At 32.8% G+C, this 112,062-nt stretch overlaps 4 protein-coding genes across 9 annotated transcripts; 2 read left to right on the top strand and 2 right to left on the bottom strand.

Moving 5' to 3' along the window:
- Positions 1 to 1,608: 1,608 nt before the first annotated feature.
- On the bottom strand, positions 1,609 to 3,187 carry LOC133185681 (E3 ubiquitin-protein ligase TRIM9-like). The gene is made up of 2 exons (XM_061320987.1): positions 2,505 to 3,187; positions 1,609 to 2,314 (listed from the first exon to the last, which is right to left on the bottom strand). Exons 1-2 carry the CDS (start codon positions 3,185 to 3,187, stop codon positions 1,609 to 1,611), a joined length of 1,389 nt encoding a protein of 462 aa, XP_061176971.1.
- Positions 3,188 to 9,328: 6,141 nt separating this feature from the next.
- LOC133185792 (uncharacterized) lies at positions 9,329 to 13,941 on the bottom strand. Its single transcript, XM_061321086.1, has 6 exons — positions 13,679 to 13,941; positions 13,374 to 13,529; positions 12,134 to 12,248; positions 10,922 to 10,998; positions 9,939 to 10,036; positions 9,329 to 9,468 (listed from the first exon to the last, which is right to left on the bottom strand). The coding sequence occupies exons 1-6, from the start codon at positions 13,807 to 13,809 to the stop codon at positions 9,350 to 9,352; spliced, it is 696 nt and encodes a 231-aa protein (XP_061177070.1). The 5' UTR covers positions 13,810 to 13,941; the 3' UTR covers positions 9,329 to 9,349.
- Positions 13,942 to 14,233: 292 nt separating this feature from the next.
- Positions 14,234 to 68,266, top strand: LOC133185179 (uncharacterized). Of its 6 annotated transcripts, none has more exons than XM_061320251.1 (10): positions 14,234 to 14,390; positions 17,920 to 18,274; positions 25,473 to 25,583; positions 32,291 to 32,471; positions 39,158 to 39,348; positions 44,196 to 44,343; positions 48,534 to 48,657; positions 48,940 to 51,280; positions 52,453 to 52,500; positions 56,596 to 58,307. In XM_061320251.1, exons 2-9 carry the CDS (start codon positions 18,092 to 18,094, stop codon positions 52,495 to 52,497), a joined length of 3,324 nt encoding a protein of 1,107 aa, XP_061176235.1. In that variant the 5' UTR covers positions 14,234 to 14,390; positions 17,920 to 18,091; the 3' UTR covers positions 52,498 to 52,500; positions 56,596 to 58,307. The 6 variants fall into 6 exon arrangements, with proteins under 6 accessions (XP_061176235.1, XP_061176234.1, XP_061176237.1 ...); XM_061320250.1 differs by having other exon boundaries at positions 14,237 to 14,394; XM_061320253.1 differs by lacking the exons at positions 52,453 to 52,500; positions 56,596 to 58,307 and adding an exon at positions 68,234 to 68,266 and having other exon boundaries at positions 14,237 to 14,394.
- Positions 68,267 to 90,595: 22,329 nt separating this feature from the next.
- Positions 90,596 to 99,333, top strand: LOC133185791 (oncoprotein-induced transcript 3 protein-like). Its single transcript, XM_061321085.1, has 6 exons — positions 90,596 to 90,680; positions 95,354 to 95,554; positions 95,856 to 96,006; positions 97,415 to 97,429; positions 97,578 to 97,854; positions 99,245 to 99,333. The coding sequence occupies exons 1-5, from the start codon at positions 90,635 to 90,637 to the stop codon at positions 97,585 to 97,587; spliced, it is 423 nt and encodes a 140-aa protein (XP_061177069.1). The 5' UTR covers positions 90,596 to 90,634; the 3' UTR covers positions 97,588 to 97,854; positions 99,245 to 99,333.
- Positions 99,334 to 112,062: the final 12,729 nt, after the last annotated feature.

Raw genomic sequence — 112,062 nt, 5'->3', positions numbered from 1 at the left:
ATTTAAACCAAACTCAAAATCAAAATAAATATAAAAAAATATTAACAAAAGAACACGACTTGGTGGTGTTTTATGAATTTTTATATCAGTCACGATTTCAACAGACACTTTCCTTTTTATTTTTGGGGAAATACATGTCAAGTTGCTCTGTAAAACCCCTCTGTAAATAGTATGGGTGGAAAAGAGTCTCCCTAGGAAGAAGGTGGAGTAGTGAGGGATCTTTATCGTGCCAACGCCTGCCGTGACACGGGGCCTCGGTTTTTAAGGTCTCATCCGAAGGACCCGCAACTTTCACTTCAAAGTGCCGAGCGCATGGCGAAGGAACAATTGCTATCTATTTTTTATCGACTTAGGTCAGTCGCGGCAGTGATTCGAACTCATGACCTTCCGATCACGGAGCAAGCGCTCTACCGACTGAGCTATCATGACGGTAATATGTAATCTGAGAGAAGATGTCCCTCAGCAATTTCTTTCTTATCATTAAAACATGCAATGAAAACATATTAGGTGAAAATATATCAACTTACGCCTGAGAATCTTCCTATATAATTACAATGTCAGAAACCTTGAAGACGACTGGCCAGGAGGACTTTAATATAACCATTATTAAAAAAAAAACCATCATCAGTTTAGCGGACCGACCGATAATTTACTTCAAAATAAGCGATAATTTATTATAAGCGATTTCAATATAAGTGGAGTAGGCTGTAGACTTTTTTCATTGAAGTAAAAATAGCAAATGTATTTAGGGAAGTATAAAATACCTTGGAGTTCAAAGGTTTTCGGATGAATTGGGTTTCAAATATTAATACATGTACTTACAAAATTAATGTCAGTTCAATATTTTGAAAGTTTAAAACTTTGAAAATTCGCTATAAAAGATTTAAATTTCGTTATTTTCACCCTCGAGGGGGAATCAAAATCAGTTCGCTAAAACCGTGAATTCGCTATATCCGAGTTTGTTAAAACCGTAAAATTTTACAATAGATTATCAATATGAGTTTCGCCGGGGACTGCAAATAACGTCGATATGTCCATAATTTCGCTATATCCAGGTTTTACTGCATTTTACTAGAAAAAAGACGTTAATGGTAACTATTGATGACTTAAGATTTTCTATCGTCGACTTTCCTTATTTATGTAGCAATGTACCATTATCACCTGCATATGGAATTTAAGTCTCCCAGTTAATTCGATACGCAAGAGTATGCCCTACGTAGAAACGATCTCTAAAACAAAGTGAGCCACATGACACATAAGTTTATGAAACAAGAATTCTAACATACAGTTAAAATAACGAGCCTTGCAAACAAAGACGATTTATAAAACCGAATACACTTTAACTCGAACAAGGTTCTTTATTTTAATTTAATTTTCATTTTTAAATCATAAAATTGAATAAGAATATCCGTATTTTTGATAATCCTTGCGTTGTTGCCCATTATTGTATATACCCATTCCTAATTCAAAGTTGTTTGTATTAATCGGTATCCTCCATATATTTGATGTTCTTCAATCTTCCATAGTTCATTTCTACCAGCCACAATCTGTCTTCATTGTCGACACTCACTCCTGCAGGTTCACTCAGTCCACAACCATCTATAAGTATCAGTCCAAGATATACACACAGTCATTTCTAGAATCAGACACCAAAACTTGACCTTGACTGTCTGTTGTAATATTGTTTGGATCAAAGGGGTTTTGTAAAACGTTGCAACCGTCATATCTTGATTTCAGTTCTCCCTGTTTAGTTAGGATAAGAATCGATTCTGCATTAAAATCACGAACACAGATATCACCATTTATATTGTCAGCAATTTCTAAGGAAGATTCTCTCCCACTTTGAAACAGTTGCTGCATATTTTCGTCATATTGGATTTCCTGTTTTATTAAGGTGCCAGAGTATCGAACTAATTTAAGCATTTTTAAGATAGTGTTAGAATTATAACTCTCATTGCATAAAGCTACCAATATGTCTCCTGATGATGTTAAACAAATGCCACTTGGATACCAGTCTGTCAAGATAAGCACGTCCACTTTGCAATCCTTTGCCAGATTAATAGTGCATAAATCAAATTCAGTGTAAAGGAGATCTCCGTCTCTGGACACTGCCATGCCCGAAGGAAAGTTTCCAGACTTAGTTTTCACCCTCTTTAAGATTGATCCATTTTCATCGACCTGTGTTATGATACCTGTATTTCCATGTATCCAGGCCTGATTCACTCCTACACAGCTTACTTCATAGACTAGAAGGCACATTGTGTCTGTAGCAGCTATAGTTACAGGTTGGTTCAGTAGCTTCCTGTTATGAATTCTAAAAAGAGAATTCTTTCGTCATTTCGTTCATAACTTTGCCTTCTATTACTCTTACCAATTCTGTGGACGGGTGTAGGTTACCTACTAAGATTGCTATTTCTCCTGCATTTACGGATGCTGGTGTAAATCTTCCTGGTGTTATTTTAATCAGCTCAGGTTTTTTTATTACTAGGTTTTGCAGCTGTGACTGGAAATTGATTATATCACTTTGTTTGCTCTGTAGTAGCTCCTTGTTCCTTTTAATAATTTCTTGTACAGCTGACAAAAAATTCTGGAACTCGGAAAGATTCTTCTTCATCTTTTTTAAATCCTGGTTTTCCATGATATCAACGTCGGAAAGAAGTTTATTAATGACCCTGTCTACTATTCTGTGTAATTCTTGACTATGCTTAGATATATCCAATTTCAAATTCGCATTGCTCTTTGGAAAATCCAAAATAGACTCCTCTATTTCTTCAATAATCCTTTTGTATCGTGGACAAATTTTCTCTTCAAGAAAATGTGTTTCTCTGGATATGATGTCTTTCTTTTCTTTATAAACACTTGTTGTCTTTCTCATTTCATGATGAACATGTTTCTTTGCGGCAATGCAATCGGTACAGACAGGAATATCGCACTGCTGACAAAAGAGGTCACATTTCTGGTCAGGGTGGAAACGACATAATGGCTGTGGCGTTTCGTTATATTTGAGAGAATACCTAATCACGTCATGTCTCTGAGAAGGAAGTGACAATATGTGCTGACCAACACACACTTTACACAGGTTAACATTACAGTTATTACAGAAAAGTTCTGCTTTTTTCTTGGAACAGTGATTACAGGTGATTAAAACCTGGGCAAATCCCATATCTGGGTCTTTAGGGGTAGCCATCTTGCTTTTTAAATGATAGCCTATAAATAAAATAACATCATTAATAGAAAATACCACTTTTTTCTCTTTTCGACTTTCTTTGATGATTTAACAAAACAAAAATAGTTTAAACTTGATGAGGTAAATAAAATCTTAAATTTACTTAATCTCTTTGCGAGTATTCCGCTTTACCTGTTTTCACTTTGCACAATCAACACGTAATTTAAATACTTTGATATGGAAGGACAGAGGTGTCTTATGTGGTTTTAAATAAGTACTACTTGATGTATTTCATGACTAAAATATTATTTTGTTTTATGTGATAAAGATATATCATTATGCTAGGGTAATGTATAAAATGCTTTTTTCTATACTGGAAGGTGGATTGTGTCATATTATGTAGTCACAGTTTGTTATATGCTATATCTTTCTCTACATTTAATGGATTGTTTTATTTAATGGGTGTTTTGTATTTCATGCATAAATAATTCTTCAAGGAATCGTACATTGCATTGATGAAATATATGGAGATAACGAACAGTATTCAAGCTCAAAAGTCCATTAAACATTACAAGATAGGTGCAGAGCAAACACGGACCTCCAAAACATCAGAGGTGGGATCAGGTGCCATGGAGGAGTGAGCATCCCCTGCCGACGGTTACACACGCCGTGTGCTTCTTATCATGATCGGGAAATAACGGAAAAATCCGTTGACAATTCAGTATGTAAATAATGGTCTAACAAATAGTATGAAAAAAGTCAGTCAGCATTTGACTTTATGATAGATTGTATTTGCTGACAGTTCATTATATCGACCATAGAACTTACGAAATGATGACTTTAAACGAGACTGTTGATATTCTTGTTTCATCAACTTGTTCGTCAATAACTTACCTCGTTTTAGAAATTGTTCACACGTAGAGCATGCTCTGGCGTATCGAATCAACCGAGAGATATAAACCCCGTATGCAGGTGAGAAGTCGATTGAAAGGTTAAAGTCATCACGTTTATCATAAAGCTTTGTTGTTAGATTACTATTAACGTCTTTTTCTAATAGAGTATCCAAATATGAAACAGATGTGTCAGACTATGTGGTATCTTTTATCTCAAGCTCACCGGGATATATCGTGTCATTAACAATATACCATTGTTAATTGACAATACGTCGTCGATATATCTAAATGTCGAATTGAAGGCCACAGCAAATGTTTTCTTCTTTTCACGTAAAAGATTTTGAACAAATTCTGCTTTATATGAATACAAAAATAGGTCTGCTAATAAAGGGGTGCAATTGGTACCCATGGGAATTCCAATAGATTGTTGGAAGACCTGGTCTCCAAAAACCACATAGATGGTAAGCTAACAAAAAAAACTTTATGATAAACATGATGACTTCAACTTTTTTATCGATATCTTCCCTTACTTATGTAGCAATATCCCTTATCACCTGCATATGGAGTTTTTGTCTCCCAGTTGTTTTGATATGCAAGAACATGCTCTACGTACGAACAATATCTAAAATGAGACAAACTATTGACAAACAAGTTGATGAAACAAGAATATCAACAGTCTCGTTTGAAGCCAACATTCCACAAATTATATGATCGATACAATGTCCTTTTCAACGAATACAATCTAACATTAAGTCTAATGATGACTGAAGTTTTTCATATTAATTGTTATGACATTATTTTCACTCTGAATTGTCTACAGATCTTCCCGATCATGACAAGGAGCTCACGGCGGGTGTGACCGGTCGATAGGGGATGCTTACTCCTCCAGGGCACCGGATCCCACCTCTGATATTTTAAGTCCGAGTTTCCTCTGCTTCAAGTTTGCACTTTCGAGCGTGATTACTGTTATCGCCATATTTCATTAAGTTAAATTATCATATTTATATTTTAAAGTACCTTATTTAATCTATTGAAGTAAAGAGATAATTTTTCTTAATTTTTATCTTAAATAAAACCACATGGAGGTATTTATATTGTGTTTCTTGAGTCATTTATAGATGTATGACATTACAGATTGCTATATAACCCATATTCCTATCTATTTATTTCTTGCGTGGTGTCAGGTACAGCTTCACATCAGTGTTTTCTTAGTTTCCCTCTTTTCCTACTGGTGTAGAACTACAACTTCTACTTTTCTACCTCCTATCTGCATGAATGTCGAGTTAAAAGCCATAACAAGAGTTTTCCTCTAGTGTTAAAACTATTTGAATAAATTCTGCTTCATTGGATTATAAAAATTCATCTAAAAAGGAGCACAATTAGTGCTAATCGAAATTCCATCAGATTGTTGGAAGACCCTGGTCTCCAAAGATTATATAGGCATTGACATTGAGAAATTCCAGTATCTTTTTATATTAACTTCAGTCTATTGATGTTTTAAAAGTTTTAAGATTTTAATTTACCACACTGTTTTTGGAGTTTTTGAGAATTTACATTGGATTTTCCCCACTTCTCGAATATGCTGTAGCACATTACGTATAGCAATACAAAGCAATGTGTAGTAAAACTATTATAAAAAAAATCTGTTCAGTAGTTAGTTACTGGCTACATTCATGCAGTAGCGAACGAATCAACCTTGCTTAATCATGACTGCTTCCGGGCAGATAATACAAACTTTTAAAAAAAAATCATGAAAATAACAACTGAACCACCGAACCATGTTTATATAAGTAAATGAATAATTTTAACCACACATATTTTAATTTTTCATTCAAGGTTTCACAATAATGTCTTACAAAGTAATAAAAAGTATGGATTTATAAGGGTGATGCAAAAAGGTAGAATTTTGAACAGCATGAAAGTTTACAATTTCTTTATATTTTAGGAATGAAATTTTTACAACATTTACAATCAAAATATGTTCAAAAATATATATTAATCCTGGCGTCCAATTCTTTGTTTGTATCATCTACCCTTAAGCTGAAATGAGGCCTCGAAGAGGATTTAAATGCATGTTTTCAAAGAAGTGTATGGGAAAATTGTTTGAAAATTCTCTCTCACAAGAACCACAAGTTATCTAAGACTTCCTTGCATGCATATTCGTATTCAAATTTGTTCAAAGGCCTCTAGTACATAGATATGGCCCACACAGGCTTCCTTGTTTATAATGTAATAATACTGTCTCTAAGCAAGATGGAGGCGTAAAAGGCGAGGTCAATCCCCCGATCTGGGACAATTTCAAATGAAAGTTACATTTCCCCCAAAATGTGTTAATACTAATGTCATCTTTATAAACACAATTGATGTCTTATTCTATTGAGTAACTTATTAACTGTTAATTTGTTTTTAATTGTTGTTTTACGGTATGTGATATATAAAAAAGAAAGAAAGCTAAACAGGATTTACAAACTTTACAGTACAGTTTGACCACTACGTCACAAAGACAAATCTATCAACCGTATCTGAGTGGCTTTCGGTAAAAGAATTTGTTAAAATACAATTTTTTTTCATAAAAGTTCGATCTTTATATAGAAAGGGTTCAGACTCCATTTTTTAAAAAAAATATGAAGTAGATTTTGCGTTCATTTTTTCCGTCGTTAAGCGTTTATGTAGAATGGAGACTTGACCCATTCATACTCAAAAATCATTTTTAGGGCTATAAAAAACCCCATTTACCACTAAATATGATGAACTGTTAACTTCAGAACAAACTTATCAATTTATAAATTATTCAACAAAATAAACGAATCAAATCTGTTAATTATTACATTGCTGACAACACGATTTTTGAAAAATATAATATTTCTGTCAACTCTGAAAATTGAGAAACATGTTGTCTCGAAGTGGGGGATTGTCCTCGCCTTGTTTCGTACGAACTACAAAGAAAACGTCGCTCTCTCATGTTATTTTTACGAAATTTATGATCATCACAGTATCAAACGTAAAATAATTATTTTGTGGATGTTTTCAGTTTCATATTATTTTATCAAATGGAACCCACTCTTACATTATTTTGAAATTAACTTGTTTTGTAACGACAGAGCACTCTCCTCAAAATAACGTCAAAAGAAAAATGTGATAACAGTTTCTCAAAAATATATCACCTCTACATTTCACACAAGTAATTGGCGCCTTAAACATTTATATAGAAAAGCTTCTGTGCTATTTTATACTTAGTTTGCTTATAATTAATTATTCGAGTATCAAGATAATTCGTTAATGTCTTTATTCATTTTTTACCGCGTAATTCTGCTTTCACTAATGTCGTTTACTAATTATTGAATTAGAGAATTTCTAATTCAATAATTAGTAAACGACACTAGTTCCGCAACCGTGAAGCGCGTATCCCTTTCCATGACGTTAAGTACATAAATATGTACTAAGATTTTTTACCAGAGTTTTCCTTGGAGCCGTTCAATGTCCAACACAATCTCTTACACTCAAAAAAAAAAAAAAAAAAAAAAAAAAAAAAAAAAAAAAAAGCTAGACTTTTTGAACAGGGTTAACTCCTGATGTATTTTTTTCTTCTTCTTCCAGCTTTTTCTGAATTTGTTGTGGAAATTTCCCGAATGCAACACAAAATTGCGGATATATACTACTAGCTGCCCCGTGATGTCATCTTTTTTTCCAATAAGGACTACTTGTTTCCTGCAATTGATTTCTGTTCAATGACATCACAATTTGGCACATGAAATGGTGTAACCGTAACTATAGACATTTTATATACATGTATATAACGCTTACTCTACTAAATTTTGACTTGCTCTGTGATCCCATGTTTGCAGTTTTATATTTCAAATAATTTTAAAATGTAGAATTTTTTATTCAAATTATTCGGATTTATTGTGAAATTGTCTCGTTTAAAGTCAGAATTTCGTAAGTTTTATGGTTGATACAATGACCTGTCAGCAAATACAATCTTTCAATAAGTCGAATGCTGACTGACGTTTTTCATACTAATTTTTAGGCCATTATTTACACACTGAATTGTCGACGGAATTTTCCATTATTTCCCGAACATGACAAGGAGCACACGGCGGGTGTGACCGGTCGGCAGGGGATGCTTACTCTTCCATGTCACCTGATCCCATCTCTGATGTTTTAGAGGTCCCTGTTTGCTCTGCTCCTATTTTGTATTGTTTAAATTAACGGACTTTTGAGCTTGAACATTGTTCGTTATCTCCACATATTTCATTTCAAATTTGGTCATAATATTACGTAAATAAAAAAAGTAATGACAAAATTATACGTATTTTTTGAATGACCCTCTTATGTCCTCACTCTTTGGCATGCATTTCAGATTGGTTTAAGTAGCATCACTGAAAACAGGACTGATACAAAAATAGTAAATGGACAATATTTAAGACCCGACTTCCCTATAACAAATGCTAACTTTTTAAAGTCAAGATTGCATTTTCACATTCCATCCTAAATTTCTAGAATACACAATCCATCAGTAGTAATATATGGTAGACTTCCTTACAGTTTGATTCCCAAGCATCAAATTATATTTCACACCTGCCTGTCATATTCCTTTTTTTTGTAAGGATTAAGACTACTGAGGGAAGTGTCTCCAAAGTATGAAGAAGTGTGTTCCCTTAAAACTGACCAAAGTCAGATTTTATCTCCAAGCATGAAGAGATTTAATATTCAAAACATTGCTCTCTAGTGACAACTTTATATTTTAATGATACAAAGAATTATGTTTTCTTCTCTAGCAGTTAACTTTAATTTTGTTTACTGACATAATCTACTGGGTAGTTGCCATGAAATCAAATTCTGTGCCTCTAATCTACTATATAGATGACCCTCAAATTTTGAACAGTCTGATTTTATTTTAGAGCATTTCAACTGGTTCATTATTTGAATAATTGTATGGATGGAATTCACATTTAACACTGATTTATTTTATAGACTGAAATATGAGAAAATAGGCATAAATTAATATTTGAATTTTATGTTGCACTCTCTAAATTTTGTACAGATTGCACTCGTATCTTATCCTGTATTGGATATTGTTCTGAGTGATAATTTTTAAATTTCTATAAAATTGACATTCAACAATTATTGTCATTAAAACAGTAAAAATATGTACAATAATTGGCATAAAACAAAAATCTCTATAATGAAGTCTTCCAATACAAAATCCTGAGAAAACATTTGTTTAAGAGTACTTCATACAGTCTCACTATCCCCCCCCCCCCCCCCCTTATTTTTGTTTGGTCTTGCTTCACTTCTCTGTGATGTGGACATCCTGGAGGTAGAGTTCCCCTTTCTGTGTTATAAAATCCACACAGATATGGTTATCTTCTGCGATGGTGGTCAGCTTAAACTCATTTGGCCGTACTTCTGTGTCAAAAAGAAAAAAGGACTTGTATAACAGGGATTGGGTCAAATACTTTCATAAGCTGTCATTTAAATTGTGATTAGTAAATGATCATAAGCTGATTACATCTATTTTAAAAGTAACTGGTTACATTAGATTACTTTTCCATCTTGTAATTCATGATTATTTAGGATTCATCTCTTATACATTATTTTTTTTTTTTAATTATTTGTTCAATTATATGGAAAGAAAGAGGGAAAATTTATATCATGGAATCATATTTTCTATTAGACATAAAAACAAGTTTAAGGTTGCTATACATGGACAAATTTTATACAATATCATTTAAAAAATACTCTACTCAGAATAACAGAAACAATGTAAAACTATCCAGATCTCAAGAAATTTCTCAGCTACCAATTCAAGTACATGTAATTAACAATAGATGTAAACGTGCTATTTACAGTAGTTAATTTGACTTCTACTTCTGTACCTTGAATATCATGAACATGTATCCCAGAATTCCTGAACACAGAGGCAAGACGATTGGTCGAATCAGTACAAGACAGAAGAAGAAGACTGGAGCCATCACTGTAATAATTAAACACATGAAATTAAAATATCAAAGCAGAATTTATCATTAATCTTTTCACTCTGACTATACTGATGTAGTGTACACGTATATTCATGCAGCAAGTCAAATAATGTAAGATATTTAAGTAAGTGGCAATATTTATTTTTCAGACAGGACTTCTTACAGATTAGGAGACCTGAACAGGTCAATAAGGAGCAGGTTTAATCAACAATCCTCACATTACAAGCCATTGCTAAATGAGATTTACATTTACTTACCAGATAGCAGAATAGAATAATTTTCCTGAAATCAGCCTTGTTAGATAGTGAAGCCAAGTTATACTACAATTTATAAGATTTTTGTGCTTCTACAGATTTTATATAATTGTCGAATTACGAGTATATACTATAATAAAATAAAAAAAAAAAAATGTGAGAGAACTGTTTCATTTTCCGTCCTACAACTCTTGGTTGTATCACGAAAAATTTGTTCATTCTCAATGAACATCTATTAAAAATACCAAAATAATAGTAAATTATTCATAGGAATAAGCAAATCCTAATTGACATATAGCCGCAGATTGTGGGAGCCGCTTGTGACAATATATGTAAAAACTTTTTTTGTAAGAACTTTATTTTTGCGTAATAAGACGAGACTGTCTTGATCCTCATGAAATTTTCCTTCTCGCAAATATTTTTGTTACTAAAGATTATATAGGACAATAGTCAGAATTCGTGAAAATTTGGTCTAGCTTATAAATGCCATCTACCCATCTTGCGAAAATAAGGTGTCGTGAATATTTGGTGATCTACAATGGAAAAACTCATACAGGGAAGATATCAGAAAATATTTTTTTCATTTTGTGGGGGGGGGGGGGGTCTTATTCTTTGATAAGCACTGACTTTTTTGAGGTGATGAAATCCGCAGCATCACACAGGAGAGCACACAGTTTAGCTGCCTTGTGTTCTAGACATGGACCCTGTAATGAGAGAAGAACACACAATTTAGCTGTCTTGTGTTCTAGACATGGACCCTGTAATGAGAGAAGAACACACAGTTTAGCTGCCTTGTGTTCTAGACATGGACCCTGTAATGAGAGAAGAACACACAGTTTAGCTGTCTTGTGTTCTAGACATGGACCCTGTAAGGAGAGAAGAACACACAGTTTAGCTGCCTTGTGTTCTAGACATGGACCCTGTAATGAGAGAAGAACACACAGTTTAGCTGCCTTGTGTTCTAGACATGAACCCTGTAATGAGAGAAGAACACACAATTTAGATGCCTTGTGTTCTAGACATGGACCCTGTAATGTGAGAACACACAATTTAGCTGTCTTGTTGTCTAGACATGGACCCAGTAATGAGAGAAGAACACACAGTTTAGCTGTCTTGTTGTCTAGACATGGACCCTGTAATGAGAGAAGAACACACAGTTTAGCTGTCTTGTTGTCTAGACATGGACCCAGTAATGAGAGAAGAACATACAGTTTAGATGTCTTGTTGTCTAGACATGGACCCTGTAATGAGAGAAGAACACACAGTTTAGCTGTCTTGTTGTCTAGACATGGACCCAGTAATGAGAGAAGAACACACAATTTAGCTGCCTTGTGTTTTAGACATGGACCCTGTAATGAGAGAAGTACACACAATTTAGCTGCCTTGTGTTCTAGACATGGACCCTGTAATGAGAGAACACAGTGAAGCTGCCATGTTGTCTAGATATAGACCCTGTAATGAGAGAAGAACAGACAGTTTGAAGACTGCTGTTGGAAATTGAGAGCAGAGGCTAATCCCTCCTTCTTCAAATATGACACACACAAAATTCAAGGATTTCACATTTCAACATAAATATGGTAAAATTAGAAAGCTTTAATTACTTTTCATCTATTATTAAAATTTTGTCTCAGTTTAATAAAGATATCTTCAAATATTTATTTAAGGGAAATTCTCAAATTATTTGCCTCTCTAATATTTCAGTTTGAACCATACTGGAAATACAATTCATAAAAAACAAACAGGAGACATTGTGAAAGCTTAAACCTTGTAAGAACAACCTTCCTTTATCATATACATTTTCTTAAAACATCTTTTTAACAAATTAATTGCCTTTTTTACCTGTAGTTGTTCGATAAAGCTGTCAATGTCATCTAAAATGATAAGATCAGGACCAACAGCTCTGTTATGTACCGTGGCACAAAATTCTACAACTTCCTCAACATTTTTCAGGTACCTACAAAAAGTCAAACAACTAAGTATGACTTATCTAATCATCACATATGTTATTTTGGAATGTACTTGTGATCTGGAAAATGCATAAACTTTTGTTTTCATACCATAAAAAAATAGAATCAAGCCAAAGAAATTTTTGAGTCAATTTTAAGAGATTTAGCGTACGATGATTTTTTCATCTTCCTTATTTATATCACAGATTTTAAATAACATAATATTTCAAAAATGTCAATATGGGAAATTCTTAATCAAATATAAATGAAACATCACTTTTACAAAGCAAAGTTGTGGTATTTAAGAAAATGACATAAGTTTGCAAAGAAGAATTAAATTAACAATGTTATTCGAGGGTCACATTTTTTTTCCGTGCAAGTATATGCAAGTTTCGAGATTATCTCCCTTGGTGCGCTCTTTCGTTATAGAGGGGAGTTTTGTTTCCTCATAAACCGGCAGGTGGGACAGTTTTTTATATATGCTACATCATCGATATACTGGTTTACCATAACTGTTTATGGGGATGCCCTCATCAACTAAAAAATTACTGAATTTAAGTAAGGGCATCATTTTTTTTCTAACCCCCCCCCCCCCCCCCCCTTAAAAAAAGGAAATAAAAAGAAAATATCAGTAGATAAGACTTCAGACAAGGGAAGAGACATGACACGGATCTCCAATAGACACACATCTGATCATTGCACGTCGGCGTTCTGAATGACACATCGACTCTTTCCACTAAGTTTTTACAAAAGTTTTGTACAATCAAGGAAGCATCTTTTTCACACAAAAAATTTGACGTTCATTTGATTTCAAGTATCCTAATTAAAAGTAGATTTTGTAAAACATCTAAAGTATAGATCAATGTTATCATCAAAATCATCACTGCTTGACATTATATATTCATGTATAATCTTTCCATAACATTAAATACATCTTGAAAGCCCTAGCCATCGTTCATTTATTTATGCACATTTGTGTACAATGACAACCAGCTGTGCCACTTCTATGCTGATATGGATATTTTTTGCGCCTCAATCGTTGCAGAGCTACAATCTCGAAACTTGCGTATTGGGAGATGACATCACTGTGAATAACATGTAGTGATAATTAAGTTGTAAAATATCTTTCATACAAAAATTTGACAGTTTTGAGAACATCTGCCTCGGGTTTTGGCATCCCATGTACTCCTGCAGGAAGGGTGCTGAGAGGCTGGCGGCAGATGTAGGTCACATTGGATTCTTTGGTGGCATAGGAGACAGCACATTGAAACAACAAACTTTGCAGAGTTCTTTGAAAAGAAAAATGTTGAGATTTTTAAATCTGACAAGACCAGAGAAACAACGATACCATTGAATGTTGTATAAAATTTACAATTGCAGCATCATTGGAGATTTTCAAAACTGGATGATAACCCAAAATCATATTTTGCCTACTCACTCTATATTTCTACTTTTTAGAACGCAGTGATCTACATTTGCAGTGATGACTGATTTAATTGTTGATTCACGATTTTCAGAAAAATGGCAACACGGCGACTCCAAGGGGAAAATGTGAGTAAGGGCGATCATAATCTTTCTGCTTCATCCAGATTAACTTAGAGCACAGCGATCATTGAACGAAAAAATTTCAACAGACAACAACTTAAATTAAACTAGATGGACCTTTGCCTTTTTTCCCTTTCATTATTACAGCAAAAATTTCAAATCCTTTAAAGTTGAATCCTTCTCAGGCTTCTGCAGAATTTACTTCGAAATTGAAAGTAGAAACATCCATATTACAGAATGTTCAATCTCAAAATACGAACATTTATTTATAGTATATTTTAAATAATATATAAATCTGTCAAATCAAATTAAACAAAATATCAGAAAATAAACTAAAATATTTTTTTTGAGTCAACAGCAAATAATTAGAGTTAAAAAGAATGTTATTTATGGATGTAACAATATCTTTTCGTTTTGTGAAGTATATTTCACAAACTAGATTAACCCTCTTATCTTGCGGTTTGATTGGATGGGGATGACTTCATCATTTAGTAAATAAGAAAAAAATAACTTTTTTGATCAAGATGACCTCACCTGCGTAGAATACCAAAAATAGAATAATTAAATACCTGCTTACGGACCAAATCTGGTTGTAAACGAAATAAGTAAGTAAGTATTTTATGCACGTCATGATTGCAGAAAAGTTTTCAATGCCAAGGTTATCTTACCTGATGTCATGTTAAATTTTTTAAAAATTCTGCTTGCACCAAAAATTTTGCCATGTTTTCATATGCGTTTGTGTATGAAGTTATGCATTAAATCATAATGAGCACATTCATAGGAATACATTATATGTAAACAGGTGCTAGGCCATATATATTGCAACGCTGCTGTAGCTGTTTGCAGTGCAAATTTTAAAAAAAAATGCATTTATTTACAGTTGGTTGTCAACAATAGCAGAAACCTATAAAGAAATTTAACAAAGAAATTCAAACAAATTTAAGATATGTATACTATATAAAAGAGATTTGTACCTGGTTTTTATGACAATTTTTAAAATGCACCTTGCATTTGATATTTCTGTTTTATGGATCTCTCTCTCTCTCTCTCTCTCATACTGCATTAATGTAACTATCATTAGTGGATTTTATTTGTCATTGACGGTACTGAAGAGTATGGTTTGTTTTACATGGTTTGGTTTTAGTTAGAATTTTGCATTGTATCTTAGAGAGAAGTGAATCATTTATCTCTTTTTATTTTGAATATAGTATGAATTGATTGCAAACATGGCAAAGCATGCCTGATGTATAACAATCATGTGTTACAGTTAGTGGTTCTTTCAGTGGGAAAAAACATATGGCTTATTCCTGTTCTTGCAATAGCACAAAACCAAAGAGCATATATCTCTTGCATGAAATATTGAGATAACGAACATTATTTTATAGTCTATTTATAGTCCCTATATAATCTATACAAATGCAAACAGTTCATGACAGTGCATATTCACTGGATTTGAAGCCAAATTCACCGGAGGGTCGGTGCGCGTGCAGCGGCATTGTGACGTCACAACACCTCAGATAACGTACAATGGTTGCAATGGCCGAAGCCAGCTGTGTATCTGAGCAAGAAAAACATTAGCCAAGCCATCTTCGCTAGGCAAGGGTTTCTGATACGTTACTCTCCTCATAAGCCCTTGGCATACGGTGTTAAAAAAAGTTGGGATTTTTTTCTCAAGTTGTGATTGGAGTTGATCGACATCGTTCGACCAATCAGCAATTGTTTTTCGTAAATGACGATATTTGCGTTCGGGATATATCTTGACTCTTTAATATCGGGAATGAAAAACGCAAGTAAACAACGATCCGATAACATGCCATTCTAAGAATAGCTATATGGTGTCATCCAATATCTTAAGCTACGTGCAAAATATGTGATTAGGAATCTGTACTTAAGATGTAGATTTGCATTTTAACATGTTTAAATAACAAATTAACATAACTCAATACCTTCTTGTTAATAATTCTTTAAAAACATTATTTTTTAAAATACACTTTTTATTTCTGTTGATGACGCAATCTGTGCGTACCTGGTAAGAATTGTGATCACGTGACAAAAACATTCCAGTCTTTTGTCAGCACCGTATGCCAAGGTTTTATGAGGAGAGTAGCGTATCAGAAACCTTTGACTAGCGAAGATGTAGCCAAGCCTATCGCAGTATTATTTTCTAAACATTTCACGGTCTTACAAACAGCAAAAGGAAAACACGGAAGTTATAACTTGTAATCTGGACATTTTTTTTTTTAATTTATCCATGACAGAAGTTCGTAAATAAAAGAGGTATCATAATGCAGCCTTCAATGTCTTATTTATTCAAATCTAGACTATATAATAAAACAATTATGGACTCTTTCGGTGGTGAATATGGTTTGTTGTTCACCAGAAAAAAATATGATCAATATTGACCTTGGCTTCGCTTCGGTCAATATTGATATTTTTCTGGTGAATAACGAACCATATTCATCACCGAAAGCGTCCATAGTTGTATAGTATTCAACATGTTCGAGTTCAAAGTCCATTAAAACAAAACAAATCGGGAGCAGAGCTAACAAGGACCTCCAAAAACATCAGGTGGGATCAGGTGCCATGGAGGAGTGAGCATCCCCTGCCCACCGGTCACACTGGCCGTGCTCCTTGTCATGATCGGGAAATAACGGAAAAATCTGTCATGCTTAAAATATGGAGTGTGATTTCATTTATATGTTCTATAAATACAAGCCTCATTACAGAATTTAGAGATATATCCCTCTTACGTTCTTATATTATTGGAGGTAAAAATGTACTACTAGAAGCGTTCTTTGTAGTGTTAAAAAGTATGCTCTACAGTGGTTTGTCCATCAATTTATTAAAAAACAATGAAACAGACATAGGAAATCTTGTAATTTGACATAAAGGGTCCTATAGGTACATTTATGTCAAGTCTTCTTTCAGTCTTTTCAATTTTGGATGCAATGTCTTTATTCATATTAATTTACTGAATGCTTATCTGCATTTTTATTTTTAATGTATAAATGCTTTTATTTGGTTTTTTTCATGTTTGGGAGCTCTGCTTTTTCTTCCTGTTCTCAGTTTTTTTGAATTTTTGTTATATTTAAGTTAATATACTTGTGCCCAAGCTTGAAAACTTACTTATAAGTATTTTAATCAGCAAAACAAGAAAGCACATGCAGTTCTCACCAGGTCAGAAATTGTATGTGACCAGACAAAAATAGTACTCAAACCCAAGAAAAAAAAATCAAATATTCCTGCTTATTACAAGCTTTCGGGCAGGTAAAAAGAGTCATGCTTTAAAACTATGATAAACTTAAGCTTATGCACAATATGCTTTGCAAAATAAAATGGTCCACTGGTATGAATGTTATGCACCAGTAGTTTCAAGATATTAAAAAAAATCTGATGCATTACAAGTTTGAGAAGAAATGTCAGGAAGGTTTTTTTGTTATAATATTTGATTTGCAAGAAAATGCTAATTTAACAAGGCACATCATATATCATGTATATATAAAATGTGTTTAAAGTTTAATATACTTTTTTAAATAAAACTATATCATAAAAATTTTCAAGTTAACAATATTTTGTTCCCTGTCTAGGATGTTCTAGCTGTGATGAACAAAAATTAAACATTGAAACAAAAATTCCACAAATGATTCCGTGTAGTACCTGTCTGCATGACAGTTTATTATTTTAGAAAAAAGGTAATAAATTTCAGTTCTTAATCATGTAGAACAAAAGTTGGTTGATCACTGTTAAAAGTTGGAATAAATGAAGCGAAAAATATATTAAAGAAAGGGACACGACTTCAGTGTAACATTGTCTTGGTATGAGTCACAGCTTTATCAATGTTTAGCTTTACAATGTCCCCCTTATCAGAATAGGCCTTGTGACTCAGCACTGATGTTAAAGGCCTATATTTGTTCAGCATTGTCCACATGGTTTTAATTTAAAAAAAAAATTAAATGATCTTAGTTTCATTAAAGGTAATAATTCTGTGGTCATTGTGTTTGGGAAATTCCAGTCAATGAAAAATGTATAAGAATTCTTTGTCATGCCTGAGCAGTCAAGTAAAACATATGCATTTAAATTCCAAGGAAATGTGTGATGTTGTAATAGAGTGATTTAAATTCTTTATTCTTACAGGAAGTATCGAAGGACTGTGTTGTAAATCTTGAAAAAAAAAATGAAGTCAAAAACTATTACACCAAATGGTGCCAAGGGTGAAAAATCCTCTCAGCCTGACCAATGACTAGACAGTGGTGTCCCAGACACTGGTAACCATGTCAACCAGACCACCTGTTGCCTAGGTAACAGAATGACCAACAGTGTGATGGACATATCAAATCATGCTGGACCAGTAGTCAGTAATGAGTTTGACGGAGATGGATCAGAGGAGAGCTTACATTGCGAGGAGTTATCGGATGCCAGTCCGGATTGTGGTTGGATTTTACTGGATCAGGATGTTCTCGCATCACTTCTGAGGAATGGCTTGGATAAGGTAGGGAGACTGTCCTCAAAAGAGGGGTCCATTCTCTGTATAGTACACTATAACAGTATATATACCATATATGATTATAGATAAGGTAGTGATGACTGTCCTCAAAAGAGAGGTCCATTTTCTGTATAGTACACTATAACAGTATATTTACCATATATGATTATAGATAAGGTAGTGATGACTGTCCTCAAAAGAGGGGTCCATTTTCTGTGTGATGATACAATGGATAATGTATGATTTAACAGCAATTTATATTAACACTACATTCATGACATTGTACATGTTGTATGACTGAAGCAAAGATGCCCTTCAGTACAAGTCCTTAGCTCTAAAATGATTATAAATGTGTTGACCATAAGATGCATATAAATGTCATCATATGGTCTTAACAATATACAGCACAGTTATCATAATATAGCCTGTATATACACCAATTGTGCTGTGAGGTCTGAAATAATACAGACTAGTGATGGGACATCGGTTAATTTTAATAATCGATCATCGGTTGGAATCGGTTACTGCTTCTGATGCGATTTTACCGATTATAATCAGATGTCATAGTTTTGTATATAAAAAACAGACTATTACAATTATTTCATATTATTTCTTTAACATGAATATATAAAATATATAATAAATTATTTTCTTTGTTGTTTTGCTTCTTTTACACTTTCTATATATGCACCTTTTGGTTCTTAATCACCTCTGCTTCGTGCTAGTTGGCTAGTGTCAGATGCAGATGCCATTTTCTTTCATTAAGAAGAAATAAATTTTAAACCAGAAATTCCGGAATGTATTGTATTAGAAGTATGTTTCCGATGATCGATTATGAAAAATTATAATCGATCATCAGAATCAGTAGCATTTTTTTGTCAACAATCGATGTTTTCTGATTATCGGTACAACACTAATGCAGACAGGTGCATCATTTGGACTTCATATTTGGTCAATTGTCATCTGTGAAGTTAATGATTTGCTTTCAACTAGGAGACAAGTTTTGAGGTCACTAGTTGTGCTAATGTAAACAAAAGAGCTCTTCTGTCTTCAACAAGTACCACCCAGCCAAAAGACTCAGCTTAAAACAAGTACCACCCTGCCATCAGACTCGGCTTAAAACAAGTACCACCCTGCCATCAGGCTCAGCTTAAAACAAGTACCACCCCTCCATCAGGCTCAGCTTAAAACAAGAACCACCCCACCTGCCATTTGGCTCTGCATAAAAGAAGAATCACCCCGCCATCAGTTTCAGCTTAAAACAAGAACCCCCCCCCCCCCCCCCCCAATCAGTCAATCAGACTAAGTTTAAAACAAGAACACCCCCCCCCCCCCATTAGACATTAGACTTAGCTTAGGCTGAGTCATCGAGACTTTGTCTTGTAATGTTACAGAAACACACATCACCAATCTTTTCGTTGAAATAGAAAATTTTTAAATGATGCAATGCATGTTGAGTAAAATTAATTTTTTGGAACTTGCATTTTGATGAGTTCTGAAATAATAAACTAAATTTAAACACATACTTGTTGCTACATGTTTCTCATCGTATATAATGTTCAGAAAAAATGCAGAAATGAATTCTAGAGAATACAGAAATGTTGAATTTCATGCATTATAAAACATGCTAGCACTGGTAAAAATCAGAATTGTTAATTAGAATCAGGAACATACCTGAATTTTATTTATGATACACCTCTCTTCTACCTGTCTGCTCTGCAGGTGTTTATATATACATGATATAAGTGATGAATTTACAAATTCTTACAGGGAAAATTGATGGGATTTCATGATACATTAAAAAAAAAAGAAATAAAAAAATTATAAAGAGATAAGGAAAATTTCTCCTTGTTTTCAATCTTTGAATGTGCATTTCTTGCATTTTTATAATGCTAAAGGGGGCAAAAAGTGTCCATATAAAATATATATATATTTTATTTTTAAAAATGTCAAAAATGCATTTGCATATTTTTCAAAAATGATTGTTAATAGTTGAATAGTTTTATCAATAGGTTGAATAGATTTTAAAAATTCTGTGTTTTTTTTTATACCAAAGGGGTTTTAATGAGATTGATGAATATATACATGTAATTTCAATAGTATTGACAAGTATTAGTAAGATATTTTCAGATAGAGATCTATTTATTCATTTTTTTTTAAAGATGAACAAAACTCAGTACAGTGTACCTTAGCTCCTAATATTTTGATGACCTAAGTGTAAAATCCAGACTTAATTCATGAGATGGAATGTTAAAAAGCCCAATAATTTGTCATACACATGACCCATTCAGTAGAATATTCTGTTAACACTGTGTAAATTTAATGGCAGTAATGATTTTTGCTCAGGGCTAACACTTTATTTCATTAATGAGAGCCATAATAATGTTTACAAAACAAAAAATATTGATAATTTCAAAGCCCTCAAATATTTGTCTGCATCACTCTCTGGGAGATTTATACAAGCTTTGAATCAATGGGAGGTCACTCAGACAGGAGAGTTATTGTTTTCAATAAATTAGATAATTCCTTATATCTGGAGAAGTTCGTTCACTCTCCTGGATAATTTAACTTGGGAATGGCCTGGAGTTTATTTGACTCCCAGTAGGTTATTATACAGGGTGAAGGGTGACTCATTCTTTGATATGTATGCCAGAGGCTCAAAGAATTACTTTATTATCCAAGGTACACACACCAACAATGATGAGGGAAAATAAGTTAAGTGTTTTAAATACAGAAACACATTTATCTGCACATTGTTTTAAGGTGTAACTTATTTTAATTTTTTTTGGTATAAAGCCAGAATTTCAGGACCTGCTGAATAATACTAAGTTATAAATGCAGTGCAGTATACATGTAGTCCTTTGTCTTTAGAGTGAAGGTTTTGTAGAAAGTTAAAATGATGTTAGGAAGAGTGGACAAGGCTGACACATGCTCCCCCATCACCATGTCTTATCCAGTGGAGCGTGACTCCACATTCCATCAGAATTTGTCATCTGTCATGGCCCATTATATTCCCTACTCTTCTAGTTGTTCAGTTTTAATTACGATTGATCAATGATTTTGGAGTTTAGGACTATAATATAATATAATATGCTGTTTTATAGGTTGATTAATTATAGGAACAGAATAGAAAGTAAAATTTGTGTCACCCCCTGTGTGTGTGTGTGTGTGTGTAAAAGAGAGAGAGAGAGAGAAACCTGAAGGCCAGTATTGCTACCTCTTTGGGGGTCATTCAGGAACAACTCATTACCATTCAATGAATGTCTTTTTTTTTTTTTATTTTTTAAAGATGTGAAAATCAATTATTAAGTCATTTGGAAAGAGTACTGTGTTGTCACTTAGAAAACGAGAAAAAAAAATATCAGCTTGACGACAGCTGAGTCATAGTGCAATGTCTTGGTTGGCAGCTAGTTCTTTGATTGACCTCTAGCTAAACACACTGTATTCCATCAATGTTCCTATCTTTCTTACACAGTGCAAGCTGGATTACAATGAAATTGGCATAATAAATAGATAATATCAGCTGAAGATTTGTTTGTACAAGTGAATATCAATTGTTGATTTGTGGTGTCATTTTGCCACTCTTTCTTAAACATGTTAAAATAAACTTGATATCACCTGTATATTTCATTTTGTAAGTTTTTGGAATGATTTGACTGCAAAGCTTTCTCTTCTCATTATTACACTGTTTTCTGATATCACTTGTTTAAATATTTGTATGTTTTAGAGTTTTATATATATATATATATCTTTTAGAATTAGAGTGTTTCAGTCATTATAATGGTCCTATTTGCTGATATCACCTGTATTTATATATATGTTTTAGAATTAGAGTTTTTCCATCATTATTATGGTCATATATATATTTGCTGATATCTCTGACGTCATTGTACTCCTATTTTCCGTCGTGTGTACCTTGTACCCCGAGTGTTTGAGGAGGTCCCAGTGACTCACCAGACGTCCAGACAGAATCCCAACGCTGACAATGATATCGACAAATTTAAAAAAAAGCAGTTTATTGAGATAAATTTTGTATGTAATATTTATGAACTCTAACATTCCTGGTTATTTAAATGTCTGCAGCTTGGAAAGAATTGTAATGTAGTAATACTGCAGCGTTTATTATTGGGAAGTATTTTGTTTGACGACAAGGGTACACGATCAATGATGCACCCACTGTTAGTTGTAACCAGGCTGATGTTGTTAAGGACAGATGAACTTAGGTCATCAGTCACAAAACAAGAGAAGAAGAAATGTTGTCAATAGACTTTCTACATGAAGTGTCATTGAAGGTTTTCCCATCAGTATGAGTTTAATGTTTATTGGAAACAGTGTCATCTGTGTACATCCCCTAGGTGTTTTTAACATTTGACTAAGTTCTTTTTTATGCATTTGATAAAATGCATCTATTGAGCTCCTGCTAATGAACAGTTGGGTACAGGTGTATGTCACATTAGCATAATTACCCAGCACCTTGATGTGAAAATACAGGACAGATGTGTCATAGCTTCATATAGATTCTTACAAAACTTATGGTGGAAAGTCATACACTATTAAAAAGTTAAATCCTTGAAAGAGAGGAGTTGTGAGTGCAGCATTAGGTCATACCCATATTAAACAAGTATTTATTTCATATGTTAGCCTATAAAATATCAGTTAGATATGAGAAAAGTCACTTTTTCAGGGACAAGAGAATTGTGAAAATTCATTGAGTGATCCCTGGATGATAATTGTATGATGATTCTTTGTAATTAGTCAAGGTCAGCTGAAATAAAGCTTCAGAGGTTTGTTGTAGTATTGGAATCAAAATAATTCATATAAAGATAAATAGTCCGATGCAGTTTCATTGGAATGGAGAAGGGGGTGTCATCAGGTTGTTTCTGTGTTTTGTTGACGTTTATGATAATTAACTGCTGTGGTAATTACAGCACGTCATCATCAGGAGGTGAGGTGTTCTGTTGTCTGTGTAGTACACACAGGTTGTTTATTTGATTGTTACTCACCAGTGTTTACAACGAGGGACGCAGGTGACCCACAAAGTATATCTTAACCCAGGGGTTAATTCCTAGACATTTTAATAACATCATACAAGTGACTGGAATAAACAACATTATTTATTTACGTATTACAAATTATGTAACAGGAAGGGAGAAAATGTATGAATGGACAGGGAATCAAACCTGGGACCCCTGCATCACTTTGAGTCAGGTGCTCTACCAACTGAGGTACCCAGGCCAATGTCCATGGCCCATAACCATTACTCTATGAACAGCTAGCTTTCATTCATCATGTGTTTTCAAGATGTTTCAATTTGTTTATCTAAGAGTGCATACTAATAGTACTAACAATAACTGATGCAAAAAATAATGTAGATCAGAATTAGCTCTTCCAAAAAAAAAAAAAAAACAACATAAAAAAAACAATCATGCAACATCTAGACCTGTACAGATTCAATATACACTTTATTAAAAAAAAATTGACATGAATGAAAGTGTTTTGTAATCTGCATGCACATAAGGTCAAATGTGCGGAAATGAAGTGGTTGATTAAAAAAAAAAGGGTGTTGGTTCTACGTTCATGACAAACCTTTTTGTAAACACATAGTTACTGTTTGTGGTGGTCATTTTGACATTATAAACAGTCCGTGGAGGGAACCTATAGACTTTTGTAATTTTAAAAAGTTGATTCATTATCCATACACAGTCAAACCTCGTTATCTCAAACTCGATGGGACCGAGAAAAAAACTTTGAGATATCCGAGGGTTTCGAGATATTGAGGGTAAAATACTTAAGATAAAGTGCTTAGGACTTCCAAATTCACTTCGACATATTCATGGAATTTGAGATATCTGTGTTCCAGATACCAAAGTTCAACTGTATATTAATCATTGATGAACATTTGATTGGTAAGAAAAAAAATTACAAGTTTATATACAAACAGAGATTCACTGAATTTCATTGTTGATGAGTCCTACATAAAATGATCACATCATCAATATTGCATCCAGCAGTGAGCTCAGGTTGGTTTTGGCCCTGTATCTGTAGTTGATTCAGGAAGCAATTCATAAAATAGTTGTGGGATATATAATAAGAGAACTCCCCATCCCATATATCATATACAGAACATCCCGGATATATCTTATGTGGTCAAGTAAATTATAAAGATCCTATGTGTTATCTGTGATTGGAATAACACATAGGAGTCATTATTTTAATGTTGTACAAAGTCAGTGATTTCTGTGTGTTCTTATCAGAGAAGTGTTTTCAGGAAGTGCATCTAATTGTGGACGATTCCTGGTGCCAAAAATAACATTCTCAATGGTGTCTTTGATTTCAGGATACTCAATAAATTAATTCACAAATATACATATAGTTATATAAAAAGAGAACTAAAGATGGTTTATGTGTCTCAATAAATTAAGTAACTAAATAAATGTTTGTGTATTAAGTTGAACCTGAGTTTTTCAGTCTCCACAACAGAATATAATGTCCTATCAGACTGTAAGAAAACCTGACGGAATTTGATGAGTGTCATAACCTGCATTGAGATCATCTCCTTCAAGTCCCCATTAATTACCAAACAGGATTTCTTTCTTTATTTGTCATGGAAATTAGCAAAGCCCTGTTAACTGTGTACAAGGAACTCAGTGGTAATTAAGTCAACAGCTCCTATTGACCAATCATATTAATTGTCCAATAAAATCAGCATATTCCCTCTTATCACCTAGCAACCAGAATCTGGTTGATCCTTTGGTACCACAATAAGACCATAAAGCATAGCTTGATTAGATTTCTGGGGTGTATTCATAAGTTTCATGACTCTGGGATTACGAATTTGTCATAACCGTATTAGTGTCATAGTACAGAGCTAGAACAAATGGTCAGTTATCATATTTGATTTCTGGGACATGGAGTGATTAGTCCATTCAACTTCAGTTCAACTTTATATTCCAACTTTTAATTCAACATAAAAGCATATTAAAGGTTAAAAGACAAAATTGCGAAATGTAATAAAATATAGTATCTTTACAATACATCGAAATCTTGATGACAAAATCATAAGAATCTTCTAATGTATTCAGAGAACTTGAGGGAAGTAGTTCAAATTAACATCATTTTTCCTGAATGAAGAAACATTTATTATAATACAGAGAAAAAGAAATTTGAATTACTGAATAATGGTTGAAATTTGTTGTTGTTGCAGATATTGCTCATTGACAGTCGGTCATTTCTGGAGTACAACGATTCACGTATTCAACAGTCTGTAAATCTCTGCTGCTCAAAACTTGTAAAACGGCGACTTCAACTGGACAAGGTAAAGTTTTCAACTGTTGATCAATTTAAGGAATGAAATTTAAGAGCTTCCAAATTAACTTATAAGTGAAGGACCAAACCCTCTCAAGGGGAGATAATTAAGAATTTTGGAAAATTAATCCCATCTCTCAAAAATTTTCTTCTCAAGAACCACTGGGCAAGAAAAGCTTAATGTATGTAAAAGCTTCATTACATAGTGTGGATTCAATTTTTTTTTTAATTCATGACCACTGGGGGTAGGTTGGAGCCACATTAGGTGATTAAAGTTTTACAAGGGAGTACATAGGATTTTTTTTAAATCTTCATCTTAAGAACCACTGGGCCAGAAAAGTTGAAACCTGTGTGAAAGCTTCATTACATAGTGTAGATTCAAGTTTCTTCAAACCATGACACCCAGGGGCTAAGGATGGGTCACAATGGGCAATCAAAGTTTTGCAAAGGAATATGTAGGAAAAAATCTGAAATAATCTTCTTCTTAAGAACAGTAAAAGCATGACTAGTCATATTTACTCCCCAGGAAGTGTAGATTATAGTTTGTTCAAACCACGACCCATGGGGATAGGGTGGGGCCACAATAGGTGTTCAAAGTTTTACATAGGAATATAGAAAAAAATCTTTAAAATATCTTCTTTTCAAGATCAACAAAGGCATGATTAGTCATATTGATATGAAAGTATTCAGTAGTGTAGATAAGAGTTTAAGCAATTCATGACTCTTAATGGGTAGGGTGAGGCTACAATTGGTGGTCAAAGTTTTACATAGGAAAAAACGTGCTGATGAAAAAAAAGCAAAGCCAATAGTGACTCAGTTGAGCATTGTGGCCAATGGGCCTCTTGTGAAATAAACTAAATTATGCTTAATATTCATAATCACGAAGTTAATATTTAACTAACAAATATTTACAAGTGCAAAATAGTGCAATGATGTAAACTTTGAATTAATTAATGTACATGTACAATTGTAAACACAGACAGTACCTTGAAGAAAAGGGTAGATTACTATTATAGTAAGTTATCACAATAATTAATGATGTTCAGTTTGATCAGAAAGAGATATTACATTGTGAAAAATATATATGTTTACCTGTGACTTCTAATTGTGGGTACTATCAATTTAAATTTTTTATTCTCTTGGTCTTAAAAGTCAAAGGATTATCACTTTACTATTAGAGAACTTCATACCCCCTTGACGTGAAATGAATCATTTCTCTGTGTACCTAATGCTTCGAGCAGTTTCTTGGCTTGATGAATGAGATTTCAAAGTTACTGATTACGCAAATTACAATGAAGAAACAAAAGTTCAGGATATTAAGCAATAAGTTTTACAGGAAGGGAGGAAGTCAGGATGGGAGATTTGTTTTTTAAATGGGATTTAAATCCTGGACAAACTTTGGGTATAAACAAAGTCTAAGCATGACATATATGTCTGTATGAGGTTATGCACAATGTGCTTATGATTCAGAGGGGATCAGTGTCTGACTACCTCAGGGGTCATGACCCCAGTAACCTGTCACACCGACACAAATAGTTCTTTATATCAGTCCAGTATATCATACTTTCGTGTAAAACTGTAAACAAGAACCGATTTGACCCACAGAGGCCTATGCATAAAGATCCAAGTTGATCAGCTCCACAGATTACCTGTTGATTTCTGTGTGAGATTTATGATTCTTATATGATTAACTGTTTTACTTTACTCGGAGTGTTCCTATGTGACCTAGGTGCTATACACCACTAAATATTTCTGAACTATTGTTTTGATGCCTTGGGAAGTATTATTTAACTACTGGAACAATTCCATCTGCATGGGGACAGCGGGAGATGTTAATGTTGAAGTTTAAGTTAAATTCAATATTTTCAATTGATAGAAGTTGAAATGAAATTGTGAACTTTTTAGTGATGGATTTTATATATAACCTGGTTTGCAGAAGGAATTGGACTCTATAGACAACTCAAAGTAAAACATTGATTTAAAGGTACTAACTGTAACATACAGAGAAGTAGGTGCCCCTCATAGATAAGTGTCAAATCCCTCAAGTTCTACCTGTCTAATTAAGGTGGTGTGATTATGATTCTGGCAGGTAATCCATTTTAATCCTTGTTAATTAGTTATATATAATCACAACCCCTACTTAACATCAGTCATATATAATCACAACCCCTACTTAACTTCATATATCATTTTGTGATGAAGTTTAAGATATATACCCTTATAGGCAGTTCTCATATTCCTGTCTCCTGAAGGACTTTAAAGTATTGTTTGTCTGTGCATGGGTTTAATTACAGAATCTTATCCTAAGACTGCAGAAGATTTAATTAAATAGAATTGACTTTGTCCATAATCAAGTTGTAGGTTAAACTTACGAAATATTTAATTCAAGAAATTACATTATTTGCAAGCCGTTACCATCCTAAAGCTCGAAGCATTTGTTAGCTGATTACAGAAAAATTTTACTGCAGAATTAAAATAAAATTCATCCATTCTAATGATTCAGTGAAATGAAATCAGCAACATCAAAAACACAGCTTTGTCTATGTGAAGGAATATTCCGTGAGAATGGTGACAAATGCTTCCTGAGAGTTTGGTTTTCTTCACTTGCTCCAAGACGATTGGATTTCTGTGAGTTAACGCTGAGTACACTGCCCTAGTTGTTTTTTACTAGTGATGATTCACCAGTTAATAGCTATTGTTTTCTTGGAGGAAACAGATTTTTAAAATTGAATCACAATTAAGAGGCAAAAATCGATAGAACTGCTGAGACTTAAATTGTGTTGTCTTCTTAAGTCTTTGAACTTTGGATTTTCTTCTTTAAATCCTTGGATTTTTTCTGACAAGTTCACAGTAGGAGGAGAAACATAGTTCAGGAAGTTGTCATGTAAATAAAATGGGGGAAATTCATTTAGATACTGTAAAATCACATAATTTCTAAGGGACAAATTTTCATGGTTTGAGGAAAAATGATTGGTCTGAGGGTACTTGATCCCTGGTTCAATAAGTGTTAAGTTGTAAGATATTTGAAATTTTACTTTGTGTATAGGACAGGAACAGCTAGTACTAGCTCCTGGGTCTCAGAGCTGTATCAAATTGTGAAATTTTCATATTTGTGAGTAGATTCAGTAGCTGGCTAGGATTGGGCCACAATAGGGAGATGAAGTTTTAAATGGTAATGTGAGGAAAAAATAGTCTTTTTAAAAATTTCTCCTCAAGGGTGGCAGACCCTATGACTGGTTCATTTATTTGGGGTGACCTTTAAGGCCTATTGGCCATATTATCATACAGGATAATTTATAATATTCCTTTGTGAGTAACAAATTAGGAATTATTACAAACATGTTAGTACAATGCTGTCCAGATTTAGTCTGAATCTGAATCAGCCAGCTTCCTGGAGGAAGCCAAGCTACATAAATCGTTATGTAACCGGTTGTTTTGACAGGTGATTGTCTCATATGTACTGTAAACCTTCCTCTAGATATATTAGGCACATGTTAGCTACTGTAAACTCAAGGTTAAGGTCAGGACACTTAATAGAGTGACGTATTTGTCATCATCACTCTAGCACCACACATTAATCAGCAGTGTTCCTAGTTATACCCCACGCAACAAGTTGCGTGAGGTATAATGTTTTTGACCCGTCCGTCAGTCAGTCAGTCAGTCAGTGTGTCAGTCAGTCAGTCAGTCAGTCAGTCCGTCAGTCCTGTTTTTTTGTCAGCGCAACTCCTCATAAACCGCTGCACAGAATTTCGTCAAACTTTGCAGATATTTAGGACACAATGTGTAGATGTGCATATTACCAGGAAATTTCGATTCCTTTATTTTTTCTGGGAATTTCGGCACTTTTCAACTTAGATTTTTGGCCATATCTTGAATATGGAGATGAACAGTTTATCAGCGCAACTCCTCATAAACCGCTGCACAGAATTTCGTCAAACTTTGCAGATATTTAGCACACAATGTATAGATGTGCATATTACCAGGAAATTCCGATTCCTTTATATTTTCTTGGAATTTCGGCACTTTTCAACTTAGATTTTTGGCCATATCTTCAATATAAAGATGAACAGTTTGTCAGCACAACTCCTCTTAAACCGCTGCACAGAATTTCGTCAAACTTTGCAGATATTTAGGACACAATGTGTAGATGTGCATATTACCAGGAAATTCCGATTCCATTATTTTTCTGGGAATTTCAGCACTTTTCAACTTAGATTTTGGGCCATATCTTGAATATAGAGATGAAGAGTTTGTCAGCGCAACTCCTCTTAAACCGCTGCACAGAATTTGGTCAAACTTTGCAGATATTTAGTACACAGTGTGTAGATGTGCATATTACCAGGAAATTCCGATTCCGTATTTTTCTGGGAATTTCGGCACTTTTCAACTTAGGTTTTTGGCCATATCTTGAATATAGAGGTGAACAGTTTGTCAGCACAACTCCTATTAAACCGCTGCATAGAATTTCGTCAAACTTTGCAGATATTTAGCACACAATGTATAGATGTGCATATTACCAGGAAATTCCGATTCCTTTATATTTTCTGGGAATTTCGGCACTTTTCAACTTAGATTTTTGGCCATATCTTCAATATAAAGATGAACAGTTTGTCAGCGCAACTCCTCTTAAACCGCTGCACAGAATTTGGTCAATCTCTGCAGATATTTAGTACACAGTGTGTAGATGTGCATATTACCAGGAAATTCTGATTCCATTATTTTTTCTGGGAATTTCGGCACTTTTCAACTTAGGTTTTTGGCCATATCTTGAATATAGAGATGAACAGTTTGTCAGCACAACTCCTCTTAAACTGCTGCACAGAATTTGGACAAACTTTGCAGATATTTAGTACACAGTGTGTAGATGTGCATATTACCAGGAAATTCCGATTCCATTATTTTTGCCTTAAGAGTTTTGCCTTTTATTGAAGAAACTTTCCAGCTAGGTAATAAGAAACTCCACTGGAATCAGCTTTTTATAATGAAATTCTATGTGAAATATTTTATGACCTTAAAAGACCCCTATTGATTTTGAGATCAAAATATTAATGGTTTAACACAAACACACACTCACACACACACCATCTTCGATAGTTCTCTCCCCCCCCCCCCCCCCCCCCCCTTCAAATTGGTGTGCTTTGCCTTAAATAATTTCATAAGTACAGTATATAAACAGATTCATATGACTACATCATAATTTTGTTTCCATCAATTATTAAAATGTGTAAACTGTCATGTGTTGGACATGGACTTACACTCATTAACAAATCGAAATCACTGAGGAATTTAAATAACAGTTTGTCAGCATAATTCCGGCACTGAATTTCCTGAAACTTTGTAGGTATTTCAGAATAATGTATAGATTTGTATATTACCAAGAAATTTTGATTCCATTATTTATCTAGAAACTTCAGCCCAGTTAAATTACATACAAAGATTTGAATGTCCTTATATGCAAGAAGTTTTGATGTGATGATTTTTTGCAAGTAATGCCCCTTTTTTGAATTATACTGTGTATTTAAAATGCACTGTGCCATTCATTACGTGTTGCATTGTCGAGTTTTGGGGAAGCGTGGGGTATGTGAGCTTGCTCACTTTTTCTTTCATTCTGTATATGTATACATTGAATAAATTGTAGGTTTAACTGCATTGATGCAAAATAAATAAAAGCCTACACACAGAAACAGCTTGTATTATAAGTGTCTGGTATCAATGACAGAGTGACATATGTTGACCTCTATCAATGAGGAAGCCACTGTTATGGTTTGTGTATATCCTGTATGATTGTACTGGTGTTATAATCCCAATGTCAGGACTCGGCTTGTCAGCCTCGTGCTATAATCCAAACATCGGGATGCAGAGGTCAGCTGAAATATTACACTAAGAATCAGCTGATATTGTCTGAGGTAATACATTGATCGACCCTTCAACAACAATCGTTGTAACCTAGGACAGGTGAAATATCTATTGATGTATATATTTCTCATTCCTTCCTTTGTTTTTATTCCTGTTGTGCTTCATTTTTAATTGTATTATATTGAATACCAGGTGAGAGATAAAAGACTCACTGCTTCAGGTGTAAACAGGTGTCTAGCTGAGATAGTTACCTGACAAAGAATCTGATTCAGAACTGTGTAGCTGTACACTACCACATGATTTTGATTCATAATTAGTTATGACATTTTTCCTCAATGGAATGTAGGAGGGACACGCTCCAATGATAAATTCTTTTACGGAATGCGACATTTAATTATATTCTGAAGTCAGATGTAACACATGTATTTGTAAGTGTGGCATGCTTATTGTTTAGGATATTTGGACAATTTTAAAATCAAACACCTAGACTCAGTCTATCAGCATCTCATGTTATTCATGTGTCATTGTAAAAAAAGATTCTGTGCTGCTGATGGACAAATCTTACATTTTTAGTGTGTCTCTGAGATTATCATATAGTATATCGTATGGCATGATACTCAGAGAACCAGTTTTTTTCTGGTTAGTTGGCAATTATGAAAATATTGTTTATTATATATCTAGTGTGTTAAATATATCTGTGCAAATAAGAAAAACTACTGTTTTTCATAATTATGGACAGTTTGAAATATATGCCTGTTGAAGTCAAGGAAAATTTAAATTTAATTTGGCCAAGAACAAAACAGATTTAAGGGATTTTAATTACTTGCTCTATACCCTAACTTCAGTGTTAATTTATTTCAGGTTCACATCAGAGACCTTGTGACCCAGACCTGCCATATTGACCTTGAGGAGTACTCGGATGTGATAGTGTACGACCAGTGTACCGAGTCTCCGGAACTCCTAACGCCAGACAACTTCCTGTCTATTCTACTGCGGAAACTAGTCATGTGTACAACTTTTAACAGTGTATCCCTCCTCAAAGGTAAGAAGACTTGTAGGTGTGGATCCAAAAACTCTTCTTACAAAGGCAAGGACTCAGAGGTGTGGATCTAAAAACTCTACATATAAAGTCAAGGACTCAGATGTGGTGGTTTCACAAATATTCATATGTAATTACTGTTTTAACTTTGTGAAGCTGTAAAAGATATACAGGTATTTTATATTTAGAAGAGAGACCTGTTTTCCGCTCAGTCTCCCTTTTTAGCTTAAAACTTGCACAGTTTCAAAACAGTACTCACAATATAGCATGGTGCACAGTCTTAAAGTGTCGGGAAAGGGGCAGAGTTTGTTAGGATTTCATAGGATGTAAGATCAGTAAGGAATTCCATAGGTGGATCTAAGATTAAGGATTTGATAGGTGGATCTAAGATATTAAAGAATTTCATAGGTGGATCTAGGATATTAAATAATTTCATAGGTGGATCTAAGATATTAAAGAATTTCATAGGTGGATCTAAGATATAGTAAGGAATTTCATTGTTGCTATAAAATTAAGGATTACAAAGATGGATCTAAGATTTAAAGATTAAAGATTTGAAGTGAGAATGGGTAGGGTATAGATACTGAAAAGTGACTTTTATAAAAATATCTAATTATGTGAATTCATCTAAATGTTTGGTTAAAAAAAATTCTAAATTACCAGTTATTATTGAAATAGGCAACAACAAAAAAACAAAAAAAAAAAACAAAAACAAACCAAAAAAAAAACCAAACAATAAAATAAAATAAATATGTGTTTCAGTTCATGCTGCAAACTTTTATTAATTAGTCAATTGTTTTGTAATTCTTGATGATCTGAACTTTGATTTTCTTTTGAAGTAATCCTTCAAAGAATTTACGAGATATTAAATATAAAGAAAATTCAATCATTAAATTTCTTTTAAAAAGTTATTATATTACTATTTTGTGTAAGAAGAAAAGTGATTATCCGTTGACTGCAGCAACACATTCCTTGACATAAATTTTAATGAGCATGAGTCACTCAGATTGTTTTGGAGCAGTTTAATTAAACACAGTCACGATGTATTCATTGTTAACTTCATACATTGTTTTTCTGGGGTTAAGATGACCTTGTGTGCCCTGAATTTTGTCACATGTCTTCATCATTATTTTCTAACTTTATTTGTTGTAATATTTTTGTTTTATCAGAGTCCCACAGGTAATTTGTGATGGAAAACAGAATTGTGGGAAAACACCACTGATTTTCTTATTGGTTTTATACCATTGATAATAAGGTCATTACTGGGTGAAATGCTGATAAAATTAATATCCATAGCTTAATTATGTGGTGACACAATCTACAAAAATAGAGAAATGATTAAAATTCTTCATGCTGTATATATGCAGACTAAATCAAGACTGATCCATAGAGCCATTTTACACCAGTCTCTGACTAACAACTAATCTTGGAAATGACTGAGACACCCTGTCACATTATACATAGTGGCCAATGTTAATCACCATATACGGCCTCTAATGGATTAAAATCAGCACTATCCCAACCAGGCATTGTACAGTCATCACAAATATTTGTCATATTAGTCCTCTATAAAGAATGCTCTTGTTTAAATGCTGTGTAATGTTTAATGTATTGCTTAATCTAGTCCTCTCTGGCCCTGAACTTACATAGACTTTAATAGTACAACACTTGGATTAGAGATTTCAGGTGAGAAACAGGTATATCGAGGTCAGACCACAGGCATGTGTGCCAACCACAGCAGGATTGATCCTTAAACTTTGTAGACCCCAAAGTTCAGCAGGCTGAACAGATGGTTGCCTCCAAAGGTCGTGACATAACATTGTAATATAATCCTTATCTTATAGTCACATGTTTTCTCTGAGGATCCTGAGTAAGAAATTTTGGGTTTTCCCCTAGCTATTAATAGATAAGTGGGCTTAGGAAGTTCCAGATTGTCCTGAATTTTACCTTTAATGATTTTCAAAGCTGTGGTTTTAAATGCCCAATATCCTCTAAGTTGGGAATTTTATATATTATAAATATAAAATGTAAATTCCACCACTGTTAAAAATTAGAACCCTCTAAGTTTGTGTCAAAGGATGAAGATCGTATGCCCTATCATGTCAGTAGATAAAGGTAACTAAAGGAAACTAGGTCATCTACAGAGGGTAGAATTCCTTAAATCTCTGTGTGGGTTATGTAATATCTGGTGTATATCTTAATCTCTAGTCTGATTCTAACCATTGTAAGAAAGAACTTAAAGGGGGTAAAATGCACCACGGGGTATATAGGCATCCAGTTCAAATTCTCACCTTGAGTTTGAAGTTTTCATGTGTAGTATTGGCAGTACAAGGACATTACCTATTGTATTGGGCTGATACTTTTGACAGTGATGAAGTTTATTGTATTTCTTTGGATTTGCTAAAGCCCTTTGTCACTGTGTGTGTGTTTGTGAGTCATAGCCCATTAACTAGTCCCCAGTTACCTGGTATCCATCACAATTTGAGGATACAGAGATATCGTGCTGTGGGAACATTCTGGGAAGGAATATCTCCGAACATAGTTTTTATAAACACACTAGGTGACATGCCTGTGTAACATTATACTGGATGTCCCCCCCCCCCCCCCCCCCTAAGGTTTTTAATTTCCTTTCATCATTAACATCTTAATTCCATGACCAAAAGTCATACCCAAATATAGGATAAATTTGTATTGTAGGCACAAAGTTAGAATAGGCTCTTTATACTGACTAAAAGTCATTCCCAAATAAAGGATTAATTTGTATTGTAGGAGCAAAGTCAGAATAGGCTCTTTATACTGACGTATTTTAATTATTATTGATGGGGAGGGGGGATTACAAATTTCTCCTTTTGTACCTCATCTTTATCATGTTTATAGAAATTTGCAAGAGAAGCTTTGTGTAATTTTTTATGTGGTGCTACTAAGTCAGGGTCTTTTACAGTATTTCACATACAATATATCAGTGTTTGGGTGCTGTGACATTTTAGAAGTTTCGTTGATTTCAATACATAAAATGACCCTCAAAGTGAATTCCCTGGTCCATCTGGTAGCAGCCATGATCATTAATCAGGAAACAAATTTTAGTCTGAGAAGTTAATCATAAATTGTGTGATGGCTGTGTTGAACTGTGCTTCATTTGAGGGTTGTTATGCATCCAGTTGATTATCATTTGAGGGTTGTTAAGCATTCAGTTGATCATCATTTTAGGGTTGTTAAGCATTCAGTTGGTCATCATTTTAAGGTTTTTAAACATTCAGTTGATCATCATTTGAGGGTTGTTAAGCATCCAGTTGATCATCATTTGAGGGTTGTTTGATCATCATTTGAGGGTTGTTATTAGCATCCAGTTGACCATCATTTTAGGGCTGTTAAGCATCAAGTTGATCATCATTTGAAGGTTGTTAAGCATTCAGTTGACCATCATTTGAGGGATGTTAAGCATCCAGTTGACCATCATTTGAGGGTTGTTAAGCACCCAGTTGTTCATCATTTGAGGGTTGTTAAACATCCAGTTGACCATCATTTGAAGGTTGTTGAGCACCAGTTGACCATCATTTGAGGGTTGTTGAGCACCAGTTGACCATTATTTGAAGGTTGTTAAGCAACCAGTTGACCATCATTTGAGGGTTATTGAGCACCAGTTGACCATCATTTGAAGGTTGTTAAGCAACCAGTTGACCATCATTTGAGGGTTGTTAAGCACCCAGTTGACCATCATTTGAAGGTTGTTGAGCACCGGTTGACCGTCATTTGAAGGTTGTTGAGCACCAGTTGACTGTCATTTGAAGGTTGTTGAGCACCAGTTCACCGTCATTTGAAGGTTGTTCAGATCCAAGTCCGGGTGGACCCCTACCCTCCTGGAGCGGTGGTCACAAATGTAAGATATTCACCTGATGGAGCTGTTTTCTGACTATGAGTGAAATTAGACATGTATAGCAGTCATATACATTAAACACAACCACAAATTGGTATTAGTCATAAGGGTAAGAAGGTGAACTGTTAGCTTTGTGTCTTTGATTTAATCAATAGGTTAATGATTGACGATAATTAAACTCTAGAGATACTGTCAGGAATATGAACGCTTTATGATTCTAGAGGGGGGAGGTCAAGGACCAGTTCCCTACTATTCTGTCAGCTGATGGTCAGTTTATGAGGGTTTTAGTTGGTCCTGGAATCACCAGGCTCCCAGCAGGGCTTTATAAGTCACTGAAGCAGAAAGTAGAAGATAACAGTATGATCTGGATTATTTATGAAATCCATAAGTACTTATATGTATAGGTGGTGTGATGGTTTTATCACTTTGTTGAAGAGAGTGGATTTAAACCTTAGGGGAAACAGACTGGGAATAAAACCATTGACTTTATCAGATATAGAAGCTGAAGGAATTTTTTATCTGTTTTATCAATTGATTTTTTTTTTTTTTTTACATCAAATTAGTATCAAAATGATGTCTATGTATGTGATTAACAAAAAAATGATCAAAATTAATAATTAGAAAATAGTAGCTTGTAGTGCATGATCTTTATGTTTTGTAAGATGAGTTAAAAGAGAAACAATTTTTAAAAAGTTATATTTTGGGTGTTTTTTCATTATTGAGTTATAGTAAATATATGAAGATCGAGATACAAATTCTTGTGACCTTGTGTATTCATGAGTAACCTTGCTGCAGAACTGGAGATTTTTTTTTACAAGTTGAAGCGGTTGTGAAGCCCTTTAAGATTTGGCATTATTAGACAAACATCTTATCACAAGGAACCACTTGCACTGAAGTCTTGGTTTCATTCCCTTTGTAACTGCAGGTGACCTAAATGCTGCAGACTGCAGTTTTTATTCACTGCAGCACATTAGTTGAAAAACAAACAAAAGCTCTTCAAGAATTGTATGATTCAAAGAAAGGGGGGAGGGGTTGTTAAGCAGAATCTAAGTGCAGGAACTGGAGTTTGATATGTATTGGAGGGTACTACTTATTACCAGTCATTGAAATTGCATCTGTAACAAGTGTTTGTATGCTAGTACAAGTGTACTAGACAATTCAGAAACATGCTCATTATGAACCCCATAACATTTTGGATAAAGTTTAGATAAAGGGTGATAGGTGCAGTTTAGGGGAGATTTCAGAGGTATAAGATCTCTGAGTGATGCATATATTGTTTCCAAGTCTTTCTTCAGAGACTGTAATATAGGGCACCTGCAGCTTTACCTCCCTACTGAGCTAAAATCTGCTCTAGCCCTGATAAGAAAATATTTATCTAGCTCACCATTCATTCAGGATTACACCTCGTGCTAGTTATGTAATGCCTGTCTAAAACAAGCAGACAAAATATGCAGGAGTTCCTGAAGGTCATTTAAGGCCGTAGATCCCCTGGGGTGTGCATGGTCCTCTAGTGAAAGGAGCTGGATCATATTCTTTGAAGAGCTTAGCATGATATTCTCATTTGTAGAAAACAATGCATAAATTTCAGCATTAATGTGACCTCTACTTTATATATGGTATTTTAATTAGTGCGGACATCTACAGTCATTTCCTGCTATATGTTCATCATGAGATTTTGTAATCTAATTAATAGGATGTTATTGATTACAAAATAAAAGTACAGCAATTAATTACATCTAAAAGTATGACACATATTAAAATGAAGTTATTGTTAATTAATTTTTGCTACAAAGGGATCATCCGTACTATTGCGTTTTAAATCACTGAAAGTTTGAAGTAAATAGTGTCTGTACAATACAAACGCTGCGTGAGAGGCAGTGTTACATAATTAATGTAGCTCTCTGCTCCCTTTGTCAGGGCCTCAATCCACAGTAGTGAATGAGTCATTCCATAACACAGCATATTGATCCAACACAAACAAAAAAAATGGGATCTCTTCAGTACCCTGGGAGAATTCAGGGTCAGAGTAATGGGTAGGCCACCAGCGTGGGGACAGTTGAAGGATTTCTGGGGATCTTAATGGTTAACCTAATCTGATTATCAGTGAAAGGACACTGGCAGTAGTCGCAGGAATTATTATGCTAAGTCACTCCGTGAGATTAAGGCGCATTACATACATGTATTAGTAATTTATTAAGAAGTGACGTCAATATTAGCAGAAGAAAAAAAAAATCAGCTGTGAAGTTTAATGCAGCGATTGTTGATTTTGGTTCTTTTGTTGTGTATTGAGGATGTGAATCTTGTGAGAGAGTTTCGGGGACTGTGAGTTGATACCTCCCTCGATTCAGTTACTTCCTCCGTGGACTGAGAGGACACTGTGTCACTAATGAATTACTCTATGTTCCAAATTAAAGGAACCTGGTTGTGGATTTTTTATTTTTAGTTACTGTCCAATTGTGAATTGAAAAATAGAAATGTCACTTAATAAATAATCTGCCTATAATATTTGGAATGGATGTTTTATCACCAATGAAAGGTAGCTTAAATGTTTTGTGGTTTTTATTTTATTTATTTATTTCGTTAGTTTTTGTTATTCTAAGTCTACAAAAATAATTTATAGAATTTACTTTGTTGTTATTTAATTTGACTTTTTGATATAATTATTTTGTAATTAAAATAGAAAAAATGTTGTACCCTATTTATTATATTGACATGCACTCAAAAAGCTTAAACAGTTCACCAGAAATAGGATTTTGTCTTGCTTTATTTTTAATAATTTTGTCAGCATCTTTAACATTTACTTTCTGTTTTACAGGTGGTTACTTGGCATTCCAAGCCATGCATCCCTCTCTGTGTGAGAACAAGTCCAGCAACAACTACAAATGTACCCCCCTCACCTCCCTCTCGCAGCCCTGCATGCCCGTGGCCAACATCGGCCCCACACGGATCCTTCCATTCCTTTATCTCGGATCACACAGAGACGCCATGTCTCAGGAAACTATACAGGTTAGTTTTGTATCTCAGATGCCATGTCTCAGGAAACTATACAGGTCAGTTTTGTATCTCAGATCCCATATCTTAGGAAACTATACAGGTCAGTAGACATTTTCACAAAAAATCTCAAGTTTTTGCGTAAGATTTTAACTTAAGAATCTCTTACGACAAATCTTAAGTGCTTTTCACGAACGCATTCGTAGCAGATTGAACTTAAGATTTTACTTACGACAGACTTCATACCTAGCAACGACTTCAATATGCTTTATAATCCTTAAATAAGTGGGTGAAAATAAAACTAAAACTTAGTTTTCAACATTTGTCAGCATAACAAACATTATTGACAATAAATATCGAAAGCAATTGTTTGTGAAGCAAGGAATTAGTTAAAAATCTGACGTCACAATCACAAGTCTGACGTAAAAGTAGGTCATACGAAAATCTTAAGTGAAACTTACATCGTAAATATTTTGTAGTGTATTTTATCTAATTTTTCGACAATGATTGTGAAAAAATATAAAATATTATTGTAAGTTGCTTTACAACGTTCAATTTAACGTGTATTTTGGTTTTTGCGATTATATTTTTACAATAAAATCGGTTTTAAAATACTTAAGAGAGGGTTGGGGCTCTCGTAAAGTTACGACAGATTTTGCACTTACGATTTTCTTAAGAATTTTTGTGAAAATGATTTTTATCATAAGTTTTCACTTAAGATAAAAATATGTCGTAAGATTTTTTGTGAAAAGGGCTACAGTTTTCTATCTCAGCTCACACAGAGATGCCATGTCTCAGGAAACTATACAGGTCAGTTTTCTATCTCAGATCTCATATCTCAGGAAACTATACAGGTCAGTTTTCTATCTCAGATCCCATATCTCAGGAAACTATACAGGTCAGTTTTCTATCTCAGATCCCATATCTTAGGAAACTATACAGGTCAGTTTTCTATCTCAGCTCACACAGAGATGTCATGTCTCAGGAAACTATACAGGTCAGTTTTCTATCTCAGATCTCATATCTCAGGAAACTATACAGGTCAGTTTTCTATCTCAGATCCCATATCTCAGGAAACTATACAGGTCAGTTTTCTATCTCAGATCCCATATCTCAGGAAACTATACAGGTCAGTTTTCTATCTCAGCTCACACAGAGATGTCATGTCTCAGGAAACTATACAGGTCAGTTTTCTATCTCAGATGCCATATCTTAGGAAACTATACAGGTCAGTTTTCTATCTCAGCTCACACAGAGATGTCATGTCTCAGGAAACTATACAGGTCAGTTTTCTATCTCAGATGCCATGTCTCAGGAAACTATACAGGTCAGTTTTCTACTCTCAGTGGAAAAATGTGTCCCTTAATTAAACTCAGCAGTACAGTTCTTGATTGAACCTTGTTGCCTCAAACCATAAAAGTCTCTTCTTAATATTTTTTTCTTTTTAAAGTAGTTCTAAAAAACTCTGTTAAATATACAGATCATCTGTTACAAAGTAAGATTATCTTGAACCAATTATGATACAGGTCAGTGGTCATCCTCTACTACACAGTTGTGTCCCCTTTTTCCTTATAAATCAGTTATTTCCCTTTGTTAGAGCTCTATATCTCCTTCAGTTGACTTCTTTAGTTAGAGAACCATGTTTCCTTAAACTGCGAAAATTCAGTTTTTTCCCTTTATTAGGGTATATTGTCCCCTTAAGAAAGAGCCATACTCGGGTTATTTTCTGAGGACAATTTTTCCAGCTTTATAATAAACATTATTTAACTAACTCACTTAAAACATATTTAATGGGAAAAAAGCCATTGTTGTCGTATTATTTTTTTAGCAGTGCCACTTAAAGTCAGGGGTACAGTCTGACCCTGCTGTGGCAAAATCAGCTTCAGATAAATTTATCGTGAGCTATATATAAAACAGAAGAAACAAGGAGAGAATCATATATAATTAATTTGACTTAAATGATACATTACTATAAATATTTTTTATAGATTTATTTTTGTTAAAATGTTGAAAAAAATCAAAAAAATTAAAGTCATATACTCTACATCGATGATGCAGTATACCCTAGCTGTACATTCCTGTATAGTTTATCAATTTTCACACATGTAAATGTTTTAATTTCAAATATGTTAGTAAATCTCTGAGAAAAATCCAAACAGCTAGGGAAAATATGTTATTGAGCTTACAAATATGTTTCTTTAAATATATGTTTTAATTGCATCTATTAAAGAGGAATGTTTGTTTTAACTTCTAAATTATAAAATATTGACTTTTTTGCATTAAGTCTCTTTTTTTTATGAATGTTATTTCTAAGTAGAGAAATTGAAAAATTTTAAATAATCAATTGTATACATTTGTCTATTTTTTCAAAAAATCAAATCTTGCCAAAGTTTTTAGCCTGTGACAAGACAGTCCTAAAGCACTTTGACACAGATCAAAATCTCATTACATGTATAAGGATAGTGTGCATTCTTTGCACAACTTCGAAAACACATAGCCAGTTTTTTTTTCCCACCTGTATTTTAAAAGCAGCCATTTTCAATCATTTTGGGAAGAATTTTATTTTGAAAACAATTGGGAAAATATAGTTAAATTTTGAAAATTTTAAACTCTGTACGACAGGAGTGGGTTTACAATTTGACATCAGATGAGTATAAGGATTCACTTTTAGTCACAAGTTTAAGTTCTTTCCCTTTAGATAAGGAACCAAGTTTCCTTAACTATAACTGGACAGTTTTTTTCCCTGTTGCCTTAGCAATGATGGTCAATACTTTCCCTTAATCAGAGTATATTATCTCCCTAATGTAAAGTACCAAAGATTATATGTATTGTGATGATATAGATAAGTTCAACAGAGTTAACAAGACAAGATATGACACTGCTTTTTGTGTGTCTCTTTCTGACAACTCTCAGAAGTGACATACACTACTGCTGGTATCCTGATTATTTGAAGTTTTATAAAGAAAGAAATGAGGAGGATTTTCAAAGAGAAATTTTTTATGTAAAGGACTAATGCTGCAAAAACTTCAATAACAGAATCTATATAGAAATTTTTAAAAGAGAAAAAATTGCTATTTTTCACAATTCAGTATCATAATGTTTTTCTTTAGCATGTTTAGTGTGAATAATTGTTAATGAATGATTCATAAATACCCAGAAATGAATGAATAAAAAATAAGTTCTCTGAAGAAGAGATTATTTGATACTGGTAAATAATTAAATAGAATTTTATAAAAATCAGTAATCATTACATTTAACTGTGAATAATAGGAATGAGCTTGTAGGTGGGTGAATGGTATTGTCCATACCATTGTCCATATTTACTAAATCAGAGAGTTTGTAAATGATGAAGGATATTAGATGACTGGTGTAGTTTGCTGTTTCAGATCACAATATACTGTTGACAAGGTATTGGGTAGATACAAGGATTTATATGTAACAGTAGCTCTGTACCTAAACAAATCAATACACTGGCTCTCACATATTGAAAGTGATCAATGTATAAAACAGCTCATCTGTCATAGGAAAGCTTGACTAATTGTAACGGTGTCAATTGATGCAGGAAGGCATTGTCCAATGAAAAAGAGGCCACTGATCTCTAGTAATTAGCCCTCGATTTATTAATAAATAAAATGATCAATTTACGAGGAGGCGGCAGTTTTTTTTTTCAACACTCAATAATTAATTACACAGGGGATACAAGTGAAAGAGATAACTGTTAACATTTAAATGAAATTTTACTTTGTTTACTTAGTGTGAAAATTAGTATGAAATAGACATTTAAAGTTTTTAAATAAAAATCCTATTATCAAAGACAGTATTTTTCTTTCACAAATAATTTAATTTTTTAACTTCCATATTTTAAGTGTTTTGTCATTGACGACAAGAAAAATAAGTTGTTCAAGCAGTTCCACGAGATTAACAATTGTTACAGACATGACAGATCAGAAAATGCATGTAAATTTTTGGGATTGAAATTTTAAAAGATATTTTACCAGCCTATTTAAGAATAACAGTGAGATTTATATAATGACGGAGGGCTGTCTGTGAGAATAATGAATGGCAGTACAGTTGGTACCGTTAGCTGTTTGTTTGGCGTGTTGTACTAGTTGATGACCCTGTTCTTTAGGAAATAACTAACGTAATCAAGCCATCATCATATAATGCTTCTCTGTGACAGAATGTAAACACATATTACTCATCCGTCAATCCCCATGTTTTTTAAATATCTTGATCTCTATTACAGTTTTATGTGAATTTTTGATGACGTAGAATTTATAAGGAAGTTTATTGGAACATGAAAACTGTTTGTTGTTGAACTGTACAAAGAATTAGTCATTGTTTTATTTCCATCTGTTATTTGGTCAAGTGATTTCATTGTAATAAGAGTTATATATAGCAGTATATATTTCTGGCACCTCACTGCATTGGTTAAACTTACAGAGTGCTTTGTTCTTAACTTCAAATCTAAAAATAATTTAATTGTAAGCACCCCTAGATTTGGTTATTTTACATGTTATTGTAAAACTTCAGACAGATTTAAGATTTAAAAAAAAAAATACTGTAATTGAGGAAATAGCATGTAGAAACATTTAAAACCTTTTTTTTTTAATGAATTAAATGTGCATGAATATGATTGGCCACTTGAAATGTTTTTACTTTTTTTCGTTCTCTTGCTTATAGAGACTTTGCATTTATGTCTTCAAAGAGCTATATGTAATAAGTGTCTCAAATGGCCCCTAAAAATGAATATCTTGATTTTACTGTATATATAGGTTTACTTTGTACAGCTATACATGTGTTGTTTATTCGTTTTCATATATATTTAAGAGTATAAATGTTGTCCTTGATGTGTTTTACAGATTAATGACATATCCTATGTCCTCAATGTCAGCATCACCTGTCCCAAGTCTCCATACGTACAGGACGGGCATTTCCATCGCATTCCAGTCAACGACAACTACAGTGCTAAGCTGTTACCATTCTTCCATCAAGCATTCCAATTTATAGGTAAATCACAAAATTAGGTCATGATAGGTCAATAGATAGGTAATAAAAGCACCATAAGTAGGTCACAACATGACTGGAATTAATGCACAGTTACTAAAAGTGGATCAATATAGATTAATAAATAGGTCATAGCAATTCCATAAGTAGGTCATAACATGACTGGATTTAATTCATAGGTAGCTCACAATTACCAAAACTAGGCCTTGATTGTACCAAAAGTAGGTCATGACAATCCTATAAGTAGGTCACATGACCAGATTCAATTCAGGAAAATCACACAATTTCTAAAGTATGTCATGATTGAACTAGAAATGTGTCACTTAAAATGGTGGATTAATTCATAGGATAAAAGTCATGGGGTAATGACTAACAACCTAGCTCAGAGTTCATTAGTCAGGCTCTTAATAGTAAAGAACATGGTAATAATCATCTTCGCTAGCCAAGGGTTTCTGATACGCTACTCTCCTCATAAACCCTTGGCATACGGTGCTGATAAAAGATGGGATTGTTTTTGTCACGTGATCATGATTCTTACCAGGTACGCACAGATTGCGTCATCGACAGAAATAAAAAGCGTATTTAAAAAAAAATTGTTTTTAAAGAATAATTAACAAAAAGGTATCGAGTTATGTTAATTTGTTATTTAAACATGTAAAAATGCAAATCTACATCTTCAGTATAGATTCTTAATCATGTATTTTGCACGTAGCTTTAGATATTGGATGACACCATATAGCTATTCATAGAATGGCATGTTATCTTACGGATCATTGTTTACTTGCGTTTTACATTACCGATATTAAAGAGTCAAAATATATCCCGAACGCAAATATCGTCATTCACAAAAAACAATTGCTGATTGGTCGAACGATGTTGATCAACTCCAATCACAACTTGAGGAAAAAATCCCAACTTTTTTTAACACCGTATGCCAAGGGCTTATGAGGAGAGTAGCGTATCAGAAACCCTTGGCTAGCAATAGGGGTGAAACGATACACCTCCTTCACGGTTCGATACGTATTGTATAATTTTGACTCGGTTCGGTTATTTTCGATACGATACATTTTGATAGAAGGAAACAAATTCAACGTTGTTTTATGCTTTCTTTTTCTAAATCTAGTCACATATTTTACGAATTTTATTTGCAAATTGACTAGAAGAAATTGATTAAAATTATTTGACTGTCAAAAATTATTTTACAAGCTATCAGTCATCAAAAATTTATGTTTTCTATGCTTATTCGTGTTTTACCTTATGCCTAATCTCTATTGAGATTCTGCTGGGCTAGATATTTGGACTGACGCCCACAGAATCTCTAGACAACCACTCATAATTCATGTCTGGAAATCAAGCCCCAACTTCGGCCGACTATAGCAAGAATTATTCACCTAGACCACACTGCCGTTCGCTTCAATTAAGTCATTTGGTTGATTATTTGACTCTCTGTCACTATCATTTCCAAATTGCTTACCGTTTAGGCATGTAAATCCCAACATAAAAATATTCACTGAAATCTCCGTTCGAAATATGGCTCCTTTGACGAAATTGTTTACCTCCTCACATAAAAGAGTTCCTATAGTTTGTTTTTACCCTATGTGATTATGAACTAATGTCTACTATGGCTATTGAACATCACATAAAAGAAAACGGACTATAGGAACTCTTTTATGCGAGGAGGTAAACAATTTCGTCAAAGGAGCCATATTTCGAACGGAGATTTCAGTGAATATTTTTATGTTGGGATTTACATGCCTAAACGGTAAGCAATTTGGAAATGATAGTGACAGAGAGTCAAATAATCAACCAAATGACTTAATTGAAGCGAACGGCAGTGTGGTCTAGGTGAATAATTCTTGCTATAGTCGGCCGAAGTTGGGGCTTGATTTCCAGACATGAATTATGAGTGGTTGTCTAGAGATTCTGTGGGCGTCAGTCCAAATATCTAGCCCAGCAGAATCTCAATAGAGATTACCTTATGCCAAACCCGACTGAATAACGATCCCGACCGAAAAATGAACCGAACCGAAAATTAGAGATTTTGCACCGTGTATCAAACCGAGAAAAAATACCGCGGTGAATCGATACCGCGGTGAACCGTTTCACTCCTAGCTAGCAAAGATGGGTTATAATAATATTTGACAAAATTGAAACTCTGTGCAAGCAATCATTTTCTTGTGACCATAATTACGTACAGACAAAGGAAGTTCGATCAGTATAAATCCCCCCCGCCCCCCCGCCCCCCCCCCCCCCCCCCCCCCCCCACAAAAGAAAAAAAAACATGGTATACAAGATGTCCATGAGAGATATAATGTTATGGAAAGCTCATCAGTACAAAGCCACACCTCTGTCTAAAGGGTTTAATGTAATTGTAAATGAAAAAGTTAACACAGCTATTTATATGTACAAAAGCAATATAATCTACACCAGAAGAGCTACAGTCCTGCTTCAGACATGAGTTTTATCAATGAATTTAGCTTTGAAACTCTTCATATACGGTTATAATCCCATTAACACCCACAGATAGGGCTAATTTACTAGTGTGATATGTCACTGCAAATTGACAGCCATCTTTTTTTTCCTCAAAAAATAGATTTTCTGTCCATTTTCCCCTGCAGTATATTGAATTATGAGGTGTGATAATTAGATTTTGATGTCCAGGCCTGATTTTTATTCTGATGAGGATTAACTCTCCTGCTGTCTTCCTACAATAGCATCATTGTTCTTTTGTTTGGTTCCCATCTCTTAATGAGGACTTTAAAAAGTGGGAGTCCTACCCTTTGTGACACAGAACACCACAATAAATATCAAAGAAGCTTTAATACAATATATATATATATATTATATACTGCTTCTGGAGCTCCCAGAGTCAATAAGTGAACATTTTTGTTTGCTTCAAATATTAATGTTAAGCTTACAATTTGCACTAGCCAAACAGTTCCTGAGTTGAATTTCTGAATGCAGTGGAAATCAATATAGTTTATACTGCCAGAGTCTGCACAAGATACTAATATTCCAGGAAACTGGGTTCCATTGCATAATCTTAAAATCTAGGTCAGAGGGGTGCTTAAAGGGTGAATACGGTAAAGGAAAAATCCAGTGGTATATTAGAGAAACTGATTAGTTAGGGATTATATTGTGAATAAAAATTTTAAAGCTCATAAAGTAAGGATGTTAAAAATAACCAAGAGATCCAGAATTTAATTGAAGATTGTGACCTAGATAACTTTTCCACTTGTCAAGATTTTCCCTTCAGTCATCTTAATCATGTATTACAACCCTAAACACAGAAAACAAGCATTATAGAGACCGAGATGATTTAATGATGACAGATCTCCTATTACAATGTCACACACGACTATTTTGTAGCAGTAATTATGTGAATCATATAATGATTAATGGTTTGTTTTGATGGTAGAATTCTCGAGGTTTTTTGTTATTATTGTAAATTAGAGACCTGATGTTGATCAATGCAGAATTTAATCAGTTGTTTAGTTGTGTTATTTTGCCTGTATGTGGTGCACTGTCATGTTGTCTTTTATCTGGTACACTGTCATGTGTATTATCTGGTGCACTTTCATGTTGTCTATTATCTGGTACACTGTCATGTTCTGTTATTTGGTATGCTGTCATGTTGTCTATTATCTGGTACCCTGTTATGTTGTCTATTATCTGGTACACTGTCATGTTGTCTATTATCTGGTACCCTGTTATGTTGTCTATTATCTGGTACACTGTCATGTTGTCTTTTATCTGGTACCCTGTTATGTTGTCTATTATCTTGTACACTGTCATGTTGTCTGTTATCTGGTACACTGTCATGTTGTCTATTATCTGGTACACTGTCACGTTGATATAGTCATGTCTGGTACACTGTTATGTTGCCTGTAATATGGTATGCTGTCATGTTGTCTATTATCTGGTACACTGCCATGTCTGGTACACTGTTATGTTGCCTGTAATATGGTATGCTGTCATGTTGGCTGTTATCTGGTATACTGTCATGTTGATAGTCATTTCTGGTACACTGTCATGTTGGTAGTCATGTGTGGTACACTGTCATGTTGATAGTCATGTCTGGTTTTATTGTTTGAAATGTAACCACTGTGTTGTTTTTCTCTGTAGATATGGTGAGGAAGGACAGTGGTTGTGTGATGATATGATTTATAACCACTGTGTTGTTTTTTCTGTAGATATGGTGAGGGAGGCTAATGGTTGTGTGATGATACACTGTCTGGCCGGTATCTCGAGGTCTCCCACTCTGGCAATTGCCTACGTTATGAAGTATTTACACATGTCATCAGATGATGCCTACAGGTATGGATAATTTGTTTTTCTAGTCAAACTTCAATGACATAAAATTGTGTTTTGTGTAAATATACATGATTAAGGAGTACAATAAAACTGTTACAGCAGAGTGATTTTCATTAACTGTAGTTTTAAAACGTATTCATGGATATGACCAATTACATTTATAACTTACCAATATTGCTCTTCCCAGGCTTTTCGCTATAAGCATGTTTTACTGTTTACAGAATCTGCCATTCTTAATGTCATCTGTTTATAACTATACACCTCCATATTTACCTCTTATATCAGGTACGTGAAGGACAAACGTCCCACCATCTCGCCAAACTTTAACTTCCTTGGGCAGTTACTGGAGTACGAGAAGTTTATGAAGCAGGAGGAGGAGGCTGTGAAACAGAGGCGGGATTCCGGGGGATCTCTCAGTGACGGAAAATCAACACCTATCATCATGGACCTTCAGACATGTAGCCCTTCATCTCCAATCGCGAAAGTGACAAAACCGTTCTCATTCGATACTCAGTGGACTCCTCGCTCCCTCGAATGTGATCTGAAGCGTGACACAAATGACAACCTGCCATTATTGGCTGATTCGGACACATGGGACAATTATCAGTGTGAAGCATCGAATATGGAGATGGACTTCCCAGAGAAGAAAAAATTCAGTGACTCTGGTATGTTGTGTAGTAATTTTCTCCCTCCCTCAGATAATGCCCCAGTGACACCTAGTGCTGAGTTACCCCCCTTTCCTTTTGGTGATTCAACAATCAGCAATGGACATCAGTCTGACTCACAACAAGACCTAAAAATTCAAAAAGATTGCAAGAGGAAATCACCCTCCCCAGCCCCTAAGTCTCCTGTGAGCAGATCTTTCACCTTATCATTAAGTCCTGTGTCTCTTCCCTCAGAAGGAGTTAACGCCTCCAGGGACAGAAAAAGATCTTTGGGATCCCCAATGACAAAACCACCCAGCCTGGTGTCTCCTTTATCAAGATCTCCTGGGAAAACCTTTGTCAGACCATTCAGTCTGCCCCTATCTCCTGTTCTTTCCCCAGGATCACCAGAAACCAGCGAATCTGCCAACTCGGATCCACTCATCAAGGATTCATCCAGTCACCAACAGGAGGTGTCTGCTCAAGGGCATGATGGGAAGGTGGCAGCTGTGACAAAACCATTCTCATTACCATTATCTAGTGTGAATGTTCCTGATGCTGGGGACAGTGTTAGTAACCAGCAGAAAAAATTCAAACAAGAGAGAAACTTCTCCTTACCACTGACATCTCACTCTCAGAAGGAAGGATATCAGTCAGAACAGACAGCTGGTAAATCTCGTCCATTTGTTCTACCCATATCACCTCTTGTCTCCTCGGAAAAAAATTTATCTGTCCTGGAAATCACCTCATCTTCATCTTCAGGTGCACCGACTCCGATTAAAAGTCCATCAAGGTCATTCACACTACCACTGTCTACAGTCAGTCTACAAAAGAATCAGGGACACAAGCCAGCAATGGATTTACCTAGTCCATGTCAACCAAGTCCATGTCTGGAATTACCCAGTCCATGTAACCCAGATTTGACATTGTTAACTAGAGTGACAGAAAGCACATCGTTGTCAATGTCATATGATTCACACACAAGAAAATCTCAACCAAAACTTGATCTCAGTTTGTCTACTATCTCCCCCGTGTCTCAGTCAAAGAGTTGTGAAACCTCAGGGGCTGCCCTCCCCTCCTCATTAACACGATCCACTCCTCATGTAACATTACCCCAAACCCTGAGTTTACCTTGTAGAGCCTCTGAGTTGCGAAACCAGACATCACAGACGATATATTCACCCTCTGCTGCCCTCGCTGACCTACATTTCAGTCAGTCGATCCCAGAGAAAGCGGACAAACCGACCCCACTGCAACAATTCCCATCTACCTCTCTCCACAAGCTTGACTTCACTCCTTGTTTTGCAACAGAAAACAAAACCAAGGAAACTGTGTGTTCAATGGATGTTTCTTCAGATCCTAAAGATTCAGTGGATTTGACTTCTCCAATTTCTAGTAGCTCGACTTGTAGTTCAACTGTAACCTCACCTCTGGGTCACCAAGTCACTCTTAGAGTAAAAGAAAATAGGGCAAAGAGACCTCTTATACGACCAAACAGTATTGCATTCTCCAAATATCCGACCTTTGACCTTGGGTCAGACTGTCAGGAATCACCGAGTTCGGCAAGTAGTACATCACAGGACGACTCTGCCGATACCTATCTTGTACAAAATGGAAAGCGCTCAAAGGCTTCAGAATCGCATGTGGGACGCTATACAGAGCGGGATGTGTATCGACAAATCACCGCAGCGATGGAAAGTGCAATGTTCAGAACACAAGTGTATGAGGCGAGTCGTAAAGCCCGTAGCCTGGATGATATGCTAGCTTCAGGAGAAACAGTGTCTGGGAAATCCTCAGGATCTGTGTGTTCTCCATTTGGGAAATTTCAACTGCGGTGTGGCTTGGGACCAGAAAGATTTAATTCTCCAGGAGCGTACGAAAACTTGCCATGTCATGCATCAAAGGATGTGTACCAGTCCAGTAGTAGCATATCTTCTAATGGCAGTCATGGGTCATTGCACGGGAGCCTGGAGATCATACAGGTATCCTAGCAACCGTGTGATGCATGCCGACCCCTTCTGTATTGTTTTGGTTTGTGATTATGTTCCCTGATCTTGGTGCTACTTTTGATGTATGTTTATATTATTTGAATTTTTTGTTTATTTTTTCCTATGTAAAACTTGTGTTTTTCTCCATTTCAAATTATTCTCACTGCATGTCAATGTAGTATCTATAGTAGAGATACAAAGTGGGCAATTTTGATTTTTTTTTTCTCTAAACATGGTAAAATTGTTGCATTCTGTGAAAAACGTAGATATGCTTTTTTTCTTTGGAAAGGAACATTAATTTACACTTTGCTGTAAAATTTATGTTTGACAGTTGATTTTACCTCTATTAATGATTTCTTTTTTAAATACATAAACTGTTTCATATTAATTTTTAAAATGGATCATGTCAAAAGTCATATATACATTACACATATGTAAAACTGCACGAAATAATTTGTTTTGGTCAAGAATTATAGACAACTCTTGTAGAACTAGTACATTATATGACGTTTGACTGATCTCGCTTCTCTTTGCTCCAATGCTGAAGTGCTTTTTTTCAGTTTTATTTTCTTTGTTTTGTTTTCTGCTGCATGAAGTTATGGTAAAATGGAATCATTTGTCATCATTAGAACCTTTATACTTTCATCTTCTCCTCGTTAGATGGTAGTTTTTGACATGGGAATGTACCTTCCCGAGACGTAATTGTAGATTTTAAGAGTTACAAAAAGTAATTCCTATGGAATAAGACAAGTGTCTTTACAGAGTTTACACAATGCTGTCAGTGTTTGTCTTTAAAAGGCTTCCTGCTTTTTATGAAGGATATTGATTTATTTTAAGGTAGACTGCCCTCAGACAATGTTCCATAACTCTTGACACTTAATATGATTTCATACTTTCATACTCGTGGCTTAAATTTTAGGCATTTAGTAGTCTTAATAAAATCTTGAATTTATTTTGAACTTAATCTGAAAAGTTCTTTTAAATTTTTTTTAAAGATTTATTCAACATCTATAAATTGACTCTGTCCAGGTTCATGAAACATTGCTGATGACTGGAAAGAGTTTGTGGAATAATATATTACAAAGTGTAAATTTCATATTTTGTTCACTGGTCAATAAAATATGTATAAAACAAGGCTACATTTTTTTCCCTGTTTGCTATTAAAGGTTGGGGAGTGTCCTAAAAAGCGACGGAAAACATCAGAGAAATAATGGGTAAGGGGCAGATAACTGTTGTCCTATAGATGTTGTGGGAAATGTTTTGTTCTGATGTTGTAATGTTTCAGTGTTGAGTTTCTATTTCAAATTATCCTCTTGAAAGGAGATATGAGGCAAGATGCTTACTAGACAGGACACTTTACATATAAACTGGACTGAAACCTCTTAAGTCCTATTCATGGTTGATTTGAAAGGTTATACAGCCTAATAAAATAGCTTGACAATATACCCTGCTTTGAAATAAAAAAAAAAATATGGCTCTGAATTATTTTACATTCTTACTGCTATTGCTGATGTTATTATCAATATGAGCCGATTCCCATGAATTAAATTCAGACCTGTTCATTTTAATGCTTTTGCTGTATTTTTTTAAAAATAGATTTACAGCTGAAAGACATTTTACAGATTGAGTTGACAAAAATACGTTGTAAAGAAGCTTTGAGTTTGAATTCTAATGCTAAATACTTACAAAAATATTTGATGTGTTGCTTCTTGGAATGGAATTAAAACTTTAGGAATTCGTTTTTCATTTAAAAGCTGAAATTTTATTGTTTGAATGATTACATATATATATACTTTGTAAAAGCTGATTATTCATGATACCAATAGGTAATGATTGTTATGATTTCTTCAAAATCACTTTATTGGGCATTTTCATGTCTAGATATCTTGCTGAGAATGGAAAAATCTTGCTGACAAAAGGCAATTTTAAATCTAGAATCTTGCTGACAAATCTAGAATCTTGCTGACAAATCTAGAATCTTACTGACAAATCTAGAATCTTGCTGACAAATCGGGAATCTTGCTGAGAAATCACTGGGGCATCTTACCAACTCTGTTCTCTCTTTCACATATAACGTGCATTTTACGTATTTATTATTTGTGAAATGGAGAACAGAGCAGATAAGATGCCCCTGTGAATAAATATATATTTGAATGAATGAAAAATGATTAGAATATGAGAGGAATTTTTAGTGCCTTATTAAAACCATCCTCTGTGTTTTTACCTTAAATAAATAAAATATGATTTAACTGGTCCTGCAACCATGTATTATAAGCTAAGTTACATGTACTCATATTTACACACTATAAGATAGGATAATGTTTGCAACACAAACTAGAATAATATTAACATCATTATCTATTTACATCATTTTATTTAACTTAAATGATATTTGCAGTATAAGCTATGAATTTGCAGTATAAGCTAGGATGATATTTACAATATAATCTAGGATAATATTTACAATATAAGCCATTCTTTCTTATATGCCAGGTTATATTTTTTTTTCAGCAATAGTTGCAACCGTTAAAACCAGAATCAGCGAACAAAGAAAGTTTTCTATTGCTTAAATAAATCGGTACACTATATACAATATAATCCAGGATAATACTTAGTATAATACATAAAATTTAAGCTGGATACCTACAGCGTATTTAGAGACAGATGAGTGTGTTCTTGTCTAATATATTTTCATTGAGTGGATGTAAGGGGAACATAGAAAATTTGACTTCAGATATAACAAACCGTTCAGAAACTGTTTTGTTGTACCTTCTATTTACATGTAACTGAAGACTATTAGAGTTCACAAGTAAGACAAACACTTATTCAACAATTTTTTTTTTAAAAGAAAGTCAGATTTAAAAATTCATCACTGAAAATGTTAGGTTATAAATAAATTTTTTCACTGAAGAAAGCTTGTTTAAAAATCAAAATTAAATTTTATTCAGTTTCAATAAAAGTTCCCATCTTTATATATGAAAAGACAACTTTTTTTTTTTACATTAATCATGAGTGCCTCATCACAACCAAAATTAGCGACTCCAATTGGGTTATTGTCCAATGATTTTGATATTGGACTGATATCAGCATCATAGATAGCTCTACATTGGTCCAATATCAAAATTACTGGACGGCTCCCCTTAACATCGGCTTAATTGTGTTCTTTATCAAGAGTTTTTATATTGTAATATTGCTCAAATATTGATAAGGATAGAACAACAAATTAGTATTTTGCTGCATTAAAGGTGAATACTGATGGAGTCCTAGGTACAACAGTTTGCAATAACATTTATAGAGTGTTGTCATTCGTACTTTTTAGCTCACCTGAGCCGAAGGCTCAAGTGAGCTTTTCTGATCACATTTTGTCCGGCGTCCGTCTGTCTGTCTGTCTGTCTAGCTGTTCGTCTGTCTGTCCGTCTGTCTGTCTGTAAACTTTTCACATTTTTGACTTCTTCTCAAGAACCACTGGGCCAAATTCAACCAAACGTGCCACAAAGTATCATTGGGTGAAGGGAATTCAAGTTTATTCAAATGAAGGGCTACGCCCTCTTTCAAGGGGAGATAATAAGGAATTTGTAAAAAATAAATGTCATTTAAAAATCTTCTTCTCAAGAACCACTGGACCAGAAAAGATGAAACTTATGTGGAAACATCCTCAGGTAGTGTAGATTCAAATTTGTTCAAATCATAACCCCGGGGGTAGGGTGGGGCCACAACGGGGGATCAAAGTTTTACATAGATATATATAGGAAAATATCTTTAAAAATCTTCTTCTTAAGAACAACAAGGCCAAGATTGGTCATATTTATATGGAATCATCCTCAGGTAGTGTAGATTCAAATTTGTTCAAATCATGACCCCCGGGGATAGGGTGGGGCCACAATGGGGGATCAAAGTTTTACATAGAAATATGTAGAAAAATATCTTTAAAAATCTTCTTTTTAAGAACAACAAGGTCATGATTGGTCATATTTATATGGAATCATCCTCAGGTAGTGTAGATTCAAGTTTGTTCAAATCATGACCCCCAGGGGTAGGGTGGGGCCACAATGGGGGATCAAAGTTTTACATAGAAATATATAGGAAAATATCTTTAAAAATCTTCTTCTTAAGGTCAGCAAAGCCATGATTGGTCATATTTATATGGAATCATCCTCATGTAGTGTAGATTCAAATTTGTTTAAATCATGACCCCCAGGGGTAGGGTGGGGCCACAATGGGGGATCAAAGTTTTACATAGAAATATATAGGAAAATATCTTTAAAAAAATCTTCTTCTTAAGGTCAGCAAAGCCATGATTGGTCATATTTATATGGAATCATCCTCAGGTAGTGTAGATTCAAGTTAGTTCAAGTCATGACCCCCCCCCCCCCCCCGTAAACTTTTCAATACTAAACTGATTTTTGCTTTTTTTCCTACCCAATGTGCCCAGGTGAGCGATATGGTCCATGGGCCTCTTGTCAATATCATTTATCCTCTTTCATTGTGCACTGAATTCCATTTAGACAAAATCTTAAATAAATTAATTAGTATAGATCTGTAATTTGATATTGGATGCTTTGGGTTGTCTTACGTCTTATTGTTGTCCATATTCAAAATCAGCAAAACAGATTTAATCTAAACACCAGATAGTTGTACCATGCAGGAAAATAGATTTGATGAAAACTGATGATTTGAAAGGGGGGGGGGTAGTGTGGAGCACCAATATCCCAATCTTTATAGCATAATAAACCAGATATTTCTAATGTAAGATTTATTTAAATTTGAATTGCAAATAAAGAATCATTAGAACATAAAAACATTCAGAATTTTAGACACAATGCTTTCTTGTGTAAGTTTAATGCAATGACTCAGTTTTCAGTCAGAATTACATTAATTTGATAATTTTGAAACTTATTTATTTGTATTAAACCATTGAATCTTAATTTGTGTATATATAGAAATGAACTGTGAGAGTAGTCTTTGTTCTGTACAGAAATAACCCGTGAATGCCATTATAATAGGGAGTAAATACTGTAATTATAACTGATAAGCACTGTGAAATCACTTATTTGAAGAAACCCATGAACTCATGTCCTTTACGAAATAAAAAAAATTTCACAGGGCATCACTTTTTCAATCACGAAAAAAAAAAAAAAAACCCATGAACCAATATTTTCCCTGAAAGCACGAATATTCGGCCCTCCACGAAAACACGTGATTTTACAGTGTCTGACCCATATACATATATCTAACTACGTGTGTTAATGTATATTTCATTCTGTGAAATTTTAATCCACATACCACTCTGAAATTTTCCTGTACTGTAGGATGACAACGGACTTTGAATCCCACAATGCAACACTTGAAATCAACCAATGAATATAAAGAACAACCAAACAAACCTCAGGAACCTGGCATTTACAGACACCCCCACTGGCCTGTAGAGAGCTCCGTGCCTTACGAAATCCAAATTCTCTGACATGAAGTTTAAGTGAGTAATGAACTATGGAGTACCTCAAGGAGAACCTCTTCATCCCTCACTGTTCAAACAAAGTAGAAATGATGTATGTGGATACCATCTGTATTTCAAACAGTCCAAAAGGTTAAAGTTTTCAGGAGCATTTTTATACAGTTGCATGTATATGACACAGTGTGCATTTTATTGTAAAGTTTGTACATGTGAATGTTCATTCAATCTGTGTTAATTGTTGTGATTAAGTTAGAGTAAGTAATTTTGACAACTTCAAACACAAAACATTTAATCAAGCACATTAAGGTTTACTTTGAACTGTTTACAGTATTTAGGGTTTTAATTATGGGAATAAGTTGTTCCCAAATCATTGTTCAGTATTTGATATGTGATGTTTGTTGTTAAATGTTAAGAATTCTCAGGAAAAATCAAGTTGTAATCAGGAGGAGGAAAGAGGGTTTTCTTTCATTTTATTTTCAAACCTGTCTAACCATATCAGACCAGACAAAGGGGTTTTCATTATTTATAAGAAAGCATTTTTAAATGTCTTTGCAAAAAGGAACTTTTATTATATATTTCAAACATTATATTCTGGCATATATATTCACCTATGTTTCTATTTAAAGTACATTTATTTCTAAACCTTTTGTATTGTGCAATTAGAATTAGAACAATCAGGATCAGGCAAAGATTTTGTGAATGAGGGTTCATTGCAACTTTTTAAATACTTGCAATGTAAATTAATATTGTTTTTTGAACAATCCATTTACACTTGTTAAGGAGGTATATATGCATGTATGTTTTTTTTCCCTGTATATGAGAAAAAAAATACAAAACTGCAAATTAATACATCAACTAACCTGCTTAAGATTCATAAATATAATGAAGGAAATTACATCAATTTGTTAAGAATAAACGGTCATCATGGTTATCTACTGCCTACAAATCCTTTTTAAAAATGTGCAGCTCTCAAAAAGAATTAAGATTTGTCATTTAAATTCTATAATTATTTTGCTTCAAAATGTTTGATGAGCAAAATGTTCACATATATAAACTAAGTTTTTTTTTTATATATTAAATCACTTATAGAGGAACCAGGAGGACCAGCACCTATTTATAACCTAGCTCTCAACTAGTAATTTATTTTCTCAGTCTTACATCTTAATATTGATTATGGGTATTGTGAGATACACTTCCTGATGTTGAGATGCTGAGTTTGAGATACTGAGTTTGAGATATTTTTCTAGAGTGTCTTAAGGAGCGTGATACTGTTGCATTCAAAGAGTCTTTATGTATAGAAAACTGTGATTGTGTATATATTTCCTGGTGCGTGTTTAGAGTAAGGTTTTCATATTTTCACAGAGTAATATAAACCATGTATATACATGTAGATTTATTTATTCATTTATTTATGTGGACTTCACATTTTGTGTCATCAAGTTCCCGGTTTTATCTTTCATGGTTGTGTTAGCAGAATCTGGTCACAGAAAAGTAACGTCAGTAAATGACAGGACATATTGATGGGAGGGGGAGGGAGTATGGCCATCTTTACTCTAAAGTATAAGCTCAATGGGGTGGGATGGTGTGGGTGGGGTCGGGGTTAAAAGTTTTTAAAATGCTTTATATATACAAATATACAAATGTATGAATTTGATTTAGATATTTCGATGTTTATTTGACCTCAATTGCCATTACATATTACACCAGTGTTAAGATACAAATAGTATCTCAGCAGAAACTTTTATTTGGTCATATTTGAAACATAAAATGATATGGGCATTTTTTTCTTCTGTAAATGTGATAAATAGTACAGTGCAATATTTATAATTACTAAAAAGATTTTACACTTTTTAGGGTACCTGTTGAACTTTGATTTCTTCAATAATGATTGATCTACATTTTTACATCTAATTAGATTATTCTTTTTTATAATTATATCTCCATTCTACATATTGTTGGAAGTTAGATATAGTTTGTTAACAGCTGTGATTTGTTGTACCCCTAACATTATGATATTTAAGGTGGTATACTACCGATATGGCCGCCGATGATATTAAGGTGGTCAACATCTGGTTAGTGACCGCCGATCAGAGACGAACACCATGACGTTTTGTATCTGTAGTAATAAGTTGTTCATCTTGTCTCAGTGAGTTAGTGAGATATGTTTTTTCTATAGTAAGTTTTTCTATGGTAATTTGTAATGTACCTATATTAAAATGTTGTTTACTCCTCCACAACTTGAGTTTTTTTTTTGTTTGTTGAAAAAAAATGAACATTCAATCAAGTTGATGAAACCACTGTTAGAGTGAATTTTTAAGATCAGTATATTATATCGTCGCAAACCACGGCCAAAATAAACGATTCCCTTATTGTTTCTGTGGTTGAATGAGAACATATTTCGAAGCTCATTAAAATACTGATATATGCAAGTAAAGCATAGTCAGAAAATGACACTAAGTCTTGAGGCGACCTTTAATAGTTGCTTACAATGGCAAAGGAAAGAATTATTTTTATTGCATGGTTTAAAATGACGTCACATAATAGGCGTAATGTTTCAATATACGAAACCTTATCTGATCAAGATGCCACGAGTAAGAGAGAGCCGGACTGTGGCTTGATACGATGCTTTGCTTGGCACAGTAAGTATTCAGCAATAATGATTACTTATGGTCAAAGTAATCACCGTAGAAATACTGTTAATGTAAATTTCAAAAATGATTTAATAATATTGCAGACTGGACGAATTTGGTTTGATAGTTGTCGCACGGAAGATAATGTCCAAACACAACTTGACTATATATAGAAATGAAATTCCAAAATTATGCCATGGTAACCTTATTTCATGTTGCGACACACCGTCCCCCAAGATTATCAACTGATAGGGGGCTAGATTTCACAGGGTGAAAGATTAGACAGAACATTCTATCGTTAAAATGATATCCTACGTACCCGGTTTGATTCTTTCCGTATGTTGTCAATGTAGTAGCATGGTTCCCTATTTTTGTTATGCTTCGTGTGCTCTGCAAAAAGTATGAGCCAAGAAACCAGGCTACCAATGTAGGAAAATAAACAGGGACAGATAATGATAATCTAAACGTTTACGTCAAATAATCCAGAGAGTCTGAATATCAACATTGCGTGTGATTTGAAATGAGAAAAACCTAAAGAAATTAAATGAGTTGAATTTTTGTCTTTGTATGGATTATTTATTTATTTATTTATTTTAGGTTTTTAGGGTAAAGGGCATACACAAGCTCAAAAGGTTTGTTATGATTAATTTGGTGATTATTTCAGTGCACATTTGTTCTCCAAAATCTTTTTTGGAGCGGATTCGCTCCGATTTGCTACATGGGAGTGTATAAACTGTGATAAGGACTTTGCAAACAGACATGCAGATTGCTGGGAAAAACCTATTTCATGTTTGAAACAAACAAAAAAAATATACTTGTTAACTTGTGATTTATATGCAAAATCGTGTGAATTATATTCGAAAGTTAAAGTTGATATTCATATTCGAAAACTTGTTTTTCAAATGCAAGAACTTGTTATTCATATTTGACAATATTGTGATTTATGATGAAATTATGATATGAAGGAAAAAACAGTAATCAAGCTCAAAAGTCCATTGAAGCAATACAGGTTGGGAGCAGAGCAGATAAGGACCTCTAGAAGCATCAGATATGGGATCAGGTGTCATAGAGGAGTAAGCATCCCCTGTCGACCGGTCACACTGTTATGATCGTGTAAATGAAAAAAAATCCCTAGACAATTCAGTGTGAAAGTAATGGCTTAACAATTTGTATGAAAAACGTCCGTCAATATAAGACTTAACAATAGATTGTATATGCTGACAAAGTTATCGTATTGACCATAGAATTTGCAAAATGTTGTATTTCAACGAGATAGTTTAAATGTGACATAATTGTGTTTTACATTCAAGAAATGCTATTCAAAAACGTGTGATTTATATGCAAACACTTGTGATTCATATTTGATAATCTTTTGATTTATATGGGAAAAGTTAATATTCATATTCGATAATCTTGTGATTTACATGCATATTTAATTGGTCAGGTAATTCGGATTATGGAATATAAATCACAAGATTATCGAATAGGAATTACAAGATTTTGTATATAAATAATATTAAGTTTTTAAATATAAATTTCAACATCTAGCATATTTATCACATTTATTAAATATGAATCTCATGAATCTTGCACTTAAATAACGTTTTTGAATACACTGTATGAATATCAACTTTTTGCGTTTAAATCATAAGATTTTGAATATAAATCACAAAATTATCAAATTTGAAAAAAAAAGTATTTGCAAATAAATACCAGGAATATGTCTTTCCAATATGAATCACCATATTAAGGATATAAATCACAGGTTTACGAATGATAACACTTTCAATTATGAATCACAAGTTTTGAAATATGAATAGCACGTTTTCAAATATGAATAACAATTACGCTTTCAAATATAAATCAGAAAATTTATCAATTGTAACAAAAGATATGTATAATATTGCAACGTTTTACATGCATTAGTAGCGATGTCTTAGTTTCTCAAAGTACTTTGTAAGCATCACCATCTAATAAATGTTCAAAGTCACAAGCATGTTTCTAAGAAGATTGTCCGGAACTAGAGAGCCACAGCAGTAATCTCACAAAGTTCTGTGTATAAAAAATTGAGTAAAAATAGAATGTATTCTTAATGAAATAGAGCAGTGACAATTAAAAAGAAATGCAGACATTTACAAGTTGGATAATTTTTCTTTCAGTTCATGGTCCACGAGTCTAAAATACATCTATTTATACTGCTTCAAAATGAAATTATGGACTCGTTATTTTGTTCTTTAATTTTGGTAAAAAAATCTTTTGCTTTGAATATTTTGACAATTTTATCTAACCATAGTTTCCTTGTAGAAACTTTCCTCTTCGTTATTTAAATTAACGTCGAAAATTACTCAAAATAATTCTAGATTTCAATAGAAAGGTTTTCATAACAAGTTTTATTGTACTATTGCTTACTGTCACAATTAACGTCCAAACATGATTCCATATATTTTAACATACAATTTTTCGCTATGTAAATAACTAACTTAAATGTCATAACTTTGTTCCATAATATTTTATTTGTTCAGTAGAATTTACTTGGCGGGTTTAAATTCCGTAGTCAGTTTGGGTGTAGCAATTGAGTAGAGCAGTCGCACTTGACTTGCTCGAGTATTGACAATAGTATTCTTCATAAAGTTTTGACCAGACTTCACATCTCTTCTGAGGTAAGTTTGTTTTATTAATTTAAAGGTTTTATCTTATACACTTTCCTGAAATGGCCAAGGACCTTAGTTCTTAATTTTGATGTAAACATGTGATTGAGTAATTTGTGCATTGATCAGCTGTTGATATCATTTCAAGTATTATTCTAATAGTATACAGGTATATTAAAGTATATAGTAGCTACAATGTATGGTGTAATGTACGTGTGTATAGTACACAAATATTTCGTATATTTTGTGGAGTCTGCAGTAAAATGCTGTAGTATTTGCAGTAAAATGCAGTATGCAGTAAAATTCTACAGTATATGCAGTAAAATGCAGTATGCAGTAAAATGCTAAAGTATTTGCAGTAAAATGCAGTATGCAGTAAAATGCTAGAGTATATGCAGTAAAGTGCAGTATGCAGTAAAATGTAAAGTATACAGTGAATGTTATGATATGCACGAGCACGAATTCAGTTAGTATATTTTAGATACAAATGTTATAATGTATGTAATTTACAATAATTTTGTAGATCCCATATGGTCCAGGAAGCCATTCAGCCCAAACAACGAACCATCTTGAAATTTTAAATTTTGTACAAAGCCAATAAATGTAATATAGTCAAAGAACAGTCCTTGTATTCCTTTTATGAGGCGACCATTCGGCCTGCCAACACACTTACATTTTTTTGTTTATTACTGGATATATATATATATATATATATATATATATATATATATATATATATATATATATATATATATATATATATATATATATATATATATATATATATTGAAATATAAATATAAATCCACAATGCTCGGTAAATTATAGGTACAATTTTAAATAATGAAACATGAAAACGTTCAGTAAAGCTTTAGCGCTTTCATTTTTAATCTTCAGAAGCTTTACAATAGGTAACATAGCAACATAACAATGCGGGAAATTTGTAGAATGAAAACAATATGTACAATTGTGATTATGATTACGATAAATTGTTAAGTTTAGGTTTGAAAAAATGTATAAAATGTTTTTCTTTTTCGCGTCTCTGGATGTCACTTTCATTTGAAAGTTTGTGAAAAGGAAATATAGTAAACTGTTTATTTCCACAGCGATCCAAATGCTCACTTAGAGGGATTTGTCGATATTCCGGTTAGTTAATATGTTGTCTGTGGACACGCACACTTACTGACAAATCTAGAATCTTGCTGACAAATCGGGAATCTTGCTGACAAATCAAAGGGGCATCTTACCGACTCCGTTCTCTCTTTCACATATAATATATACATTTTACGTATTTATTATTTGTGAAATTGAGAACAGAGCAGATAAGATGCCCCTATGAATAAATATATATTTGAATGAATGAAATGATCAGAATATGAGAGGAATTTTAGTGCCTTCTAAAAGCCACTCTGTGTATCTACCTTCAATAAATAAGTTACGGTTGAACTGATATTGCAAGTATGTAATATAAGCTAATGTACATGTAATATTTACATATTATAAGCTAGGGTAATATTTGCAACCTAACCTAAGATAATATTTACATCATAAGCTGGGGTAAATTTTACAATATAAGCTAGGATAATGTTTAGAAAAGTGAGCTAAAATATTACCTTAAATGAAATTTGCAATGTAAGCTAGGAAGTTGCAGTATAAGATAGGATGATATTTACAATATAAAATAGGATAATTATGGTGGCATATTTCTGCCCCATGTGTGCAAGTTATTTTTCTTCCAAATATGTCGACATGCAAGATAAATATGTCGACATGCAAGATAGTTATGTCAACATGCAACATAACTATGTTGAAATGCAAGAAAATTGCAATCAAATAAGAATTATGAAAAAATCATTAAAAAATCTCAAATATTGCCCACATGTGACTTCCAATATGCTAGTTGCTACTTATTTATGTCGACATGCAAGTTATTTATGTTGACATGCGAAATGAATATGTTGGCATGCAAGTTATTTATGTCAACATGCAACTTAGGTATGTTAACATGCTACTTATTTATGTCACCATGCAACTTATTTATGTCAACAAGCAACTTAGTTATGTCGACATGCATTTGTTTATGTCAACATGCAACTTATAGTTATGTTGACATGGGAGATAAATATGTTGACATGCAACTTAATTATGTTGAGTAGCGGATATGTATATAATTTCTAAAAAGTAAATATCGAAAAATGAAATCACAAATCGATGTAAATGTCTGAAGACCCAGGAATGGCGAAAACGTTTACAGTGAATATGATCGATTTGTGATTTCATTTTGGATATATACTTTTTTTAAATATGATCGATTTTCAAAATGATTAAATTTAAATGCAAAAGAAATTATGTGATACACAATTTGAACATTTGTGCGAGCTTGCAGATTCGTTACTACCAAGACACGTTCAATGGGCACGGTTCTGTTTTTTTGTCGGTAAAATTGAAGTTGATTTTAATGATCGAAAATTTATTCAAGCAAATGTTGCAGTTTAAATCATTTTTTATAATATGAGGTGGACAACAAAGTATAAATTGAATTTCCTTAGATAAAATGTTCTGGCGATTCAGGAACGTGACCGTGGATTATAAAACGTTTTAGAGCGGGCGACATATAGTAATTAGTGTGTCCATCCATCCATCTGTTTGTCCGAGATCTCTTTTAAAGGGTGTACAGTGACCTTGAACTATGTTTCAAGGTCTTAGGTTATGGTCATAGCAGAACTGTATCTGAAAAATGCATGTAAACATAAATATGTTGCATGTCGACATAAATAAGTTGCATGTCAACATAAATAAGTTGCATGTCAACATAAATAAGTTGCATGTCGACATAAATAAGATGCATGTTGACATATTTATCTCGCATATTAACATAAATAAAATGCATGTTGACAAAAATTAGTAGCATCTAGCATGTTGGATGTCACATGTTGGCGATATCTGAGATTTATTGAAGATATTTTATAATTTTTATTTGATTGCAATTTTCTTGCATGTCAACATAGTTATGTTGCATGTTGACATAACTATCTTGCATGTCAACATATTTATCTTGCATGTCGACATATTTGATAGAAAAATAACTTGCACACAAGGGGCAGAAATATGCCACCATAGATAATATTTACAATATAAGTTTTTTCTTTCTCATATGCCGGGTTATGTATTTTTTCAGCAATAGTAGCAACCGTTAATACTAGAATCAGCAAACAATGAAAGCATTTTATTGCTTAAATAAATCAGTATACTATATACAATATAAGCTATGATTATACTTAACATAATACATAAAATATAAGCTGGATACTTACGAAGTATTTAGAGTCTGATGAATGTGTTCTTGTCTAATATATTTTTATTGAAAGGATGTGAGGGGTGCATAGAAAAATTGTCTCCAGATATAACAAACCATACTTTGGCTGAATTTTGGTCATGAATTGTTTTGTTGTACCTTCCACTTGCATGTAGCTGAGGACTATTAGAGTCCACAAATAAGACAAACACTTATTCAGCAAAATTTTAAAGACTTAAAAATTTATCACTGAAAATGTTAGGTTATAAATAATTTTTTCACTGAAGAAAACTTGTTAAAAATTAAAATTAAATTTTATTCAGTTTCAATAATAGATGACAAATCAGAACCCCATCTTTATATGTAAGGACAACATACAGCCATTTTGAGTACCTCATCAGATCTGAGATGAATGTCTCCAATTTGTCTATGGGCAAATGATTTTGATATTTGACTGATATCAGAATCATAGCTCTACATTGGTCCAATTTCAAAATTGTTGGACTGCTCCCATCAACATCAGCTTAATTGTATTCTTCATCCAGAGTTTTTATATTGTGATATTGCTCAAATACTGCTAAGGATAGAACAACAAATTAGTATTTTGCTGCATTAAAGGTGCGAAGGAATCCTTGATACAACAGTAAGCAATTACATTGAATATAGAGTACATTTAATTCCATTTAGACAAAATCTTAATATTAACAAATTAGTTTCGATCTGTAATTTGATATTGGATATGGTTCATTATGCTATAAAGTTCTGGATATTGGTGCTCCATACTATTCCCCCTCCCCCACAAACCATCAGTTTTCATCAAATCTGTTTTCTACATGGTACTACTACCTGGTGTTTAGATTCAACCTGTTTTGCTGATTTTGAATATGGACAACAATAAGACCTAAGACAACTTAAAGCAGGTATTTCTAATGTTAGATTTATCTAAGTTTGAATTTAAAAAAAAAAGAAGAATAAATCATTGGAACATAACAACATTCAGAAATTCAGACACAATGCTTTCTTGTGTAAGTTTAATGCAATGACTTGATTTTCATTCAGAATTACATTAACTTCATAATTTAAACTTAGTTAACAATTTATTGGTATTACTATTGAATCTTAATTTATGTATACGCAGCACAGTTAAGGCTGCAATAAGGGGGCGGGGCCTAATTTTTACTGGAAATGCTTACTATGACATCACACAAAAATACATGTTCTTCAAATTACCACAAAATGAAATGATACGCTATTTTAAACTGTTGGATAGCTTTAAACTACATCAATACTTACTATTGCATGTATTTTTGTCGTTGGTTAAATCCCAAACAGCAATATATAAGCAATTCACTGATCGCAATGTACTTGTCAATGTGACGTCATATCGTAAAATTTTACGCAGTTGTATACAATGAGAGGCGGATCAAGTTATATTTCATACAATGAAAAATGTGTTTTGTAATTAAATAAAATATTATTTGCAGATATATAAGAGGCCATTAACTTAAATGCGATGTCTATTTGATGATTTTATTCATATACTTCTCGTACATTCCCTAGACAAGTGAAATTGCTGTATATTTGTATGCAGATTCATTGAGGGTAATAGAAGGGTCGTAATAAATCGATATATTGCAAGGGCATACCCTCAATGAACTACGACAAGCTTTTACACATAAACTCAAAAGGTATGAAGATATTTGAAAAGTGCTGCGAACCTGATGAAATCTTGCAAATGAATTAATTATATCTACATTTAATGTACTTGACCAGCAAAATATTCAACATACGGTCTAACAAATGTAATTTTAGCAATTATGTAGTAGTACCTATATAGGTTCGCAGCACTTTTCACAAACTACAAAGAGTGTTGAAAATAATTATAAATTCAACTTAGATTCTGAACTTGGTTATGCCCTTGCAATATTGGAATTTATAAATGACCTCATTTGCTAAAATCACGTGACTGCCACATTATGTGACAAATCTAAATAAGAAATATAAACGTCCTCAACATGTAGTTTTCAGCCACATTACATTTGTCCGATAATAGTAAAGGCCTAAAAAAATAGCCCATCCTTGTAAAGAACGTATTTTCTGTCTAAAAAATTCGCTGATATTTCCATTTGGCACCTTAACTGTACTGCGTATTTAAGAAATGAATTTAATTTTTGAAGATTCATGAGGACATGAACTACGACGCTTCACGCCGGCATATTTAATGAAGCGCTTCATGATAAATATGCCGGCGTGAAGCGTTGTAGTTCATGTACCTCATGAATTTTCAAAAGTTAAATTCATTTCTTATATTTACATTATTTTTCTGATGATTTGTTACTAATAACGCCATTCAACTGTCATTTTTAAAGCAAAACAGTTTGCACTATAGTTTTGATGTCAGGTAATGTATTATGACGTAACAATGGAGATATTCATGCCCATTCATGGTAGTTCATGAGAAAATGAACTGTATTCTATTTTGTAAAGAATCATAGGAAAAATGTATTGGAAATGTAAATATATAAAAATGAACTGTAGTATTTATTCTGCATAGAAATAACCCGAGAATGCCATTAATGGGGAATAAAATTCTGTAATTATAACTGACAAGTACTGTGAAGTCACTTATTTTCGTGGGGGTTTATTTTTCGTTGATTTCGTGGCATGAAGAGACCCACGAATTCATGTCATCTACGAAATGACAAAAATGTCATATATATTTAATAGGGCAACACTTTTTCAATTACGAAATCCCCATGAACCAATATTTTCCCTGAAAGCACGAATATTCGGCCCTCCACGAAAACACGTGATTTTACAGTGTCTGACCCATACACATATATCTAACTACGTGTGTTAATGTATATTTCATTCTGTGAAATTTTAATCCACATACCACTCTGAAATTTTCCTGTACTGTAGGATGACAACGGACTTTGAATCCCACAATGCAACACTTGAAATCAACCAATGAATATGAAGAACAACCAAACAAACATCTGGAACTTGGCATTTACGGACACCCCACTGGCTTGTAGAGAGCTCCGTGCCTTATGATATCCAGATTCTATAACATAAAGTTTAAGTGAGTAATGTACTATGGAGTACTTCAAGGAGAACCACTTCATCCCTCACTGTTCGAAGTAGAAATGATGTATGTGGATACCATCTGTATTTCATTGCAGCCCAAAAGGTTCAAGTTTTCTGGAGCATTTTTATAAGCTGCATGTGTATGACACCGTGTGCATTTTATTGTAAAGTTTGTACATGTGAATGTTCATTCAATCTGTGTTAATTGTTGTGATTAAGTTAGAGTAAGTAATTTTGACAACTTCAAACACAAAACATTTAATCAAGCACATGGGGGTTTACTTAGAACTGTTTACAGTATTTAGGGTTTCAATTATTTTCAATGATTCAGACTTTTAATTATGGGAATAAGTTGTTCCCAAATCATTGTTCAGTATTTGATATGTGATGTTTGTTGTTAAATGTTAAGAATTCTCAGGAAAAATCAAGTTGTAATCAGGAGGAGGAAGGAGATGTTTCTTTTATTTTATTTTCAAACCTGTCTAACCATATCAGACCAGACAAAGGGTTTTTCATTATTTTCTTTAAGAAAGCATTTTTAAATGCTTTTATAAAAAGGAACTTTAATTATATATTTCAAACATTATGTTCTGGCATATTTATTCACCTATGTTTCTATTTAAAGTACATTTATTTCTAAATCTTTTGTATATTGCAATTAGAATTAAAACAATCGGGATCAGGCAAAGATTTTTTTAATGAGGGTTCATTGCAACCTTTTAAAACTTGCACTGTAAGATAATATTGTTTTATGAACAATCCATTTACTCTTGTTAAGGAGGTATATATGCATGTATATTTTTTCCCCTGTACATAAGCGGAAAATACAAAACTTCAAATTAATACATCATAAAGTAAATCACCTGCTTAAGATTCTTAAATATATTGAAGGAAGTTGCATCAGTTTGTTAAGACTAAGCCTCCATCAAGGTTCTCTACTGTCTTTAAAATCTTTTTTAAAATGGGCAGCGCTCAAAAGGAATTTACATTTGTCATGTAAATTATATAATTATTTTGCTTTAAAATATTAGATGAGCAAAATGTTCACATATGTAAACTAAGTTTGATGTTTTTTATATATATTAAGTCACTTATAGAGGAACCAGGAGAAACAGCATCTATTTATAACCTAGCTCTCTACTAGTAATTTATTTTCTCAGTCTTACATCTTAATATTGATTATGGGTATTGTGAGATACACTTCCTGATGTTGAGATGCTGAGTTTGAGATACTGAGTTTGAGATATTTTTCTAGAGTGTCTGTTGCATTCAAAGAATCCTTATGTATAGAAAACTGTGATTGTGTATATATTTCCAGATGCGTGTTTAGAGTAAGGTTTCCATATTTTCACAGAGTAATATAAACCATGTATATACATGTGAATTTATTTATTCATTTATTTATGTGGACTTCACATTTTGTGTCATCAAGTTCCCGGTTTTATCTTTAATGGTTGTGCTATCAGAGTCTGGCAACAGAAAAGTAACGTCAATAAATGACAGGACTTATTAATGGGGGGGGGGGGGGGTATGGCTATCTTTAGTCTACAGTAGAAACTCGGTGGGGTGGGGTGGGATAGGGTCTGGGTGAAAAGGTTTTTAAATGCTTTACATATACAAATATACAAATGTATGAATTTGATTAAGATAATTCGATGTTAATTTTGACCTCAATTGCCATTACATGTACTAGTGTTGGGATACAAATAGTATCTAAGCAGAAAAAATAATGTTAGTTACTTTTACTCGGTCAGAAAACTGTATAGAAAGAAATATTGATGCAATCTTAGATGAGGACTCTGTTGAAGATCTTACACATTTAGTTGCAGTAATCTTCTATTTTTTCTTTCACTTTGAATAGAAATGTCTTTATTTGCATTTCTTACGAAACATTTTACGACGATTTGATTAGTTTTGAATTCCTTACTTATTTGTATCACAAACCTTCAGCAGTATATTGTTTCTGAGGTTTTATGAAGCATAAACAAAAGTAACTATATTCATTTAATAAAAGAAAACATGTTATGCATGTGATATTTGAATCATAAAATGATATGGGTTTTTTTTTTCCCTCTGTAAATGTGATAAATAATACAGTGCAAGATTTATAGTTACTAAAAAGAATTTACACTTTTTAGGGCTAACAAGAATCTGTTGAACTATGAATTCTTCTATAATGATTGATCTACACTTTTACACCTAATTAGATTATTTTTTTTTTTATAAATATCTCCATTCTACATATTGTTGGAAGTTAGATATAGTTTGTTAACAGCTGTGATTTGTTGTACCCTTAACATTATGATATTTAAGGTGGTATACTACCGATATGGCCGCCGATGATATTAAGGTGGCCTACATCTGGATAGTGACCGCCGATCAGAGACGAACACCATGACGTTTTGTATCTGTAGTAATAAGTTGTTCATCTTGTCTCAGTGAGTTAGTGAGATGTTTTTTTTTTCTATAGTAAGTTTTTCTGTGATAATTTGTAATGTACCTATCTTAAATGTTGTTTACTATTCCACAACTTGAGTTTTTTTTTATTTTTAAATTTAACATTCACTCAAGTTGACGAAACCACTCTTAGAGTGAATTTTTAAGATGAGTATATTATATATCGTCGCAAACCATGGCCAAAATAAACGATCACCTTATTGTTTCTTTTGTTGAATGAGAAAATATATCCAAGCAAAATATTTATCAATGCAAGTAAAGCATAGTCGGAAAATGACACTTAACGTGACCTTTCAATACCCAATCGCAGTTGATGTAACATTTATATAATATAATTGCTTGTAATTGCAAAGGAAAGAATTATTTTTATTGCATGGTTTAATATGACGTCACATCATAGGTATCTGACCAAGATGCCCAGGGTATGAGAAAGCCGGACTGTGGCTTGATACGACCGTGTGCTTGGCACAGTAAGTATACAGCAATAATGATTACTTAGGGTCAAAGTAATCACCATAGAAATACTGTTAATGTAAATTTCACAAATGATTTAATAATATTGCAGACTGGACGAATTTGGTTTGATAGTTGTCGCACGGAAGATAATGTCCAAACACAACTTGACTATGCATAGAAATGAAATTCCAAAATTAGGCCATTTCTTACCGTATTTTATGTTGCGACACACCGACCCCCAAGATGTATCAAGTGATAGGGGGCTAGATCTAGATTCTATCCTTAAAATTATGTCCTACGGACCCAGTTTAACGCTAAAAATTTTTCCGTGTCTTGTCAATGTAGTAGCATGGTTCCCTATGCTTGTTATGTTTCGTGTGCTCCGCGGAAAGGATGAGCCAGGAAACCAGGCTATCAATGTAGGAAAATAAACAGGGACAGATAATTCTAATCTACACGTTTACAGAGAGTCTGAATGTCAACATCGCGTGTGATTTGAAGTGAGAAAAAAAATTGAGAAATTAAATGAGTTGAATTTTTGTCTTTGTATGGATTATTTTTTTAGGGATAAGGGCATACACAAGCCCAAAAAGGTTTTTTTATGATTAATTTGTGATTATTTCAGTGCAAATTTGTATCTCAAAAATCTTTTTGAAGCCGATTTAGGTCCGATTTCCTATGTAACGGTTGATTTTGCGCATACTAAAAGAACACGAAACGCGCACCATACTTTATTAAACCGATTGTCTATTTATAGAGTTTCTGTCCTTGCGCCAGATATTTAATTTTATTTAGAGATTATATTATTAAAAACTTTATAAAAATTCTATTTGAATATTAATTTAGTTGTTATCTATTTTTAATTAATTTTCAGTGTAGTGATTTGAATTTATTATTTTGTTGAGTAAATCTCTAAGATTTAAACTGGTTTGTCAAGTTATCTATTAATACTCACTGTGCTGACGCCCCTGTTATGAACTGAACGTGTTCGATTGAGTTTGAGAGTGATGCGTGTTACGGTAAGAATGTTAATCTTGTGTTTTATTAAACTTGAATTATACTAATTATTATATTTTTTTATCGTTAATATAATAAATACCCGTAATTCTGTTTATTTAAATGTAGAGACCACACGCGCAGTAAAAGTACGAGTGAGTGACTGGGTGTGGCATTGCCATATTTTGGTGGTATGTGTTCGTTTAAATTCAAATTCATATACTGATTAATTCTTTTATTTTTGTTTGTGTGTTCTATTGGTTATGTGTGTATATATTTTTGCTTGTTTGTAGCTCATTGCCAATTTGATAATTTAATTTAAAATAAAGAACCACAAAAAAGAACTTGACTTTAGTCGTTACACCTACATGGGAGTATTTTAACAGTGATTAGGACTTTGCAAACAGACATGTAGATTGGTGGGAAAAACCTATTCCATGTTTGAAACAAACAAACAAACAAAAAACACTTGTGATTTATATGCAAAATTGTGTGAATTAAATTCGAAAATTAAAGTTGATATTCATATTCGAAAATTTGTTTTTCAAATGCAAGAACTTGTTATTCATATTTGACAAAATTGTGATTTATGATGAAATTATGATATGAAGGAAAAAACAGTAATCAAGCTCACAAGGCCATTGAAGCAAAACAGGTTGGGAGCAGAGCAGATAAGGACCTCTAGAGACATCAGATATGGGATCAGGTGTCATAGAGGAGTAAGCATCCCCTGTTGACCGGTCACACTGTTATGATCGTGTAAATGAAAAAGTCCCTAGACAATTCAGTGCGAAAGTAATGGCTTAACAATTTGTATGAAAAACGTCCGTCAACATAAGTCTTAACAATAGATTGTATATGCTGACAAAGTTATTGTATTGACCATAGAATTTGCGAATGTTGACTTTCAACGAAATAGTTGATATGTGACATTATTGTGATTTATATTCAAGAAATGTCATTGCTATTCAAAAACGTGTGACTTACATGCAAACACTTGTAATTCATATTTGATAATCTCTTGATTTTACGGGAAAAGTTAATATTAATATTCGATAATCTTGTGATTTACATGTATATTAATTGGTCAGGTGATTCGGATTATGGAATATAAATCACAAGATTATCGAATAGGAATCACAACTTTTTGTATATAAATAATAATTTTTCGAATATAAATGTCAACTTCTGGCATATAAATCACATTGATTAATTATGTATCTCATGAATCTTACACGTAAATAACGTTTTTGAATACAATGTATGAATATCAATTTTTTGCGTTTAAATCACAAGATTTTGAATATAAATCACAAAATTATCAAATTTGAATTAAAAGTTTTTGCAAATAAATACCAAGAATATCAGTCTATCAAATATAAATCACAAGATTTAGGATATAAATTACAGGTTTACGAATAATAGCACTTTCAATTTTGAATCACAAGTTTTGAAATATCAGAATAGCATGTTTTCAAATATGAATAAGAATTAAGTTTTCAAATGTTTAATCAGAAGTTTTATCAAATAGAATAAAAGATATGTATAATATTGCAACATTTTACATGCATTAGTAGCTATTCCTTATAATTAGTTTCCCAAAGTAATTTGTAAGCATCACCATATAGTAAGGATTCAAAGTCACACCATGTTTCTAAGAAGAACCAGAAAACCACAGCAGTAATCCCACAGGGTACTGTGTATAAAGAAAGTGAGTAAAAATAGAACTTATTCTCACAAGGCACTGTTAATGAAATAGAGCAATGACAATCAAATAGAAATGCAGAAATTTATAAGTTGGATTTTTTTTTCAATTCATGGTCCACGAGTCTTTGATATATCATTTTATACTGCTTTCAAATAATATTATGGACTCGATATTTTCCTCTTTAATGTAAAACATCTTTTGCTTTGAATATTCTGACAATTTTACCTAACTGTAGTTTCCATGTAGGAACTTTCTTCTCCATTATTCAAATTATCGTCGAAAATTACTCAAAATCATTCTAGATTTTAATAGAAAGGCTTTCAAAAGATGTTTTGTTGTACTATCGTTAACATTTTTTTTTGTTTATTAGTGAATTTTTATTGGCCTAGCATAAATGGCGACAAAGCTTCGATTTTATAATAAATTCTATAAAAAGCTAGGTTATGGTTTAAATATTAAGAGAAAGACCTCGACACTATCAGAATGGATGAGATGATTAGATGAATATTGAACAGATAAAAGAAAAAACTCTTTACCACCTTACCCTTTGTCAATAGTAAAAGAAATCTATAGATTTTCCAAACAATAGATAATGGTTGCAGGAGACAAAGTTGGCAACAAACAGTCTTTGTATTGCAACTGCCTTTTAGGAGAACTTAGCTTTTAATGAAAAAGGTCAAGATAATGAACAGTGATCGATCTCAAGAAAATCTACAAACAATACAAATCTGTGAACGGGACATAAAACACGGACCCCGGAAATTCCAGAGGTAGGATCATGTTCCTAGGATGAGTAAGCCCAATTTATTGATCAGGAAGACGGAACACTCCTAATCAAATGTAATATAAAAACAAATATAATTGATGCAAAACATCAAATCGACCGTAAACAAAATTCAGCATTTTAAAAAGGTGCTTTCACAAGCAAGCATTCCAGGAAGAAAGCGCTTGATATTCAAAGCTGAAAGAATTAATGAACATTTTTATATCAGACTGTCTTAAAACATTACATGAGAAAAAGAAAATTTGTTCATCAACTTTATTCATCGATATAAAAATAATTGATAAATGATAAAAATGTATTGTCATCATAATGATGATGTAGGTCCATTTATATTCAAGGCTGCTTCAAGATCGTAGCAGCTTACCTAGCAGCAAGGTGGTTGATATCTAATCTATCTCTATTGAACGGACAGCTAGCCTAGCCGCTAAGTCTTCGATACTGGATAAAAATCAGCATTTCGTAAATTTTATGGTCGTTATAATATACTTGTTAGCAAATATAAATTATCATTGGATGGTATTGCTAGGCGGGTGTGACCGGTCATCAGGGGATGCATACTCCTCCTAGGCACCTGATCCCACCTCTGGAATTTCCAGGGGTCCGTGTTTTATGCCCTCCTCACTTATTTGTATTATTTATGGATTTTTTTAGATCGATCACTGTTCCATATATTCCCCTTTTTCATGTGACAGACTCTTTGGTGACTTTCATTTCGAATTCACTGGGATATGGAGTCAACAAATGAATGAATATGAAACTATTGTTAAGTAATAAAGTGTTGTCGATATATCTAAATGTCGAGTTCATTTAAAAGTTTTGGAAAAAGACTGCTTCATAGGAACATTAAAACAGGTCGGCCAATAAAAGAACGTAACCCAGCATCTTTTTGTTATACTTCAGAATACTTGTGTGTAGAATCAGAATGATTTTGAACAAATTAAATTTTAGATGACCAATTACAAGATATGAAAATTTCTTAGTTCCATTTTATTGAAGAAGCAGTTGTCTATGATATCAAAAAACCCAATCTTTAAGTTATAATGAGGGTTGTATAAGTTGTTGAGAAATCATACCTTATGATGTTACCGACTTTAGAAAAAATGTGATTTTAATTTTTCCAAAAGTTCTTTGGACTTCTTGAAAGTCCACTTTTGATTTACACCACTTTTTAAAATGAAGGAACACTTTATAATCACACATTGATAGTTATTTATAACCCTTAAACCCCAGGTTCCTCCTTCAAAAAGAAATTGACCTGGCCTGTATTTTAAAACTCTCTCCTGCCACATTTAACATTTCCAAATTGTCTGGAAATTGATTTTTCCTTTTAGACTTAGAAAGTTCATACCATTAAATGAAAAGCAAAAACAAATTTGGTATCTTTCATTGAAAATATGGTCAATTAAGAGAACTCACTAATTTACCTTGACAGATCGTAACATATTATTAGATGTTTTCTGTCTAAATTCAAGACTTCTTGCGATCTCAAACCGCATCAGCCTTTATATCATATATAAAAAGCTTGATAAAGAAAACATGTTATTGCGCAGCTAGGTTAAGGATGCTCATGATATACACGCCTTATATATTCAAAGAAAATGAATACAATTTTAGATTTATTTTTAACAGTATTAGTTTTTAATGAATATGCATTGTGATGTTTGAACTTGTATTGTAGAAATAATAGCTACACGTGTTTAAAAATTCAGAATTTATAGTGAAGCGGATATCATTGAACTTTTGATAGTTTTGAGGGGCTGGACCCCTCATTCTAGCACATTACTGTACAAATGTGTTCCCTACGGCTATATATAAGGTCTACACAATATCAATTTAGTTTGACAATCAAATGTGGATTAATATATTTTTGAATGTGAATTTATTTTGGTCTAGTTAAGCTTGTTTCGTTTTTATTTTTATTTTTACAAGCTACGATAATAGCTTGATCCACGCCTCAAGTACAGAGTAACTACGTATAAAACTCAGAAATGACGTCGTCTCAGTAAGAACAGCGAGATCAAGCTAACTTCATTCTACATACTACAGTGCTATTTTGGCAAGATAAGTTGCACATTCATTTACATGTATCTTTATAAAATTTATGAGAAACAAAAGTATTTTAGTGTGTTTTAAAAAGAACATATAAAATTTATTCATCGAGATTCATTTCAATTCTTTTAACGTGACGTCATAATAGCTTTCCCGTACCTCTGCATAGGCTGGCGTAGATATGGGAGTCCTTAACCTAGCTGCGTGCCTATTAAGATTTTTAATAAACCAAATATGCTTTTTTTTAGTGCAAAAAAGGTTACATATTTATGCGCATTAATTTGCAAGATTTTTTCAGTAGTAAATATTATTCAAACTACTTTACATAATATAAGATTTATTTATTGCAAATCTTCTAATGTTTTCTACGGAATAGAATGTACCCTTTGTGGGCTTATTTATGTTGGTGAAACCAAGGGTTCACTTAATAAGGAATATCGGGGCATAGATTTCAGATTAACAACGGCGGCCAGCAGCTTCTATACAAGCATTTTAATTTACCTGATCATTCTTTTTTGTCAATGAAAGTTAGAATTCTAGAAAAGATTTACCATCATACTAAATACAAATAATATATCAACCATTCCCCACGATGAATTAGTCAAGGTTTTTTGACATCATCAACAGCTGCTTTTTCAATAAAAATGGTACTCGTAAATTTACTAACCTTTTCATTGGTCATTTTCAAATATATTTTGTTAATATATATATATATATATATATATATATATATATATATATATATATATATATATATATATATATATATATATATATATATATATATATATATATATATATATATATACATATATACATATATATATTAAAATTAAAGAAGTCCTTGGTATAGGTAGTAATACAGAAAAAAATAATTAAGATTTCGTAGAAGATGGCACTTTAATCCATAGCGCTTTCGCCTCTTGGCTCTTCAGTGGATTTTGAATATTGACAATAACAATAGCAACTTCTATTATTTAAATTATAACTTATATTAGTTGCTATTGTTATTGTCAATATTCAAAATCCACTGAAGAGCCAAGAGGCGAAAGCGCTATGGATTAAAGTGCCATCTTCTACGAAATCTTAATTATTTATATATATATATATATATATATATATATATATATATATATATATATATATATATATATATATATATATATATATATATATATATATATATATATATATATATATATATATATATATATATATATATATATAATTCTTATTGCACACACAAGTACTCTGAAGTTGACATTTAAAAGATGCTCGAGTTTCTGATTGACAATATCTATGTGGTTTTTGGAGACCAGGTCTTTCAACAATCTTTTGGAATTTCTATGGGTACCAATTGCGCCCCGTTGTTAACAGACCTATTTATTCAAAATCTTATACATGAGAAAAAGAAATCTCTTGCTGTGGCCTTCAACTCGACATTTAGATATATCGACGACATATTTTCAATTAACAATAGCTATTTCCATTCACATGTCGACATGATATATCATAGTGAGCTTGAAATAAAGATACTACAGAGTCTGACACATCTGTTATATATTTGGATAGTTTACTAGAAAAAGACGTAAAAGATAATCTAATAACAAAGCTTTATGATAAACGTGATGACTTTAACTTTCCATTCGTCCACTTCCCTTACTAATGCAGCAATATACCCTTATCACCTGCTTTTGGGGTGGATATCTCTCAGTTGATTCGATACGCAAGAGCATGGTCTACGTATGAACAATTTCCAAAACGAGGTAAGTTATTGACAAACAAGTTGATGAAATAAAAATATCAACAGTCTCGTTTAAAGTCATCATAATGTAATTCTTATGGTCGATACAATGACCTTGTCAGCAAATACAATCTATCATTAAGTCATATGCTGACTGACGTTTTTCATACTAATTGTTAGGCCATTATTTACACACTTCATTGTAGACGGATATTTCCGTTCTTTTCCGATCATGACAAGAAACACAGGGCGGGTGTAATCAGTCGGCAGGGGATGGCCACTCCTCCATGGCACCTGATCCCACCTCTGATGTTTTTGGAGGTCGGTGTTTGCTCTGCTCCCGATTTGTATTGTTTTAATGGACTTTGAGCTTGAATACTTTTCGTTGTGTCCATATTTCATTGTCCTGATTGCATCTAGTAAAATATTAAATCTATTTGAAGAAATAAACTTAAATGTTATAATTTAAGTGCAAAAAGGTCAAGTTAATGGTACCTTTGCTCAGTAAGATGCATACTGACCGACGCTAGGTTTCTCTGCGATTTTAAGTCATGCTATATGAGTAAGTATCTGATATATACTTCTTAAAAAACCTTTGATATAGCTTATGTCAAGATAGACATACCTTAAGATCGCAATTCCAATCATTTAGTTCAGAAAAGGAAAATACTATAATTTCTTCAATTTGATGGAGTCTGTACCTTATAAGTGGTAGTTACATGTACCTACCCCACCCCTGTAGATGGTTGAAATCGTGATCTTTTACATTTATATGTACGAAACATTGATTTAATTTTTTCACACAAAAAGGAATTGGGGCATTTATTTTATTTCATTCTGTTAAGTATGGAACCAAGACTTTTTTTATTTATTTTTTTTTTTTATTATTATTTTTTTTTTTTTGACCGGTCCCACCCTGGTGATAAATATTCCCTAGTCCTTAGAGTTGCACAGCAACATATACAAGCCGCAGAAAAGTTTCATAAAGTTTGTGAGGATCAAGATGAGATGTAAGATAATGTAACAAAAATAATAACAACAAAAATGTGAATATGTATACATATAAGTGTTAAGAAGCACACTTTATGAGATTATGTCCATATTTATAATTCACTATTAATTTTATTTTTATGCAATGAATAGAACGCAATACTTAAAATATTATAAGGTTAATTAAACGGAAATTAAAAGGAAGTTTTTACTCAAACTTCCAAGATAATCTTTAAAATTCTTGTTCAGTGTTACATATGTGAGTTTTATCGAGAAATTCGTTGATAGTGTACCTCTCTGCAATTTCAATGTAAGGCGATTCCGCATATTAAAAAAAAAAAGATGTATACAGACTCCTCAAGTAGATAAATTGTATGCATGTGAAGCATGCACAACTTTCTTCTGACACAGTTAACTTAAATACTGCACATGCAAGGCGTGTGTCTCTGACTATTTAACTAGCTCAAGAATAACATACTGCCGTGGTTTTAGGACGCTTATTTAATATAGTGGACAGTAACTTCGAGATAAGGTAAATATAGCCTTTTACATCAGATTTTAATTTTTCAAAGATACTTTATTTTGCTCCACACATATAAATGTGCAAATTTATACGATGTGTAATACATCAATAAACAAACGTCAAACTTTTAGCATTTTTTTTAAAAATGAAAAACACAGGGCCGTGAAGGAACATGTATAAGCATTGCATAATTAATAAGATTTGTTCAAAACCCATTATTTAAATTTTTTTTTAACTGTTCCGTTATCAAAAGTGTACAATAAATCTACTTCTTGATGCTAGTGTCTTTGGAGTAATATCCTTCTGTTAGTAAAACACAAGGCAAATGTTGATTACATAACGATAAATAAATCCTTTGTGCAATGTTATTGCCAAGATAAATGCTAATAAGTTTATTTATTTTGCATCTCCGTTTTTGTATGATTTAAATAAGGAACATTTATGTAAGAAATACTGCAACCAGGCATTTGAAGCAGAAAGCTTTTTCTAAGTTCTGTGTTGTTTTACTTTTTTGTTAACAAACTTGAAAATCTGCCTAAGAACATGATTTTTACATACATAAAGAGTTCATGTGTAAATCAAGAAATTAAAGATCAACAATTTGAGAGAGAGAGAGAGAGAGAGAGAGAGAGAGAGAGAGAGAGAGGAATGTTAGAATAAGTTTAAAAATATAATCGGTCGTGAAAAAAAAAAAAAAAATCAGTGGGTTGGGTGTATTGCTGGCATGTAATATAGTTTGCATCAGATACAACAATATATATTGTTCTAATAGTAAAATAAGCACCAACAGGAAGTGGTAAGACTAATGTCTAGCACCAGACTTTAATTAAAACGGTATTTCTTTACTAAATTAAGTGACCAACTTCCTTTAAAGATTGCTCTTATCGCCAAACAGAATACAAATGTCCCCCGCTTTCGCGAAGGCGCAGGGACATTAAATGTCATTCGTCTGGCCTTCTGTCAGCATGTCTGTCTGTCACGAAAGCATAAATCTTGACAGTAATTTTAAAAAAATAAAAATTTCATATTTCATTCAGATTAAATTATGATGTTTTACTGCATCACCTTTACCTTGTAGTTTGACATTCTTTCTAAAGATTTTAATCAAAGCTGAAGCTTTCGAAGCTGAAGAGTCAGGGCCTTCATATTTAACTTATGCACTACCTTCAAAAAACCTTTTTTGGATGTTCTATGATTTATTACATTGACCGTGAAATTTTAATCTTTTCAAAAATTTTGACATCGGACGTAAAGTTCTGCATCAGATTAGAATGTAGTATATTTTTGACCTCATGACCCGGACTTCGAAAATTTGACTTTGTTTGTTACTTTTGAACCAGAACATAATATTTCAAAAACGAACAGATATCAAGCTCAAAGGTCCATTGAGGCAATGCAAATTTGGAAAGAGCAAACACAGCCCTCTAAAAACATCAAAGGTCGGATCAGATGCCATGCAGGAGTAAGTATTCTTTTGTCGACCGGTCACAGCCGCGGTGTGCGCCTTGTCGTGATACAGCAAACGGAAAAAAATATGTAGATAATTCAGTGTGAAAATAATGGCCTTAAAATTTGTATGAAAAACGGCAGTAAATATTCAACTTATGATATATGGTATTTGCTGAAAATTTCATTGTATCGACCATAGAATTTTCGAAATGTTGACTTAAAACCAGACTGTTGATATTTTTGTGTTTTTAACTTCTTTGTTAATTTCTTGCCCCATTTTAGAAATTGCTCGTACGTAGAGCATGCTCTTGCACATGTAATCAACTGGGAGACATAAATCCCATATGCAGGTAATAATGATATATTGCTACCTAAATAAGGGAAGTTGACTATTTAAAAGTTGAAATCACAAGTTCATCATAAAGTGTTGTTGTTAGGTTACCATTAACGTTTTTTTTCCTGGTAAAATATCCAAATATGAAACAGATGTAACAGACGTAGGAATGAAAATTAAAGTTTTTTTTTTTTTGATATAATGTCGTCGATATATCTAAATGTTGAATTGAAGGCCACAGAAAGAGCCTGCTTCTCATGTAGATGTTTCTGAATAAATTTTGCTTCATATGTATACAAAGCAGGTCTGCTAATAGCGGGACGCAATTCATACCCATGGCAATTCCCACATATTGTTGGAAGATTTGATCTCCACTACATACATTGTAGCTATCGTCAATCAGAAACTCCAGCATCTTTTTAATATCAACTTTAGAGTACTTGTGTGTACAATCAGAATGTTTTTTAACAAAGTAATTTTGCAAATGATAAGGTATGCCAATTTAGGAGTTCTATTTTTATTGAAGAAACAGATGTCTATGATGTCAAAATGGCTGGAATTTAATTTATCGTGGGCAATGTAAAACTGTAAAAATGGTAAACAGAAAAGACATCAATAATGTACCATTTTTTTTATTGCACCAAACCAAGAAAACCCTGAAAGCGGATAACTATAATTGTTTGAATTTGCTTGTTTTTTTTTTTTTTTTTTTTTTTTTTTTTTAATATCATTAACAAAAAAATATTGGTCTATATTCTGTTCCCAATTATAACAGGGATCGGGCATTGAATAATGTTTACTATATCGTAAAGAGAAAAGACAAACACTTATAGATCCATAACTCTCTACATTCATTAGTCCATTCACGAGAAATCTGTGTCGACTCAAGTACTTAAACAATAATTTTCTAATGAATTACCCATCTATTAGTGCCATTATTTGACTAGTTTCAAGTAGATTTTCTTTCACAATTACGCTGGTACTACTGGCCATCACTTTATGATATTGATGATATTTTGGTGGCTGTTGAGATATAAATATCAAAGCAACACGGTGACACACCTATTGTACACCAGTAACTCCATACGCATGTTTGTCCCAAATAAAGTCAAATCTCTCAGCAATGCTATATTATCAAACAGCAAAGTACATCCCCCCTTTTACCCGATCTTCCACGTGGTTGCTTAAACTTGGCTAATTTTTATTTATTTTTTATATGGAATACGCTAAAGATAGGGAAAAAACTTCAGACATAAGAAGAAATGAAAAAAATGGCGTAAGTATATTTAAAAAAAGAAACAAAAATCTTCCTGAATGTAAAGTCCTTAAATAAAACAATACATAAGCATCTCATAAAATATTCTCCGTAAAGGATTTATGAGCACTTGATTATCCAATTAAAATTACATAATATACTCAAGGATAACAAGAATTATGATAACTTCCTTGCTTTATGAAGAAATTACGTGTTTCAATCAACATGACGATAAACATTGAAAGTCTCTCAAGTAACAAGATTAACTGTGTCGACTTTTTTTTTAAGACTTGTACTAAACAAAGAAGTTGGTCGTTGAATTTTTTTTTTAATTTTCCAGAAATGTTTATACATTAATCCACTCGAACATGGCCTCGGTCAAATAAACAAACACAGGATCTGTTTTATAATTACATTTGAAAGGACATAGGGGTCAGAAATAAAGAGTTTATTTATGGTTGAAAAGTGAAAGCCAAATGTTAAAGTTTTTGCAGGTAGAAACAGAGACAGGACAAAAATATTATACTCCGCAATCTTCGATCTATTGAACCGGGAATATTTTTACAAGTCCAGTGTTTAAAATGGTAATGCCATGCCCATTTTCGTTCTCGTTTAAAAAAAAAATAAGTAAATAAATAATAATAATTAAAAAAAATAACCGTTTCTTTTAAAACAAGGATATTATTTCTTTCGATATTTATCTTTAATATAACTTTCACAAAACGAATGAAATACTGAGATGCGAATGCGTGTTGCTGGATTCAAATAAAGATATTTTACATTTTAAAGGATGTCAATGTCACTAATGATTTTTATTGAAATATATTAAACTTTAACAAAAAATAAATAAATAAATATTTTGTCTCCCGATACGGTCACGTTTAAAGAAATATCTCGTAAATTTAAGAACCTCTATCATAATTTCAAAACATTGACATTTTGAAATCTTGTGCACTAACATTTAGCGTATTCTTTGTCTTCGTCTTGATTTGCGTGATAGACCTTTATTTCATGTCAAATTTATGCAAGCAGCTTTTGAGTCAATTAGTTTAGCATTTTTACGTGGTACATCGATGTCACATACCCGATGACTTACAAATCTTTTGATATAAGCATACCAAAAAGATTGACTTTGTAAGAAATCATACATGAAATAAGGTAGGCAGCATGCTTAAAAGTCCAATTAACGTCCAATTAAGGATGACGTTTACTCAGAGGACAAAAACCAAATTCCACTGATAAAAACAAAAACACATAGTATACAATTTAGACCTATGATTGTAACGATATTACTCACTTTCAAATAACAAGGTCAATGATCTACTTTTTATGCGAGTGGCCCCTGAGTATTTTCCAGGAAACACCTTAAATAATTATGCCATGTTCAATATTTTCTTTATCAATAAAATATAACGAGTAAGAAAAATCCGTAGACAATTCAGTGTGAAAATAATGGCCTAACAGTTCGTATGAAAGATGTCAGTCAACACTAGACTTAACGATAGATTGTAGTTGTAAACAAGGACATTGTATCGAACATAGAATATGTAAAATATTGACTTTAAACGAGACTGTTGATATCCCTGTGTCATCAACTTATTTGTCAATAGCATGTCTCTTTTTAGAAATCGATCGTATCTAGAACATGCTCCTGCGTATCGAATCAACTGGGAGAGATAAATCCCATATGCACATTATAATGAGATGTTGCAGCATAAATAAGAGAAATTGGCTATAGAAGATTGAAAGCCATCAAGCTTATCATAAAGTTTAGTTGTTAGTTTGCTATCAGTGTTTTTTTTTTTTTTTTTTTTTTTTTTTTTGGAGGGGGGGGGGGTAAAACATCCATAAATGAAACAAATCCGTTAGACTATGTGGTGTCTTTTACCTCGAGTTCCATGGGAATCAATGAAGCAATAAAATGAATGTTGTTAATTGATAAAACACCATCGACATATCTAAATGTTGACTTTAAGGCCACATTCAGAGATTTCTTTTTAATATAGAATTTTGTAAATAAATTCTACTTCATAAGAATACAAAGCATGTCTGCTAATGAGAAACTCAAGCATCTTTTTAATATCAACCTCGGAGTACTTGTGCGTAAGCCCAGAATGTTATTAACAAAATAAGTTATTCAATTTAGATATTATCTCCCTCATGCAAAGCTGTGATCCTTCGATGTATTTGACTCCAGTCTTTGGCACCCCTTTTTTCAGCTTTTCTAAGTTTTTTTTATTCAAATGTTTCGGATTCCAACGTTTCGGCATGAGCATCACTGAAGAGCCATATTTTGTCGAAATGCGCATCTGGTGCATCAAAATATGTACCGTATATGATTTACATTATGACCCCTGAGTCGAGGCCTCTGCTGGTGGACTGTTAGTCCCCGGGGGTCTCTACAATCCAGTAGCTTTGTACTTTAGTACAAGCTTGAAAATACGGATATATATTTAATTGATGTAGTAAAATTTAGAAATTTATTTCAAAATTAAGGAATATCAACCTCATGCATAGCTCTGATCCTTCGACGTATTTGGCTCCAGTCTTTGGCATCGCTTAAGCTCTCAAATGTTTTTGTTAATGGAAATATTTCGGATTTTCACCGTTTTGGCATGAACATCAATGAAGAGACATAATTTGTCGAAATGTGCATCTGGTGCATCAAAATTGGTATCGTATGATGATTTACATATTGAGATGAACGAAAAATTGCATTCTCGAGTCTACCTAAAACTTTTTGGTAAGCACAGTCCCCTCTCCAAAGATGAAATTATTCAGCTTTTGATACTTTTAACATTCCATTCAATGGAAGAGAGTTTGATTTACTGTACCTTTACTGGACTCTAAAGGTCATAAAAATATATACAAATATATTTTGCAGAGTCCAGTAAATGCTTAACCAAGACCCTATCCTTTCTCTTCACCAAAATATCAGCTGTAAAGTGGAACCTCAGACTGTTTTGCAACTACAAATATTAGAATTATTTTAAATTAAATAAGGATTCTAAAAACCTCCAGAGAACTTTTGGAAAATTTAAAATCCATTTTTTTTTAATTCAGTAGCATCAATACTTGCGACTTTTCTTCGCTTTTTACAACATTTTATCACGATAAATTGACGAACAGATTGACATTATAGAAAACTGTTTCCTCAATAAAAATGAAACTTATTTTTCCTATCTTGCGAAAGTGGCCAATTAATTACAAAAATCTCTGACAAACGGTATGACTTCAGCTTTTCCATTGTCAACATCCCTTATTGATGCAGTAATATCCCATCATCACCTTCAAATGGTCTCCCACCTGATTCGATACGTACATGTAAGAGCATGCTCTTTGTAAAATCATTTTTGAACCGGCGCAGGCTTCTGTAAAAAAAAAGCTGATGTTACAGGGATATCAACAACCTTGTTTAAAGACAGCATTTTTTGTAAATTTTAGTCGTTAAAAAGACCTTGTTTGCAAATACAGCCTATCTGAGGGTCGTATTTTGTCTGACAATTCATATCAATTTCCTTTTATACGAAATTTGACTAAAGATTACACCATTACTTAATTAATATGTAGGGTTCACGGCAGCTGTGACCTGTCGAAAGGGGATGCATAATTACTTCTCCTAGGCACCTGATCCCATCTCTGGTGTTTCTGTGTTTTTGCCTGTTCACGATTTTTATTCTTTTCTGGATTTATGAATTGTTCACTGTTCTTTATCTTCTCAATGTCTATGTAGTTTTTGGATATCAGGTCTTCCAACAATCTGTTGGAATTCTTATGGGTACTAATTGCTAATTACTAATTGCGCCCGATTATTAGCAGACCTGTTTTTGTATTCATATGAAGCAGAATCTATTTTAAAAAAACATCTACATGAAAAGAATTATCTTGCTTGGCCTTCAAATCCATATTCGGATATATCGACATTTTATCAACTAACAATATTCATTTTCATTCCTAAGTTGATTCAATATATCCGTTTGATCTTGAAATAAAAGACATACCGGAGCCTGAGACATGTGTTTCATAATTGGATACTAGTATTTCTCTGGAGAAAACATAAAATTAATTGCAATATATATATATATATATATATATATATATATATATATATATATATATATATATATATATATATATATATATATATATATATATATATATATATATATATATATATATATATATATATATAGTAGTTACACAATAGGTTTTAGTTGGTTATGTACAGAAGGACGAAGGTGGGAAAAAACGTCAAGAGGACACGCAGCGTCCGAGTGACATTTTTGCCCCGCCTCCGTCCTTCTGTACATAACCAATTAAAACCTATTGTGTAAGTCACATGTATCAGAGCCATACAAAGTATCTTGCACGTGCAAAAAGAAATTTCGGCGCTTCATTTCCCGCTTAGAAGTGAATGTGGACGGTTGATAAAGCAGAAAAATGGACGTGGACGATACCTGCAAGGGTTTATTTGATTTGGGGAGCCTGTGGGACACTACAATTGACATTACTCTTTCAGAAGCAACTGAGCACCTATAGGACACTACAGTTGACGATATTACTCTTTCGCAAGCAACTGAGCAGATAGAGAAGGAAATTGAGTGCGAAAATATGCTAGAGAACATCACCTTATCTCAGGCAATCACCTTGTACAACCCCGGACCCGATGACATGGAATTGGACTACGCCGTTGATTTTGATCTGCTCGCAAAACAGGAGGGAGGATCTAAGATGCCGGTGGGTCGTTATGATCATTTTGTAAATGACAGTGATTTAAAAGAGTTGCTTAATTCAACAGAGAGCAAGAACACCCGCAAGAACACAAATTGGTCAGTAACTACTTTTAACGACTGGCGCTTCGCTCGAATGTTGGCAACAGACGACCAGATTCCGAATATTCTGTCGTTCTCTGCAGAGGAACTTAATTTTTGACTGTCAAGATTTGTTGTTGAAAGGCGACGCAAAGATGACAAGGCGTACCCTCCTAAAACACTTTACATGCAAGGTACTGGACTTTTAAGACATTTGCGAGAAAATGGTGTGCATATGAATTTTCTAGATGAAAAGAACTCCCAATTTTACGAATTCCGGAAGACTCTTAGCGCGCGAATGGCAGAACTTACGCACAAGGAGTGGGGACGTCTACTAAGCAGGCCGAGCCGATTTCTGAAGAGGCAGAAAATGTTCTTTGGGAAAAGGGTCTCCTGGGCAACAGTAGAGGAGAATCTTTGCTAAATACTGTCTTTTTCTACAATTGCAAACTTTTTGGTCTGAGAGCTGTTGACGAACACAAAACATTATCTGTAGACCAGTTTGAGTTGGGTCAAGACCAAGACCAAAGGGCAAGTTTATAAATTTCACAGGAAGGGCAAATAAGACATACAAAGGTAAAATGATTTACTAATTTAAGCACAATACAAATTGTTAATCGGGTTTGTAAATGCACGGGGCGTAAAATGCTGAAAAAAAAAAAATAATTTCTATATCGATCTGTTAATTTACTTTTGACCTTATATAGAATTTATATTAATAATTACAAATACATAATTGCGAACAAAACTATTGATATAAGTAAATTGTGCAATGTTTATTAGAATAATTACAATTTGAATGTACAATGTCATTTTTTTAAGGTGGGATGTATCAAAGACATGTGAGCGCGAAATCAATAAGACATCACTTCCAGGGCGAAAAAGTATACAATATCTACAAAGAATATTTCAATCTGGTGGTGGTTAATTGAGAAAATAACAGATTTTACCGGCGACCATTGGCAAACGGAAAAACGGCGAAGCCCGTTTCAGTGTACAAACCAATGGAGTCAATTATCTACAATTATGAAAAATATGTGTGATAAAACCGGAATTCCCGGATTCTTTTCTAATCATTCGGGTAAGCGCACTTGCGCAACCGTTCTTTACCAAGCTGGAGTACCGGAACAGGAAATTATGGAACGTGCAGGCCACAGATCTATAGAGAGTGTCCGTAAATACAAGCGTCCAAGTGAGGAGATGCTACGTGATATTTCCAACGCACTGGAATCAGATGAACCGGTAGGCAAAAAGGCAAAAACCTTGGACGAAATTGAAAATCAAAAGCATGGAGATTGCGAGTGTAAAAACACATTTAACAATTGTCAAGTATATTTCAACCTTTGAAAAGGGTGTTCATTGTAAAAGTAGAGATGAGGTATTAATTTTTCATTTCATTTTATACAGTGGATAATTTCTCCCCTGACAGAAAAGGCGGACTACAAATGTATGTGAATTCTTTGTTAATTAATTTTGAGGAAAATGTACCTTTGCAAAGAATAGTAAAGTTAGAAATTTATGCAAATGATTTACGTCATGATTTTATTATAGCAGTTTTACCACGCCTATTGGGTATCAATGGTTATGTACAGATACCCACAGTTAAGATCAAAAGAAAATTACCGCTGCTATGGTATATATATATATATATATATATATATATATATATATATATATATATATATATATATATATATATATATATATATATATATATATATATATATATATTATCAACTTAGCCTTATGATACACGTGATTACTTTGACTTTTCTATCGTCAACTTTCCTTATTTATGTAGCAATATAGCAGCATTCACCTGCATATGGAGTTGATATCTTCCAGTTGGTTTAATACTTAAGGGCATGTTTTACGTACGAACAATTTCTAAAACTAGGCAATATTTGACAAATAAGCTGATGGTACAAATATATCAACAGTCTTGTTTAAATTCAACATTAGGCAAATTTTATGGTCGATAAAATTACCATTATTTTCACACTAATTGTCTATGGATCTTCCACTTTACCTGATCATGACAAGAAACACACGGCTGGTGTGAGCGGTCGAAAAGGGATACTTAATCCTCTATGGCTCCTGATCCAAACTTTGATGTTTTTAGAGGTCCGTGTTTACGCTGCTCCGAATTTGTATTATTCCTCCATGGCACCTGATCCCACCTCTGATGTTTAGAGGTCCGTGTTTGCTCTGCTCCTATTCTGTATTGTTTAATGGACTTTTGAGCTTGAATACTGTTCGTTATCTCCATATATTTCATTGATTAGCTTTACACAATTGTTTTTCAATGGGATATTTTGTATTCTTTATTTTTGCATATTTTTAGTAAATATGAGATGCATTTAAATACATGTATTTGTATTCTGATAAGACCCATTTAGTTTAAGATATGAAACTGAAACTGAAACCATTTGCAAGAACAAACATATTAATATTAGTACTTTCATGTTTTGTAATGTACTTACATTAGATGAAAGATAAAGTAAGAAATATGTTAGATGAACTAATTGTAAGGATATTTTAATATTCATATATGAGTTAAGAGACCCGTTTCTTGTTAAGTAGTTTGTTCTGTAATTATGTCGGTACTTTCTCTTTACTCCAAATAAAATACATCACGTCTCTTTTCATTTACTTTCAGCTGTACTTTTACAGAAGAATGTTGATCTATGTTCTGTTGACCATTGTAACTGGGATCGTGTTTGGTAAGAATTTAGATTGCTAAATTTATCAAACAGTTAGTAGAAAGACTTACATAAACAAAACCTTAACAAATTTTACAAATGTTTCAACAAAAATTCACTAACAAAACAAATAACTTGATGCAGAAAATGGAGACCAAAGGGTTATGTGAAAAATCTAATTGAATTCTAATACTTTTTTTATTAACTAAATGTAAGGATGCAGGAAAGGGGTCTCAATGTCCTAAGAAATAATAAAAAAAAAAAATAAACAGGGACAACTTGAGTGTCATGAGGCATTTTTCGTTGCTAGGCAGAAGCTTCTTTTTAACTATAAGGGGTATGATTTTGGAACATATGTTCTCCGAGAATATGTTCCTGTTCTAGTTGGTGCAAAACTTACCTTGATATTGTCATCAGACTTAACTTCAAGGTCATGACACGTCCCGTAGTGTTACACGTTACTTCCTTTTTGCAAAATATAACCTTCTTAAGATTCTGTATGTCAATGTTTTATGCAGTGAAAAGAATTTACAATTCTATTTCCCGTGACATTGTCTTTGTCCAACTACTTTTCGCTCAGATACAGACCGTCTCTTTTTCCATAACAAGGAAATAAATGATAAAAGGACCTTGGATTAGGGTAATGACACAACTATTTGTGGTAATGACCTATCTTTGTCTGTCAGATATAAAGTGTTCATGTTGCTTGCTCCAAAGTTTCCCAGCAAGGTTTTATTTTCAGAACATACGAAAAGAACAAACAGACGTACCTAAACAAATCCCTTTCCCGCCTTCTCCGATCCACCATCTTGGTAATTAGAAGTTGAATGATCTTAGCATATTTCGTTTTTAAATTTCTGTTCCAAATCTTCCTGATTCCAAGAACTCTTGATGAAATAATAGTACGTCTAGATCTTCCTGATAATATAGTCTCTGTAAAGTAAAAGTAAGCATTTACTTAAAACATAGATTCTGGTAAAACTCAAGGATGGAAAAAAATGAATACATCTGTGCTCGTTTTTGTGCTTAAATTAACTAAAAAGAAAAGTACTGAAGCACTTTTAGCAGAGGTCCTAAACAGAATTGCGCCTTTGTGGGGAGACAGAACCCCAAACTCAAGAAAATTAGAATGAGTATGACTCCATTTCAAATGTCAATTTCACCGCAATATCGAACGATAATTTTTGATGCAACAACTACAAAGAGTTCAATGAATGCAGTTGTTGCTACTAGGTTAATTAGCTATCTAAATTTCCTTTAAATTGTACCATTAAAAAGAATTAAATACCAATATTTTGACAGCCAATGCTTAATATATCTTTAATTGAATTAGTAAGGAAATCTAATCTGATGTTGAAACTGAAGTATCGAAAAGTTTTTCATTTGTTTTACTGACAGAAATATTTAGTTATTAACACATGTGTTATGATTCATCAAGAAAGCATATGATTGGTTGAGGGGTAAAAAATTAAGTAGATAGTGGAATTTCGGAATGGTTCCAGTAAACCAAGTATGAAGATTTTAAGTGTTTGAGATTTGTGTAATTAATTCTACGTACTAAAATAAATAAATCATTGTACGTTTCTGAGATATTGAGCAGTAAGTTATGAAAGCCCAGAAGGCTCATTCGAGATTCGAGTTTCGAAATACGAGATTCGAAATTCAAGTTCCAAACTAACCAATCAAAAGGCGGATTCAATATTTGATTACTCCCCTTTATTAAGTTTTTACTAACAAGAAATCACTGAATATATTTATAACAAATGAGTCATTTGCTTAAATAATAATGCAAGAAAAAATGTTATATATGTATCAAAACAAAATAAAAATGCATTTTGGGTTACGTTTTGAAAATATATATATATATAAAATCTTGTTTTCCTCATTAAACAAAATAATATACAATAAATACATATATGGAATATTATATGGTCTTATCGTTGAATTGCGAAATTAGTAGGTCGATAAATTATTTAATAAGCACATTGAGGAGGGAGAAAATTAATATTGATATGAAATACTAAGGATTGTCGTTACACTGCACAGTTATTTAATTAAGGATATATTTCATTACATTGAAGGGTGCATTTGTGCAGTTAGACTGATCTACTATTTGATATGGAATAAGATAAATTCCAGTCTGTATTGTATATAAAATTTTTAATTAATTCAAGTATTCAAAGCCTTAGACCAAGATAAGTAATTGAAAACTTAATTTTTATGTATTTCTGCTATTGGGAAACAGTGGTGTATATTCCATTCTGCTAATGTGTAGTCTAATGTAAAGTCACAGATTTCACCTAATTAAAGCGCACCATTGCCGAATTCCGGATAGGCAAGAAGGGAGTCGCCCCCTCTCAATAGAGGGGTCGGAGGTCGGAGGACCACTTTCTGCGATCTTGGAGACATCTATCATTGTCATTTTTCCAGTGAATATAATTATAAATCATTTAAACTTATTTTCATGATACAGAAATTAAAATCTTCATGACCACTTTTAATAAAATTGAGTAAATTTAAAATCCTTCAACTTCTTTACTGAATAATCTAAATATAATTTTTAAAATGTTTTATGTTTGACTTCCTCCTTACCCAAACATATTTCCCATTTCTATTCCCTGTCCTAATCGAAGACTCCTGTTGCTGTCATTTTTTAATAGTCTGATATCGACTTCAAGGTAACATTTCAATTTTAGATTTAACCAGCTATAAAAATCAAAAGTTTTGTATACTGTAAAAATTGGATACTACTACGATGCCTTTCAAGATTTCCTGTGTACACTAATTAGGCATACATGAACTAAGTAATTTTAATACGTACTCCTTTAGGCTATACGATTTTTTTTCAAAGTCCTAAAGGTGTATAGAGGGTCCATTGTTCTGTTAAAGTAATTAATTTTTTATCATTATTAAATACTTTTATATATTTTTTTTCTATGGCCATTACATCATGTATTGAAACTACGAGCGGTTTCCTTATACATATTTATCGAATATACAATTATTTCGCCCATGCATCGCAAGATTGACACTGAATGTTGATAACCGAATATTTGTCTACCGTTGTAATAAAATAAACAACATAGCCATAGGACTCTGGGCACGTGTCTCATCCCCCCCCCCCTACATTTCCCTTATATTTTTTACCACTTTAGAAAACATAGCAACTTTATGCCTGTGTCCTTTCAAAAATAACGTCTAATAACCGTGATAACCCTGTTGCTTTTTTTTTTGGGGGGGGGGGCTTTACAGTGATTTTCTTTTATTTCCTACGGGCCTGAACAAAGAGAAATCATTATCTTTATTAAGCATGTATATTTCAGTCATCCGTACTTAAGGGGCTGTCTCTTGGTTTCACAAACTTGGTCACTGGTCACTTTTTAATACCTTGTCACAAACTATGATATCCACTTTGAAACCCGTATTACTAATTATTATTAATCGCTAGTCACTTGTTTCATTGCACACTAATAATTCTCATCGACTACAATACGCCCCCCCCCCCCCCCTTTGCTCTTTGAATCCAATTAACAATATTTATTATTATGACATGACATCAAACCTGTAAACAAAGTAGATAATGCGATATAGATATTCTTGATATAAATTTTATTATAATATTTAAGAGGTTATGATATAAATTTAAGCATATTTTGCAGACCAAAAACCCATTATTTTTTTTCTAAGTTCGTTCTGATATATAACACTCTTTATTGCATTGTAATGTTATCAAATGACCTCTTCGGTTTGAATATATTCAACGATTTCTAGAAGGTCAAAACTTAGAAAAGGGGAGTAATTGAATCTTAAACCGCCTTTTGATTGGGTAGTTTGGATCTTGAATCTCGAAACTCGAATCTCGAATTTCGAATCTCGTATTTCGAAACTCGAATCTCGAATGAGCCTTCTGGGCTTTCGTAGTAAGTGCCAAAGAACGGGGCCTTGGTGACTTAGTACAGTGTGTTGTGGTACACATTTTAATAGAATATGAGATCATAATCTTTGTGTTAAAAAATGGCAGCTGGGTTTTTCTGGGTATATGTTTTCTGTAGTAAGCATAAAAAGGTATTCTTATATGGGTTTTTAAGTTATTTCCTATAAAAAAAAAAATTAACAGGGATTTTTGAAAGAATATCGTTACCTTAAATCTGCATTACCTGAGTATGTTTACATATTAACACAAATACTCATGGCCCTGCTGTTCTTGTAAAGAAAATCGTTTTGTTATTTATTGCAATTTAAAATTTTATTTCCAATTCTGAAATGCCTCAAATGGTCATGATTTGAACACACTTGCAATATTTATATAATCTTATTTAAAAAGTCCCTATAATAGTCCCACATTGCCCTAAACGGTCATAAGTGAACAAAATTAATTCAAAATATTGGCGGATGCTTATATATCAATATGATTAATCAATGCCTTGCAGATCTTAAAAAAAAAATCTTAAGATAATTCCTGTATATTTTTATATGTAATTTTGATCACCAATTCTCGCCCTAGCCTAGCCGTGAGGGCTACAGTTTAAATAATCTTAAATGATTTATCAGAAACCTTTCACATAAGTTTATTATTTTCCGATACCTAGGTCCCAATAAGCCTTGTTTCATAAACATTTATGAAAGCCCTTAAAGAATTAATAATACGTTGTAGAACATTACTTTTGTCAGTACACTTTCTCTATTTTTATAAGGTCAAGATCCTTGTTCTGATAAGGTATATAGTATGCTCCCTGATTTATCCAAACGAAGTCCGTCGTTTCTGGAAGATTCAGTCCCTCTTTGCGATAAATATCTCTACAAGAAATGGTATAGGGCTGGTGACTTCTATCAGATTCCAACGACTGCACCCGAACTCATATCCTGTGGAACACTGTACCCGTACTGGATGGACGGTAAAGCTCGTGTTTGTACTTGATTATAAAGAGTACATCATTTATTCTTTATGTTGATCAGTCTGTATTGCTTTGCACGTATTCTTTATACTTATTCTTAATATGCTATAATAGTTTTGAGGAAAAATAAAAGTTTTGGCTGCTAAGAAAAGTTAATGTGACCTGAGCCATTTTAACATAGAAGACGATAATACATTACAAATAAATCTGTTGATGCAATTTGTGAAGCTACATAAGCAAAAATCGTAAAATGTGTATATTTGTAGCAATTTACACGTATAACTTATAACATATTTTGAAGGTTCTCTGCCTGTAGGTGGAAGCCTGTCTACAGTCAAGATGTGTCGAGTTGGATTTGATTCAAACTGTGAGAAATCGCATAACATCCGTATGAAAAACTGCGGACTCTACTCTGACACCATTAGATGTTTGCAATGCTGCTTACTGTTTCGGTATGGTTACATTAATTCATGATTTCATATCTCATGTAAATTCTACTGAAACATTTTCCCTGCATATCCTTTCGTACGACGGAATCTCCGTTTTTACTCAAATAATAGTCGCCGAGAATCTATCTTCTTATACATAATCCAGAGACGATATTCTTTATTTATAGTGTTTTTATAAGTAATGTACACAATTCATAATAATTTGAATTAATCAATCCCCTATATATCTTGAAATTTTCATTGTCATCTATTTAGCCGCATTGTTACATTCCTCTAATGCATTTTTTTTTTCGTGTGTATAAGTGAGCCATGTATATTGATACGCATAGCATTCACAGAACTGAAACTGTAGTTAGTAAACTAAAACACAACGAATGATGACTGCACTTAATCCATAAGAAATTTTCGAAAAACTTTCGAAAGTAGCATTTTTCTTTTAATTGCAGGAATGGCCAACATCCAATCTGCAACTTTACGAAATTACATTAAATAAAAATATGTACTTACAAGTAGGAATTTGTTTTCATAGGCGGGGGTCATCAGGAATTCTGGAATCTCCATTCGATAATGAGGACGACCTTTTTTTATATACTGACTTTATACATAGTGAGAGCATGTTTGTCTATTTATCTCTATTCAACAGTAGTAGTCGTATATTTGGATTAATAAAGCAGTGTCAATAGGAGAATAATAGACGAACATTCCCTCATGGTTTAAAAGAGAAAAAAACTTACTTCCTATATTAGCTATCTGTGCTGCAATCAAGGGTTCTGACATGTTGAATATTATAATCTCCACGTGATTTCATGCATCAGGTAACATCACGTCACGTGACGTGTAAAGAAGCATGCTATATGCTAATTAGGACATTGTGTTATAACACGTTAAATTGTCATCATTGATGTCAAATCTGTACTTAAATAGACGTGACCAAATGTTTAATTTCATTTTAAAACCTTTGTAAATAGTGTACTTGTGCTATGCAAAAAGAGAAAGAAAGATAGGAAACGAGTTATAAAGTTTCTTTTTTAATCCATGACCATTGTTACGTATGCAAGTCTAATTTTAGATCCTTTCTATAATGCTTGCTTCACCTCTCATGCTTATATTTATCACCCTAAAGATTAATCAAGGGCAGATAAGACTAAATTCTATATATCTGAAAAGCAGCAAGGACGAAAAAGGTAGCATAATTTATTTTCATTGCATAACAGTCTTAAATCGATTTAAATTTGGTTTAAAATTGACAAATTTCTTTAATAAATAAACAAAAGTTAAATTAGATGAATGTATTAAAGCAACAGAAGTGACCGAAAAAGACCCAGAAATTCAGGGTTAAGTGCAGTCATCCTTCAAGTATTACAGAATAAAACCGTTTGGAGAGGTTTAATGTTTTTCACTTATCTTTCAGAACGGAGCACATCATGTATGTATAAGCTTTATTATCCGAGTTTAAGAAAAATAAAACAATAAAAGACACTTATGGAAATCTATCAGTCAATCAAACACTTTTCGATTTTTCATATGTTTTAATAAATATTCACAACTATTTTGAACTCTGCAGTGTTTTGTAGGTGTAGATGAAGTGCCCTCTGGTGTTTCAGTGGCCTATCACAATGTGTCTTGGAAGACTTTTGGAAAGAACAACTCAAAGTTCATAAAACACGAACCTACTGTTAACCTGATCTGCAGTTTTTTGCCACTAAGCAATAAAGTTTTTTTTTATGAGGTCACTTGGTATATTGACAACACAGAAGCATTACGGAATCAAACAGTTACAGTGGATGATATGAAGAACGCGATTCTTAGTGCGAAGGACATTCTCAACGCCAAAAAAAGGCAGGATCTATGGTTTGTATATATCTCTTCTTTTTAATTTTTTTAATTAGAATTAGAATTATATTGTTATCTAAATGATCCAAAAAGAATCTTATTGTTATGGGTCAGAACAATCGAAGGTGTTAGCTAAATTTACAATGAAATATTACAAAAAAGTGTTGCCTTCACCGCTGAATTCATTAAACCATCTATGACATGTAATGAACTGTAATAGAATATGTAATGTTACAAGTAAGATTCTGTATATGTATATGAGGCTGAGCTAACCATAAAACCTATTTACTATTCAACTTAAACACAAATCTATCAAATACTGTTGTAGAACTATCTACAAAACAAACGTTAACACCAGAAGTAAAGTTCTAGAGACTTTTTATATAACAGCACAGGAAACTACAATTCTAAAAATTACCATGTGGTTTTAAAACTCATGTGTATATCATGTGTGTATTGAACTTTTTTGTTCAACTGAAGTCATTTATAAAAAATACATTTTGTAACAATTAAATGTACAACGCAACATAATCCCCTGACGAGAATCGGTATAAAATATAAAATAACTCAGATCGCAATTTTACTTTGTATTTTTTCAAAATATGTTTTACAACCTTAAATCTGTTGCAAACAGTCAAAATTGCAAATTTTTTTTTTTTTAGAAATTTAATGAATTGATTTTGATAATGTATATTCTAGAATGTTCTGCATGTTACTTTAATGAATTATGAAGAATTCTCTAAAATATATCAGAATGTAATGACCTAGAATTGTCCAGAAGTTTCTATTTCTAGATGTTTCCTTCATAGTATATATAAGTAACAAAGTTTTTGTGATCATCGAAGAGTATTTGTTACTGGAGAATATGTAAGAAAATGCACATGTGCTTGTGGACAGGACCCCGTTTCGAACAACACCCCAAGTCCAAGGATATTTTTATTTATCTTCTTTCATAAAGTTTGCTTCTAACACTCATTTACAATGTATTCCATCTAAAAAAAATCCAAAAATAGCGTAGAATAAACTTTAAAAAAGAATCATGCCCGCTAGTTATCGTTTTCACATCACCTCCGTAATTTCTGCTTTGACGTTTCCAAATTTTGTGGCATTTTTTCACCTTTGAATATGAAAAGTCAGATTATAGTGGAATGCCTAGACATTTAAATAACACGATTAAAGACAAAAACATCTACCAAAAACAAGATATGATGACAAGTTTTGGTGACATGCAGTAGGTAAATGATATTTTAGGCCTGATACCCACGAGGGGTCGAATGTTAATAAAACGTTTATTCTACGTTTGAAATTTTTTCATATGGAATACATTGTAAATGTGTGGTAAGAAAATAATTTATGAAAGGAGACACGTCTTCTTCACGGCTCATATTCTTCTGTTTATTTATTGCAGATTCATTGTGTTGTTGGGGCGAAGCAAAAAGCAACAGGACATCCATGTAAATTTCAGTCTAGTGCTCCTTTCTTTGCTGGCATAAAAGTAGGTTACCCTTGTTCTCAAGTTTACTTTAGATTTGATTCTAATGTGTCCATATTATTTATTGTATACGGCTGAGAAATTTGATCTGAATGAAATAATAGGATGAAGGACACATGGTCACATGATTCTGTTTAACTACGTCATAGTTCCCGTTTATATAAGTGCAAAACGAGTAAACAATCAGTTCTTATATAAATTTTTGACATTTTATTTTATTTCAAATGTTTAAAATAGTAGAATCGGACTTAGATACGCTAATCAATTAATAAATACGATATACAGATTTTAAGCAAGGTTTGCCATTGACTTGTCAGTTCTTATTCAAAGAGGGCGAATTGATCTAAAGGCAAGTTGTCTTAGTGGCGAACCATCTAAAGCATTCTGGCGGAACCTGACGTAAGCTCGGTTTAACTTCGTTTATATATTTTCTGTGGACCTCAAGGTCCACGCAATAAAAAGTTATGATCATAGGGCATAACGTTTGTCAATCAATATCTCTAAAATAAGGTAAGAAACCTAAAGATATAACTGCTTTAAGATATGTGGGTACTAAATTAAAAAAATATACAAAATATGAAAAAATTGAATGACAAGTATTTTTTCAGCTTAAGGTCCTTTTTCCCCTTAAGGAGGGATTCTTGTCTGGTTTCTGACTTAGATGAAATATTCAAAGTATATTTGCTTATACACTGTATGTTTTAAATATTTAGATGTAAGAAATTTAAAAGATCATTTTTTTTTCTTCATCACAATTGTACAACTTTAAATAGAAATGGTAAACTGAGTTTGAAATCTAGCAGGGACTATATTTTTGGCGGAATGGCGGCGTATGAAAATATCTGCTTTTCTGCCTCTCAAAATAATTATAGAACAATGAATTTAATTATAATTTTTACACAATCAAAGACTTGGAAAATTTTTTAAATGTAAGTTAAATTAATAGTAAGGGACTAAAGTTTTAAAATATATCAAATAAATATGATTTTCCTAACAAACTACAATTATGTTAGCTTTTAAAAGCTTCCAATCTAAGTTCAGATTTGAGCCAAAAATCCGTAAAAAGTGTTTTTTCTCTCTTAATAAACGGTCAAAACTTTTTGTTTTTATATCATTTTTATCTTTATCTTTATGTGACAACTTTACCATATGTGAAAATAAGAAAAATTTAAATATAGGAAGCATATAAAAATAACAAATATCTTAAAATTTTAAGAAAAATAGAGAAAATTTGGATTAACAAATATCCATTTTAGTTATTAATAAATTATTTATGTCAATTTGGTGATATCATCTTTATGTGGTAATATCTCTTTATGCAAAAAGAAAAACATTTAAGAGCCCTCTATACACTGCACACTAGAGAGTTCTGATTTTGTGGTATTTTTATGCAAATAGAGTGATCTGCCCTTTGATCAAGAATAAAATAAATTGAAATGTACAATTTTTTACTTAATTTGTGATCAAATCAAGCATTCATAACACTTTAATAGGCCAAAATGAATAGATAAAACACTTCATTTGCAGATATTTTGCCCACTTAAGTAAACACAGTGATTTATGTTCATCAGTACTTCATTGTCTTTGAACATTTTTCCTGGGGGTAAATGCAAGGCACCCTATGTTGAAAATGTGATAGATAAGCTCAATACTTACACCTTTACACACTATAATTTTCTCAATGTCCAAAAAATATTTTCCTCTAGTGTATAGAGGGTCCTTAAGGTCAGACGACACGTTCCTCAAATATATAGTTTGCACACCTTGGTTTTATATAAAAAATAATTATTCATTTTTGTCATTCTCTTGTGATTTATAAATTGTTTTCAATATGTTTAAAAAGTAAATATTCCAAAAATTGTGACATTGGCAATTCAAAAGATTACCCATAAGGATTATATAAGAAATATCACCCTCTGGTATCTTGTCCAAATGCCTGGTAAGGTACCTCAATTTTTGGTGAGGAAACTTGTTTAGGAAGTTAAACTACAATGACAAAGTTATGGGAGAAATTATATATTTTCTAGGAACGTGTCGTCTGACCTTAATTCTGATTGCGTTAGCGCTTCATGATAAATATGCCGGCGTGAAGCGTTGTAGTTCATGTACCTCATGAATTTTCAAAAATTAAATTCTTTCTTATATTTACATTATTTGCTCATGAGTTACCACAAATTACACCATTCAACTGTCATTTTTAACGAGGTTCGCTCCTGAGCTTTTGAGCAGATTTATATCTTAACCTATATTTCAAAAATTCTGCTTAAAGTTTTAATTCTTACAATAATTTTGGATTCTACAATGCCAATTAAACTATATTCAGTTAAAACTCCAGGATTAAATTCCATACCAAAAGCATTAAGTGAGGAACTATATTTTGTGGCGGAAGGTTTTTTTTAGAAGAAAATGATCATTTTTTTCTCTTTCGAAGTATTTAAAGGATGTGAACTTTGGGTTCCTATTTTTACATGCAGTCTGCACACAGAGTTATTTTGTGCAGTGAACTGTTTTATACTGGTCTTAAATTATATAATAAATAAACTGTCATGAATTCTATCATTATATTTGATAAATATAGCAAATATATTGTGAAAATCAAGAAAAAAATATCCCTATTTTAAGCTTAAAATTAGCACTATTTTAGTTATACCTAAAAATTAATATCACAGACCCCCACTTTTTATTTTATTTTCTGAATATATAAGATACAATTAAACATTCTTCTTAAATTCAGTAAAATGTCATTACTTTCAAATGATATTTTTGCTTCTTAAATTTTTAATGGCAAAAAATGAATTTTTTTTAGTGCAAAAAGGTCAAATAATTGAACATGCGGAGTAATTTGAAATTTTTTTCGTTGTCACAAATTTTAATGTGTCTATTCAAAATGAAATAAGATTGTGTTTGTTCCCATAATCTATTTGAATAAAAAAAATATTGGAGGAAAACTTTTAAAAATTGATTTATGTGAAAGACATATTTACAGTGCAAAAAGGTCAAACTAAATGCTCTGTAGCACCAAAAGAAGTGCATTTACACCCATTTTTTGTTTTGATTTTTAACTAAGCTATGTGTATAAATTCTAAAAATATACTTGATAAAAAATTCTCATTACTTTTGATTGCAGGATCGAACCTCCTTAAAGCAAATCAGTTTGCACTATAGTTTTGACGTCAAGTTCGGTATTATGACGTAACCATGGAGATATTCATGCTCACCCATGGTAGTTCATGAGAAAATGAATTTGCAAAGAATCTTAAGGAAAAATATTAGAAAATGTAAATATTTCAAAATAAATCATACTGAGAGATATAAACATCATATGCAGGTAATGATGCTATATTGCTACATAAATAAAGGAAGGTGGCCATAGAAAAGTTTGAAATCATCACGTTTATCATAAAAGGATGACTGCACTTAACGCTAGGTTTTGGGTCTTTTTCGATCGCTTCTGTTGCTTTTATTTATTTTTTATTTATTCATTTTTTTTTTTTTTGCCTAATTTTACTTTTGTTGATTTGGAAGAAAATTCAAATGTTAAAAAAAATATTTGACTGTGATACAATAAACGCTTTTTATGTTTTTTTTTTTTGTCCTTACTTTTTTTTTTTTTTTACTAAATTAAGCGATTTTTGCTTACCTGCCCTTGATTGAAGATTGAAAAAATATCCATGAGAGATGGAGATAACATTGTCAGAATATGTCTTAAATTAGACTACAGTAATAACAATGCTAGTCATTTAAAAATATGTGATCACAGTCATTCTTTCACCATCTCCTTCTTTATTGTGTATGACACAAGTACACTATTTACAATGGTTTTAAGAATAATACCACGTTCATGTAAGTGCAGAAGAATTTAAATCAATACCTGACAACTTAACATGTTCGAACACATTGTCCTATCTAGCACATAACATGCTACCTTACACGTCACGTGATGGATTAGTATTCACAAAATTACATGAGGTAAGATATCACGCGGTGAATTATGATACTTAACATGAGAAAGCCCTTGCTTACAACAGAGGGAACGAATGTAAGATTTCCTCTTTTAAATCATGTTTGTCTATAACTGGTAATCTCCCTTTGATACAACTCAGCTAATTCAAATATCCAATTACTGCTAAATGGAGAACAATCGACAAACATGCGTTTACTATGTATAAAGTCAGTAAAAAAAGTGGGAGTCCTCATTATCGTATAGAGATCTAAGAAATCGTGTTCACTCCAGCCTTTGAAAACAGATTCGTACTTCGTAAATATTATTCACCGATTTACTGGCTATGAGGACAATAGCAAGTTTAACGTCCCCAAAGACAGCAACTATTTCCGGAGGCGCTGTCAAGAGGGACGATAAACTTGCTTTTGTCCGAATAGTCAGTAAATAGGTGTTTTATTATACTGAAACAGACTTTACTTGTGTAGTCACCATCCGGTTAAAGCCAGAAGAGTTTGGAGATGAAAAGCGAAGGAAACGGAATGCTGCCGGTAAATAGCTTGATGACTATTTCACCTTGGCAAATAGCACAAAAATTATTCCACGGTAGGGGCTGTTTAGAAAAAATAACATGTTTATTCGTCATATTTTTATATGGAAAAAAATTCACAGAGGTATAATAAATACTTTAATTTAATGTAATTAAGTAAAGTTGCAGATTGGATGTTAACCATTCCCCGGAATTAAAAGAAAAACGTTCTGAAATTTCATTTTGTTGCAAATGTCATATGTCCTTTTGTACAGCGATCCTTTTGTTGTAAGTTTGCCATAAATGTTCTTACTAGCAAATTATCCAAATATAAAACAGATGAGTGGGACTTTTGAGTGGCGTCTTTTATTTCAAGTTCAATGGGATGTATTGAATCAACATAGCAATTGAAATGAATATTGTTAATCGAAAAAACGTCGTCGATATATCTAAATGTCTCGAAATTACGAAATAAGGGCCACAGCAAGAGACTTCTTCTTTTCTTGTGGATGCTTTTTAATAAATTCTGCTTTATATGATTGCATTAGCAGCTCTGCTTATAACGGGGTTCAATTCATACCCATGTGATATCCAACAGATTGTTGGAAGACTTGATCTCCAAAAACCGCATAGACATTGCCAATAAGAAACTCAAGCATCTTTTTTGCATCAACTTCGGACTACTTTTGTGTACAATAGGAATGTTTTTAACAAAATGATTTTGTAAATGACAAATGACAAAGTAGGATATTTTTTTTATTGAAAAAGGAGCTGTCTATGATGTCAAGTAGCCTGGACTTCAATTTATTGTGGGTAGAGGTCCGTGTCTGCTCTACTCCAAATTTGTATTGTTTCAATGGACTTTTGAGATTAATTACTGTTCAGATCTTCATATTTCATTGTATAAAATGTTCAAAAGACGTACGATTTGATGCTAGTAAATTTAGTAAAATTCTGAGATTTCAAGTCTTCTAAGAGTTATTTGGAATATTTAGATATCCAAATCTGATTTACACCGCTTCTTGAATATATTTTGCTGTACAGAACTTCAAGTTTTCTCCTTCAATGCTGTTAATATTTTCGTAAGGAATTAAAAAAGAGGGATGGGAGAACATTCACTGAAACCCACCATGTTTGTCTGTTTCTAAAGATTTTTATGTAGTTTTGGAATTGATTATAGGCGTAGTAATTCCCATTTTATCTTTGGGGATATTAAAAATAATTAAAACTGACGTATAATTTTGAATCATTTCCTCCTAGTCATGAAAAAGGAAAAGATAAACAATGTTCGATCTTTTAAAAAAAACAAAAACTGAAAATAATATAAATCTGTTAATAGGGCAGAAAAACCCTAAAAATTGCAGAGGATGTATCAAGTGCCTAGGGTGAGAAATGGAACAATTACTATAAACCTGATTTCCACCTGCAGAATTAAATCAAAGTTCATATAAAATGCAATCAAAACTAGTTTTAATTGTAACGGGGACGGTTACAGATGTTCCCCAAACGCTCCCCAACTCCCTTTTGGTGTCTTATTCCTTGTAAGCTCCTTAAATAAAGCAATAAAGTATATTTTTCGTTTTACGCATTACTTGCGCGCGCACATTCATTTATGTGCATGATGACCATGTCATCTCATCCAAAGTATTAATACATCTTTATATTCTCAGTATCAAAACATTTCATCAGAAAATAGAAAACACAAAACACTTCCTTTAAGCTTAACTTAATGATGGCTTATACGTCCTTAATGATGGCTTAATGATCGTCTTTAAGTCACCATAAAGCACCTTTAAGCTATCTTTAAGTAATAAATACACAACCATTAAGTTACAATTAACCCATCTGTATGCTAAATAACTGACAATCTTTTTTACGTAACATTTAAGTTTATACATGTAACATTTTTTTAACATATCATCTTTAGTTTTAATTTTTTTATTTTTATCATAATGAGTACCAAAATAAATGTCTTTTTGCGTACAATCATAATTTATGATTTGTTATATGGTTGCGTTTAATTTTAAGTTTTGTAAAACTAATTGATCATCAAAATCTGTCACTGTACGTTTGTATAGTTTCCTGTTAGCTGACCGGGGACTGGTGGGGACACCTCATTAAGGTCTATTGTCTAAGAAGTCGATATACTGTACACTGTTTATTTTACCCTGCTTCCCAATGTGTATAAATCTGGTCGGATGTCATCTTTAATCTGATCGACTGTTCTTCCGAAAATTGATTTTGAAATAACAATCATTGAAGACCGACTATATTTTGATAAATTCTTACTTCTGCATTATTTTAAAAGAAAAAAAAATAATGCTTCTAAACCACGAATCAATTCAAATTATTCATGATGGAATTCAATGGTTGGCAATATAAACTTTACCTATAAATATTTTTAAATCATAAACATTTCTCTACCCAGAGAAATATTAAGAGACTTAGAGTTGTATATCTTTTTTCAGAAGAAAATGACTCTATATTACAATATTTCCTATTAATTCAGCAGCGGGACGTGGCTCTCTATACACGAAAGAAAAATACAACATGATATTTCGAAAATTAATATATGTTATGTGTTCATGGATAAAAATAATTTTAAAACAAGTATTTAAACAAACTAATTTTAGGTAGCGGAAATGTTCTCAGCCCAAGGGTACGTTTTGCTCATTTTCTCAATTAGTCCGTGAGGTTTAACAGGCAAACAGTTAAATATTGATGAACGATTCCATCAACTAATAGAAATTCATATCTATATTAAACAGTCATATTTTGTACTATCTAGTTTCTTTTGTAAAACAGGTGAAATTAGACTCTGTTTGTTGAATTCTTCTCTTAAAATGCACTCTGTCGATGGCATCAGTCATCCATTCACCCTTTCTCGCCTTGAAAAGAATGAAAAAAGTCTGTCTTATCACTAAAATGAACATGTTTTCGAAATGTTTGTAATTTGTCTACATCTTTAAGAAAATGGTTCATATTTAAGTATCACTCTAATATGGGGGATTATTTTTTCGGCTTAACCTTGCGTTTTAATACGTACTCTTCTGATCCCCAACTGTCAGCAAGATCGTAACCGTGCTTGATCACAGTCTGAAAATCTTGGACACAATCTGTCTTGATTTTCTCCTTCACTAATCTTAGTGCACTCCGGGCTACAATTTCGCATTTGTATTGTGCCTCTTGACTATCCATAGTGATTGATTGATTGATTGTTTATTGTTTTACGTCCCATTCGAGAATTTTTCACTCATATAGAGACGTCACCATATACCGGTGAAGGGCTTCAAATTTTGACCTTTACTCGGCACTCAGGGCCATTGAGCAGTGAGGGATCTTTATCGTGCCAACGCCTGCCGTGACACGGGGCCTCGGTTTTTAAGGTCTCATCCGAAAGACCCGCAACTTTCACTTCAAAGTGCCGAGCGCATGGCGAAGGAACAGTTGCTACCTATTTTTTATCGACTTAGGTCTGTCGCGGCCGAGATTCGAACTCACGACCTCCTGATCACGGCTATCCATAGTGAAGTGATAGATTAGGAAAAATGAAATGCTTTATTAAGGGAGGGCAGTCAATCAGTGTTAACGACCAATAATTTTTCAATGATCTTAAACAATGGTAAAAAACAACAAAATAATAAGACCAATGATTTGTGAAAAAGATTTTTTATAATTATATCTTGCTACGATGGCGCATGCTCAAACATCATCTTATCAATTGCGCAATCTTGCGTCATAAATCTATAATTGACCCATCCGCCATACATCTAAAAGGACAACTTCAAAATCGAACAGGTATATTTGCAGTCAAATTTCACATTGGCCACACGCACGAACAACGATTATAATAAGTATGGGGATTTGTGTTGGCAATATGTTTCATATTGTAGTTAAGAATAAAAGTTTTTCTTGACTGTGGTCACATCTAATATTTGAAATTTCTGTCAAAAATTCAGCATTTTTAAAACTGCTTTTATAAAATAATAGAGGTATTCTCAGGTAGTGTAGATTCAAGTTTGTTCTAGTCATTACCCCCTGGGAGTAGGACAGAGTCACAACAGGGGGTCAAACTTTACCATAGGAATATATAGGAAATATCTTTAAAAATCTTCTTCTCAAGAACAGCTAAGCCATTATTAGACGTATTAATACAGAAGTATTCTCAAGTAGTATAGATTCAATTTTGTTCAAATCATGATCCTGGGGGTAGGGCGGGGCCACAACAGTGGGTCAAGGTTTACATAGGAATATATCGTTGTAATGCTTAAAGGGCATTCGAGTAACACGCATTGAAGACCTTAAAGAGTGGAATGACCTGAAAATTCGTGGAATGGACTACCCTAGGGTATACAGGTATAAGGCAAAGCTTTGAGAAAGTCAGGCATTCAGAAGGTAGCTGAAGAAATTGGATGATAAATCAGCAATGAAGAAATTAAGCTAAGGCATTCTATCCTAATATCAAAAAATTCAATGAAATTGAATACATAACAGTAGCCCTTTTCACAAAAAATCTTAAGTTTTTGCATAGGATTTTAACTTAAGAATCTCTTACGACAAATCTTAAGTGCGTTTCACGAACGCATTCGTAGCAGATTGAACTTAAGATTTTACTTACGACAGACTTCATCCCTAGCAACGACTTCAATATGCTTTATTATCCTTAAATCAATGGGTGAAAATAAAAATTTATAACTTAGTTTTCAACTTATGTCAGCATAACAAATAATATCGAATGCAATCGTTTGTGAAGCAGGGAAGTTTAAAATCTGACGTCACAATCACAAGTCTGACGTAAAAGTAGGTCATACGAAAATCTTAAGTGAAACTTCAATCGTAAATATTTTGTAGTGTATTTCATTTAATTTTTCGACATTGATTGTGATAAAAATATAAAATATTAATGGAAGTTGCTTAAAAAAGTTCAATTTAATGTGTATTTTGGTTTTGGTGGTTATATTTTTACAATTAAATCTGTTTTAAAATACTTAGGAGAGGATTGGGGCTCTCGTAAAGTTACGACCGATTTTGCACTTAAGAATTTCTTAAGAATTTTTGTGAAAACGATTTTTATCATACGTTTTCACTTAAGATAAAAATATGTCGTAAGATTTTCTGTGAAAAGATCCACAGATCTGTAGCCTTTTTCACAAAAAATCATAAGTTTTTGCATAGGATTTTAACTTAAGAATTTCTTACGACAAATCTTAAGTGCGTTTCACGAACGCATTCGTAGCAGATTGAACTTAAGATTTTACTTACGACAGATTTCATCCCTAGCAACGACTTCAATTTTCTTTATAATCCTTAAATAAGTGGGTGAAAATAAAAATAAAACTTAGTTTTCAACATTTGTCAGCATAACAAACATTATTGAAAACAAATATCGAATGCAATCGTTTGTGAAGCAAGGAAGTTTAAAATCTGACGTCACAATCACAAGTCTGACGTAGAAGAAGATCATACGAAAATCTTAAGTGAAAATTACATCGTAAATATTTTGTAGTGTATTTCATTTAATTTTTCGACAATGATTGTAAAAAAAATATATAATATTATTGGAAGTTGCTTTGAAAAGTTCAATTTAACGTGTATTTTGTTTTTTGCGGTTATATTTTTATAATAAAATCGGTTTTAAAATACTTAGGAGAGGGTTGGGGATCTCGTAAAGTTACGACAGATTTTGCACTTACGAATATCTTACGACTTTTTGTGAAAACGATTTTTATCATAAGTTTTCACTTAAGATAGAAATATGTTGTAAGATTTTTTGTGAAAATGTCCACTGTAGGTGTTGAATACTCAGTATATTTAGACATAATTCCCATTTATTACATGTACAATTAGCATGTAAGGGTGGGGTGTGTCCTAATCTTTGACCTTGAATTTTGGTCAGAAATATCTATATCTGTTTTTATTAAATAAAAATATCAATTTAAAAAAAAACTTATCTGTTAAAAAAAATCTTTTTTAAATTGTAATTCTATTTCCTTGGTAAATCCTTTTCTACTGTAAAATGCTTTAAATTTATATCAGAGTATTATGTATGTGATGGACATTTAAGGATAGAGGATGGAAAAACCTTAAGGTAAAAGCAAAATAAAAGTATAAAAATTATAAATATCCTAGGGAATTGATGTTCAGGATGTAGTAAATCTGAAGGAAATAAGACAACTGGTTCTTATCTATCAATGAGAACCTAGGGGAGAAACACGGTGCAAGTAGTACCATACCCAGTCCTCATCTCTAGATAAGAGAAAAAGTTTAGTTCTGTGTGATTTATCCTCATTCAGAGAAGTCTTAATAATCATTTCTATCAATAACCTGCACTGAGTAAAAGGAAAACCTATATATCCCTTGTAAAAACCTGATCATATACGTTACGTAGGAAATATCTTTGAAATCTTCTTCTCAAGAACATCTAACCCATTTTTAGTCATTTTTATACAGAAGCAACCTTAGGTATTGTAGAATATAGTTTGTTCAACTTATGGCCCCGGAGTATAGGTGCACAAAGAGGGTCAAAGTTTTGCATAAGAATATAGAATCATCTTGAAAAACCTTCTGCTCAAGAACAGCAAAGCCATGATTAGTCTTATTATTAAAGAAGCATCCTCAGGTAATGTAGATTCAAATTTGTTCAAATTTACGGTTGCTAGGGTGGGACCACAATGAGTAATCAGAGTTTTACATAGGAATACATAGGGGAAAAAATCTTTAAAATTGAACAGCAAATCCATGATTAGTAATATTGATATAGAAGCATCCTAAGGTAGTGTAAATTTAAGTCCCCCCTCCCCCCTTTTTAAAAAAAATTTAATACTAAACTGATTTCTGCCTCTTCCTTGCCATTGTGCTTAGGAGAGCGATATGACCCATGGGTCTCTTGTTATAGTTTGCTATAATATTTCTCTATTCTTGTGTGTGTATTAGAATACTTTCTGTTTAACGATATTGAATCATGATTGTTCAAAGGATTATGGTTTCCACCCTAAATATTGAGTTACTTGTAAACTACTTACAAAGCTTTCCCTGTAGTGCCGATATTGTCGATAGTGTTGATATCGTCGATATCGACGATATCGCTTCTATATCGAATCATGTTTTCTCAACCCTTAGTAAGTACCATCCCTGTTACTTTGTATGTGTGTCTATGTTTAAATACTTTATCTTTACAAAGATTGTACTTGCCATCGATATTGTCGATATCGACGATATCGTATCGATATCAAATCATGATTGTTAAAAACATAATGCTTTTATTATCAACTTTCACCCTATGTCAAAACTTCACTTTTAACCTAGCACTATACAATAACTCCTGTTTTTTAATGTAATACTTGTGCATATGTACTTTCTGATTAATATGTTGGCCCTACATCGATATCATCAATATCGACGATATCGTAGCGATATCGAATCAAGACATAGCACCAAGTCTCATGTATGGCATCAAGTATTTCCATTTAACTGATTTAACTGATCAGGATCGATATCGATACGATATCAATATAATATTGTCGATATCGTCGACATCGACATCGAATTTGTTTCTTGACATGTACTCTATTACAGCCTTCACAAGTACCCAACAATATGAGTTTCATATGCAAAAGACGTATTTCTTATCTGATAAAATTTTGTATTTATCTTGAGCCGAAACTTTATTTTTGTTTAAAACATAGTACCAAATATGATGGTACATAGCTTTAACTCTTTGCTTGAAGCAGGCCTCTTTTTGTATAGAGTACAAGTAAAAGAGAATACGAGATATTAGAGATAGACAGACCAATAGATTGAGTACTTAACTTTTGAAAGTTAAAAAACGAAAACGTGGGATAAAAAACAAGGTAATTTCAAAGAATCTTACATAAAGAATGCAGATGGATTCCATTAAATAATTTATGTTCCTTTGCTTGGATAACCTTGTCAAGGAGACTGAGTCCATTTTTTTGCTTAAGGCAGGCGAAATAAGAAACTTGTATAAGAATAAATAATGTCATTTATTTAGTAAATGACGAAGAGATATATACAAAACAGGGGGTCATTCATAAACATGTTAATATAGTAATAATACATGTGATGCAGAATGGAATCATAACCTCCTATTATGCACAAGATAGGGGGCCAAATGACTAGAGAGATTATGCAACAAATGTACAAAAAATACATAATAAACCTCTTTCTATAAACACATGTAAAATTAGCATCAAAAACAAATTAGGCCACAAATCCAATTAAGAATTGAATTATATTTTACCTTCT

This window comes from Saccostrea echinata, unplaced genomic scaffold (genome assembly GCF_033153115.1).
Source record: "Saccostrea echinata isolate AGI-Se365-2 ecotype Australia unplaced genomic scaffold, CSIRO_AGI_Sech_v1 ptg000012l, whole genome shotgun sequence".
Classification (NCBI taxonomy): Eukaryota; Metazoa; Mollusca; class Bivalvia; order Ostreida; family Ostreidae; genus Saccostrea; species Saccostrea echinata.
The sequence above is the reverse complement of the archived record's forward strand: the minus strand, read 5'-3'. Positions and strand labels throughout refer to the sequence as shown.

Coding starts and splice junctions, on each gene's coding strand:
- LOC133185681 (XM_061320987.1), bottom strand. CDS start 3,187: ATGGCTACCCCTAAAGACCCAGATATGGGATTTGCCCAGGTTTTAATC. Junction 2,315..2,504: donor AGTGATATAATCAATTTCCA/GTCACAGCTGCA, acceptor TTCTCTTTTTAG/AATTCATAACAGGAAGCTAC.
- LOC133185792 (XM_061321086.1), bottom strand. CDS start 13,809: ATGATCGCCCTTACTCACATTTTCCCCTTGGAGTCGCCGTGTTGCCAT. Junction 12,249..13,373: donor CTCAAAACTGTCAAATTTTT/GTATGAAAGATA, acceptor GACTTTTTGTAG/GTACCTGAAAAATGTTGAGG. Junction 10,999..12,133: donor GCTTTATCGAACAACTACAG/GTAAAAAAGGCA, acceptor CTCTCATTACAG/GGTCCATGTCTAGAACACAA.
- LOC133185179 (XM_061320251.1), top strand. CDS start 18,092: ATGACCAACAGTGTGATGGACATATCAAATCATGCTGGACCAGTAGTC. Junction 44,344..48,533: donor TCAAGCATTCCAATTTATAG/GTAAATCACAAA, acceptor TTTTTTCTGTAG/ATATGGTGAGGGAGGCTAAT. Junction 51,281..52,452: donor GGAGCCTGGAGATCATACAG/GTATCCTAGCAA, acceptor TTGCTATTAAAG/GTTGGGGAGTGTCCTAAAAA.
- LOC133185791 (XM_061321085.1), top strand. CDS start 90,635: ATGTTGATCTATGTTCTGTTGACCATTGTAACTGGGATCGTGTTTG. Junction 90,681..95,353: donor TGTAACTGGGATCGTGTTTG/GTAAGAATTTAG, acceptor TATTTTTATAAG/GTCAAGATCCTTGTTCTGAT. Junction 95,555..95,855: donor GTACCCGTACTGGATGGACG/GTAAAGCTCGTG, acceptor CATATTTTGAAG/GTTCTCTGCCTGTAGGTGGA.